The sequence below is a fragment of the Talpa occidentalis genome, unplaced genomic scaffold (genome assembly GCF_014898055.3).
Source record: "Talpa occidentalis isolate TD23 unplaced genomic scaffold, MPIMG_talOcc4v2.1 talOcc4.10, whole genome shotgun sequence".
Taxonomy (NCBI): Eukaryota; Metazoa; Chordata; class Mammalia; order Eulipotyphla; family Talpidae; genus Talpa; species Talpa occidentalis.
Window position 1 is genome coordinate 164,122 of NW_023600993.1, and position 140,442 is coordinate 304,563.

General features: G+C 58.8%; 1 protein-coding gene across 1 annotated transcript; it reads right to left on the reverse strand.

The window, feature by feature from the left end:
• Nucleotides 1–12,591: 12,591 nt before the first annotated feature.
• CNTN3 (contactin 3) lies at nucleotides 12,592–75,758 on the reverse strand. Its single transcript, XM_037521922.2, has 23 exons — nucleotides 75,744–75,758; nucleotides 69,565–69,694; nucleotides 67,230–67,356; nucleotides 64,098–64,273; nucleotides 51,339–51,434; nucleotides 40,609–40,812; nucleotides 39,962–40,064; nucleotides 39,354–39,538; nucleotides 38,541–38,677; nucleotides 37,931–38,060; nucleotides 36,976–37,126; nucleotides 35,046–35,173; nucleotides 33,958–34,130; nucleotides 25,210–25,327; nucleotides 24,607–24,765; nucleotides 24,393–24,542; nucleotides 23,951–24,021; nucleotides 23,313–23,547; nucleotides 22,397–22,512; nucleotides 21,307–21,490; nucleotides 14,845–14,957; nucleotides 14,292–14,460; nucleotides 12,592–13,207 (listed from the first exon to the last, which is right to left on the reverse strand). Exons 2-23 carry the CDS (start codon nucleotides 69,617–69,619, stop codon nucleotides 13,083–13,085), a joined length of 3,105 nt encoding a protein of 1,034 aa, XP_037377819.1. The 5' UTR covers nucleotides 69,620–69,694; nucleotides 75,744–75,758; the 3' UTR covers nucleotides 12,592–13,082.
• Between the last annotated feature and the right edge of the window lie 64,684 nt (nucleotides 75,759–140,442).

Genomic DNA, 140,442 nt, shown 5'->3' on the forward strand with positions numbered 1-140,442 from the left:
TCAGGTGCTATGGGCTGATGGGTAAATGGCCCAATCAGCCACAGGATTGAAAAATAGTCCAATCAGACCCGTGGGCGGGGCCCCTGAAAGAGGATATAAGCCGAGGTCGGCAGGCTCTGAGAAGACACGCGCTGGCGGAAAGAACAGCGCCCGCCAGGAAGAGACCCGCGGGGAGGACGGCGCCCGCCGGGGAGAGGAGACCCGCGGGGAGGACGGCGCCCGTCGGGGGAAGGAGACCCGCGGGGAGGACGGCGCCCGTCGGGAGGAGGAGACCCGCGGGGAGGACGGCGCCCGTGGGGGGAGGAGACCCGCGCGGACGAGGTCGGCCCCGGATCCGGGGCAGGCGGGTCCAGCCTCCGAGGAGAGAAGACAGGCGGCGCCCAGAGGCCGCAGGGCCCGGCCACAGGCGGGCCTCGGTCCTGCCCGACGTCTCCCGGAGGAAGCCTCACAGGCCGCGGCCCGGCCGCAGGGAGGGAGCCCTTTGCGCCCACACCCGTGGCGTGTAAGTCGGGGAAAACGGCTGCTTTGGGACTGGACAGCGCGCGCGGGGCGAAGGCGGCTCCGAGCCCGGGAGTGCCGCGGCGCGTGGGGCTGGTCCCGCGGCCCCCACCCCGCTCTGCCGCCTCCCCTCTCGGGGGTGCGGGCGCCGGCGGGGGTCACAGCAAGCCTGACCTTGTGCTTGGGGACCCCTGAGCCGTGCAAAGGCAGCTGGGGCGACTGTCCTGCACGAAGCGCCCGATTGTGCAGCAGGAGTGGGGCCTGGGGCTGCCCCCCGGGGGTGGGGTTCCCCGAGTGGGGCAGCTCCTCACTCGGGGGGCAGGGACACAGCTGCCGCGGGGACAGGCGCGCCCCCGCAGGCAGGGCCACGCGGGCCTATTCTCGACTGAGGCCGGGGGGCTCCAAGCCGAGCTCCAGGCACGCCCCGGGGGGAGGCCAGCGCCGACCTGCGTCCCCGAGCGCGCAGTCTGCTCCTGGCCGCTGCGCGGGTGCTTTTCCCCCGGCTTCATCCTCGTTTCCCTTGGGAGCGCTGGGGGTGGCCCCGCCCCCAAGCTTTGTGCCCCCAGGGCACGGCCAGTCGCCCCCACCTTCTCTGGGCGGACCAGCTGGCCGGACTCCACCCCCTGGCGCGGGGAGGCGCGACGGGCGCTCCTCAACGGCAGTTCGTCTGGGCAGCATGACTCCTGGGAGGGCCCTCAGAGAAGAGGACGCGGGCTCAGACCTGGGGTCTTCAGTGGGAAGCCCCTGTGGGGCCCTATTGTGAATGTTCAAACTCCACTTAAGAGCCAGAGGCCTACCAAGGACCTTGCTGCCGGGCTACCCTGAGATGCCCCCACGCCTGCCAGAAACCGCCTGGCATTTCAGCAAAAGGAAGCTGTTTGGGGAGAGAAGACTAATTTTTTTCCACTCAAGCTTTTTACACTGTGAAGCCACTTGTTACCCAGAGAAAACCGCATTTGTGGGGTTTTTTAAATAAAGATTATACAAGATCCGGGTTCCAGACCAGATGCGCGGGAGGCTGAGGATTCCGAGCAGGGAACAGGACAGGCAGACTGACGAAACGCACTGCTGAGGGAGCCGCGGGTGCGCCACGTGGGCCTCTCAGCGGCCGGCCAGGATTGAACTGGCGACGCGGAGGCTGCAGATAGCTCCACGGCGCTGCCCTCAACTGCCTGTGCCACTGGGAGGCCCAGGGAAGTGTTTTGGCTGAGGTTGTCCCACTCAAAGGAAATCACTGTTACAAAGACACATCATTTTCCTGTCTTAAGAGAATCTTCCTTGAGCTTCTTAGGGCTCCTGACTTAGCTGAAAACTAAACTGGCTAGAACAGATGAGCAGGAGAAAAGTGCCCCTTTTATTGTGCTTTTACTTGCACAGGGAGCCTCTGCAGGAGAATAAAGAGCCCCCAGAAGCGGCCAGAGAGCTTTTATGCCTTTTAGACAAAGAAGCAACAAACTTACCAAGAATCATCAGCAAGACGGGGCCTCCCTTTTGGTGCAGGGGTTAAGTCTCAGCACTATGAAGCTGTCCGCAGCTACTGCAGCACAAGTTCTATCCCCAGCCAGGGAGCTACCCACATGGCGCAGCAGACCTCTCCTGTCTCCTCGCTGCTCCCCACTGTCTGGTGAGTTCTCGCACCCCTGTATCTCTGGCCTGCACCCTAGTTCTTGTATGTATAAATCTTAAAAAAAAAAAAAATGGCAAGAAGGGGCTGGGTGGCTGCTTTGGCAAGGTTTTCTCAGCCTAGAATTCTGTCTCTGGCATGGGAGTGCCTTCCCCTGGCACAAGGAGGCTATCTCCTAGCAAACTGACCTCTTCTGCTGTTCCCCCAAACCTCTCAGATAAGGGTTCCTGGTGCCATGGCACCATTCCTGGGGCTCACACACTGAACCCCTTGGCCAATGTCAATATATGGATATGGTGGTGAGACAAGGGCTCTGGGTCACCCCCTCCACACGTTCACAGCCAAGTCACAGCCACACTCAAGTGTGCAGATGGCGTCACCCCTGCGTCCACTCACCCTGCCTTCAAGGCCAGGCTGGACTCAGGGCTGTGCGACGCGGGCAGCGGGGCCTCTGGATGGCTGGCCCCCAAGGAAGGCGTGGGGGACATGGTGACACCTGCCCATGCGTGGAGAGGGTCCTCACTTCCCACTGAAGCCCCGACCACATGCTGCCCCGGCCACTGCGGGAGGCCTGGGCCACAGTGTCGCTGTGGCCCCAGGGTCCAAACCCACATCCTACACCAACCTTGGACCTGACTGCAGGCCGAGCCCTGAGAGGGCAAGGCGGGCAGTGGGGAGGGGACCTGGGGGCCATTTAGAGGCAGATGGGCCGAGGTGGTGTGCTGAAGAAGGGGGCCTGTACCCCAAGGCCAAGACCTCACCATCCAAGCAGAGCCAGCACGTGGCAGCAGCTGTTCGCCTCACCTCCAGGCAAGGGGGAGCCATCCCAGGTGGGGGCCTGAGCAACCTCTGTTAGAACAGGACAACATTTAAACGGCTACTCCAGCTGGGTAGCGTGACCCTGCAAGTGCCCTCCACATTTGCTCCAGGACACCAGGAATGGCCCCTGGTCTGGCCCCGAAGACCAGCACCACCCGAGATGCTCCAGACAGAACCCACTGCACTAGGAACAGATTCTGACCACCTCCCTGGGACCTACAGGAGATTAACCACAGGGCCTTGTAGCACCCACCCGCCTCTACGCACCAGAGCCAGGGGCACCCACACCTGCATGTGCCCTGCGCCCACCTTGGGGGGGCCCAGGTGGTCCCACAGCAGGAGTGTTTCCCAGTCAGCACCTCAAAGGTGAGCCCACTTGCCTTCATGTTTTGCATCACAGACTACACCCAGGCTTCCCTGATCAACTAGGTATTAAAAATCAATAAATCCTAGTACATACAATGAAGGGGCACATTGCAGTCCTGGCCCTTGTTTTCCTTGGTGACATCCCTCTCTGCCCAGCGTCAGAGAAGCAGGGATGTCGAGGGCCCCTCCCCCAGCGATGCCAACAGTTCCTTGTGTTAAATCCTTTTTCTAGTTCAAGGTTGCCTTTTTGATAAATGGTTTCCTCTTCCTTACTTCTCCAATCATTACTCAACAAGGGAGATAAGGAGCCCTAACTGTGCAGTTTTCAGGCTTCATCATTGCAAATGCTTTTCAAGTAGCTCCAGCACTGAAAAGATTTCCACGCAGGTGACCCTTTTGTTGAGTCAACAAGTCGGATGGGTCTCATGGTTGGCACTTGGAGAGTCAGTCATTTTCTCTGCACAATGGATACTGCTGAAAGAAAATTTTCACAGCAAAGCTATTTTGTGATATTACAAATAAAGAAAATCAACTCTCCATGCAGCCAGAGTCAATCTTCCAAAGTCCATTAGGGAGAATTGTCAGATGAGAAACAAATTGGCTAAATTGGTTGAAACATCTCTTTAAAATTAAGTTACATGTTAAAGGGAAAATAAAAGGAACGAGTGCATCTATCCTAAGACACAAACACTGATTTTTAGCTAGTTCACCTTTCCATTTTCCCCTTTGTATATCACGGTGTTTTTGCTTCTGAGTGGCAGAAAATGAAAATCAAACTGACTTCACAAAGAAGGTGAATTGGCTGCTGCATGTAACATGCCTGGGGGTGGGGGCGATGGCTTCAGGCACTGCTGGATCCAGATGCACAGACGGTGGAGAGTTAAGTCTTCTCCACCTCCAGGCTGTGTTTTATCCTTTGTGCCACCTTCATTTTTACTTAAATTTTCATTACATCAGGGACATCATGTCCCATAAATCACCAGCACAGATTCACTGACTCATCTTGTCCCGGTTCCCCATCACCCAGCCAGGCCCCTTGACAAAGGAGTGCTTGAGACACTATGCTCCCCATGATGGGAGGGGGTCCAGCCCTGCTCAACTGACACACTGAGAAGAGGGGCTGGGGTTCCCCAAGGGATAGTCAGAGTTGGTGCCAGAAAGGGGATGTGGATGCCGGGAGCAGAACTAGCACCCAATGGATGTCCCTACACTACTTCCTGTAAAAAGGGTGCATGCGGCAGCAATCCCTTCAAGACGTCCCGAGACATAGGCCTGAGTAATAGTTACACACCGTTTGTGCCCTTTGTCACGGATTTCCACACACCCCTATCTGATGCTGCTAATGTTGTGTATGGGAAATGCTGACGTCCACCAAGAGGATGGAGGGGGGCCACCTGGCCCTAGACAGGCCGTGACCTCTCCTTGGTTTGCAGGTGTCAAGAGGGACAATCTGCCTCTTTGCAAGGTTAAGGGCTGACCCCACCCATAGTCCCCTCTTTCGCCCCCTGCAGAGATGAAGCTACCTCAGCTACTAGGCCTGAGCAAAGGCCTCTGCGGCCCCAGCCTTTCCTCTTGGATGCGTGCCCTGTGGGGGGAGCCGGCGCCAAGGCCCCTCCGGGTCTCAGCAGCCAGGGCTCCTGGAGTGGGGACGGATGCCCAGGTGGTCACTCAGCTGCTAAGCCCTGTCTGGGCCTCAGTCTGATGTCACGTTTTTTTGTTTGAAGATACTGAAAAATGGGACAGGGTCTCCATGATTCAGTGAAACATGTAGACAGAACTGGCAACTACATTCACGTGGAAACTACATCTTTCAGTGACACATGATGTGGAGAGTCACAGATTGACAACATGGACAGAGCTGGCCTTTGCCCCCACCCCAAGGGCTGAACATCAGCCCTTATTTGGATGTGTCCACTCCTGCCCTCCCCTGCGAGCTTGGCTGCACTGGGAGTGGCAACCAGGGCCGCCGCACTGGGTGGTGACCCTTGTGTAGAGGCTGCCCCTACCCCACTGTCAGGGCTCAGAGCACCCACTTCTGGACACGATGCCAGCAGTGACCACCGAGTATGCCTGACACACGCCAGGCATCCCCAGGAGCCAACCCATTTCCAGTCGAGAGCGAGATGTGACGTAAGCCGCCTGTCCTCTCCCTGCCCGCCACACCATCCCGTAGTCTCCCTATGGCTGCCCCATGCCAACCTGTGAGAACACAGTGAATCTGCCAGCAGGGCCTGCCGAAGCTTCACAGCTATAGAAGCAGCCTGGGCACCAGAGGGCAGATGGCCGACTCCCCCACCAGCCAGACTCCTGGAGGGTTCTGTGTGTGTACCACAGTGGAATACTAGTCGGCTGTGAAAAAGATGAAATCTTGCCATTTGCAACAATCCTAGTGATCTGATGACGATGGAGGCTCCCAGAGAGAGGGGCGGCGTGGGAAGCCAATGGGGGAGGTACCCCATGGACCGTGGGGGACAACAGGGGCCATGGAGGGGGTGAGCCCTAAATCACACACAGTGTTGTGACCAAGGGTGGTTTTCGTGAAGATGCTGCCGCAGGCCCAGCTGCCTACCTGTGGCTTTGACCCAGTCCTGCCCTCAGGGGCTGAGCCCTCAGCTACACTTCTTTAAGAATAGAAGCCTACATTTTTGTGTCCCCTGACAGTTTTCTGTTCCCAGTCCCTACCCCTGCTCCAGGCAGCTTGCTGGACCCCCCCCCCTTGTCCCTGCCAGCCTGGGGTCAGCTCCTCCTTGCCCCACCCCCAGGCCTGATCTCTCACCAGTGCCTCACTTGGCACGGTCAGGACCTGGCTGTCATCCAGTGTCTGCTGACCCGCCGGGGCTCATTTCCAGGCCCGGCAGGATGGCCTGCCCTTTGCTCTGCTGTCCTGCTGGGGACTTTACATCTTGACTTCCTCTCAGCACATGCATGTAATTTTATGGCTCAGTGATCTAGAAAGAAAGGTAATGGGGAAATACCAAACAGTCAATTGGTGTGGGAGTCGTTTCCACCCGGGTTAATGTTGGTGGCAGAAACCGCCAGCCCCTCCGCCTCCACCCATCCTCCCTCGGTGCTGGCCTCCCCCATGCCGCTGGGCACAGGCTGCTGCTGGACAATCTGCCGGCGGGTGGCCTCCACAGGACTGGCTGCAAGCTCAGACGCTGGCATGTGGGAGGCCTCCTGGGCAGGGTGTGCAGAGGTGGGGCCATGGACGGGGTCCCAGAGACCCCTTCCACCCAAGATCACAGCAAGATGATACTGACTGAGGGCCTGAGTCCTTCCCAGGCCTGACCCACCGGGCATCCAGCCCGCAGTGACCACGGCGACAGCCACTCTGAGGGACGGCGGCCACCCTGACCAGGTGTGGCCTGACCAGAGGCTCCATTGGCTCTAACAGGACTTCAGAAAGATTCCTGGTGAGGGCAGGAGGCTTTGCTAATCAGTGTTGAGGGGCCCTGCTGCAGCCCAGGGCGTGGGGGGTTGGGTTTCTGGCCTGCCCTGAGGCCCCCCCAGCTGGGGTGCCAGAGTCAGCCTGCGTCTCCTTGGATGTGCTTTTATCCTGCGGTGTAGCAGGAAAACAGTGGGAATGACATGGCAACGCCCAGTGACACCCCCGCCCGCTGCCTGTGTGGAAATCAAAAGCTTTTAAAGAAAATACCCACAATGAAGAGCGGCGCCTGGAGCCCTCACGTTGGGAGGTTTAAGCACCCCTGGCCGAGGCGGGGGCGGGCGAGGCCGGCTCTGCTGGGGCTCTGCAGGGACAGGCTGGCAGGGCTTTCCTGTCCGCACCCGAGCCCGCCGGTGGCGTCTTTGCCTGCCCAGGGCGCGCGGGGAGCAGGCGCAGGGGAGGCCTTCTGCTCTAGGCGGAGAAACGTGCCGTGCCCACGGGCCCCGCCTTGGGAGCCGAGCGGGAGGCTCCCTGCGCGGGCGGGGCTCCCACCAGCATCGCCGCGGCCTAGAGCCCGGGTCTGGCGCCCGCACTCCACGGGGGCTGCGAAGCGCCGCCGCTGCTCTCAGGAGAAGGACGAAGGACGGGACGGGCAGGAGTTTCGTGGACCCGCCGCCCGCCAGGCCCGCGCCCCCCGGAGCCGGCCCAGAAGCCGCGGGCGCTGGCGGGGCCCGGGAGGCCGGCAGAGGGCGCCCCCCCGCGCGGCGCGCCCCCCCCCCCGCGGACCCCCCTCGGACCCTCCTCGCGGTCAGGGCCGCTGACCACCGGCCCCCGGGCGCGCCCCACCCCCCCGCCCCCCGCCGCGGGTCTGGGCTCGGCACGCGCAGCGCCCAGCCGGCGCCTGTGGGCGCGAGGGCCCCGCGGGAGCGACCCCGGGGTCTGCACCCCACGTTCATCTTAGGAACGAGCCGCGCCGGCACCTCCGCGCTCGGTGAGGCCCGAGAGACGCCGGTGCCGTGAGGACGCCGCCGCCAGCCCGTGAGCCCGCGAGCCGGGACGGCCGCTCCGCAGGCGGGACGGGGGGCGCCGGCCGGGCCGCTCCCGGGCAGCGAGGACGGAAGTCACAGCCAGAGCACCCGGGAAAAGACAGCCACGTCACGCACACCCCCACACCGCACCCCGCACCCCCCGCACAGCTCATAAACAAATCCACCAGCGCGGCCAGATGAAGCGTCACCACACAGAGAGCCACGTTTCCACACAGCACCCAGCGCGGGAAGGAAACCACCCAACACTCACTGACAACGCCAGGAGGAGGCGGCCACCGCCGTCGCGCAGCCAGGGGTCCTCCCCGCCACCAGGCGCCTGGACACCCCAACACAGCGGCAGGAAGGGGCCCCTCCCAGACACACACACACACCCCCCGTTCAGGCCTCGCCTGTCTTAAGGTAAAGAGCCGCGGGGGACCCATCACCCTTTACAACTTAGCTTTTCAAGGCGATGAACTTCAAGGTTCACCAGGCAACATCTGAGCGGTGCTGGGAGCCCCCGGAAAGGATCCCGCTACCGGCGGAAGCAATACAACCCCTTCCGGAGATTTTCACTTCCATTTTCTCTGCCTGTGCGCTTCCCAAGACCCCGGGGGTCGGCCTGGCACGGGTCGGGCTGCAGGCGGGAGGGCGAGAACCGGGCCCAGGCACCCCCTGACCAGGCACCCAGAGTCTGCCCCTGAGGGCGTCCCAGGCAGACCCCGGGGGTGCAAATGCCCAGCCCAAGGCAGCTGCCCCCAGAGAACGACCCTCACTTTGGGGTCCGTCCAGCTCTTCCCTGGCAGGGTCGCAGCGTCTCTGACCCACCGTGAGACGCGCCGGAGACGCTGTGTGTTTTCACTGAAAAATCTAAGTGTGGGAGGAGACGTCAGGGCTCCGGGGAGGGTCCCCCACCCTGGCTCAGCTCGCATCCATGGGGGCCGCACAGACCCTGCCCCCAGACCCTGCAGAGCTCCCCCGGAAGCGAGCCCAGCTGTGCTGACCCCGTCCAGCGAGACGCAGTGACAATGGCTGGCTAAGCGGGGTGGAGATGGGGCAAGAAGGCCCCACAAAGGAGGCCACACCCTGGGCAGGGGTGGCCACGGCTCCCTCCTCGCCTCTCCCCTCCGCCTGTCCAGGCCCAGATTGGGCGGCACTCCGTGGGCGCATCCCCCAGGCAGTGCGAGCCCAGGGGCTCGGAGCACCAGCGTCCCCACACCTGCGTCGCCTTGGCCAAGGGCGTCGCTTCTGCACCACGGATGCTCTCCCCTCCTTGACCCCTGGCTGGCTGCAGCCACTGCCCGGCCTGGCAGCAGGGACTCATCTGGGGGCAGCACATGATGGCTGGACCAGGCCTGGACGCGGAGCAGGTAGGCGGCAGGTAAGCGGTCGGGCCCACGGCCGTGGGATCCAGGGCCTGAGAGTCTGACCGGCCACGGCGGGCTGGTGATGGGCGCTCCCGTCCCCACGACTGCGTGTGCTGAACAAGCAAGTAGAGACACCAAGGACCTCACGCTTCACCCTCTGCTGCTGGTTAACGCCCTGGATTCTTTTCAGCGCGTGCGGTGCAGGCTGAGGCTCGCAGAACCCCCAAGCGAGACAGGCAGCACATCAGCCGGGACGCCCGGCTTCCCACTAACCGTTTCAACACGTGCGACAGCTTCCACCGTCGAGTGCCAAAGGCTTCATTTGTCAACCAACATCATCAAGGAATTGGCGCTCTCTGCCCGGGAGTCACCTTTACCTGACGTTCTTTATTAGATTCTGGCCAGCACCGCCTTTCCAGAGCCACCGGCTGCACCGCGCGGCGGCCATTTCACCCAAATCACGGGCACAGTCCTGAGCTTGCCTCTGAGGGGCGCCTGGCGGGACGGCTCCTGCCGACGCCGCCGCCGACGGGGAGATGCTGGCCAGCTAAGCACCTCCACAGAGAAGGGGCGCGGCGATGTGTGGCAGACCAGGCCTCCCACCGCGTGCTTCCCGCTGGGGAGGGGGCTGTGGATTTCCGAGGGCGCCTCGCAACCAGCCTTCCACATGGGCTTGCAAGTCATCACGGCGACCAAGTGCTCTCACAGCCCCGGGGACTTGGCTGTGTCATCTCAACAGTTTCCTGCCAACAGGCCCAGCCGGGCCTTCAGGTGGGACTTAAATCCTTGCCTCGTGGCTTCCCACCCCCCAACACTTTCCTGACGGAGAGGATGCGGGGGGCTTCGGCCCCTCAGCCTGAGCGGCCAGATGCTCACAGCAGCGGCAGCCTGGTGCCGGGGTCTGGTGTCGGGGGCCCATGGTATTGGGGGTCCCAGTGTTGGGGTCCCCAGTGTTGGGGGAAGGCACGGTGCGCCCTGGCCTAGCTCATTAGCTGTCCCCGTGGCCGTTGGCTCGGGGCTTAATTTTGGAGAAGGGTGTAAACCAGGATGCTGGGGCAGAGGAGAACCAGAACACCTGGGGGGTGGAGCCGGCCCCCTTCCCGGGCCCCCTTCCGGAAACAAGCCGCGGAGTGCCCGCTAATGAGCGCACAGGCACGCGCGGGGCCGCGAACACTCGGACACACGCACGTGCTCTGGACCGGCTCATTCTGGGGGGGAGGGGAGTCCACGAGCAACACACCCACGGGCCTGCCCACGCAGAGACAGCCCGTCCTGGGGTCCTTGAGGGGGACGCAGACGTTTCAGCGAGAAAATAAACTGCAAGGTCAAAACCTGCAATTTGCTCAGGCCACGCTGGTGCCCCCCAGAGACCCCCAGACCAGCCCGTACATGGGGGAGGGGGCAGCGGGGTCTCCATGGCCGGCGTCTGTGCCTCTGTCCCTTCTCCCCAGGGAAGGCCTGGCCTTCACGAGCGGGAAAACTGCCCGTTTTCTGACGTGACGCTTTACTTGGCAAACGCCCCTTCGACGCAAGGGGACTGCGGGGCCGGCCTGCCCGGGCCACCGGGGAGTCTGCTCTGAGCCCGAGAAGCGAGAAGGGCCCTGTCCTCCGGGAGGTCACCTTGAAGGGGGAAAAGCCGGGGCTTCCCTCTGGAGCGGGCAGGGCAGAGGCCAGAGAGGCGGGAGCTGCCCCGGCCACGCCGGCCACAACCCGGCACAGGGCTGCGGGCCGCGACCGCCGCAGGGCCCGCCACGGGGCTGTGGGGCAGGCGAGGCCGGTCCAGGCGGCCACCCCGCGGGCCCCCCCGCCCCGCGCACCCAGGCAGACCCCGCCCGCCCCTCAAGGCCGCTGGATCGGGCCAGGGCCCGCGCCTTCCGGGGTCTTCTCGGCCCGGCCTTGGGGCGGCGGCCGGCTGGGCCTCCCGGCTCCGCCCGGACCCCGCGTCCCGCCCGCGCCGCGGGCCCAGCTCAGCCCGAGGGCCACGGCGGCCCGGCCGGCCCGCGCGAGGAGGGCCTGCCCGGGGGGCTTACCTGCCGCCGGCTCCAGGCGGGGGCTCGGGCGCCGCTGGTTCCGCGCCGGGTCAGCCCGGGCCTCGAGGAGACGCGGGCGGTGTCCGCGGCGGGGGTCCTCGCGCCCCGGGGCGGCGCCCCGCAGCCCGCGCGCCTCCTCAGCGGCCTGCCGCGGCCGCGCCTCCGGGTGTGGCCGCCGCCAGCCGTCTGGGGCCCGACTGACCCCCGCGAGGCCCGCGGCGCCCCAGGGCTGAAGCCGGGGCCAGCGACTGCACGCGCGCCCCCCACGTGACCGCCCACGCGCGCGGACAGCCCCGCGGGGCCATCGCCGCCCACGTGACAGGCGCGCGGGGGCGGAGCAGTCGGGCCCCGCCCCCGCCCCGGGCCCCGCCCACCACAGCGCTGCCACCCCCGCCACGGGCACGGCCCCGCCCGCCTCAACTCAGGGCCCGCCCGCCGCCCCACGCAGGCCCCGCCCACGCAGCGCAGGCCCCGCCCACCCAACGCAGAACCCCGCCCAGCAACGCGCGGCCCCGCCCACCGCACGCACGGCCCCGCCCACCCCACCCCACGCCTTCCCGGCCCCTCCCCGAACCCTGGCTCCACCCCGCGCCCCCACCCCGCGGCCCCTCCCGCTCCTCCCGCCGGAGTCGGGTCGCACCTGCTGGAGGACGCGGCGGGGCGGCCCCGGGAGCGCGTGGACTCGCCGCCGTGTCCCCGGGAGCCGCCCGCGCGCCGCCCCTGCCCGGCTCGGCAGGACAGGAACGGGGACCCCCCCGCCCGCCCCCCGCCCCCAGCCCCCGCCCCCAGAGGCGCGGCCCAGTCAGGCGCTGACGCACACACGAGGCCGTCACAGCTTTTACTGGCGGGAAACGCGCTACAGACACCGCGGGACGCGCGCGGGGCTCCAGCCGCGTCACACTTTTCAATATGAAACAGGGGGCATCTCGCGGAGACGGGCCGGCCGGGCCCCCCGCGCCCCCCGCGCCCCCCGCGCCCCCCGCCCGCGCCGGGGCGGAGCGCAGCCTGCGGGCCCGCCGGACCCGCCTGCCGGCCGCGAACCCGGCCCGGCCGCTCCGCGGAGGGAGCCCGGCCGCGGGTGTGCATCTGGCGGGAAGGAGGGAGAAGCCCGCAGGCCGCGTCCCGCGCGCACCGCCCGGCCTGGGAGGGGCCGGCGCCCTGGGGAGCGGGCGGGGTGGCCCTCGGGTCAGGGGCTGTCACCAACTGCCGGCTCCATCGCAGGCGTGAGCACAGTTCCTCCTCGTTAAAAGAAGTCTGAGCAAGATAAAACACGGTTTCCACTTTATGATGTGAGGAATCGATTGTAAACCAGAACCAGGGAGAACAGCGGTGAAGACGGCGGCCCCGGCCCGTGCGGTGCGCCCGCCTCCCGACCTGGCCGGCCCGCGGGCCGCCCGGCGCCGCTCGGGCGGGGGACGCCTGGGGTGGCCGGCAGCTGGGCCGGGAGCCCGTCAGGCCAGCCCCAGCGCCTTGGCCTCTGGGGGAGCTTCAGCCTCGAGGCCTCTGGCCCTCGGCGTTGTTCCCCAAGGCATTTCCAAGATGCCGCCACAGCGAGGCAGCATTTGGATGAATCACATTTCCCCAAATGAAAAAAAGGACAACAAACGTGTGTGCACGTGTGCGTGCCTGTGCACGTGAGTGCCTGAGTGTGCATGTGTGTGCTGCACACCTGCACACCTGCATGTGTGCACCTGGGAGTGCACACCTTTATCCGGAGGCAGTGCTTAAAATCATAGCTTAAGAACATCTCTATCAAAAGTCTAAAGTATGTAACGTGTAAATTCCTTTGGTTTATCAAGTAAATGTTAAGGCATTTCAGATTCCCCTTAAAGGGTTTACTGCTTTCTCAAATTATATTCCTTTTACCTATGTAGAAAGTTAAAAATACAGAGGTGAGGAAAAAAAAAAAACCATGCATCATCACTGCATTTCACAAAAGCACTTTTTCTGCAACCAGAGAAGTTTCTAGTAGATGATGAAGGGCTGGTCTCTCCACAGGGCGGCAGGGAGGAGCAGCAGCAGGACGTGTGAGCCCCTGGACACGGGGTGCACGCAGGTGAAGGCGGGGGCACAGCCGCGGGCAGGCGGACCTGCAGAGACAGGGCGGCTGGGTGGGGACACACGCGGGGTGCAGCCTGGACTGCCGGTTACTTTTCGCCCTTGTTTTACTAACAGGAGCGGCATCTACTGATTGGCAAGAGTAGCTATAAAAACTCATTCTCTAAAGTGATTCCAGGCTTTGTTCATCTCCTATGATTTAACTTTAATTGAAATTGGGAAAGCAACTTAATCATTTTGAAAACAACCGTACATACTACAGGCAATTTTGAGATAATCCCACAATTTAATTAAAGCTCCATTGGACGAGAGTTTGGCAAATCTGTGTTTGTTTCTGTTTTAAGCATCTGTAGGTAAAGGAGTTCTGATTAACACAGAAACACGACCCAGGCAAGCCGGCAGCCGGGTTTCCCTGGCGACTGTCTTGCAGGCTCCCCGCCGGAGGCGCCGCCAGAGGGCTCAGGGCCAGCTCAGGTCGGCGCTGAGGCTCCGGTGAGCAGGAGGCCGGGCCGCTTGGCCCCGCTGACGCCCACCTCCACTCCTGGAATATCCGCCCTCCAGGCCTGAGCAGAGGGCCCTGTGCGCTGGGCTGAATGGGCAGCCCCGGCGGCTCCAGCCTGTCCACCCTCCACCTCCACCTATGCCGGTCACTGTTCAGCACCGGGACAGGTGGGCGAGGCCATAGGCCTGCCCGGTCTATGCAGGCACCAGCCTTCCAGGGCGCGCGGACCGGGCTCTGCAGGAAGCTTCCGTTTGGGCTTTGAAAGGCAAAGCCAGGTGAGCAGGCCAGGGCAGCACGAGCTCGGGCTCACTGGCCCTGCCACCCCCAGGCCTACGGCCGCTCCGAATGGCTCAGATACTTAATTTTCGGTTTGGCCAATGCTGACCCGGACGATGTCCATCTTTCTGCTTTTTCAGGCATCTACAAGATTCACCTGTAACATCCAGGTGGCAACAAGTGGCCTTAAAGGCGGGCATGGCTGCCCCTCCCCAGTCGCATTCAGGGTATGTTCTCCAAGCCGGCACCTCCAGTGCGAACCCTGAGCCCGCCCAGCGTGCCCCTGCAGGGCCCCCGCCGGCCCACAGGCCCCCGCGGGGAGACGCAGGCCCACTCACCGCTGACTCTGGGGATCCGGACCTGACCGCTGCTGGCCCCGTCGCCCCCGGCCGTGCTGGCCTTCACCTCCACCACGCAGTCCTCCTGCCGCGGCAGCAGCAGCTCGGCGCGCGTCTCGTTGGTGCTCAGCACCTGCGCGCGGCTCTGGCTGCTCGTCCTGTAGAAGACCTAGGACACAAGGACACGCGGCTCTGGTGGGCCTGTCCCCGCTCCACGCGCCGGGTCCCACCCCGGCCAGCCCCAGCCGTCCAGCAGCTCCTCCGTCGAGGTCGCGGGGAGCCCACACCCTCCCCAGGGTGGGGCTGCGCGTCGTGGGGGGCGCTGGGCCGATGTGGGGACCCCCGGTGGCCGCGGCCGCTGTGGTGGGGTCTCTGGCTCGCCGGTACACGCAGCAGCCAACATCCAAAATTCCACACGAGGAACCAGGTCGCTTAAATCAACATTCGAGAAATCACCTCGCAGGAGCACCTGCGTGTAGGCGGCCTGTCATCCGCATGGGAGCTGGTTACAGGAATCAGGTCAGCAGCGTCCAGACCCGCCCACCCCACTCGCCTTGTAGCCGGTCACCTCCGACTCGTTCTCCGCGGCGGTCACGCGCTCCCAGCGCAGGAGGACCTTCCTGCCGGTGGCGTTCCAAGCCACGTTTCCTGGGGCCTGGCTGGGGGCTGGAGGGCAGAGAGAGATTTCAGCAGGGCCAGCTGACAGGGAAGGGACAGGAGGGCGCAGTGGGCGGGACAGGGGCCGCAGGGTGAGGCAGGAGGGCGCAGCGGGCAGGGTCTGGGGCCTCAGGGAGAGGCGGGGCACCGAGTGGGCAGGGGCCGAACCATCCCTGGGGAGCCCCCTTAGACAGAGTCCCCTTAGAGGCCCTGCGCACTCCTGTCCTGGAAAACGGAGGCTGGAGCGGCCAGGGGCTCCACCTCCTCGACGAGGGCTGATGTGGACGGCCGGGGAGGCCAGGCCGGGGCCCTCTGGGCACACAGAGGCGATAGGAAGGGACCCCGAGCAGGTAGAAGTGACGGCGTCCGCGGAGGAAGAGCAACAGACTCTGTTTCAGTCCTGGTTTACCAAGTTTAAGTCAATTTGGAGAAAAATAAGGCAACACACTGCACACTAGTGAGGACTTCGCGGTCACCACCAAGCTCCGAGAGGACCGGGGCTTGGGGCTCAGCTCCAGGGTCCCCAAGATGGGGCCCAGCCGCATCCTGCACAAGGGATGGCCACAGAGCCGGGCCTGGCGAGCAGGCCCGTGCTCCAAAGGGGACGAGCCCCGGGGAGGGGTGGACGCGCTCGGACCACAACCCTGCTCAGGGCCACCTGGGGTCTCCCAGGCCCAGGCTCATGCCTGCATCATCATTTTGCTCTCAGTGCGGCTCAGTCATGAAACTGCCGCCGTCCACTTCCACCCACCCGTGCTGATGTCCGCGGATGTGGGCTCAAGGAGCCGGACCTAAGGGCCGCGGACCAAGGACCGCGGCCTCTAAGGGAAGGAACCCTCCGCCGGGAGCCGCTCAAGCCGCCCAGGGCAGCGCTCAGCAGGCAGCAGCACCTGGCCTTGGGGAGGGACGCCCTTCAGGTCGCAACCTGCGTGGACAGCGCCCAGGCGTTGTGAGCACCACCGGCCAGACGGCTAGCGGGCAGAGAGTGGCCTGCGGAGCGTGGGTGGGGCCTGGAGCAAGTCGGGTACGTCATAGAGGGGGTGCTGCCTGCGCCCGGCGGGCAGGACTGGGTTGCGGCCATCTGGGGGTGCTCCTGGAGTGTGGCCTCCCCCCAAAGCACGTGCTCCTGTCCATCCTCCAGTCCAGGGACAGGCAGACATTACAGCAGGTTCCGTGTGCAGCTGCCTGATGTTTAACACTTTCTGTCAACTCAAGTTCTACTTTTGAGTATGCAGAAATAGGGAAAAGACGACAAAGGCTACTTTAACTGCCGCAGAGAGGCAGGACACGGCTGTATTTAGAGGGCTCACTGGCGGCCACTGCTCCCCAGGGGCCCCACGCACCAGGGGTGATACCTCCCCACGAGACCGGCTGGACACCATCACCACTGCCTGGAGCTGTGGACAGCCCGGCAGGGAGAGTCTCCTGTGGGCAGGGGCCAGGACACGCCCAGACTGAAGTACCCGTGAAGAGTGGCCTGCAAGCCGGTGTGACAGGCAGGTAGCCTCCCCTGCCACCTGCCAGGACACGGGGACAGCCTAGCCGCTCGGCCGGGAAGAGGCGCCAGCGGAGCGGGCACTGCCTAGCGCAGGACCACAGGCGGGCTTGGCTTTTTGGCTTTCCGTCTTCCCAAATGGCAGCGGCAGGCCTCTTTCCTCTCCACGGCGCAAGGGGGCTGTTAGAACAGGGGGCTGCCTGTCTGGACCCCGTGATCTCCTGGTGGAGACACAGCAGCGTCCACTCCCAACACAGGGCCTGAGAGCCCGGCCCCTGCCATGCCGACCAGCCACTCTCTGGACAGCGTCCTGACTGCCCAAGTAGGCCTGGGGAGCCCAGGGGAGGGGCTGCGGGGCTGAGACGCCCACCTGTGACCGACCGGACTGAGCGCGGGTGTTGGCACACGCCAACCTGGCACCCCAGCCACCTCCCCACATACGGGGCCCCGCTTCTCCCAGTATCTCTGCGAGCATCGCAAAGTCCTGCAAAGTCCTCGTGGCTAGAAACTGGGGCCTTAAGGATACAGCTCAACGCCTGCCTCACCGTCCATCCCGGGCCAGACACGACTGTCCTGGAACGCAGCCTAGAATGCCAAGGAAGACGATCTTTCTTTGTTCAAAATGGCAGGGAGTTCCTTGACCACAATCTCCACCGCTTTGGGTAATAAAAACTTGACACTTGAGAAGCATAAGCAGAGCGGTCACGACTGACGAGAGAATTCCGGGGCGGGGGCAGCGTCTTGCAGAGCCGCGAGGAAGCTAGGCGCCCCCCCGCAGCTGAGGGACCAGTAGGTCCCTCCCCAGCTCACAGCTGACTCCAGGGCACGTGGCTGTCCCTCCCCCAAGCCCGCAAAACCTGTGACCACAGGCGGGGGACCCGCGCCCGAGTCTGCGAGCAGCACTAACCCCGAGTCTCCAGTGGTGCGTGTAGGTGGGGTGCACAACTCAGCGCTCATGCCCCAGCCCCAGGCCCCACAGCCACCCCTGACCAGCCTGTCCAGGGGACAGAACAGCCCGGAGGTGCTCCTGGCAGCAAAGCCCATCTGAGGAGGCAACTGCGAGAAGGAAGCCACATGGACAGAGTCAGGGGCCAGTTGCCCTGGGCCTGGCCTGGACAGGCTGTGATGGCGGCAGGAGGGGGCTGGGGGAGGGAGGGGGGCCGAGGACAGAGGTCTGGAGGGTGGGCGGATGACAGAGCAGCGGATGGCAGGTGCGGGGCTGAGAGCAGGAGACCAGGAATGTGGGGGGGGCACACCAGGTCCTGCTCAGGCGGGCGCAGGGTGACCACAAACTTGGCTTTAGAAAGTCAGCGCGGGTCTGCTAGGCAGGACACCGCCCGAGATCGAAAGTCCCCACCCATTTCCCCTACCCCCAGCTGCAGCTGGAATCACCACTCGACTTTTCAGTTAAACAGCGGAATGTTTGCTCCACAAATTCCCTCTCCCAATCTCCAGACATAAAACTCTCCATGTTTCCTGTAAGAAGCCGTCTGCAGTTTCCATCAGCCCCTTTGAGCAGGAGAGTTCTTGGTGTCAGCGCTCTTTGGGTGAGGGAACAGAGACCTCTCTTAGGTAACTTGGAGAGCATAATTCATGCGTAAATGAGAAATACTTCTGAAAACCACAAGTATTTGGATATCAAAAATGAAGTGTTTAATGGAGCCACGACACTCAACGAGAGTCCTTGTGCTGAGCATCCATCACAGCTGTCGCCCAGCTCTGCACTGAGGTGGCGCCTCGCACCGAGACCCACGAGGAAGCCCTCGGCTGCCCTGCCATGGAACCTGCTCATTTACGCAGGACAGTGCAGGGCCCCCGGGAGCTCTGTGTTCTCAGGAGAGGCAGGCCTGATGGCCCCGGCGCTTGGGACTGGCCTGTTCTGAGTCCCATCCACCTCCAGCCAGATGGCCACTCCTCCTGCTGGGTCCCCGGGCTCCTGCCAGGCACGTGGGCAGGAGAGCCAGTCAGAGGGGCAATGTCTACAATCCAGAGGGGCAGACACAACAAGCAAGTCGCCAGGACGAGATTTCAGCTCTTCACGCTGAAGGCGTGATGACAATTCTTTTCATAGGTCATCGAACAACCTCACCAGGCTGTTAAATGGGATTTGAAGCCAAAGCCAGGTCAAGGGTCAGGATGAATCTTAAGAGCTGCCAGTAATGAGATCGGAAGTAGCATGAACAGACTGTTCACTGCAGCACCATTTACAACAGCCAGGAGCTGCAAACAGTCTAAGTGCTCAGGACAGAGCAGATGTGGTCGTGGACACAGTGGAATCCTACTCAGCTATGAAAAAGGCAAAGTCCTGCCACTGTGACTCCAGGATGGACCTGCAGGGAGTCTTGCTGAGCGAGGCCGGTCAGATGGAGAAAGACAACACCCCATGGTTTCCCAGCTACGTGGCGTATGGAGGAAATGGATGACACACTCCTGTTAATTTTTAGTCACATGTACCGGAAACATGTAATGTTATGATACGATCGATGTTCCTTCAATAAAAAATACATTTAATACAAAAGATGGTTTTGTTTTATCTTGGTGCCTTTGGAAAACTGGGGGCCCTTAAAAAATCAAGTGTTTAAAAATAACACATTCTTTATATGCAATCTTGGACTGACTGGGGAACGTAGGAGTTTCTGCCCCGTGCGGGGTTTCTCCCCAGCAACGCTCAGCAGTCACGCAGACCAGCTCGCCCGCATGGGCGGGGTGCCAGCTTCTGGAGCATCCCAGCAGCGTGGGAGTCTGGGCTCCTGGGACACCCCCCCCCAAGTCAGTAAGGAATAAAATCCCAACAAATACTGGTGTTCACTGAGCCACAGATACTTGACTCCCGAGGCGGAAGGAGAGGCCGGCACAAAGCCTGTCACATGTGAATACTGGCCTCCACTCACTCCATGACCTCAGGTCAGCTCAGGGACCAGCACCTGCCTCAGCATCCTCACCTCACCTCAAGTCAGGGAATGACTGAAGAATCAGCAAGGGACACAGGACACGCTCAGGGCGGGGCTGGGGACTGCTTCATGGTGGCTGTTCAAGTCACCATCCTGCAAATCCTGGAGACTGAGTGTTCACATGCTACCTCTAAATAGAAAGAGGCTGCTGCTTCTTAAATCTGCACCTCGCGCATTGCACATCATCCTGACAGCCTCACTGACTTATGCACAACCTCTCCCCTTGGTCGGTCACACCAGTTCAGTGAATTCTGATTCCAAGTCACACTTTTCTATAATCATCATCTCCTAGCAAGTAATCACATCCGCTATTAAGTCAGAGAACCAGCCAGACAAACTACTTTGCACATATTTTTGCAATCAGAATTTTTGATGGATGCTGTGCTTTGAATATATAAATAATGATGCACATTTAAATTTTACTAACTTGGAACTGTCATTGGGAATACCAAGCACAGTGAGTGAGGAGTTCTGAATACAGAGTATCTTCCGTTAAGTGTTCCCACACCCACAAGCTTCCTGGTCTGGTCCCCCCGTAAGTCATGAACAAGAGCTTGGGCCAGGCCTTCCCCAACAGTGAAGGAAAACATTCAACTGACAAGCTAGTTGGTTACTGGCGAATGTGCCTGGTAGAGGGATGTGTATGGTCTGTTGCTAAGCGTTTCTTCTGCACCGTCATTACACCAGGAAGTCGGCAGCCAAACTCTTTCACATAGAAAGTGCAAAGATACATATGCATGTTTCCATCAACCAACACTGGTTAATGAAAATGTGAAACAGTAGAATCATACTTTATATATACATATTTTAACTTATTCACAACACTGGTCATGTTAGCAAGTGTATTACTGATGTTCTTGATATGTTTAGAAAGTAAATATATGTTCTCATAAAAATTTGGGGATTACATGTGAAAATAAAAATGTATTAGTGAGGGCCTCCCCTGGTGGCGCAGCCGTTGAGCGCTGGGCTGCGAGGCTGCCCGCAGCCTCTGCAGCGCCGGTTTGTTCCCCGGCCACCGGCGAGGGTCCCACAAAAGAAATAAAATGTATTAGTGAAATTGATAGTCAAGCAAAGTAACTGCCCCACCCCATGCAAGGTCATCACGAGCAGACACTTTTACTGAGTTAGTAAATTTTGAATATAAATGAAGAAAACTGGCTTTTTGTAAGTAAGAGCATGTGATGGCTGAGTTGAAGCTACTTCCCCGCCTGTAGGATAGACACCGGCTCGTCACAGGCAGGCTAAAGAGGAGCCGAGGCCCCAGAGCACAGCAAACCCTCTCCGCCATCCACTGAGGCGACAGTGCCTATCCCAACGGCAGGGCCGTGGGAAAGCAGTGCAAGCAGGCAGTGACACCTGTGACGTGGGGCCAGGGCGCTGCGGTTTCCCTGAGCCCCACCACAGCTGAGCCAGGGGGAGCCCACCAGGGCAAGTGCACCTGCCTGTGAACACCCAGCTCTATAGGCGACGCCAAGTTCACTGGTCAGAGTTTCATCGAGTGCCAATATGTCCACGAGGACTGTCGTCTTCCAGTGGCCACCCTGGAATGTTCATTCACAACTTCTGAATGATAGAGCGAGCAAAGAGACCAAGATCACTCCGGCTTCCCTGCAGTGACAGGGGACTCATCCCTGCTTAGCAAAAATCTTGGGGCACAAAACAGACCTAAAGATGAGCCAACTAAACTGGTCACGTTAAGATGGACTTGGACAGACTTGCTGGACACCCACTAAGAGTTCTCAAGGGGGGGCATTCGTTTTCACCTGAGGTTTCTAGGGGTGCAGGGACCTTGTGCTGAGAGGTGTGTAGGGCTCCCTCTGGATGTGGGCTGCCCGAAATCAGCAACAGAGGAGGGACCACCCTGGGGGAAACCAGCTCCTCGTCATTCAAAACACAAGACCGTACGTACGGGTCTTCTCGGTGGTTGTGTTGACAGCGGCGCTGAAGGGGCCGGGGCCGGCGCTGTTGTAGGCGCGAACGGCTGTGTGGTAGGCCAGGTTGCTCCTCAGGCCACGCAGTCGGGCCGCTGTCTCATTTCCTGCCACCTTGACCTGGCTGGAGGAGCTCTCTTCCCCATCAGCCCAGTACCGCACCTGGCGGGCAGAGATGCAGGTGTGACCGTAACATGGGGCCCCTCGAGGAGGTGAGTGTCCACCCTGCACCCACCGCTGGTCCTGTGGGCCTTTCTCAGGACCTACTTGTACCAAGTGCCGCCCCAGGTCACAGCCACGGAAGCAAGGGGCCTGGACGGGCAGCAGACAGCGGCCAGAGTGAGCCGCCAGAGCTAGCGCTGAGCTCTGGCCTTACGGGATGTGGCTCAGCTGCTCCCGCCCCGGCCCTGACACCCAGGCCCACGGCCAGCCTCCCAGAAGCCCAGCCCTGCGCAGCTCCGCCACTGGCTGCTTCATCTCTTCTGCTCTCCAGCCACACATGGGTCTTTCTCTACGCTTATCTTTAATGGTGCCGGGGGCTTCTGACTTGCTCAGGGTCTCACAGCAGGAAGACAGAAGAGCCAGAGCAGCCTCTCCTCCCGATGCGGTGACTCCACTCCTGCGGCCGCCCTCATCTGGTCACCCCCGCGAGACACCCAGGGGCTCTAGGGAGGCATCTCCCATCCTCACCCCCCTCCAGGCATGGCCCCACCAAGCCTGGGGTCGCTGCTCTGCCACCTCCCTAGTCTTGCCAGCCAGAGTGCAGCCCTCACACCAACGGTGTGCATATGCGTCTCCTCCTGTCTGAGGACTGGTTCCTTCTGCTCTTTACACAAATGTGACTTCCTGCTGAACTCCGATTGTGCTGAGCTAACGGGACACCCGCTCCGTCACCCTGGGGCTCCCCACACCAGGCCCCACTGGTCAGGTCACCACCACCCAGACCCTCAGGGTCCTCGTAGGTGACCATCTGCTCTGCCTCGGCCAGCCTGAGCCACCAGGGATGGAACCCGGACAGCCACCACCTCGCTGATGGCCAAGCGCCACGGCTGATGCATGGGGGGTTACCTCGTAGCCCAGCAGACGCCCGTTGCTTGGCTCCCATGGGGCTGCGGCCCAGGAGACCTGGATCTCCGAGGAAGATAGGCTGTTCGCTGAGACCTGCTCGGGTGCGGCTGTAGGCTCTGGGGACAGAAAGGGGAGCGTGACCGTCACTGTCACTTGCTGCTTGATTTCAAGTCTCTGGCTGTATGTCCGTCCCCTACTAGGAGATACCGTGAACAGCTCCGGAACCCCTGAGAACACCATCCCTGCCAGGACGACCTCCGCATCCTCAGCATCTGCCACGCTGGCCTCTCAGCTCCTATTTCTCTCCTTCTGCTTCCTCCTCCCACACCCTCCTCTCCCCTTTACCCCACGGTGGCTGCTTGGGGGTCCCTGTGCCTGTGGGCTTTTTGTTTCATTTTTTTGTCTTGTTGAAGCCTGTCCTGCCACGTCCAGGGCAGTCAGGCCCTGCCACAGGGGCCACCTGCAGGGGCAGTCCAGGGAGCCTCGCTCCGTCCATCCAGGGCTGCCCTCTAAGGGCCCCATGAGAACCTGGGTCTGCGTGGACAGGGACAGAGGCCCGCAGCTCTCATGGCACTGAACGTCCCTCAGGTCCACACCATGGGCCTGCGCGTCTGACAGCCAGCCAAGCCCTGACTGAAGCCTTGGCCCACTCGTGGGCCTCCAGAAGTGGGGCGCGCCCAGGCCAGAAGGGCTGACGGGTCAGCAGGGGCAGTGAGGCAGGACAGGCCCAGCAGCGGCTTGCGGGATGCAGATGCTGCCCACACGTGCAGGAGCGTGGCACAGGCCCCAGAGGGGCTTGCGTCTGGCTGCAGGGGAAACTGGGCTGCCGCGGCACGATCAGTGCGGGACACGGCCTGCTCGTCCTCACCGCGACGCCCGCGCCGGCACCCCTGAGGTTGGCGCGCCGCCTGCTCACCCTCCTCGGCCGAGAAGATGGTGCTCACGGGGCTGAAGGGGCCCTCGCCTCTGCGGTTGTAGACGCCCACCCGCACCTCGTACGGGGACATGGGCAGGATGCTCGCGTTGCGGAAGACGAAGCGCGGCGCGTCCGGGGCCGTGACCACCGTCTGCATCCAGGTGGGGACGCCCAGGGGCCGGAAGGCCACCAGGTAGCCGAAGCCCTGGCCGCTCTGCAGCTCCTCGGGGACGGGCTGCAGGGAGGACACGGTAAGGCCGCCCCCACCAGGGCCGTTGCATCTGTTGCGGAGGACACGTCCGGCGGTGTTTCCCTCCGGGCCCACCCGGGAGGGGCCGCCAGCGCGAGCCGGTGTCTTGGGTCACTGGCCGGCAGGCACAGCTGCTCGGCATCCGCCACGTCTCCGGTGAAGAGACGGCTTGGGTGCCACTGGCTTCGAGGGAGCCCACGCCCGGCCCGCAAGCCCGGCCAGGGAGGGACTGCGCAGGGCAGGCGGCCAGGGCGCTGGGGCGTGGCCGGGACATGCTCCGAGGGCGACCGGTGGGGGGGGGGGGCGGCCAGGGGCAGCGGTGGGGGCCCATGGGGGGCACGGCCGGGGCGCAGCTGCTGGACCGCCGGGGGGCGCTCAGGACACTCACGTCCCAGGTGATGACCAGCTCGGACCCGCCGCCGCCGCCCCCGCCGACGTCCGCAGGAGGCACCGCCGGAGCTGGGGGCAGAGACAGAGCCCGGTCCCGCGGCCGCGGCGTCTGGGGCCGGCGCGGGGCCGCCGCTGCCTGGCGCGGGGCAGCAGGGCCCGGCTCGGGCGTCGGGGTTGGTCTCCGCGCGGGGCGCGTCCTCCGGCTCCGGAGGCCTCTGCAGAAGGGGCCCGGCCCGCCCGCCGCGCCCCGCAGCCTGGGCCCGCGCCGGCTCCGCGGCTCTCCGGGCCGCGCTCCGGGCCCGCGCCGGGCCTCCCGCCAGGCCCCACGCACGTCGGCAGCGCCGCCCTCAGCCCCGCGCCGCGCCCAGGCCGGGCTCCGCGCGCCCGACGGGCCGCCAGCCCGCGCCGCCCAGCCCCCGGCCGCCGGACGGAGCACTGACCTGCCTCCGCGGTCCTTACTTTCTCCGAGGGCGCGCTGGGCTCCCCGCCGCCGACGCGGTTGCGGGCCACCACGCGGAACTCGTACTCCACCCACGGGCTGAGCCCGACCACCGTGGCTGTGCGCGCGCGCCCGTCCACGGCCGCGGGCTCTGCGGGGGGCGGCAGTGAGCGCGCGCGCGGGCCGGCGCCCGGGCTCCCCGGGGCGCGCCCCACCTGTGGCCGCCGCCTGCCAGCCCACGGAGAAGGGCGAGCGGGCCTGCACGGCGTGCGCCAGCACCGGGCTGCGGTTGTCCGCGCCCGCGCCCCAGGACAGCCGCGCCGTCGTGGCCGTGACCTCGTCCACGCGCACGTCCCCCGGCGGCCCGGGCGCACCTGCGGGCAGCGGCGCGGTCAGCTCCACCCGGAGGGTCCCCCGGAGCCGCGCGACCCCCGCCCCCGCCCCGGGCGCCGAGGGCCTCGGAGGCCGAGTCCCGCTCGCGGCGCGGCTCCCCGGGCCTCGGTTCCGCGGAACTCGGCGCCGTTTCCGCCCCGGCCCGGCCGTGCGCGCGGGGCGCCCTCCCCGGGCTCGCGGACCCCTGAGGTCGGCTGGTGGGGGCCGCCCGCTCCCGCGGGAGCTCCGGCGTCTGCGCCCCGCGGCCACCCAGCACCGCGGCGGCCAGGCCCTGGGGCCCCGGCCCGCCCCGTCCTTGACCCGCCCGCCCGGCCCGGCCCGGCCCGGCCCTCTCCCCGCCCCGCACGCGGACATGCCGGGGCTCCGGGGGCCGCGGCCGCGCCTCCCCGCCCGCCGGCCCGCACGCCCGGCCACGCGCGGCTCACCTCGCACGACGAGGTCCGCGGCGGAGGACACGCTGTCCGCGCCCGTGCGCGCCTCGCACGCGTAGCGGCCGGCGTGGCGCAGCTGCACGTCCCGGATCAGGAGGTCGCCCGACGCGCCCTGCGGGGACAGCGGGGACAGGGGGCGTCGCGGGCACCCCGGGCGGCCGCCGCCTTCGGGGGAGGCCGAGCGGCAGCAGGCCTGGGGCGGGCGGCCACTCGGGCAGCCCCGGCCCCTCGGCAGCGGCGGGCGCCGGCCGGGCGGGGCTGGCTTCGAGGTGGACACGGCAGGCGCAGCCTGGAGACGCGCCTTCCCACCCGGCGCGGGGCCTCCGCCTCCCGCCTCCGCCATCGTCTGCCCGGGAAGAACCGGGGCGCCGGCATTTGCTGGGGGGACGCGGGATTAGCCCGGAGGAGACGCGCTCTGGGGCGTGAAGAGCCCAAAGCGGCTCAATCCCCTCGCTACGAGCTGGGGGCAGGGACGCCAGCCGCCAAGGCAGAGCAGAAGAGATGAAAACATCCCAGTCCTGAAACAGCAGCTGCCCATGCGGAGCCTGCCGGCACCTCTCAGCGCCAATTAACAGAGCAAACCTCCTTCTTTCTCGAAGTCCAACCTCAAGCGATTCTCCTTTTGGAAGCGTAAGAACAGGCAACACGACCAACTGTGTAGCGAAAACGCAGACTGCAATGAAATTACTTGGAAAATGAAACCCTTTGAAAACGGCGACTTATCCAAAACTCTCTTGGCTGGTGCAGGAGCAGCAGGTGTCAGTGTCCACGGTGAGGACGGCTGCTCTGGGGCTGAGTCCCAGGGGCCACGGCCCCACACTTAGGTCACTTCCCATGGCCATCTCCAGTCCTACGGAGACAGGCCGCTGGGCTCTGATGCTGCCCGGGGGTGGGACGGCAGCCCACGTGACCGCTGAGCAACGAACATGCCCAGCGTGGGAGACCCCACAGAGGCCATGCTGGTCAGTCTGGCTGGGGGCTGCTCCCACCACAGGCTCAACTTGGAGACCAGCTCCCACGTTGAGGGTCTTGCCCACATGTTCAAGGTTGGGCGTGCCGGCCGGTCCATCCTGCGGAAAGGATGCTCCTGGACAAAGAGCCCCAAGGGACGCAAGGTGGCCTGGGCCCAGCAGAGGTGCCTGGAGCCAATGCACATGGGGCAAGGAGCCGTGCCAAGTCACACAGCCACGTCAGCAAACAGCCATCATCACAGCATGATCTGAAAAGGCCAGAGAGGCCACAGCTTCATGGGAACCCGGCCCATGTTCCATCATCTGTCTCCCTCAGCTCCTGTTGCTATGGTTACGCCATCAGCTGCCCAGACCCACGGCTGGAAACACTTAGGCCACTTGTGCTGCCAGGCCAGCAGAGACCAGAGGTCGGCGCTGCCAGCCCTGGGTCCCGGCTGGGGTGCCTCAGCTGGCCCATCGCGCTGGCGGGAGCCTGCAAGGGGGCTTTTAGGCTGGCCGTGGGAGCCCCTCCCTGCGGGGCGAGTGGGGGGCCATGGCCTGGCTGCCGGCAGGAGCCATGGTCAGCCACACAGGTGGGCCAGAGGCCGGCAGGGGCGGGCTTGGCAGAAGGGGATACACGGGGACGGTGCTGGGCATTGTGGGGGGATGAGCCCATCTGAGGGCACCAGTGGCGACTCTCTGCGCTCCACCTGCCCCCGCCCTTCTGCACCCGACACACTGCCTCGTTTGCAGCCAGCTGACCCCATGACTAGTGGGGGTTTCTCTGGTCAGGGCTTGAGGGAGGAAGAAAGTGAGTTTGGGGCGCGTGTTCACAAGGTCATTCGCTAGGGCTGCTTGAGTGCCTGGAACCCAGAACAGCTCTGTCCATCCGTCCTTCACTCTGGAAGCCACCAAGATCACCCCAAGGTCAGGGCACCCCACTGCTCCAGAACCAGCAACCCGGGATCCCAGCAGCCTCCCCGATGCTTCAGGAACGAGCTTTACCTCAAAATCTCACTGACAGAAAAATAGGTCTGATGTCAAATACATCATTAGGCTGTTTTTCCTGATAAAAAGGATCTAACATCCTAACGTCAGTGAAAGACAAACGGCTTCTAAAATCAGAGTGCTGACTACGATAAAACCTTAAATCTCCTGACTGCTGAATCTAAAATTTTAAATTGCCCCAAATGAGCCATTTATTCTGCATGCTCTTTTTCATGTCCACATCAGCTAAGTGGTATAATTATTACATCTTACAAATTAGACCAATTTTCTTCCTGAAGCTGGAGCATAAAGTCTACGCAGGAAGCATCAGTCACAGCCCCAAGACAGAAGGCAAAGACCCCACGGACGTCCAGGCCGGTCTCCGCCCGCTCGGCTGGGGCGCGGCCTGGCTCTCCTCCCACAGGGGAAATCTGGGCAAACCCGACCATCAATGCTCTCGCCGGTCTCGCAGGAAAGTGGGTCCCGGAGGACGCCACGTCCCACCTGGCCAGGCGGACGGACGGGCAGACACAGGAACTCACCCCCAGGCGGGAACCCAGGGGATCCTCTGGGACACGCTCTGGGTGAGGGGCGCGGTGTGGACCGGCGGTCAAGCTGGGGGCCCAGTCGCAGGAGGCCGGGGAGTCCTCGCCAGAGCACGGGCCGGGCTGCGCCGGGAGGGGGAGGCGGGTGCCACCGGAGCGCAGCGCCCCCTTCTCAGCGAGGCCCTGGGGCGGCCGCCCGCCCTGCCCTCCGGGAGGAAGGAGACCCCGTCTCTGCCCCGCAGGGCGGGTGGAGCAGGGCCCGGGAGCTGAGGCCCCCAGGGGACCCCCACGCCGGGTCCTGGGGCCCGGGTGCCCCTCCCCACACCCCGCCTCAGCCCCAGGCCTGTCACTGCGCGCCTTCCCCAGCGCCTCAGCGCCCCAGCCGCAAGGCTCAAAAAAGAGGCAGGAAACGGAGAGGAGAGACGGCCTCGCACCGACCTGCGGGCGGGCGCGGCAGCCGGAGACGGCGGGCGGGCGGGCGGGCGGGCGGGCGGCGCGGGCCCGGGTGAGGGCGGGGCGCGGGCACTCTGGGGCCGCCGCGTCAGGCTGGGCGAGGCCGAGCAGCTCCCAGAGCAGCCGGGGGCCAGGCGGACGGGCTCGGCGCCGCCCAGGGGAGAGCCGCGGCAGGCGGGCCGGGCCGGGGGCCGGGCAGGGGCAGGCGGCCCCGAGGTCCGTGACGGGAGGCCGCGGGAGGGGCGCGCTGAGGCCAGGGGCCGCCGCGTGGTCGGAGCGCCGGGCGCCGGGGCCGCGGGAGCCGCGCTCCAGGGACACGCGGGCGGCGCGGCTCGTGACCAGTGTCGGCGACTGGATGCGTGTGCGCACGCACGTGACGGCTGAGCGCACGCACACACGCACGCACGTGACGGCTGAGTGAGCACGTATGTGCACGCACGCGACGGCTGAGGGAGCGCACGCACGGACACGCATGCACGCGAGGCGGCCGTGGGACAGAGGCGTCCGGGACCACGAGGGCCCAGCGCCGGCGACGCGGGCGGGGCCGCTGGGAGGGGCCGGTCGCGCTGCCCGTGTCGTCACAAACGCGCCGCCAAGGCGGCGGAAGCCGGTGGCCCTGTGTGGGGCGAGGAAGGGAATCCCAGGCCGCCGTGGAGACAGGAAAGCCAGGAAGTGGGGCGGCAGGACGGGAGCAAAGAAAGAGAAATAAGCCGAATTAGCGCGAACATCCGGCCGCGGAACCACCTCAGACACAACGGTGTAAGCACCCGGGTGCCGGGGCGCAGACCGGTGGGGGTGGGGGTGGGGGGTCTTAAGCGTCAGTCGTGAGCGGCAGAGGCTGCAGCGTGCGCGGAGAACCAGGACACCCGGCGCGCCTGGCGCGCAGGAAGCCTCTCCACGTGGAGGCCGCGGCCTGAAGCAAGCGCCTGCAGAAAGATGCTTCCCGCGCGCACCGACCGACAGAAAGCCGTGCCTGCGTCAGCGCCTGGTCAGGACCGCCCGGCGAGGACGGCGAGGCCACGACCACGGCCAGCGCTCGGCGTCACCGCCCTCCCTCTGGGCCCCTTGGGCCAGCCGCCGCCGGTCCACCCCAGACCAGCCCGGGCAGGCGGACGGCACCACAGGAGCAGCCCTCCCGCCCGTCCTTGCTCGCCGCGCAGCCTGACCTCCCAGCGCAGGGAATCGGCCCGAAACCAGTGACGCAGGGAGCGGGACACCGAGGTTACAAAGCACACGGCGCAGGAACACACGGGCAGAGAAGGAAGTCGGGAAAGGTACAACACGTATTTTGGGCTAAAAGACATTTTGAGCTAAATGACAAGGCAACTTACTGTAACGTGCGGGATGCAGAGGACCCGTCTCAGTGGCGAGAGGGATGTGTCCAGCATCCAAGGACACAGTAGAAAAAAGAGAAATGTAATCTAAGTTTCCACCTTAGGAAATTAGAAGAAGAGCAAGTTAAATCTAAAGTAAGCAGATGAAAAGAATTAATAAAAATTAGACCAGGAATCAATGAAATTGGAAACTGAATCAACAGGGAAAAAAATCGATAAAAGATAGAAAGTGGTTCTTTGAACAGATCAATAGAATTGACCAGCCTTGTGTCAGGCTAATTAGGAAAAATAGGGAGGAAACACGAATCACCAGTACCAGCCAGGACATCAGCCCAGACCCCATGGCACTGACAGGACGATGAATAACACCAACAATTTCACACCCACGGAATTGTAACTTGGGTCAAGTGACATGTCCCGGAAGGCGCCATCCACCAAAGCACCTGCAGGCTCTGATGGTCAGCCTTCCAGGGAGGTGAGTCAGTAGGCCTCAGCTCACCAGGTAGAGACAGAGAGCCCAGGGGTCACTGGGGAGCCCCACCAAGCATTTAGGGATAATTAACAGCTCCCAATAGCCTCTTTCAGAGACTGAGCTGTGACCCAGCTCACTTTACAAGGCCTGCACTGCCCTAAACTGAAACCACAAAAACATTCTAAGAAGAGAAAACTATAGACCAGCATCTGTTAGGCATAGAGATGCAAAAATTCACACATATGCACAAACCAAGTCCAGTGATGAATAAAAACGGCGTGAAACCCACATGAGGTCTCCCCAGAAGGCAAGGCTGGCTCAAGATCTGAAAGTGAGTTAGTGTCATCTGTCCAATAAATAGGATAAGAAAGAAAAGCCACATAATGTATCGATACAGACAAAGCATTTGAAGAAAAGCCGATACCAACTCATGATAAAAACTCTCGGCAAACTAGGAATAGATCAGCATTTCCTCAAATTGACTGAGAACATCTATAAACAAACCAAAACCACCTCCGTAGCTAGTAGCTAGTATCATACTGAATGGTCAGAAACAGGAGACTTCCTGGGTCAGAGCAGGAGCAAGGCCAGGGCCCCCTTCTCACAACTGCTTCTCAACACTGAACTAGAAACCTACCAATTCAGTAGGACGAGAAAGGATATACCATCACAAAAAGAGAAAAAGGATCTCGAGCGGGGGAACAGGACATGCGCACGCCACTGTCAAGCGCCCCAAGATAAAATGCTGAGGCATACGTCAAAGACCGCCGAGAGCTAAATGGGGGAAGCTACGAGCTGACAGATAATATCAAAAAAGAATGAAATAGCAAAACACGGCGATTCTGGCCAGGAAGATGCAATGTCATCCAGATGCCGGTTCTCCCAGCCTGACCTAGAGTCCCAGAAACCAGTCAAACCCCAGTGGGTCACTCAGTGGGTCCTGAAAGGTGAATCTAAAATGGTGACGTGAGGACCCAGAAACTCCAGTCCAGCAGAGCAGGAGGATTGACCTGCTCAAGGTTTGGGGGAAGGGGCGGTGATGGAGACTGAAAGAGACAGACAGTGAGGAGACAAGGACCAGAGGGATGGCCAGGGAGGGTGGGAAGGGGAGGCAGGGCCTCCTCTCAACAGTGAGGCTGGGACTGGAGCACCGCACAGAAGAGAGCCTAGACTCAGACCTCAGAGCCTTCAAAATGGAGCCCAAACGGGTTACAGACTTTCTAAGTTTGAAAGGCAAAACTCTAAAGCTCCTAGAAGGCAACTCAGGAGAAAGCTGAACGCTGCGGGGGAGGTGGGGGCTCCAGAAGCCTGCAAGGGGCCCCTGGAGAACCACCACTCTCGAAGCTCAGCCCCAAGGAAACCAGCCACTGCACCGGCGGGCACAGGCCCCACAGACAGTGCAGGAAGAGACCTGGGGGCAGCAGGCGGCTGATGCGGGCCAGGAAGCTGCCCATTAAAGCAACATGTTTTATTTTAATTCTTGAAAATTTACTGATGATTAGACATGTTGAAAAGTAAGTACTTTCTCTCAATTGACAATGTTTTCCTGATGTTTTAAAGTTTTTTGACCAACACGGTTTTGATGGCCAAGAGTGACTGACACCCACATGGCCCCCGAGCACCCGCAGGTGCAGCGGGCAAGGCTGGCGAGTCCAGCAGGCCTGGCAGCGGGACTGCGCATGGGATGCTGCGGCGGCCGGCACTCATGTCAGACATTTGTCAAACGTGGAATGTTCCAAAGCTGGAGGGCGTCCAGTCTGCCATGGAAGCTGGGCCACACGGGTGCGCAGGTAGTTGCATCCTCACGTGCAGGCTGGGCCCGGCAGGCTTGGCAGACAGGTGGAAAACAGCGGCACTTGGCTTTCAAGTTTGCCCTGAACCTAAAACTGCTCTAAATAATAAAGTTTATTGACTGAGATAAAGGGCCGGTTGCTAAACACCCCCTATTTTATGGACAAACATTTCACAGCTAAGTGGAGACCAGCAGAACAGCTTGCTGGGGTGGATGTAGGGGCTGGGGAGCTGGGATTGAGGTGGGAGGTGAGGAGGTAGGAAGGTGGGGAGCTAGGATTGGAGCTAAGGATGAAATCTTTGTGAAGTGACTAAAATATTCAGAAATTGTGTTGATGGGCGCACACTCTGAATATACTCAAAGCCTCTCAATTGTACACTTTAAATGGGCAAATTGCTCGATATGTGAATTAGTTCTCCATAAAAGTGCTATAAAATAATCTACGGCCGCACGAGTAACACAGTGTTATGGCTGCAGCCACCGTTTTCCTCTTCATTTGCTGTGATTTATTTGTTCATTTGTTGGAGTTATTAGCTCTACCCCGTTTGTGACAAGCCCCCTCTTTCAGGGTATTATTTATGAACATCTCAGGCCTGCCCCCACACTGGCAAATAAAACAAAATCGCAATTAGGAGCAGCTTGTTCTCTCCACCCACTGCACCAGCCTCGCCCCCGGCAATGAGATGTCTTGAATCTGCAAATCACAGATGCAGGCGAATCTCTTCTCTAAGGGCAGGGTCTGGGAGAGCCGTGAGCAGCACTGGGGAAGCAGGGCCAGCCCAGGACTCTCGGGGTGTCCCCATCTCCAGTGTTAGCACCTCCACACTCTGCAGACTCGGACACTTTCGGTCCACACACACTGATGTCCCCTCTGGGAGTCGCTTGCATGCTTTTTGTTTTTAAACATCCTTCTTTATTTTTTCACAACATAGGATTTCTCCCCTCATGTGCGGTCACCATACTCTTTTTTTTTTTTTTATAAGATTTTATTTTTTTAACGTAGAAGAGCTGGGACACAGGCCAGAAGTGCAAGGGTTGAGAGAACTCACCAGAGACAGAGTGGGGAGCAGAACAGGTGGATCCACTGAAATCCACTGCTGAGGGGAGCAGCGGGGAGGCAGGAGAGGTCTGCTGCGCCCTGTGGGTAGCTCCCTGGCCAGGAATCGAACTTGTGCCGCAGTGGCTGGCAATTCTGAGACTTAACCCCTGCACCACCAGGGAGGCCCAGGTCACCATAGTCTTCCCACCAGGAAGCAGGGGTTTTGTGAATTTCCCTAGCTAGAAATACAAAGGTAATTTTTCTTCCTCTTTTCCAAGGTGTCATTATCAAGCCCCCAATTTTCTTCATTTGGAGGAGTCAAAGTCTCCTTAGTCTAATTCTAAGTTGTTAGTAGCCAAGTTATTAATAAGCAATCTCATTATTAATCTGAGGAAGGAGATGCTGGTGATAATGACACATTATTCCTCAATTGTCTTTTCATCAAAAAAAAAAAAATAATAATAATCCAGGAAAACCCGAGCGTGGAAAGGGCTTGGGGAACAGGTAAATGCTGGTGCTGTGCTGATGGCACACACCTCACAGGGGCTGTTCTGAAACAATCTGGAAACAGCCTTCCCTGCAGAGCTGCCAGCAGGGAGGCAACCACAGCCAGGCCCCAAGCCTTCCTTCCCCACACTCTGCATGGAGCGCGCAGAAAGTACTGGGGTCACCTAGCTTTACAGATGGGGACACTGAGGCAAAGAGCAACTAAAGTCTCTGCTCTGAACCCGGCCACAGGTCCCGCTTAGCTCCCTGACCCGGGCCCGCCTCTCCCTGCTCCTGTGCCACCTTCCAGCCTGGGCTTGCTGGCCAGGGCTGCTTCCCGGATTGGTCCACCAGACTCCAGGGCAGCCTTACGTCATCATCCAGCTGCATTTGCCAGAGCACAGCATATGTAGCAAGGGAATATTACTCAGCCATGAAAAAGAATGAACTCTTGCCATTTGCCGTGACACAGATGGACTTTGAGGGGACACCACTCCATAATGCGGTGCGTTGACAAGAAATGTCATCTATGTGGCCCCACCCCCACCCCAGCATGCTTGTGACACCATCACCCTGCACGGGATGCTCACATAGCACAGGCGCCAGCCTCATGACCTCACCCCATATCCCAGCCTCAGGCCAGTGCCCCGGCCCCCAAGCCACGAGGAAACGGCAGTGACTTACCCCGCCAACCTTCTCGAAGTGAGTGCCATCCTTGAAGTCCACGAGGGCCCCATCGACGTACCAGGCAAAGTCGACGTCCAGTAGGGGGTCGTGGCGCACCTGGCAGGGCAGAACCACGCTCTCGCCCACGGACACGTCCACGCTGGATGGGGCCAGAGCCATCCTGGTGGGCTCTGGGGAGAGGCAGGGCCATCAGGGCTGTGACTGCGGGGACTGGTCCACACAGCCGTGTCGGCAGCACCTGGGGAACCATGCAGGGGCCACAGCACCCAAGCCACGGGCCCAAGGCAGCGGCAGGAGGACAGACGGGAACCATGCCCCAAGGCCTGTCTGTGTCGGGAGGATGGGCCTGCGCTCTCGACATGGAGGCTTAAGACTTGCGGCCCCTGGGGAACGAGGGCTACTAACCACGACGAGATTAGCCTCGACAGAGTTTTATTCCCTCGTGAGATAAAGAAGCAGAGCAGGAACCTGTGTTTTCATTAGTCCCAAGTGACTGGACATCTATACAGACCCATCTAAACACATGCCCCCCTCCCCAGCTAGGCCCTGCGGGCACCCCCGTCCCTGCTCTTTCTCCTGGGGTTGAGTCCACTTGGTCAGCAACTGCCATTGACCGTGCACATGACCTCCATGGGGGCAGGGGCCTCGTGACCCCGGCACTTCTGCCGTGAAGCCACAGCCCGTCTCAGGGACAGCAGCCCCAGGGGCGCATCCCTCCACCTCCGAGCCAGCCCCGGGGGTGAGCGCCCAGCCCAGGCCGCAGCCAGACACGCATGGCTCTCTCCACGAGGCATCTGCAGCTTTCCTTCTATGTAACCCCTCTGCTGACTGTCGCCAGCGCTGGTGGATGTGCCCCCTGGAGGGCAGCATCTCGCATGGACATGCTCCGGGCACCCGGCCTCTGGCAGCCCCCGGTGCTCCTACCAGCAGAGGAACCAAACACGCCACGTCCCCCGTGGCCACACCACCCTTGCTGCCAGCAGGGCCAGGTGGGACCAGAACAGCCCAGATGACCTCAACCTCACCCCGGCCACCGGCTGCCCTGCCTGTGCCCCCCCCCCACCCGCGGCCCTCTGGGAGCCCACCTGTGACCACCAGGTGCGTGGTGCCGCTGGCCCTGCCGAACTGGTTCTCAGCCACGCAGGTGTAGGCTGCGGCGTCAGCCTTGGTCACGTTGGTGATTCTGAGCCCTCCGTCCTTTAAAAAGGTCACCCTGCGGGGAATAGATCAGACACCAGATCAGAGTGGTGGCCATCCCCAAGCCAGGAGCAGTTGTCAGGGGGTGGGGGCTGTCGCCCTCAGCCAGCGCTTTCAAGGTGGGACAAGCATCCCGCCCTTGGGCAGAGAAGCCGGACACCCACACCAGCCCTCACGGCTTCTGCCCTCACCCCCAGCCCCGGGTCTGAGCCACACGCGGTCACCCTGACCCAGTACCTGAGCCACAGGTGGAAACATTTTCCAAAGACACGTGGTGCGGTGGGTCACCCACGGCTTTGTCAGTTTGGAGAAACAAGAGTCGACGGACTGTCCCCACCACCCCCATGGAAGCGGCGCGGGGCCCAGAACCCGGCTCTTGTCACTGTGACGTGGCATCACTTTCTGTGCCACTTAACACGAATTCTGCGAAAGAGCCTCTGGGGGGTCACCGAGGGCGCCTATGGCGCATGCTCTGCGCTTGCCCTGGGAGCCTTCGGACGGCCGCCCGGCTGCCGCCTGTGCCTGGCCCTGCGGGCAGAGCTGCCAGCCAGCACCCAGGGATGAGGACGCAGCACGACTCAGCCCAGCCGCCGAGAGCAGGGGCCCTGCGGGCAGCGGCGAGTCCGTGTCCGCGGCCCTGAGCGCACGAGGGCGGCCTGGCCCCGACCGCGGGCACAAAAGCCAAACAGGCAAACGGGGCGACGTCAAGTTAAGCTCCTGCACGGGGGGCTCCAGGAGGAAACCAGCGCGGCTGGAACGAGGCTGTTGCAGGACACACCCGGCGAGAGGGAAACGTGCCAAACACACGCACGGCTGCTCACAACAGCCGCGGGACAGCAGGGTAGCCTGAAGGGACAAGATCGAAGTGGACGCGCCCCCAGTGTGGACCCGGAGCAGCTCCCAGGGACGCTGACCCCACACGCCCAAAGCCACCCCGGGAGCTCGGCCACTGCCCCAGGGCAAGGCCACAGGAGGGGCCGGACGCCGCGCTGGGCACGGGTCGGCACAGACACTGGGAAAACAGAACGGAGCATCCTTCAGACACTGAAGACGGAGGTTCCGTGGGCGCTGGGTGCTCACCCGAGGGCCACAGCGCTGGCGCGGAGCCCCGGCACACGCGGGGAGGGCGGAGGGGCCACCGCGGACACGGCTCACTCTGAGGGCGAAGGCACCAGGGGACGGCCTGGGGGAGGGCCCCCCAGACCCCCCTCCCGTGTGGAAGTGCAACCAGCCGATGGACTGAGCGTCCTCGGACTATAAGGCCGGGGAGGGCCATGGGGGGAGGGCTCAGGTGCGGGGGGCACCCACTGCTGGAGCAGGACTGGCTCACTGTGGGGGACCCACGCCAGTAACACCGGCTCAGACCTCACACAGCAGCACCCCGAGGCAGTGAAGCCTGGACGTGAACCCGCCCCCCACGGGGCCTGGAGCCTCATCTCGCCGTGACCTCTTTGCCCTCTCAAGTTAAGGCCCCGCCGCCTCCTGAGCGCTGCTGGGCAGGCGCTGCCGCCCACTCAAGGCGCCGCCACAGGAGCCCGGCCAGCACAGCGCTGCCTAGCCGACACCAGGCCCCACAGCGACGGGCTGGGCCGGGCTGCGCTGACGCTGGGCCGCTGGAAGGGGCCTCCCGTCTGCAGGGACACCAGGAGGGGGAGGGAAATCTACTCCGTGACATCTGGCTAATCCAGTCTAAACTCTAACATTTGGTGGGTGAGTCCTCTGGCCCAGGAGCAGGAGCACAGCCACCCCCACCCCCACCCCCCCCCAGGAGCAGGGAGCACAGCACCCCCCAATCCCCCCGCCCACGGCCCAGAGTACCTTCGGCTCTCCTGCAGGCTCAGGTCTCCTCTCTTCCAGGAAAGGCGGGCCCGGGGGGAGGCCTGGGGCCTGCAGTCCAAGCTGACCACGCTGCCCGCCAGCGCCTGCACCGCCTCCTTTATCGGGGTCCTGGAGAAGTCGGGAGCAGCGGCTGGCGGGGAAGGAAGAGGCACGAGAAAGGGCGTCTGGGCCCTGGTGCTCTAAGCCCCGCCCTCGGCAGAGCCATGTCTCCACCCGGCTCCGCTTGTGCCAGGACAGCAACCCTCACGAGCAGGGTCTCGGGCGCGGCCAGCAAGTGCTGGACCACGCGGCAACATGTCACTCAGGAATTTCAAATGTTTACTGTGCAGTGCTAAAGGCGCTCAACTGTGAATTCACAGAGTGCAAGGACGATGCTGACCAGAGGCTGTCCTGGCCAGCGAGCGCGCGGGCACGGCAGAGAGGCCGTCAGCCTGGGCTCTCGGCTGCACAGTGCCGGGGTGGGGTGGGGCCCCTGCAGCTGGGCAGGAAGGGTGAGGGCGAGCGTGCTGCTGCTGCTGCTGTGTGGTTGAGCCCAGAGGCCGGCGACATTCCCGCCACCCCCACCTGACAGGTGTGGGGGGCAGGTGTGGGGGTGTCTGCACACCAGAGGAGGCTGACAAGGCTGGGCCCTGGATCCGGCTGTGCTTGGAATTTCAAACTTTCCTCAATCACAGGGAGGATGCGTTTCCTCCCTCCTCCCCGCCCCCCTTCAGTGGCGGTTGCCCACCCACACCCTGACCCTGTCTTCTCCTGGTGGTGCCAGGCGGGCAGTGCCTCTAGGCCGGGCTTCTGCATGGGAAGTTTGCTGCTGTGGCCCAGGAACAGGACAGCAGCCTCGGACCCTGCCGGAGGCGCAGTGCTGGGGCCCTGGACATCTGGCGGGCAGCATGCACCCCCACCCACCCGCGGGGTCAGGAGGCACTGGCGGGCTCACCCAGGACTCGGAGCTCAGCGCTTGCATATGTGCGCCCGTGCTTGTTCTCCGCCACGCACTGGAACATGCCGGCGTCCGCCAGGCGCAGGCCGGAGATGGTCAGGGCACCGTCCTCGATCTGCACCCTCTCCTGGGGACACAGGCATGCTGAGCGGACATGCTGGGGGACCAGCCCGCTGCGCTCCCCTCAGGTCTCCTCCAGCCAGCCGGGGCCTGCGGGGCTGTGCCCAGCCACGCGTCCAGCCACTGCACCCACGCTCCACGCTGCAGCCCGCGGGCTTGTTTAGAGCTGCACAAGGCCAGGGTGCCCGCGGGCTGGGACCCGCAGCTCCTGCCCAGCTCGACCTCCTGCACTGCCCGGGGCGGCCTGTCTGCGCGGCCTGCAAACCGCGTGTTAGGCCAATTGAGTCCTTCAAGTCCCTCACGTCGCTGGGACGCTCCCCAAACGCCCTCAGTAACATGTTTCCCAAAACCTTCTTCGCGCACCGAACCTCCATCTGTTCCTCTCGTGATTTAAACAAAACTCCTCCCGCCCCCAGGCTGGGAGCAGGTCACCACAGACACCGCCCGGGCAGCCCCTCTCCGGCCTGCGGGGCCCCTCGCGCCTCACCTCTGGTGCCAGCGCCGCCCCGTTCTTCAGCCAGCGGTACCAGGGCTTGGGCTTCCCGCCTGCCCGACACTCCCAGTGCAGGCTCTCGCCAACGGCCAGCTCCGCGTCCCGGATGAGGCGCACCCAGTGGGGCTTCGCTGCAGGGACGGAGAGACTCAGCACCGGGGCAGACACCCCCACGTGGGGGTCTCCCGCAAACTCCGCGTCACTCCCGGGGGAGCTCAGTCCAGAACCACGAGTCCCTCACACCTGTGGTCTCGGCCCTGAGTGGCGCTGCCCCAGGTCACTGTCCACTCCAGGGGGAGGTTCTCGCCCAGGACACCAGGGTAGCCGGCCGGCCCACGGTCACACCCTCTGGCCACTTCTTGTGAGCTGCACGCACCGCTGGGGGGGCGCTGGCCAAACGGCCTCACCCTCAGCCAGGACCGCGGGGGCTGCACCGGCCTTGCCCCAGCCGGACTCCTGGTCCTCTCAGCTCCACGCCCTGGTCACCTTGACCAGGTGCAGCCGCCCCTCTCGCTCCTCCTGGACCAGCCTGAGCATCCCCGGGAGTCCTCTCTGCCATCACCCACACACTGTCTCCAGGGAGACTGCACGTAGCCCCGTCCCAGGAGGAGCCCTGGGTGACACCCCGGGCCTTGAGAAGGGACTGCAGACCTGGCGGGCAGAAGAGCCGCAGCCCCGCGGGGTGGAACACGCAGGCCGTCCCGAGCAAAATCTCATCTTTTTAACAACTCTGCGGCAACGCTCAGCCGCACTTGACAGAACAGCCGCTGGCCAGCAGATGCCGCGGGAGCCGCAGCCGACACCCACCGTAGTACGTGAGCCGGCCGCGGGCGACGTTCCGGCCTCGGGAGTTCTCGGCCACGCACTCGTAGGCGCCCGCGTCCTCCTGCTGGAAGTCGGGGATCTCCAGCACGCCGCCCCACTTCCTCCGCCGGGCCTTGCTGGGAAAGGCCAGCCCGTCGCTCCGCCGCCAGCTGATCTGAGGGACGGGGCTAAGGAGAGCGGCGACGCCGGGTCACCTGACCCTTTGAACCGACTCCGAACCACATGGCCTCGTGCGGAGAAGGCCCTGGGCCGGCCCGGCAGAGCTCTAGGCCTCGGCGGAACCCCGCGTCGGCCCCAAAGGGGCCCAGTAAAATTAATCCTGTCTCAGTAAAATTAATCCTGCGCCTTGTTAATTCATGACTCACAGACAGAAACTCAGCCGCCTGCTTCTGCCTCACAAGACGCAGGTGGAGAGGCCGAGGAGGCTCAGCTGCAGACCCACCCAGGCGGCCCCTCTCCCGCCAACGCCTCTGAGGTTTCAGATTAAGTGACCCGCGGGTTGGTTTTCCTTCGCTCGTGAAGGAAGGGAAGTTTTAGGAAGCCAGACTACCTCGACCTCTTGCGGCCCACGGGGCAGTGCCCAAACTTACTTCCCGAGGGCAAAGCACTCCAGCTTCACCGTCGAGCCCTTAGCCGCTGGAAGGACTTCTGGAAACTGCACTTCTATCTTCGGCTCATATTCCCCCATCGCGCCTGCGGACGGAGGACGTGGCCGTTACCCTCCGTGGGGCACGCCATTCCTCGCACGGGGCCGCCCTGCTGTGTGGGCCTGGTGCCTCCTAGCAGCAGGGGACTCGCCCTCCACCGGGCCCCTGAGGAGCCGGGCAGCCGGACAGCAGGTGCCGTGAGCAGCCAAGCTGAGCTGCGCCCCCACCCGCCCTCAGGGCCTGATGTCGCTTGGACACAGCCAGACGGACGGATGGAGGGTGTATTATGGCTTCTGAAGCACCCCTGCGAGCCCTGGGGGGCGCTCCCCGCTGGCGCCGGCCTGAACTGGGGTGGGGACTCACTCTGAGCCCAGAGCTCCTTTAATGCAGGGGGCTCAGGGGCAGGTCTCACCTGTGGTTTATAAATCAGAAATACCGTTTTGTTCTGAGAAACAATAGGTAATTCTTCAAGGGTACTAGTCACCGTTTCCCATTAATTTCTGCTTGAGCACCTAACCTGGGGGCACCGCACCTGGGGGGGGCACCACACCTGGGGAACCACACGGGGGGCACCCACGGGGGCTTCCTACCATCGGCGCGCAGCACCAGGGGCGTCGGCGAGCCCAGCACGCGGGTGTTCGTCACCAGGCTGGTCACCACACAGCTGTAGTTCCCCACGTCGGGCGGCTCCACCTTGGCCACGTAGAGGTGGCCCGTCTCCTGGGAGACGAACCTGCGGCCATCCTCCTCCACGAAGGACGGGTACGCATTGAAGATCCAGGCGTACGCCAGCTCTGGGCACGGAGAGAGGCCATCAGCAGGTGTGTGCTGGGGGTGGGGAGGAGCAGCCTGCCCTCGCCCGGCCTGCCCCCAGCTCTTCTGGGGCATGGCCTCGGGGGTCTGGAGCTGGCCGGGGTGGGGTGGGGTTGGTGTGCAGCTCCTGCCCCGCAGGCCTCCCGGGAGGGATAGTGATGTCACCTCTATACCGTGGAGACCTGCGTGCTCCAGGCAGCCTGCCTGACCCCTGACAAGGCGCACGCCCAGGCCCTGCGACTCCCCGCGGCCAAGCAGCCCAGCCCCCTCCACGCCCCCAGCTCGCTCCCTGCTGCGCCAGCACTATGACCAGCCACGAGCCCCGAGGGCACCACCCTCTGGGTGCCGGGCGCCTTGTCCCCTTGCCAGAGCCTGCCTCCCGGACCAGCGGCCACAGAAAGGCCTGGCCCGCTGCCCGGCAAAGGTGGGATGGAGGCCTCGCGGCGGGCAGCTCCTGGGGGCACTGAGGGTGCAGCGGGCCCATGGGCTGAGGGCTCCCCACCCAGGACAGGCCCACCCTGCATGTCCGGCTTCCAGCTCCACCACCAGGGAGACGGAACCCTCAGCAGACATGTTTTATAGAAGAAATTGTCAAGCAAATAGTCGGGCACGACAGCGAGAGTAACGTGGGGGCTCTGTGGTGCCACTTCCGGGCCTGGGCTCTGGGCCAGCTGGCAGAGGGGCGGGGCTTGGCCGCGGGGTGGACACCCTGTCCTAACGTCTGCAGGGTGGGGAGGGCCGGAAATGGCCCCGAAGCCAGTGATGGTCAGTCCTGGGGAGCAGGGATGGGGGGCAGAGTGCCAGCTGTGGGCGGCCTGGCTGAGCGAGAGAGTCCACCCCTCACAGCCCCACAGCAGCACCAGGCCCGAGAACCCAAGGCCGCCAGAGAGGGAGGCAGACTTGAAGCGGTTCCGGTCAGGGGCCAGCAAAGCGGGACGGGGCCAGGACATGGACCTTCCGGGACAGTGGGACCAACACAACTGTTGATACCCACCGCCCCCCAGACGCCCCCACAGTGACCCCAAAACATAGGCAGTGGAGACACAGGGGTATTTGTGGAGTGAAGGACCCCAAGCTCGTGATCGCACCTCCTGCGGGCACCTTCTCGGTTCTCCTCTTGCTTCCAGATCCTCAAGCCCAGAGGCACATCCCACTGTAAGCTGATGTGTAAATAGCTGTTTCCAACACAATCTTGTGATCTGTGCCTCGTGAATACTGTAGCTGATAATGAAGCCGCCACTTGAAAAGCCTTTTATTCAGAAAAGGTTGAACAGGAAGGGTAAAGACCTGTTTTAAAAGATGTTTTTAAAATGTTAACTATATTTTGATGAACTGTTTGATGTGCTGTTAATGGTGAGAATATTTTGAGTGTCTGTGTGTGTGTGTGAGAGAGAGAGAGGAGAGAGAGAGAGAGGAGAGAGAGAGACTCTTTGTTCCCGGTAAGAAAACCCTTGTGATTAGGCAGAGTAAAAGCCTCTTCTGCTAATAACCTCATTTCTACTTACCAGTGGAAATGGGCATTTTATTCTGGTTTAAAAGTCACTCTCTTGGCAGGAAGCGGCAGCAGGTCCCCGCGGCATTCCTTAGGAAAGAGCTGTCATGTCCTCAGAGGAGCTGATGCTAACGGGGACTGCCCGGCATGCTGTGGGCCGCCCGGCCCCAGCCCCCACCCTTCTAGGCTCTGGCTGGCACCTTTCCGGTCTTGAGGGTACTTTGTATCATTGGCAGCCCCACGATGCCCTCTCTGAAATCAGCTGCTGAGGGTTGATGTGGGAGTTAGAACCCAAAAGCATCATCTTCTGATCCATTACTGCCTGTCGTCAGCTTGTGCTAAAGAAATTTCCATTTTGCAAGGGCAGTGGAATCTTGCACATCATTTGAACAGGCAGCAGGTCAGTCAAATCATAATTGGCTGCAGTTAGCCCTCCTGTGAGCTGAAAGGCTCTTCCGCCTCTCGTGGACGGCACCGAAGCTGTCATTTACTGCCACGGGAGGCACAGAGCGCTCAGCCTCAGTGTGTGTGAGAGGCTCGGGGCCGGAGGGGCTGGTGGGCGGTCAGGCGGCGCCAGCACACTGGGTGGTGAGGGTGCACCGGGCACTGGCGCCAGCGCTTTCCCCTGCACAGCAGGTCTTGCCACAAAGCTTCAAGTCCTCGGCAGCCCAGGTTCTGAGCTAATCTCAGCATTGCCCTCAAACATTATCAGGTTCTTGGAACTCCTTGAAAAAGGCACGTCTCATGATAAAGTGAGAAAACCCACTTGCTGGGAGGAAAGAGTCCCTCTCTCTCTCTCACACACACACACTCACTCACTCACTCAAAATATTCTCACCAGTAACAGCACATCAAACTGTTCATCAAAATATACTTAACACTTTAAAAACATCTTTTAAAACGGGTCTTTACCCTTCCTGCTTTAACTTTTCTGAATAAAAGGCCTTTCAAGTGGCGGCTTCATTATAAACTACACTATTAACTAGGCACAGACCACAAGATTGTGTTTTAAGCAGCTATTTACACATTTGCTTACGGCGGGATGTGCCTCTGGGCTTGAGGATCTGGAAGCAAGAGGAGAACCGAGAAGGTGCCCACAGGAGGCGCGATCACGAGTGACTGCTTGGGGCCCTTAACTCCACAAATACCCGCTTCTTTAGGGACTCAGGCCACGTGCTGGAAGGGTCACAGCCGACCCCAGTTCAAGCCACCAGCATGGGCGCCTGCCTCCTCCCCGTCTCTCTGCAGGCGCCTCTTGGCTGTGCAGACGTGTCTAAGGGAACATACTCCCTCCCTGCAGCTCAGTGCAGAAAGGCCCTTCAAAGCCTGAAAAATGCTATGGCCCTTTCTGTGATTTTAACAATTTAGCTAAAAACATCCTGCTGATGTTAGAGAGAAAGAGACACAGAGACATACAAGGTTACTGCCCAAATGCAGGTTTCGGTTAAAATTCTCAGGGGTTAGTGGCTGGCATGTTTAGGCATCACCCCACTTTTATCTTTAATTGGGAACTCTTATTATGGGAGCCCACTGGCTTATTTATTAAGTCCCCCAATTTACTGTAATTTGACACTTGATCCCATTCATGGTTCTCTGCTCACAGTACCTTCCCCAGTCACTGCAGAGAATATGTCTGGCTAACAAGGGGTTCGGCTGTGGGACCCACAAGTCCCTAATGAGAGCCTGTGGGACACGAGGGAGGGAGCGGTCAGCAAGAAGCAGTGGCTATAAGCCCCCCAGAAGGGCGGCTGTTACCCAAGGGGTCTTAGTTCTAGAATAGCAAGTTGGCTGTAAGCACTGCATGTTTGTCCATGTCTGAGATGAGGCCTCAGTCACATTGGCTGAGGATGCTGGGACACAGCCAGGACCAACGCTCCAGCTGCAGTCTCAGCCCCAGTGCCCAGGCCCGCTGACCCTGCAGGGCTAGTGGCTGATCTCAGCGTGGGCTGTTGTGTGGAAGAGGTGGGCTGTAGTTTCCATAAAACATGCTTATTTTGTATCAAAAGTATCCCCCTACTGTCTTGCACCATCTGCAGGCATGTGGGGCCCTGACGCTGAGCTGGCGCAGTCAGGAATGTAACCTGACCCTGTGATCCTTCGAAGAATGGTGACTGTTCACATCACGTGCGATTCTCTACATTTTACAGGGAATTTGGTGTCCAACATGAGTGCCCAGGGGTGCTACCCTTGCCTCCCAAGTGGCCTTTCTTGCCCTCATCTTACCACTTCCTGAGCCTGAGAAACGCCCCATGCTCCGCCCTAGCCGCCTGGGCTCTTCCTCTGGGCCTGGAGACCAACCCTCCTTAAAGCCGTTCGCCAGGACCCTCCCCCTCACATGAAGGTGCCCTCCTGCCCGCCCCCCACCCACCATCCCCAAGCCGCCCACAGGACTGAGGCCCCAGCACACTGGCCTGGGAGCTGCCATTTTCTGTCTAACCCTCCACACACACATCACAATTATTTCAGCTCTATTTTTGGATTGATCGGTACTTTGAAAACAAACACAAAATCAATTGTATAAAATAAACAATTGTCTCTCAGCTAAATCTGTCTTTATAAAAAGTCCACTCTGTTTTAGCAAAGAATACCAGGGCAGGGATTTTTGGCCTGGATTCAGCAAGGGTGAAGTGAGCTTGCAGCGTCTGTTCCTTTAACCACTGACCATTACCTCTCAGCCAGGAGCTCAGGGGCTGCATGCACTGGTGAGAGGGCTGGGGGTCTGCCCTCCCCACCCCGGCCCCCAGGCGCCGGAGGGCACAGCAGGCAGCTGGGTGGCTCCCTGGACAGGACAGGCCATCTCCCCACCTGCCTCTCTGGCCTCTCTGGCCACCTACTCCTCCAAGTGAAATTGAGGTTTGGTTCCTTTAAAGAAAAGCTTTAGCGATAACTTTCCATGTAGAAGTCAAAGTGCTCTTCCACTATCTCAGGAGCTGAATGACACAGAGGAAAGAGTCTCAGGCCAGCAAGGAGCCACACATCCTGTGGTTCGCTCAAATCAATCTACTTACAGAGTCTCAGTTTCCTCGTCTGCGAAATAAAGAAATGAAACCCAGTTCCTCTGCTGTGCGCCGCACGCCCAGCACACCACGGAGAAAGGGATCATCAAACAATGTGGTTTTGCTTTACAGTTATTGATTTTTCCTTGTTTTTGGTCCATAGGGACACTTTCAGAGTTGGTGAAGGAAGTGAAAAAATAAATATTAGAAGAGAGGCTCCCCTTTCTACTACAGAAATCAAATCATCAGTCCTCACCACTCGGGCTCTTGGAGGAGGGTTCACACGGGACATGCGTGCCATCGCCCAGGCCACAGGCTGACTACACCTGGGGCCATCGTGGCTGGGAGCGGAGCCCACACCCAACCACGAGGAGACCCCATGGACGGAGCCAGCCGGGAGCAGCCCTGGTGGTGCAGGGGCCAAGGGTCACCCCAGGGGACCTCAACACAGCCTCAGGCCTGGGAGCATAAGGCTCCCCATCCACCAACCTGAGCACAGGTCCAGAAAGTCAGCAATAGACACGGAGACCAAGGTGGTCCCCACACGCTAGCCACAGTGCCTCAGGAAATAATACAGAAACTGGGGACTCCCTCGTGGCTCAAGGGGTTCAGATGCAGCGCCATGAAGTTATCCACAGCCGCAGCACAAGTTCAATCCCAGGCCAGGAAGCTGACCCACATGGCACAGCAGACCTCTCCTGACTCTCCGCTGCTCCCCTCAGCAGTGTGTTTCAGTCTGCCTGTTCTGTACCCTACTCTGTCTCTGGTGAGTCCCCTTACCCCCCACACCTCTCGCCTGCACCCCAGTTCTTGTATGAATAAGTAAATCTTAAAAAAAATTAAAAGAAACAGCTGCCTCAACATGACGCGTAAATGGACAGGCGTGTCACTTATGCATAGAAATAGAAATTTACAGAAAACAGCTATTTAGTGCTACACTTGTGAACGTGAAATCTTAATATTGTAAAGATATCAATTTCCCCCAGATTATTATACAGATGATGTCATTCCAAACAAAATTTTAAAAAATTTGAAACATTTCTTTAAAAAATTAAGGGGATCATCCTAAAGGGCACCCAGATGAATAGTGTATTGGGAAAGATAGGGTGTCCCCTTTCTTGGCAAAATAAGTTGTAATGGGGGAACTTGTCCCCCAAATGATGCCTGCATCATGGAATGAAATAAGCCCGTGTGGATTAAGGTGTGACGATGCTGCAAGGAAACAGTCGACCTGGGCACAGCATCTCAGAGAAGTGCGTGTAGGTGTGATGTATCCAGGGACTGCCTCACCCTAGCAGGTGTCAGATGAGGGGTTACAAAGCAGCCCGGAGTGGTGGGCCATGCAGGAAGGGTGTGGGGTAACCCAGCACCCCCTGAAAGATGATGGCAGATCCCCGCCCCCTGATCACACCAAATACCTTCTAGGTGGAGCAAATTCAAAGGTGAAAAATCGCGTAAAGTAAGTGGGTGGGGGGCCTCTCCTTGGTGGAGCAGGTGGTTGGGCGCAGTGCTGTGAAGCTGTCCACAGCCTCTGCAGTGCCAGTTCGATCCCAGCCGGCTGGTGAGGGTCCCACATGGCGCGCAGACCTCTCCTGCTGCGCCCGCTGCTCCCCTCAGCAGTGTATTTCATCAGTCTGCCTGTTCTGTTCCCCACTCTGTCTCTGGTGAATCCTCTCACCCTCCCGCTCCTCGGCCTGTACCCTGGATCTTGTATAAATAAATCTTTAAAAAAAAAAAAGTGGGTGGGCGTGTCTGGGTGGCTAAAGCAGGGCTCCCACACCCACACCAGAGGCAGAAAACCCTTTACAAATCAAAGCAGTTTGATGACCCGAACATTTAACAAGGCAAAATAAGCAAATGAAAGTCAAGCCCACGAATTTTGATGACAAAGGTGACACATCGGAAAACAAAACCCCGTGGTCTCAATGACGAGGATGGCCATAAAGGCCTCCTGTCCACAACCCAGGCTGCTTCCAGTCCAAGAAAACGCTGATCCTGGAGTCTTCCGGTTAATACCGGCAGATGCAGGACAGCCCCAGCGCCTAACTTGGACACTAAGCTGCCGGGACAGCAGCTCTGGGGACATGGCATGAGCTGAGGCAAGGCTGTTCCACGGCCACATAGGGGGTCTGCTGTGAGGCTAAGCCCCGAGACGGCACACTGTCCTCACTCTCTGAACACAGAACACCACGCCCACCACCATCTCCAGGACAAAGGCTGGTGCCCAGGGCCCCACGGACAGGCTCCGGGGCCGAGCTGACCCCCACCCTCAGAGACCCTCCCTGCAGGCCCCTCCTCCCCCAGGCTGTGGCTCCTCAGTGTGGGCGCCCAGGGAAGGGGCTTCGCCACATCTGGAAACCCACAGGGGAGTGGGATGGGGAGTGAGCATGGGGCACTGAAGGCTGTCTTCAGCCCAGGACCAGCTTGGCATCGCCCCGGCTGGGGCACATCTGCACAAGGCCATGGGGTTGCAACACTCGCGTGCCAGGAATCCCCAATAGAACCATGTGGGCTGGAAACGCGAGGACAGCAGGCGATGTGGACCGCCAAGGGGGGCTGTGGGGCAGGCACTGCAGACAGCCAAGTGGGGGTCCAGGGGCAGCGGTGTAGCTGGCCAAGTGGGGCTCTGGAGCAAAAAGTATGGACGGCGGGGCCTCCTCGGTGGCGCAGCTGCCCGCAGCCTCTGCAGCGCCGGTTCCATCCCCAGCTGCTCCCCGGCCACCAGAGGGTCCCCCATGGCGCGCAGACCCCTCCCGCCGCCCGCTGCTCCCCTCAGCAGTGTCCTTCGGTCCTTCTGCCTGCTCTGCTCCCCGCTCTGGCTCTGGGGAATCCTCTCACCCTCCCGCGCTTCTGACTGTACCCAGCGCTTGTGTAAACAAAACAAATAAAAACATACCTCTATAAAAAAAGAAAAGTATGGACGGCTAAGTGGGGTTCTGGGGCTGGGGCCCACCAAAGGCAGCCTGGCCTCCCCTCAGGGCACCACCCTCCACCATCTCTGGATGCCCTCAGGGCACCTGCTCCCCCTGCGGGAGGCCTGGCAGAGGTGGGGCATCACCTACAGGCTCCCCAGGGAGGCTGGGGCCTGAGCAACATGGCACCGCTAAGCCTTCCTTTGCCCCAGCACCTGCCAACCTAGGCCCAAGGGCACCCCCACTTTAGGCAGGGGGCCTTGGCTGGTGGGGGCCCTGGAGACACCCCCCCCTCCCTCCCTCCCCCCCATGAAATGCCAGCAAAGTGCTCCACGGTGGGGGGCAGCCAGTTCCAAGAGGACGTGCTTCGGGGGAAGCTGGCTTCCCACTGGCCTCGCGACGCTGTTCCGCGAACCCCCGGGTTGAGGGCTGGGGGGCCCCTGACGTGCCCCCGAGCCCGGCGCTGCAGCTCAGGGAAGGAGGCCGAGGCCCGGGGCACAGCGCGCCGCCTCGTGAGCGAACCTCCTCCCCGGCCGCTCTCCGGCAGCCGCCGCCGCGGGGGCTGAGAGGAGTCCGGGCATGAAGGCGGGCGGGGCCTGCTCAGGAGCGCCCGACGCCGCCGCGGCCCGCGGGTGGGCGCAGCTCTGCCTCGGGGAGGGGCCTGGGCTGCCCGAGGGTCTCGGGCGGCTGGAAAGCGCCGCGTCCAGGTGGCTGAGGAGCAGCAGCAGGTCCCGAGGAGCAGCGGCCTGCGCGACCCGGGGCTGCGGCGGCTCGCCTCAGGAAGGGCCAGGCGAGCCCCGGCCGGGAGGCGCCTGGCGCCCACAACACCCCAGTCCCCTCGGGGGGCGCTCGCCGGAGGCCAGCAGCCAGCCCCAGCTGCACCCGGCCGTTCACCCCCGAAGGCCGCGCTGCGGGGGCCGGGCTGGCGGCAGCAGAGACACGCAGGGGGGCGGGCGGGGCAGCCGCTGTCTGCGTGGCCAGAGGCGGCCGGGAGAGAGCGCGGCACGGCCGCCCCCCGCGAGAGCCGCCCCGAGGCCAGCACCAGAGCCCGCCCGGCAGGACCAGGACGGCGCCCCGCGGCGGGGCCCGCACGGAGCGCGCCCCGGGACGGCCCCACGGGACCCGTCCGCGGCCTCGCGCCCCAGCCGCAGAGGCCTCCAGGCGGCGTCGAGACAGGCCCGGGCCCTCCAGACGCTCCTTCTCCGAAGCGCCGTCTGCGCCGTCGAGACAGGCCCGGGCCCTCCAGACGCTCCTGCCGTCTGCGCCGTCTGCCTCGCCTCCGCCTCTTCTTCTCAGCAGGGGCCGGCGTCGTCTCTCCTCGGTGCCCGCCGACCCCGGCTTATATCCTGTTTCAGGGGGCCCCGCCCACAAGTCTGATTGGACCATTTTTCAATCCTGTGGCTGATTGGACCATTTACCCATCAGCCCATAGCACCTGATTGGTCCATTCCACGACCCAGGAAGTGCACTTTACATAAAAGGGCTCTGAGGCGCCGCTGCCACCACTGACGCGGGGCGAGAGGCTGGGTCCTGGTAACAAAAGTCTGATTGGACCATTTAGCGCCAATCAGCTCATGGCTCGCACCTGATTGGTTCATGCCACGATCCAGGAAGTACGCTGGTACATAAAAGGTCTCTGAGGGGCACCTGCCGCCCCGGCTTGCGGGGGAGCCGCGGGGCGCCCCGGCCTCTGCCTCCGCGCAGCGCAGCCTTCCCCGGCCACGGCCGGTCCCCGCGAGCCCGCCACGCCGCGGTTCCCGAGGCCCCAGCCCCTCACGCCCGCAGCCCCGGCGCCCCGCGGCAGCCCCGCGAGCCCGCGCGCCCCCCGCCCGCGCGGCGCAGCCCCCCCAGGACGCGGCCTCGAGGGCCCCGCGGGGCGCACGCCGGGAGGGCCGGGCCGGGGAGGCGGGGCCGGTGCCCAGAGGAGCCCGGGGCGCCCCGAGACGCGGGAGACGCGGGCGCCCCCGCGAGCCCGACCTGGCCCCGGCCCCGCGCCCGCGCGGCCCGGCGAGGCCAGCGGAGGGTGTCCGGGCGCCGCCGCCACGGTGGGCGCGGAGGCTGCTTCCCGCGCGCCCCGGCGCGCTCCGGGGACCCCAGTTTTTACCCCAAATAAACACGGGAGTTTGGGTCCCTTCGCCATGACAAGACGGTTCGACCCTCCACCCATGGACAGCCCGCGCGGTCCCCGCAGGCCCGATGCCCGCAGGGGGGCCGGGGCGAGCCCCAAACCCGGGCCCACCCACGCTCCCAGGGGTGCTTGCCGGGGGAGCCTCTGCGGGGGTGGGGCAGGCGCGGGCCGCCCGGGCCCTGGCACCGGCAAAGGCGAAGGGGCCGACCCGCCACCCCCGGCCTGTGACGCAGCGATGCACGGAGACCCCCACAGCCTTCCCGAGGCCACCCCAGAGCCCGAGCCCGGCCCTCTGGACTCCAGGCGCCGCCAGCCCAGGTCGGGGCCGCGCTGGCCCCCGTCGCGAGCCCAGTGCCGTCGGGGGCCAGAGCCAGGGACGGCGTTTCCAGGCATGGACAGTGTGAACCTCCTGGAGATGGGGGGCCAGTGGGCCGGGCGGAGCGTCCTGGGAGAGACCCCAGGCCGCAGTGGGGAGGGCAGCCCCACGGGAGGGGCTCTGGTCGGGGGCAGGGCCCACCACTGGGCTCAAGTGGACACAGGCCAGGAAGGGCTGGGCCGAGCACCAGGACACCAGCACGGGGGACCAGGGCCAACGCAGGGGCTGCTTCCCGCACAACCTCCCATGGGGAAGGCGCGTCCTTGGATTCCACAACACACCCCTTCTTACCAACGTCGCAGGAAACCACGATTCCAACACCCCAAACTGGCGTGAGATGGGCGCCGATGACCCACGCACAGGCCCACCCCAAGGACGCCGTAACCACAGCCAGCTCAGGGCCCCCCTCAGGCTCAGGCAAGGACAGCAGGTGGCGAGGACGGCTGTGGCACCCTCAGGACACAGGAGGTCGGGGCGGCCTAGGGGTGGCTGGTCCCCGCTGCTGCCCGCCGCCCCCTGCCCATGGCCCACCGCCCACCTGGGCCATGGAGTCTCCCCTAATCGCCCGAGCTGGGCCGGCCCCACAGGCTGGACGGGACTCACCTCCAGAGTGCGGCGGGGGCCCACACAGCAGCACCACGCCCTGGCCCTCCCACGCCGACACAGTGCCCCGCAGGCCAGGCTTGAAGCTGTCCAGGTCTGAGAGGAAGAGAACAGAGCGGGGTTCAGGAGCTGGGGCGCACACGGCCTTGCTCGCACAGGGCGGAGCCTGATGTTCCTGCTCAGGCCTGTGGGGTGTCCCTGAAGGGACACCCCACAGGACCCCGGCTGCAGGAGGGGCCCACAGACCCGTGGGGGAGTCTTGCGCAGACTCAAACACATGCGGAGACGCGTTTATGGAACACTCGGAGGCCTGGGCGCTCCCTCCCCATCCTCTGCGCTGCCTGTGACTAGACACTGCCCAGACCTGCTGGTCAGCGGTGCTTGCTCAGCCCAGGTCAGCGTCCCCACCCCCTTCAAAGAGCAGAGCAGAGTTGGGCGGTCAAATCGCTCTTGCTCTGGCGCTTCCTGGAGACTGCACAGGCCTGAGCCATGCATGGACATCCCCCCTAGGGTCATCTTCTCCTGCTGCTCAGGCACCCACTTTAGGTGACCACCGCACCCGGGGGGAGACAGGGCCACAGAGGAGAGGCGGCCTGGCCGCCCTGACAGCCTCGGCTCAGGGCCTGCCCACCCGCCCCGCCCCACCCCCACCGCCTGTTCTCAGGCCGCCTCCCCGTGGATGGCCAGGCAGAGCCCAGCAGGCCTGCAGGGTAGGCAGGGTCCCTTCATGTCCACCACTGTCCCGTCTCCATCTCTCTGGGAAGCTCTCATCCCATGGGAGAGTCTGAGACCGCAGGTGTCCTGCGTGAAGTGGACATTTCTGTGCTCGCAGCAGAGCTGACTACACCATTCTGTGCAGCGCAGGGGTGGGGGGCCAAGGCCAAGGCTGGACTCGGGCATGACCCGTGTGTGACCCGTGTCAGGGATCCAGAGAGGACGCAAGGGGAGGCCGCAGAGAGGAGCTGCTTCCCACCTCATTGGATTGGGGGAGCAGGAATGGGACAACGGGGCTGGGCTGGAACGGGCCGAGCAAAGGATCCCAAGGCCTGAAAATGTGGAGTTTGGCCTCGAAACACCTTGTGATCAGTTGCCATCAGAGCAGTCGCTGCATGTCATGGGGCCTGGGGCTTGCCCGCCGGGGGCTGTGGGGCAGTTGTGTCCCTTCAGTTAAGACTGTTGCCCAGAGTGACAGTTACAGCGACTGTGGGAGGCAGAGGCAGGGAACAGCCCCGAGCTCGTTGCTATAGACGCCTGCGGTTTGTCGAGTTAAATCCAGGAACATGAACAAAAGAATTTCCCCACCTGACTTCTCCTGAACACTAACACCTAAAGCTTAATAGCTAATGTGAACTGAAGAAGAAAATAAATCTTTAATTTCCAAAAAAGCTTTTTCTTCATAGACTTCCACCTCCTATATATTTTCATACACAAACTGCCTCAAAACTACACATTTTTTCATCCAGGTGGCAATACTCTGAATTATTTTCCTCTTCTTTAAAACAAAGATCTCTAGGTAGACCAGAAGTTTGAGATAGATCAGAAAATCTGTGTGAAAACCAATATTTGAAAGTCAACTTCATTTGAATAGGGTGGTTGAGAGAGATAATGTTCTTATTTTAAAAAAATCAAGGGCCTTGTCTGGCGACCCGGGGAGGCCTGGGCGGCAGGGCGGGGCGGAGGCCTGAGGGGGGAGGGGCCTGGCCCTACAGCCAGCAGGGCCCGTGCCCCCGGGAAGCAGAGGGTCACCGGGGACAGCACTGTGAAGCGGGGATACCACTGCACGGCTCAGCCGTTCTCGACAGTGTGACCAGGTCAGCTAAGGGATCGACCACCAGGGGGCAGCAAGGACAGCTCAGGTGGCGGCCGGCAGGAGCCCAGGCTTCCACAGCCTGAGAGTCCCAAGAACTTTCTGTGCCATCACCCAGTCCACCCGCTGGTGAGCCAGGCCCTGCCACCGGCCTGGAGGCACCCCCAGGACAACACCCTGGGTGCTGACCGGAGAAGAGAGGCCCCACACAAGCCCCAGCCTCAGATGCTCTGCCTTCTAGCCGGGAGGGGGCATGCGTCCGCCTCAGGGCCAAGGCTGGGGTCCCCACATCCAAGACAGGCTGCAGGCGGCCTGGGGGTCCCTTCCACGAGTTATAAAACGTGCCCTACAGACAGGCTGTAACCTGCTCATGGAAGAATTTATGTCCATATTATGAAAATACCACATTTTATAAAATTCTATTATAAAATCATAGTCTAGCGGCTTGTGACCAATGTTATTTTAACATTGTTAAATCAAGTATTTCACAGGATCTTATAATCAAGAAGACTGTATAATTGCCTCTTGTGGGAGAAAAATGTAAGAGAAATTAAAAATTATTTTCACTGTTTGCAAGAGTTTGCTGCACTCCAGAAGGACAACAATTTTCAGAAACTTATTGAAGCCGGAAGTTCACGGTCTTAACCCAGCAACCTCAGCCAGCGGCTGGTCCCTGTCCCTGGTCCTCACCTGGGCCCCGAGGGCTCCCCTGGGCCCTGCACTCAGACTCCACAACGGGGACAGAGCAGCCCGGTCACCTGCTATGAGACAGGCCCTGGCACCCGCCGAAACCCCCATCCTGTTGAAAACACTGTGTTTGTGGCCCTGCTGGCAGCTGTCGAGGGAAGGGCCTCCTTCCTCACACACTGACCGCCTGTGACCCAAAGATTAAATGACAAATGGACTCAGGACCAGGGGCCACTGAGCACCAGGGGGCGGCGCATGAGTGACATGACCTGGCCGCGCCAGGTCTCACTGCTCGGCATGGAGAGACCACAGACACCCCCATCCCATGACCCCAGGACACTGGACACCACCAGACAGGGTCCCAGTGGGGCCCCAGGGGCATGGCCCCTGTTGCTACAGCCTCAGGTCCCCTCGGACGGCCAAGGACAGGGCCACGCAGCCAGAGGACAGGATGCAGCAAGGCCCGAGGGAAAGGACGGCACCGTCCCGCCCCTGGAGCTCGTCTGGCACAGCCACGGCCCACAGGGTGAGCCAACCCTGGGCTAGGCCAGGGCACTGCGCAGGCACTGGCCCGGGTGGCTCAGGGCGCCAGTGACGGCGCATCTCACACGCATGCCCAGAGCTGTTAGCTCCCCACAGGAAACATGCGAACCGGGACCCCACACCTGAGGGGCAGCGGGACAGTGGACAGTCCCGCCCAACTCCGCATGACCAATGGCCCACAGGGGCATCCTGACACGCCACTTACTCTGGCCACAGTGGGAGGTCACCCTGCCTCTGGCAGACACAGCCAGATGTGCTGGCCACGGCCACCTACTGAGAGGTGACCACCCGGTGCGAAGGTTTCCATGGGGGCTTGTCAACCGACTCCCTGGAAGCAGAGGTCCTGGGATGACTATCCTGCAATCTTCACAGCTACTTACAAGTTACATTTTCATGATGAAATATTCCATCTCCACAGAAACAGATAAAATGCACAGACTGATGATTTACTGAAACTTGTTGACTTGCATAGAATTTCAGTTTCGGGATCACAGTGTGATGTGTTGAGTAGTGTCGTGTTTGACTAAAAGTTTTTTTTTTTAAGATTTATTTATTTATGCATATAAGAACTGGGGTACAGGCCAGAAGCTCAGGATTGAGAGAATTCACCAGAGACAGAGCAGGGAACAGAACAGGCAGATGGACCAAAATACACTGCTGAGGGGAGCAGTGAGCGAGACAGGAGAGGTCTGCCGCGCCATGTGGGACTCTTGCCGGCCGGCCGGGATCAAACTGGCGCTGTAGAGGCTGCGGACAGCTTCACAGTGCTGCACTCAACCGCCTGCACCACCAGGGGAGGCTCTGACTAAAAAGTTTTGTTCAGTTTTATTATTCACACAACGTGAATGGTCTGAGGGTGAAGTGACAGCCTTTTGTTTAAATTGGACTTGTTTCAGATCAGAGAAAAGGGCTTTGAACTTCATCAAAGTTATTATGCCCAACGATGGAACTGGTGTTTCAGCCGCGTTGCTTAGTTACCGGAGGCGGCATGTCCCGTAGCTCAGGCCAGCCAGGCTCCCGCTAATCAGAGCTTCACGACTCCGGCAAATTGGTCTTCGGTGTTTCTTCCCCCTCACCTGGGCGCGGCGTCCAGGCTCCCTGGGTGTGTTTGATCTTTCTCCAGACTCACTGCCCGGGTCTCAGGAAGCGTGTGAAGATTCTAATCTCGGAAGAGGGAGTGATGTGCCGGCCCCACGCCCGCCACAGGGAGGCCCTCTGGACGCGACAGTTTCATCCTTACCCCAAGGACCCCAAGGACAGCAGGGGCGGGAGGACAGTGGAGGAGACGTGGCCCAGACGTGTGTATGTATTTGAGGGAACGAGGCAGCAGGACCCACAGCCCTTGCTTCCTCCCAGCGCATCTCCCTCAACACCCGGCGAGAGGTCACTGCTGGGGACCCCCGGCCCCATCCAGGCCACACTCAGACTTGTCAGATGCAGGAAAGCCTGGCCCAGGGGCAGCTGCCACAGGGACAGTCTCTGTCAGTGACGAAATGAAACATTTCGTGGAAGGATGGACTCTGGGTTATGGTGGAAGTGACTCGCTCTGGTGACGCTTGTGTTTCTCACTCATTATTTCCTGTGTGGGGCGGACCCTGAAGCAGCGTCTGCTGGGTTCCTGGCCCTCGGCTCAAGGCACTGGTTGCTCGCCGGGGGTGGGTTGGGGAACAGAATAAACCAGCACCAAGTCAGGGGAGTCTCAGGCTATGCAGGAAGTAGAGCGTGTTGGTCTCACGTGTGGATTCGGGAGAGACGTGGAGGCAGCATCTGGGCGAGGCGGGTGACTAGGAGCCATCAGATGTCTCAGCACCTTGGGGTGGGGTTGCAGCAGGTGGCAGGTGAGAAGGTTGGCTGGGGCTGGAGGGGACCCCAAGGAAGGGCCGAGAGGGCCAAAGTCCATGAATGAGGTTCTTCCTTGGAGGTTTTGAGCAGGGGAACTTGATTGGATGAGCAGGAAACTGAAGGCTGAAGCTGTTTGTTGGTGAGAACAGAAAATGGTGGGCAGTCGGGGGCTGGGAGCAGAAAGAGCTCAGAAGCGGAAGTCAGCAGCTGGAAGGCTGCTCTTGGTAGGTGGGGAGAGATGACCCCACTTGCACTTGTGTGCATGGTGAGGAGTGTCGGTTCTGGGGTGCTCTCAGGGAGGAGCCCCTCAGACTGATGAATGCCTGTGGAGCGGGAGTGGAGAGAGCACAATGGTGAGGTGGTGCTGGGGACTGAGCAAGCAATCAACGTGCCTTTGATTAGGCTAAGAACACGGGGACGGGTGGGGGATGGTGAAAATCAAGATTAGGGACGCAAAGTAGAAGCATGAGGTGTCTGCTGATGTCCAGAGCAGAGCCAGCAGGTGGCTATTTGAGCCTGAAACTCAGGGAGAAATCAGTGCTGGGAGCACACATCTGAGCGTAGTGGCCAAAACTGGGCCCCTAAGCGGCACACATGCCTTTAGAAAAGGGGGCACCATCACTGCTGGCTCACTGAGCCCTGCATCCTCCCTCCTGCTCACAGACACGCGGCTCCACTCACTAAGTGGCCTGACGGGATAGACACAGAAAGGAACATGGGAAATAATATGAGACACCAAGTTCCACAAGCTGCTGCATGATCTTGGGTGAAACACAAGAGAAACCAAGTGGAAGGCAGAGCTGAGCAGACATTACTTACAGCAAAGTGACTGTGTCAGGGCTCGGGCTGTGTTGCTGCTGTTGGGTAGGGGGTTCAGAATAATGGGGTGTGGACAATGAGGCATGCTGGGATACAGTATGATGGGGTGAGGTGGGGAGTAATGTGATGTAGTGGGGTGGGTGTAGGGGCTGGGGCAGTGTGGAAAGTGGCAGATCTATCCTGCACCTCATGGAGATTGGGTTGATGCTGGGGTTCTGTAAATGGCCCCTTAAACAGCCCTTTTGCACACAGGCTTGGCTACAGAGCATCACTCAGGGCTGACCAGTTCCTGGCCCGTGCAGGGAGTTAGTTTGCCATCTCATTGTCCTTGCAGTGACAAAGGTGGTGAGGGTGATAGTCAGGAGGGAGCAGATAGTCCAAAGGAGTGGCCAAGCCCTCAGAACGCTTAGGGTTCGTGTATACTCAACACACTCAACCCTCCTAGTCACTGATCCCCTATTGGCAAGTTCATCTGCTCCCCAAAGCATACGTCAGCCCTCACATCCAAGGCAGGGGGTTCTGTCCGCTCCACACACAGGTTCCTCCTGGTCTGACTGAGGCCATGCTCTGCCTTCCCACCTCAGCTCACGCTGGGCACCTTGTGCTGCGGGGCCTGGGTGGGCGCCATCACATGTGCCCTCTGTGAAAGTGCCTTGCTCAGAACAGACCAAGCCCCTGGCATGGCACTGTCTTTGGCCTTGAATCCACTGGAGGCTGGAGTGCCGTCCACAGTCTGGAACTCACCAAGGGTGTCGGGAGCTGTGCCTGGTGCTGATCACACGAGAAATGGCCACAGCCCAGAACCCACAGACTATGGCACGGAAACCGGAGGAGCTGTCCACGGTCCTGACCCTGCGCGGAGCTGTCCGCGGTCCTGATTCACGTGGCGCTGTCCGTGGGCCTGAAAAAATCAAAGCGCTGTCCTTCGTCCTGACATCTGCGGCGCTGCCCGGCCCTGATCCGCGAGGAGCTGTCCGTGGTCCTGCATCCCCGGGGACGCTGCTCACCATGGAGCTGTCCTTGGTCCTGAATCCCCAGGGACGCTGCCCACCATGGAGCTGTCTGTGGTCCTGTTCGGCTCGGAGCTGTACTTGGTCCTGAATGCCAAGGGAGCTGTCCGTGGTCCTGACCCACAGAAGGACCATGCCACTGGGATGCTTTTAAAATGAATAATGCGTGAGCTGAGTTTCATTCAGGTGTACGTTTTTGAGCTGCTGACCTTGAGTTTAATGCTGATAGGTCAACCATGTGTTATCTACAGTGCCTTTACACAGAAAAACACATAAAACAAGGTTTGGTATTGGATAGTTGAGGAAATACTATGTCCAGCGGCTTGCAGGGAATGACCCTGTATCTCTCCTTGGAGTGATGGCTCAGTATTCCCTAATCCAGAGTTAACATTGACTTGATAGCACAACTATGTGATCAGTAAGAGTTGTCTGTACATGGCAGGCTACACTGAGTCAATATATACAGAGAACAGTTGCCAGCCTGGTTATATCCCTGAAGGTTCTCATGAAAGCAATAAAAGCTACCGGCTATGAACATCCCTGGAACCAAGAGTAGCAAAGATTTCATGTAGGCATAGGTGAAAAACTTTCTAAAGACCAAGTTCATATTATGTTTAACAATGGAGACGTTCACTACAAGTGAGCGTCACCAGTCCAGAAGTTCACAGGTGAGCACCCACGCTTCCTGAGCCAAGAAAACTGATCTAGATACCGAAGACTCAAACAATGGAGCAAAGAAAGGGAAATGGAATGGGGTACTTAACCATGAGAAAAAAGATGCTGCTCTAAAAAGAGAGCAGGGACATAAAGATCAACCAGATAGATTGTCTACATATGAAAAATGCAATCACTATGATTAAAAACTCCCAGGACAGTCTAGCAGTGGGGTTAGGCAGGAGTGAGAGGAGACCAAGTGTAGCCTGAAATAAGCCAAGTGCAGAGACGCAAACCAGGGAAGGGAGAGAGGGTGAGAATTTTCCCAATGTATCCTAAAGGAAAAGAAGATCCCAACAGGCAAGAACCCGAAACTGCAAAAATAGCTGCTGAAGAATTTTCAGTTTCCATAACATATGCAGCCAAGACTTGGGAATCCTGCCCTGGAATTTTATGAAAATCGTGACAGCACAGCTCTGTGTAGAGTGTGCCAGGAACGCCTGTTAGCTCATAAACCCTCAGTCCATTGTCACCCTGGCTTTGCAGGAAGCACAGAGAGAGTCAGAAATTGTCAAAGCCACAGGGCTGGGAAATGTGGACATGGATTCAGACCTAGCCCAGCCTCTGTGTTCAACACTGCACTACAGACACTACAAAGCTTTTTCTTTTGGGGGGGGGGGGCAAAAAGGGAAAAATAAATACACTTTCAGATTGAAGGTGAAAAGGAAAAAAGTGTTCACCATCAGAAACCTACTAAGTGGATTTCTATAAGATGCACATCTAAATGGGGCCTCCCTGGTGTCACAGGGGTTAAACACAGCACTATCAAACTATCGCCAGCCACTGCAGCATGAGTTGGATCCCCAGCCAGGGAGCTACCCACATAGTGCAACAGACCTCTCCTGTCTCCCCGCTGCTCCCCTCAGCAGTGCATTTCAATAGATCCACCTGTTTTGTTCCCCACTCTGTCTCTGATGGATCCTCTTACCCCCCCACCCCCTCCCACATATACACCTCTGGCCTTGTATGCATAAATAAATACATCTTTTTTAAAAAAGATGCATATCTTAATGCAGGAAAGTGGGCCCAGATGCAAGGAAGAGGCATCCAGAGGAGGCAGAAAATGCTGGAAACTAAAGACACTGCTCCATGACTAACAACAAGGCCTCCGAGAAAATGCCTCCTAACTGCTCTCTGCCTCCTGAGAAATTCTGAAACCGGACATGAAGTTAAAGACATATTTTATGAGGGAGAAACCCACAGACAGGGAAGCATGAGAGCAAAGTGCACACAATCCTGGAAGCTAGAAAACAGAAGGTGTGTGGTGACTGGTTTGGTTTAATGAAGAAGAGGACTTATAAGTTCAGAGTGAAAAAATATAGAAAGTAGATTTACAGGCAGAATCCTCTAAATGCTTAGGATCATCAGTAGCAGGCACACCTGGAAAAGGAAACTGACTGGAGGAGATGGAACAGGAAGACTTCTAGGCAGCAGTGAGAGACCCGAACTTAGTCTTTCCCACACGACCAGGGAGGCCACGCTGCTCTTGGGAACAAGGCGGCTTCCTCTCTGAGAAGGCACAACCCAGATGCTCGGCTCCAGGCTAAGCCAGTTCTGCAGAGAGTCCAGGAGGAATCAAGAGAACTGAATAAATACATGTCTATGGGTGCTGCTGTGCCTGGGTCCACCCCAGCTCTCCTGAGCCCCTCCCCCAGCTCCTCTAGGCCCTTCCCCCAGCTATCTTGGCTCTCCCAGCACTTCTGAGCCCCCCCCCAGCTTCCCTGGGTCCTTCCACAGCTCCCCAGGGGCCACAATAGTTCATAGGCAGATAATGATCTATGGGAAATAGAAAATAGAGAAGACTAAGGTGAGGAAATCAGATACACCAAAACTGAAACACTTATTTTTGAATTATAAGGACCACAGACTAACTGGAATGTTAAAGTTCAACCCACATCAGATCTAATCATTGTGAGATTTCAGAACACCAGGGACAAAGGGGAAACCCTACGTGCTTCCTGCAGAGAAAAACACGTCCCTCTGTGAAGGGAATCAAGGGCACCCAGGCTCTTGGCAGCCCTGTGAGGCAGAGACAGGCCAAGCAGGCACAGCTGGTGAAGGCGAGGACCCCGCCAGCCTGCTCCTATGGGTGCCTGCGCTCATGTTTCCGGTGTTTGAGGGCACACGGCCTGAAGCCGCCTTCCCACCACCAGTCGCTCTCAGACCACAAGGCCATGAGGCCCTTGAAAGACAACTGGAGGGGCCCGGAGGCAGCTGGGGTGGGGGGTGCCCTGAGACTTGGGGCAGTTTCCCGAAGAGACGAAAGTAAAAGGTCACCTGGTGACTCTCAGCATCTGTGAGGACACGCACCATGCTGGCCACCACTGGGATGAAGCCACAGGAAATGAAGAAACTAGAAGATGAGATTAGTAATTTGGGTGAAAATCAAAATTATGCATAAAAGGAAAAATAACCATAATGACAGTCTGCTGCCAACTCAGTTCTGAATAACATTTTCAAAGTCATTTAAATATCGACCTAATTCAAATGATGCCCAATGAGACCCTACAACCCCCTGCCCTGAGGTCCTCTGCTCAACCACCGAGCATCGGCCACATGGTGTCCCAGCCCGCACAGGGGGCAGGGAGAGCCTCCCCCCTCGAGGTCCTGTGGGGCTGGGCTGGGCCTGACCATCCTACACCCTTGGACTCTGCTTGGAAGGCAGCACAGGGTTCTCGTGGCTGCTTTCCCGGAGCTTCGACTTCAAGAGGGGGCATCCATGCACCTGGTAGAGGAACCCCCACCCTGCAGGGGGCAGCAGTGCCCCCCGCTGGTGTCCAGCCACATGGGCTCACAACACCCCTTGAGGCAGAAGCACATGGCGCCACAGAGAGAAGGTCAGTCCCAACAACCGAGGAGAGCATCAAAAGGAGCAATTGAAAGCTGAAAGCAGTTTCCTCGAGAAGAAAGAAATAAAAGCAGAAAGGAGCAAAACCTTGGTGCGGGGCCTCCCTGGTGGCACGAGGGGTTAAGATGCAACCTATGAAGCTGTTCGCAGCCTCTGCAGCATGAGTTCGATCCCCGGCCAGGGAGCTACCCACAGGGCGCAGCAGACCTCTCCTGACTCACCCGCCGCTCCCCTCAGCAGTGGATTTCAGTGGATCCGCATGTTCTGCTCCCCGCTCTGTCTCTGGTGAGTGCTCTCACCCCCCACACCTCTGACCTACACCCCAGCTCTTGTATGCATAAATAAATAAATCTTTGGGGAAGAAAAAAAAAGCCTGGTGTTTCCTCAAGCTGCGGAAGCTGCATGTGCATCAGTTTTCCTGCAGTGAAAGAAAAACCGGACCAAGGAGAAGTTATGATAACGTCTAATGTGTGAGTTTGAACAATTCAACACAAATGCTGGCCAGTGGCAGCACAGGGTTCTGGAGAAGGCAACACAGTTTAAGCGATGCAAAGTCCTCTCGTTGGGGACACTGATTAGCTTTGATCTGTCAGACACGCATACTGAAATCTTCGGGGCGATTACTATAAAAAAATGTAGGCAGCATAAATTCTGACGTTAATAAGGGGACAGAATCCTCAACTCAGAGAAGAAAGGAGAAAAAACACAAAATAAAGAATGTGTGAAAGGAATGAAATTAATATGCTAATATCTAAAACATAAAGCAAAATGTGTTAATAAAGAGTAAAGACTACTTCCTGATGACCCCAAATATGTCCACTTTAAGTTTTTAATACGATAATTCTTGAGATCTGTACAGTGAAATGGGGAGCACTATCAGGATAAATTGAGACACCCGCCGTCACTGTGAGTGAAATTGATAAAATAATGCAATTAGGCACCAGGAGGACAGAGACGACTGACCCAAAGCAATTCAGTCGGCGCCGTGGGCGCCTGGAGCACAAGGCAGCCCCGTGCGGGACACGCCTCACCTCCAAGCCCGCACGTCTCGTTTATAAGAGTTCATCATATTTTGGACCATGGGAAAAAAACACCCGTTTCCCAGAGCTAATGTTCCAGAGACCTTTCTCGGGCCAGGGTGGGGGGCGGGTGCAGAGGGTGTGGGCTCTAGGGCAGAAATCAGGAATAAAAAACGACTAGGAAAAGTCGTGTATTGGGAAGCTGAAACACATGTCTGAAAACTCCAGATCATGGAGCAGGAAGAAATGAAATTATAACATTTTTATACTCAAACCAAAGTAAATACCCTGTATCTTAAAACCTTGGCACACAGTTAAAATTTGTCATCATAGAAATGCAAATTAAAACCATAATTAAATCTAATCTTACAGTCACCAGATTCGCACAAATCAAAAATAGAACAATAACAAGTGTGGGCAAAGACACGGCCAATAGACACACGTCTGCACGGCGAAGGGGCCGCAGAGACGTTGGGAAACTTAACAAGTGACAACTGACACGTCCTGTGAAGTCTGGATTGTCGGAGCCGTGGCTCGCCCCTCCACACATGTCCCCGCAGGTGGACACCTAGGGTGTCAGGAAAGCGGCCTGACGGTGGCCCTGGAACCGCCAGCACCAGGGGCACACGGGGAGGCTGAGCTGCTGCTGACATGCGCCCTGAGGCAGCACTGGCACAGGGTGGCCGGCTGCGGAGAGCAGGGCCAGTGCAACCTCGAGGAGCGGACACGAAGGTGCCCAGGGAGGGGGCTCTAAGGGTGCAAGAGGGACAGCGAGCAGGCTGGGGGCTGCGTGAGCAGGCCAGGCACCACCCATGCCGGCCGTGAGGACCTGGCGACACACGTCCCCAACTCCGGTGGCCACCATGGGAGGGAGCGTGGAGGAGCCAAGGTCCTGCCCACGTCTGCCCCAGCCTGGGCTAGTGGCAGGAGCCCCAGAGGGAGCGCGGCCTGAAGACAGATTGAGCCTGGTCTGTCCTGAACCTGCCCTGGGGCGAGGCCTGGTCCTCGGCCTGAGCCCGCGGTCGCCCTGGCCCAGCCGCGTGGGCCGCAGGGGCTCCTAGGGACAGGGAGGCCGCTGAGCTGGGCGCCCTCAGCGGGGGCAGCAGGGAGAGGGCTGTGGGGGCACCTTCCTCCCTTTCTCACTGCCTATTCCTCAATGTCCTCAGACTGGCCAGCAGTCAGTCGCTCAACGAAACGTCCCCGCAGAGGCTGGTCCAGCCGCAGCCTCTCCTGTTCCCTCCAGGTCTTCTCAGCACCTGGCCCAGACCCCGCTGGGCCCAGACCCTCACTGGGCATGTCCTCCCGAGACAGAATCCGGACACCATGCTAGACCCACCCTGCTCTTGCACTCACACACACACCGGCACGCTCTGAGGTCTGGTCGGCGCAGCAGAGAAATCAGAAAAGCCCCAGAAACCCAGCCCCGACCTCGGAATGCTGCCCCCTCCCCGCGTCACAGCGTGGACTCACAGGCGAACTGGACTCTGGCCTCCCTGCTGGCCACGGTCCCCAAGGAGTTGCTGGCAAAGCACTGGTAGTTGCCGGCATCCCGATGCCGGTCGGGGCTCAGCAACACCAGGTCCCCGCCCCGCAGCCGGTAGCTGGGCTCCCCGCTCACGTCCAGGTGGGTCCCGTTCCGCTGCCACCTGCAAGACAGGCAGGGTCAGGCCGCGAGGCCAGACGCGCGTCCACGCTCAGGCTATGCGTAGTGGCGGGACAGCCCCGGGCCGCAGACAGACGGGGCAGGGCCAGAGGTGCTGCTGGCGAAAGGCCTTGCAAGATTCTCCCCGAGGCCAGACCCTGACTCTGGTCATGGAAATAGCGTCCTGTCTTGCCCGGGGAGGTGGAGGTCGGCTCGGCTGGTGAAGAGTAAGGGTCGGGCCGCGCGGGGACTGCGAAGATGAATGGAAACTCAGGGAAGCACATCCTGCCTGCTGCAACGTGGGAAGTCTGAGGGACCACACGCTTTGGGGGAAACGCCTGGTTCTGGTGAGCAGATCTGAGCTGCTCAGCCCCAGCTTGTGACGAACCCAACAAGGGGGAGACGTGCGGCGTCCGCGCTCACCGCCTCGCTCGGCCCCCAGATGCCGCCCACGGCCTCCCACGGACGGCGCTGCTGCCCGGGAGCGACAGAGTCTCAGAGCAAAGTCTTTCAGAGACAGGGAAACTGCAGAAAGCTTCAGAGAAGCAGCCTCTGCACATCCAACTCCCCAGGGGGCCAGCCAGGGCCCAGCACAGCAGTGAGCGGCACTGTCACTGGTCAGGGCGCACTGCGTGGACCTGGCTCTCAGCCGGGTGGCAGTGTCCAGCACACGCCCCGCAGATGGGTTTGCTCCTGGGACCCAGGAGTGAGGAGAGCTTTCATCGCCGCTCACAGATGTGCTCTCCTTGGGCAACCCGACTGTCCCCTCCAGCATGTGGAGGTGGCCATGTGGAGCCCCAGACTGGCCCGTCTGCTTGACCGTGAGCGAAGGTAGGCGTGTTCTTTGGAACTGAAACCAACAAAACTGCAAGTAGACACAGTGGCTGCAGGGAGGGTCACTGAGCCAGGACGGTCCCACAGGTGGGAGGCAGGAACAGGAGCGCCGCAGAGGGCCAAGGTCACTGCTGCAGAGGGTCGAGATCACCTCAGAGAGCCAAGGTCGCCATCTCAGAGGGCCAAGGTCACCGCAGAGGGCCAAGGTCGCCATCTCAGAGGGCCAAGGTCACCGCAGAGAGTCAAGGCCATGGCTGTAGAGGGCCAAGGTCGCCACAGAGGGCCAACACCACCCTTAGACCAACATACACAAGGGAGGGAGATGCCTGCCGAGCCTTGGGCCGGTCCGGAGTCGCCCACACTGAACACCCCGGAGACCACAGGCCACAGGTGTCTGGGGGTTGACAGGAAAATTAGGAATTTAATCACAGGAGCAATTTGTGATTTCAGATGCGGCTTCCAAGTTCATAAGCAAAGGCGTTTGTGTTGAGACGCGATGTTTGTTAATATGTTTACTGAAGTGATGAGAATAATCGCAGCCCTGGAAGGGACGGATGTCTGAACACGCAGCTTCAATGCTTTATCCAAAAATACCCAGCCGTGCGTCAGCAGTAACTGCCGAAGTTACAAATGAGCTGCAGTGTGATGCTGCTTAAAAATTGAGTCTTAAAATGCATTTTATGACACAGATTCCCATTTCTTGCTCATTGATAAATTCGAAACGTAATATTAAAAACACCCTGGAGACGAGGCTGCACTGGCTTGAAGACGGCTGTTCTGTTCTCCTGGCAAGGCCTTGAGTCGGCTTCAGGGGCCTCACCCGGGGGACCCTCCTGCCCCACCCCTGCCCCGAGGAGGGCCCACAGGACCATCTGCCCGCGGCTGCCAGAACACCCGGGGCCCGGGCCCTCAGGTTGGAGCCTGTGACCCGCCCGCATGTGACCAGGGTGCTGCAGAACTGCAAGAAACGGGAGAGATGTGGTTCCTTTGCTCCCGGTGGCCCTTCCCACCCAGGAACTCCACCCTGGCCCGGCCGGCGGGCACCACCAGCTTGAGAGAGGGAGCCCCCTGCAGGCGGTGCCCAGAGCACGCCACAGGTGTGGGTCACTGGTGCAGAAATGGGGCCAGAGGCAGGGACACCCGAGCCTGAGGGGAAAGGTTGGGGGGGGCGTCCTGCTGGGGCGGCCAGACCAAGGGCCTGGCATCCACCTCCCTGCTCTCGCCACACAGGCGACCAGGGGTGGTCACTCGTGCAGGCAGCTTGGCCCCAGCCTCCAGGCAGCCATGTGCTGACACGCCCTGTCCCCAGCCACTTCCTGCTGTAAAATCCAGGTTCCGGGGCTGAGAGTATTATTTGAAAGCACAGTGAGCTGACAGGCGTGTCAGGCCTCCAGCCGCCACGCAGAGGAGAAGTGGGCAGCTGGCAGCTGCGGCCCCAGTCCAGGGGGGAGCACGGCATCCCACTAGCCCGGCCGGCCGCCTCCCTCAGCTCTGGCAGCAGCACCAGGATGAGGGGGTCTCGCCGCCATGAGGCATCCTGGAGTGCGCCGGGCTGCTCTGCGGGCTGGGTCGGAGGAAGACACCCGGCGTAAGCGCAGCTCCTCACCATCAGGCTGGCGTCCAGGCGGCCACATGGCAGGATAGTGGCTGCTGCTCACGGGTGACTCACCCCTCACAGCCGGCCCCAGACCCCAAGAGTCGGAGCTGTGTATCCCCAGCAGGAAGGCGCCCATCAGCCCTGCCCTGTCCGGCCCCGCTCGGCTGCGTCCGGCCTGGGACCAGCACGTCGCCCACCACACAGGACGCCGAGGGCACGCAGGGCCTCACACAGACGCTGTCCCTCCCGGAAATACCCCAAAGTGAACTTCACTTTGCCTCCAAGAACGACCACAGCTGTTCAGCGAGGCCGTGTGGTCACAGCCACAGCCCGGAGCACACAGCGGGGGTGGCAAGGCCAGTGGGCACGGCGAGGCCAGGAGGCAACAGAGCCACCTGCAGGGACACGTCGCCCCAACCGCATGAGACAAGGGGTTTTCCTGAGCTGGCTGTGAGAAGGGGACGCCAAGCTCAGGGCCCACATGGGGCCAGCAGCACTGGGCGTCGGGGCTGGCACAGACCCCACATACCTGTACTGCGGTGCGGGGTGGCCTCTGGCCTCGCAGTTCAAGGTGAGTCTCCTCCCGCCCGGCCCAGCCGGGGAGACGCTGTCACTGGGCTCACGGGTGAACACGGGGCCGCGTAGGAGCAGCTCACCTGCAGGGCGGGAGACACAGATGGTCGGTGTTCCCGGCCCGGATGCCCCAGAGCAGCAAGGCCAGGCAGCAGTTCCACGGGAATGAGGCCTGTCAAGGGGACAGGAGGCCACGGTGACCACTGTGGAGATGGATCCACGAGTCCCCCACGGCCTCAGTGCCACACTGACCGCGCGGGCATCCTTCCTGCGGAGGCCCTGCTGAAAGCCCACAGCAGAGCCCAGGCCTCACCCCAGAGCTGCGGGCCTGCTGCCCGGGGTGGGGGACGCCAGCCCAGGGCAGCCCCGCGGAGGCCGCACCGGGGACAGCCCCTCACACAGCTCTGTGGAGGAACGGATGCTGCCCCCCAACTCAGCCCCAGAGCCCAGTCCTCAGAGCACCCCAGGAGAACCCACAGACAGAGACAGCCCCTCCTCTGCCACCTTGGGCATCATCCGAGAACCTGGCTGACGCCAAGTCGAGCGCAAGTCTGAGACATGAAGGAGCCAGGAATGGCTGGAGAAATAAACGAGCCGCAGCACCCAAGCCCCACACGCGGTGGAGCTTTGTCTGGCTTCTGCGAGCAGCAGCGACTTGCGCAGACACACTGGCCGTGAGCACAGGGCACAGAGGAGCAGCCGCGCACACAGGCCAGCCCTGCCCAGTGTCACTGTTGATCCCACAGAAGATTCTGGCCGAGAGCCCCCAAAGTGAGCCTCCCCGTCATTCCACAGTGGACTTTGCTGGAAAACTGGCCACTGTCCTGGGAGACCCCGCCTCGCGCCCCCCCACCATCTCCACAGCCGGGGCCTGAGGACCCCAGAGCACAACCCCCACCCCAGCCCACCCCAGCCCAGTTCCCGGAGTTGTCCCCCAAGTGAGTCCAGAGCCATTTGCTCAGCACCTCAGAGCCCTGCCTGGAGCCCTGCCCCTCGCAGGCAGCCTGAAGCCCTGGGCAACGCTGACCTCCCAGTCTCCATGGGGCCGCGTCCTGGGGGCACATCCTGGGGGCGCATCCTGGGAGGGCTTCCTGGGGGGGCATCCAGGGGACACGCTGCCCCTACCTGGAAAGGGCAGCTGCGCCCAGCCCGCCCCCTCACACAGGCCCCCACCTGCCTCGGCCAGCACCTCTGTCCACCCGACACATGGCAGCCCCGGGCCTGAGGCCTGTGCTCTTCAGGTGGTTTAGCAAGGGAATAAACAAACAAAAGGAAACATTTCAGCTTATCTGCATCCACCACACAGCGGCTAAGTCTAAACGGGGCAGACAAGGGTATTCAGTCTTTCGACTTTATATGCTGGAGAATTTTTATAAGAAGAAAAATTTGTAAAATAAAATAACTACTTGCGTGGATTTCATTTATTTTAAAATACTCTTCTCTCACTCACCCGCTCCTCTGGAGACAAAGCAAAGAGGAAATACATCAACGATTAAGACTAGTTGTTTTTATGGTTGAGAAATAAGAATCAGCCCTTTCGCTTTCTACGTTGTTCTAAGTTTCAAATTTTAAAAAATCAATTAGAAAAATAAAGAAATAGACTATCTTTGCTTTTGATGCCTAATAAAATTATTTAGTATAAGGAAAATAGCATTAGTTAAGATTAGAAAAGAAAGTACCAACAGCCTTTAAAAATTTACATTGTCGGGGCCTCCCTGGTGGCCCAAGGGGTTAAGACGCAACCTACGAAGCTGTCGGCAGCCTCTGCAGCACGAGGTCCATCCCCTGGCCAGGGAGCACCCACACGGCGCAGCAGACCTCTCCTGTCTCCCCGCTGCTCCCCTCAGCAGTGTGTCTCAGTGGATCCGCCTGTTCTGTTTCCCACTCGGTCGCTGGTGAGTCTCTCACCCCCTGCACCTCTGGCCTGCACCCCAGTTCTTATACGCATAAATAAATCTTTTAAAAAATTTACATTCTCCCTTGTGTATTATAGATGATAACCTTCAATTCCTTTTGGAGAAATTAATTAACTTGCTAAAATTCCAATAAGTATTCTGCTTGTAATACTGTTTTCGCTGCTGAAAAAAGCAGTTTATAAAAACTGGGGGGTGAAATGAGAATCTGATCACCAGAAGACAGAATTAGAATGTTTTTTTCTGGGAAATAAAGACTTGTTTTTCTTCGCTACTGGTGACAGGTCACCTGGGCATCCAAAAGTGAGTCGAGGCAGGAGTATGGGCCGCCCCGAGGCAGCAAGCCCCCCTCCCCAGCACCCGCCCAGCCCTTGGTACCTCCCAGGCAGCCGAGGAAGGGCAGCAGGAGCCACTGTCGCCATGGCAACACCATCTTCCCGCTGCAAGCCGAGTCCCTTCGGTCCAGGCTCCCGGAACACAGGCTCTGCCTTCAGGTGGAGCCTTTAATCTGTAAATATAGGTACAGAGAAGTTACACTTGCAAAAAACAACTGCTTTTAAAAATAGACTTTTCTTTCTATAGTAGCCACTCAAAATCCTCAAAGAAAGGACTCTTTCGGATACAAAAGATGAACTGTAGCTGCTCTAACAAAGTGTAGATGCTTTAAAGAGCCATGCAGTGTGGGATCCCCGCCCTCCTGGTTCTGGGGATGTCCTCCCGGCACCCAGTTTCTGCTTGTCAGTGAGGTGCAGGGTCCTGCTGGGCCCCCCACTGAGGGGGAGACTCCTGCTATGAGGGATACCCCAGGAAGCAGTGTGGGCTGCAAACAGCAGGCAGGAACAATGGGGCCCCCCAGGCATAGCCCGGTCACCCCACCCTAGTTTACATCGCCATAACTGAGTCCCCCACCCATGTACACTCCCCTCATGCTTGCCCCACCTTTGCAGGACAGTAAACAGGGTGCACATCACTGCCGGGTGCAGCCCCTCTGGGCTGCTCCCGGCTCACCCCGAGCTCCCAACCTGGCCCCACGGGGCCAAGGGAACTGACAGGAGAAGGGAAGGACTTGGCAGAATCGGAAATGCTCAGCAGTTCGAGGACATCTCAGACTAGGAAACATCAAAACTTTGGGTAGGAAGTAATTAAAACAGCTTTTGCCCTGAAATTTTAAACGTTCAATATTCTCCAAAGACAACATTTTTGGGAAACAAAGAGCCCAGCAGGTGTGTGCCCTGCAGCGCCCCCGGCAGCTGACGACCATCACCCCAGTTTCCAACCTGAGGCCCCACCACAGATGCGTGGCCAACAGAGAGGCCAGGGCTGGAGGCGTCCCGGGGGCGTGTCCTGGGGGCCTGAGGCCCACGCGAGCGACCGTCCTCTCCGGTCTCACTGACCGCAGGTGCCGGTGAGCGAGGTGACGATGTGACGTGTCCTTTCAGTGGGCACAGCCCCGCGGGCACAGCCACCATTCCAGGCGCCTGGCCCAGCATCTGCACTTTGTTTTCCGACTTCCAAAGGAATTCCGCCACGGGCCCGTGAGCACATCAGGGCCGGGCCCAGGACACGCCAGGAGCCCCATTCTGGGGTGGGGCCATACTGCAGGGGCCTGCTGCTGCCCCCCAGGAGAGCTGGGTCGCCCCACAGCTGCTGCGGCCTGGCCCAGGACGCCAGGAGCGCAAGTTCTCCCTGCAGCGAGTCCCTGCAGAAGCACAGGTCATTTCTAAAGAGCCACCGAAGAGACTCGACAGAGGCCTGGGCAGGCACTTTCAGAGACGGGGTCAGAAACTGGGAGAGCAAGGAGGCGCCTCCACGCAGGAGCTCGGCCTTGACACGCCTGGCACGTGGGTGCAGGGAAGAGGAACGGTCGCCAGCAACCCCAGGCGGACGCCTGGACAGGGCCCCGTCACAGGCCGGGATGGCCGCAGCCTGGAGGGAGGCACCCGAGCCGCCACCCAGCTGCGCCCACCCCACTCAGCCCCCTGCAGGCCGTGGGGATGGGCTGGGGACGGCATGGGCAGGGAGGCCGTGGGGACAGGCTGGCGATGGCAGGTGGGGGACAGCAGGACGGGGCTGGGGACAGCAGGACATGGCGACCCTGGGGTAGGGCTGGGGCCCGTGGGCGGGGGACAGCAGGGACGGGGGCGCAGTGGGGACAGTGGGACGCGCTGGGGTGTCTGCCTGCAGGGGGGCTGGCCGGGAGGCTGGCCCAAGGGTCCGGGAAGCGGGCGTCTCCCCGCACCGTCTCCCTCAGGCTTTGTCTGCACACGCGGGGCGAGGCCGGGTGACAGGATTTTGTGCAGATGAATCAGCAGCTGTTTGTGAGGCTCTGGGGTGCCGGGCAGAGCGGCTCCCAGGGCCCCGCAATCCACTGGCTGCAGCCCGAGGGGGTGCGGGCGCAGAGGCCGCGGGTCTCCTGAGCGCCCCGGGACGGATCCGATCCCCTGCCGGCTCGTGCTGGCCGGGGCTGCCGGGGTGGGGCGTGGGGGGGCGCAGGGGGTGCGCGCTCACCCGCGGGGTGCGCTCCCAGGCAGAAGCGGGGGCGGAGCCGCCCCTCCGGCTGGAGGAATTGCGGGGGGGGGGGGGGGGGAAGGCCGGGAAGGCAGGAGGGGCCGGCGCGGACTGGGGGCCGGGCGGGCGGGGCTCCCGGAGGGGCGGGGCGGGGCGGGGCGGGGGGGCGGGCGGGGGCAGGGCTGGAAGCGGGTCGCCAGGTCCGGGGGCTCCGCGCACAGCGCCCCCTGAACAGTGGGCCCGAGGCCGGGGTGTCCGGCTCCGGGGCGCGGGCATGCGGGGGGGGGGGGGGGCGGCGGGGGGGCGGGGCTGAAGCGCAGCCCTGTGGGGTGAGGGGGCGCCGAGCCGCCCCAGAGCCCGGAGCCCGGAGCAGCCCCGCCGCAGGGGCCGAGGAGCGGCGGCAGCGACGGGGCGCCCCGAGCGAGAAAGAGGCGGGGGTGGGGGGTGGGGGGGTTAGGGGGGCGGCTGGGAGGGAGGCCAGAGGCCTGCGGGCCACCGCGGGTCTGCGGGTGCAGACGCCCCAGGGCTGGAAGAGGGGGGGGCAGAGGGAAGGGGGCGCTGCCGCAGGGAGGCCCCGGTGAGGCCACGGCCGGCCCAGCCCACGCTCAGCCCGAACCCAGGACGCGCGGCCCGGCCCACCCGCAGGAGCCGGGCGGTGAGCGGCCCGGGGGTGCCGCGGGCAGCGGGGGGCAGACGAGAAAACGGCGCAGTTGGGAAGCGGGTCCCGGCAGAGAGAGGGCAGAATCGGGGAGCCCCCCCGGAAATACTTAAAGTGCCTTCTCCTGGGTGGGCAGCAGTGACATCTGTGTGCACCTGTGTGCGTGTGTACACGTGTGTGCATGCATGTGTGCATTTGTGCACGCGTGTGGGTGTGTACACATGTGCATGTGTGTGTATTTGTGCACGCATGTGGGGTGTGTACACGTGTGTGTGCGTGTGCCAGGTCGAGGGCTGGGGGGACGGGTGGCCTCTCGGCCCTCCTGCGCCCTGGGAGGTGCCACCTGCCGCAGGCCCTGGAGCCCGGGGAGGGAGCGCTGATGTCACCCACGTTCAGAAGACACGCGGCTGGTGCTGCACAGGGCAAGGGGGTGTCCCAGGCACCCCCGAGAGAAGCCAGTGGCCGGCCAGGGCCTGAGGGAAGGTGGGGGAAGGGTGTACCTCAGAAGGTTTCAGATGCGAATGGAGAGGACACACAGTCTTTGCTGCATGGCCCCCAAATCCGGGCACCTGAACCACCGCAGCAGCCCCGGGAAGCCTCCTGCTGTGGGGCCGGCCCTGCCAGCAGCACAGCCTCAAGTCCTGGAGCCCAGCTCAGCCCGGGGAGCCCTGCGCCCTTGGGGAGCGGGTGGGACAAACTTGTTTTAGAACACAGGAAATTTAGGGTCTGCACCATCGGGGCTCCTTGGAGAGCTGTGAGAAGCCGCGACTGGATGCTCGGCTCCCAGAAGGGCAGCGTGTCCGCGACGCGGAACCTTCCGAATCACCCTGGCCCGCTTAATAAAAAGAGTCATTTTTCCTCACTTTGTGCAATGCAGCTTCTGCGCAGTAAAGATTCCACAAATATTTACACCCCATGTAGCGAGGTGGCTGGGATGCTGTGGAGTCCTGCCAGCACTTCTATTATAAACCCCTATTTCTTGTTTATAACGTGTCCATAACAGGAGGGAAATAAAAATGCATGATAGGTAAAACCTGGCATGCAAAGTTTGACCAGGGAGTACATTTCTTCTCCAGTAAATTTTCAAAAGAAACAGTTCCACTGTGTTCCGGGGCTAGTGGAGGAGGGAGGGCCGGGCCACCCCGGAGCCATTCCGCAGGCTGGTCCCCACCTGAAAGTCTCACACCGACTAGGTCTGGGCCTGACATGTGTTTCCCTCGATGTTGAACAAAGGCTCTGCTTTAAGCCACCCGGAGCCCCGCACTCATGCCAAGCGCCTTTGCAGAGAGGACATTATTGCATGGGCACTTATCAGCCCGGAGACAGGAACGGGTCCCCAGTGTTAGTGACTGCTAGGGATGCACCAAACAGCTCAGAGAGCGCGGGGGCCGGGGTGCGGGGCGCGGAGGCCTGCTGGTGAGGACCAGGTCAGGCGCGAGCAGGGAGCACAGCCTGCAAGTCCTGCCGCCCCACTTCTCCTAGCACAACCAAAGGACTTCACAGCGGGCGCTGGTGGAGGGCACCTGCCGCCGTCCCGGGCCGCTCCGCCAGGGGGTGCTGCTGCGCGGCGGCACACAGGGGCCATCTGAAGGGGCCGTTCTGGGGACAGGCTGTCTGCCCAAAACACAGGAAGCTTCCTGGGAGCCTGGCGTGGGGCACTCAGATCCCCACAGTGAAAACCAAGCTGGAGGCTGGCACTGAGCTGAGAAGTGCAGGAATCTAAAGAGACTCCTTTGCTGCAGGCCAGGGCTGGCCACCGGGCACTGGGACCGGGGCCTGGGGTGTGAGGACGAGGCCATGCAGTCTAGGTCCGCAACTGCGTGTCCACACCACCCCACCGCTCTGCACCCATTAGAGGTTGTGCTGCCATTTCAAGAGCAGCTGGGCTCTCCGCTGTGTGGTGAAGGAGCGTGGCAAGTTCAGGGTTCTGGAGACATGCGGGACCCGGACCACTGCCCGCCCTGCCTGAGTCTGTCGCCCCCCAGAGCACCCCACCCCTGTCTCTGTGGCCTGTTTTGGGGCAGGAGGCCCACACAAAGCACTGGCCTGGCCCTTCATCTAAAGCACGCAGCAGTCTGTGGGGCCCGCGGGGCCGAGCCTGGCTGTGCCTGCGAGCCAGGAGCATCTGACTCAGGCCCACGCAGAATCGCGGCCATGGCGTCCATGCTTTACTCCACAACAGCGAGGCTGGACCCACCCACGGGCTCCAGGCTCCCGGAGCAACAGCGATGACCACACAGCCGGGGCGGGTGGGCTGCTCCGGGCAGGGGCCGAGCCTGCAGGACTCCCCACAGGCCCCGGTGGGGCACCAGTCCCGGCAGGCGGTCAGTGCAGAGATGGGAGCAGCCGGACTGGGCACTGGGACGCGGTCACGCTTTCAGACACGCCCGCTCCCTTCCCTGGGGCCGGGCTCTGAGTCCCTCTCTGGCTATCGCCTGCTTCGAGTCTATTTACACATCAGGAAGCTTTGTGGTGGGTGCGATATCGTCTCCGGGGAGACGGAGCTGCTGCAGCACAGCCTCCTGCTTGCTCCCACCCTCGCTGGGCTCCGCGGGCTCTGCCCCCACCCTGCTCCAGGCCGGGGCTCCCCAGCTGCCCTCTCCGTCTGGTCCCCTCCCGCTGGCTCCCACGCAGACTGGCTCTGCTCTCTCGGGCACCGTTTGCTGTTAAATAAATCATCCCTGGCACATCTCCTTGCTGTGCATCAATAAGCAAATGCAATCCAGCAAGGACGGGACTGGGGCGGCGCAGGGCTTCCCTCCAGCGGAGTCCAGGCAGCGCCCAAACTGCTGATGGTGCAGGGACGGGTGCCCGCGCCCCTCCCGGCTGCCGGGGATTCTGCCTCTGGCGGGCGTCTGTCCTCCCAGGGCCGAGGCGCAGCCTGGCAGCCCTGGCCCCAGACCCGGCTCTCCACGGGGCAGCCGGGACGGGCACACGGCCGGGGGCGGCGCGGCTGGGGCTGGAAGGGGCGAGAAAACGCAGCCGGGAGACTCGGTCGCTCGCCCCCGACTCCGCGCGGGGCGGGCCAGGGACGGAGCTTCCGGCTGGGAGCGGCGCGCCGCGCCCCGGGACCCAGGCTGCGCCGCCCCCCCCGGCCTCCAGGCCCATAACTTTTTTATTAACTTTGCAGCAGCCAAACCGCCACGCTGAGGGCGCCCCGCAGACCCTCCCGCTGCGCTCGCGGGGTCCCGCCGGGGCGCCGGGGTCCCCCCAGACAGCCCCGCCCGAGACGGGGCGCCCGCGCGCCCGGGCGAAGCGGCCCCGCGCTCGCTTCTCAGCCGGCGCGGGCAGGTCCCCGCAAACTAACTTTGGGGCCGGGGAGCCGCGAGGCCGGGCGCGAAGCCGCCCCAGCAGGGCTCGCCGGGGCGCCCGGGGCAGCGGCCCCACCTACCTCGGCCGGTCGTCCCGGCGCGGTCGCCGCCTGCGCCTCGCCTCTCCCGGCCCGGCCCGGCCCAGCCGAGCCCAGGCGCCGGGCCGGCGCGGCCGCCGGGGCTGGAGGGGCCCTCGGGGCGGCGCGAGAGCCCGGGGTGCTGAGGCCGCCTGCAGCCGCCGGCGACGCCCGCCCGCCGGGGCGGGGCCGGGGCCGGGGCCGGGGGGGGGCCGGGGCCGGGGCCGGGGCGGGTGCCGGGGCCCGTGCGGGTGCTCGGCTCGGGCTGGCGGGCGCCGGCGGCGCGGAGGAGGAGTCGGCGGCGCGCGGAGGGAGGGGCGGGAGCCCGCGCAGCCAACGGGCCCGCGCTGCGTGCGCCCACGTGCGTCTGGCGGGGCGCGGGCGCGGGGCGCGAGCGCGGGGCGGGGGTGCGGGGCGCGGGGCGGGGGCGCGGGCGGGCGGGGCGCGGGCCGCGGGCGGGGCGCGCGCGGGGCGCGAGCGCGGGGCGGGGGTGCGGGGCGCGGGGCGGGGGCGCGGGGCGCGGGCCGAGGGGCGGGGGGCGGGGCGGGGCGCGAGCGCGGGGCGGGGCGCGGGGCGGGGCGCGGGGCGGGGGGCGCGGGGCGCGGGGCGGGGGGCGCGGGTGGGGCGCGGGGCGCGGGGCGGGGGCGCGGGGCGGGGGCGCTGGGCGCGCTGTGGGAATCGCGCTTCTCGGGGTGCTCCTGCCCGAGCGGGGGGAGCGCGCCCAGCGGCCGCTCTGACGTGAGCGGGAAGGTTCCGAGGTTGGCTGACCCGGGCCGGGCGCGCTTGGATCGGTCCCGCGGGCGCTCCCGGGCAGCGGGTCCATTGGCCCCATTTACCGGGAGAGGAAATTCACTTGCCGAGCCTCGAGCGCGGCATCTACGGAAACCATCGCAGCCGCGTTTTCTCGGGAGCCCCCGGCTGCGCCCCTGTTTGCCTGCACGCCGCACCCCGGGGTGGAGGCCCCACCCGAGCGGCCCACGCGGCTGGGGACGGAGCGCGACCTGCCAGGCCAGGCGGCCGCCGGGAGAACCGGGACGGCCCCGGGCGCAGCCCTGCAGGCTGGGGAGGCGCCGGGCAGCAGCTGCGGAGGGAGCCCCTCCCAGCACCCGGGGGGACCCTGCGGGCGGCAGGAGGCAGCTGGCGGAGAAGGTGCGGCCTGTGCTCTGCGGGCCCGCCCAGCGGGGCCTCCCCGGGGACAGCGCCCCAGCAGGCCCGCGAGGCCGTGCGACCCCGACGCTGTTTCAGTGTGTCTAAGTTGCGTTCTAGTCGAGTCCATCAGCCCCAAGGGAGGCGCCAGTCCTGGGAAGCCCATTCCCCGGCCCCAGAGGTGGAGGGGGCCCCGGGGGGAAGGAGATGCTCCTCTCTTTCTCTCCCTGGCCCCCCAAGTGGTGCTCCCTGGGGCACCTGCCACCCACGCTCAGCTCCCAGCCCAGGCCAGTGGCCAGTTAGCGTGGACAGGGGTGGAGGGGCGCCCCGTCTCTGGCTGTGGGTGGCGCCGCTGTGGGTGGGGTGGGGAGGCAGAGGGCGCCGGGCACCTGGCATCCCAGTCAGACAGGTCAGGGTGTGCGAGGCTGACAGGTGCTGTGGCTGTTTCCTGCCTTGGGCTCAAAACGTGAGGCCTGATAGGAGTCAGCTGAAAACCTGCTAGTTACCGAAAGTTGATGCACAAGAGCAGGTTAAAAAAAAATTCCATCCAATTTCTGGGCTAGACCCCAGGAAATTTAAAAAAATTAAAGGTTCATGTGGGTCTTCTCAGAGAGGGGGGCTTCTGCTGGGCTTGGACTCCTGAGGGTTGCACCGCCAGCAGCCTAGCTGAGGCCAGCAGCCACCACACCGGACACTAGCGGGTCCTTGCTGAGGGCAGCACCACTGGGGGTGCCTGCCTGGGAGGGGGCACCTGTGGGGAGGGGGTGCCTGCCCAGGAGGGTGCCCCCTAAGTCATTAGGGAGCCGGCTGTGGGCACAGAAGCCGCTGCAGCCTGGACGCCTAGGCTCAGCTCTCTCTTCTCCCGTTTATTGTGGCACAAAAGGAAATGGAGAAAATGATCTGCTGACCCCACAGCCCACTGCAGAGCAGGAGCTGGTGCAGGGTGTCAGCCAGGGGGCAGCGTGCTCCCGTCTCCACGGGTGCAGGCAGGCCTGGACCTCCCCAAATCTGTCCAGTGCCGTGCCGGCGTCTGCAGGTGCGGAGGTGACGCCAAGTGCCCAGAACCGTCACCTGTGCTGCCTGCCGGGTGGGATCCCGGAGCTTCTTGGGGCCAGACTTCGGAGAAGCCGTGTTTACAGCACCCCAGTGGGACAGGGAAGGAGGCAGTTAGGACTGGGCGGGGGTGGTCCATGACTGTCCAGAAATGTTCTTTCCCGAGCAAGCATCTCACGTTCCTGGTGAAGAGATCAAATGGGGAGGTTCCAGAGGGGGCGTGTGAAATGCTGATGAGGCTGGACGGAGCCTGGGAGCTGGGAGCTGGTCAGAGACCCATTGGGGGGCCCACTGCTGCCAGCTTCCTGCCTGCACTGCACAGCACATGCCTGGCCCATAGCACACCCCAGGGCCCCAGGGCGGCTGGCATGTGGGCAGTGCTGTCCCACGGTTAGTCCATGATTCCTCCCAGGAGACACCCTGGACATTGGCTTCCCGAGGAGGCAGCAGGTGGGCAGGCATGTCCAGTGGGGTGCTGGGTGGGCATTGGGCAGGCTCTGCCCAGAGGACTGGCTCTGCCCATGTCCCTCATCCCAGGGCAGACTGGGTGGTGGGCTCACCTGGAGAAGGGCCCTGCGCCCATCTGTGCCCGGCAAGGCCCCAGAGAAGGGGCACTGGGAGACCCCAGTGGGGAGCTGAAGCAGCTCATGGGTCCAGCGCACCAGCCTCTCAGGGCAGCTTCTCACCAGGCACCTACGCAACTGACTCTCTACCCTGTTTAAATATGATCCTGCTTTTATTATTTTTATTTTCTTTTTGAATAATACCCTTTTTCGGTTTTGTTTTTCAGTTATTTTATTTTATTTTATATATTTTTACATCATTTTTCATTTTTGCACAAGGTATGCATTTTCATCTTGGTTATAGACCCCATGCAACCCCCCCTTATTTTGACCCTAATCCCTCCTTCCCTCCCGCCCCGCAGTGTGTCTCTGGTTTACAGTTGCTTGTTGTAGCGAGTATGTAAACTGTAAATATCATTTGCATCCTTATCAGATACCAGCCTTTCGCAGATGCAGACTGCAGAGAGCAGACGCTGGTAGATAATGATTAATGAAACACCTTTATCGGACACCAGCTGTCCAAGGATGCTGACGTAATAGGGAGAGTGAAAGTAAATATTTTTGTTTTGATAAAGAATTTGCAGTGAAGTAAATATTTTGGTGAAAGTAAGATGTAAATATTTATGTGCATGTGTTATTGAATATTGGATGTAAATATGTTATTGAAAATATGTTGAGAAAAATAACTGATGCAACCTAGCTTAGGGAAAGTATATAAACTGAGAGACCCAAAGCACTTTGGCTCTGAGGCAAACTCAAGACCGGCAGGACTCTGTGCGACCAGAGGTGTCTCACCCCCTTCGGGATCCACCAAAGAAGACCTGGAACATTGTTTGTGGGCTGCGGCTGCCAGGCATCCCTGCGGAGCCGAGACCAAATTCGAGCCGCCGAGTTCAAGAGATTGAATCCGAGCTGCCGGACCACGGACGACTCTTCCCTGGGGACTAAGAGTGACGTTGCGGTCAGTGATTGCTCAAGGGACACAGCGATAGGGTACTGCTGGACATGATGTTTGGTTGTGTGCGGCTTGTGTGAATAAAGCATATGGAAAGGCACCGTTTATGGTCAGAGCTCTATTGGCCACACCTGCCCTGAGAAAGACCACCAAGGTGGTCTGCTTCCCTGCTCGACACACTTGTTGATTTTGATTTTTACTTTATTATAATTAGTCTTTTTCCTGGTCCCTTATTTAGGTTTTCTAAATTCCTGCTATGACTGAGACCATCTGGAATTTTTCTTTTTCTTTCTGGCTTATTTCGCTGAGCATGATCCCTTCCAGCGCCATCCATGTTGCTGCAAATGGCATGTGTTTATCTTTTTTGAATGCTGAGTAATATTCCATGGTCTATATGTACCACGTCTTCTTGATCCAGTCATCTATTTTTGGGCATTTGGGCTGTTTCCAAAGCTTAGCTATTGTCAACAGTGCTGCTATAAACAGGGGGTGCAGGTGTTCTTTGGAATTGATGTTTCTGGGTCCTTTGGGTAAATACCTAGGAGTGGAATTGCTGGATCCTATGGAAGCTCTGTGTTTAGTAGGTCCAGAAATCTCCACACAGCTCTCCACAGTGGCTGGACCAGTTTGCACTCCCACCAGCAGTGCAGGAGAGTTCCTTTTTCTCCACATCCTCGCCAGCATTTGTTGTTGCTAGTTTTTTTATTATGTGCCATTCTCACTGGTGTAAGATGGCATCTTGGTGTAGTTTTGATTTGCATTTCCCTGATTACAAGTGATGCTGAACATTTTCCACGTACCTGGTGGCCACCTGTATTCCCTCTTTGGAGAAGTTCCTTTTTGGCTCTTCTGCCCATTTTTTGACTATATTATTTACTTAGTTTCTGTTGAGTCTCATCAGCTCTTTGTAGATTTTTGTGATCAGTTCTTTATCATTACTGTGATCCTGGTTTTAAAAGGAGATTCCAATGGACACCTGTCACGCTGGAAACGGCCCTGGAGCCGGGCAACAGGCCTTTGATTAGCTTGACCATCAATTTTTTACTGTAGGTTTCAGCATCTGTTTTATTAGCCTGACTGGTTCTCCCCAGTGCTTCTTGGAATAAAGATGAAGATTTTATTCATTCTGCTAAAATGTGGAAACATCACTGAGCTCTGGTTGTATCTGAGCTCTGCTCCTAGTCATTACAACGTTAGCTCTCGACAGCAGTGAGTGTGGACACAACACCACAGCTGGGCCTGCTTTAGCTGATGCTGACACAAAGGGTGTTTTCTAAACACAAGGCAGATGAGAGCCCAGGGGGCTCGTCCCTGTGGGAATGGAAAGCTGACGGGAAGCTCAAGAGGGCTGGGGTGCGGTGTGGAGAGGACCACCCTCTCACTTTCTGGGCCAGGAAGTGGGGGGCTGAGCAGGGCACTCTGTCACCCTCCCCCAGGCTGGGTCAGGGTCCAGGGGGCTGGGCCTGGGTCAGGGCCGGTGGCTGGGGCACCAAGGCCTAGCTCACCTCCCTCAGGCTCTTCCCGACTGCACAGAGGAGCACCGTGCCCTGTCCCCTCCTCCTCACGCTAGCCCACGGCTCTGAGCTCAGCTAACGCTCAGGGCACAGATGCTCAAGGAGCGCTGCTTGGGCCCCTGGGGTTTCAGGTTGGGCTTTGCTCCCAGGGGTCTCCTGTCCACACACTCAGGCCCACAGAGGACAGTGCGGGCTGGGCAGGCTGGTGCTCAGACCCCCAGGCCACCCGGTGGGCACAAGTGTGTGTTCAGGGCCCGGAGGGACGAGACTCACGTGATGGCTCAAAGGCAGATGGAGGATTAGAACCCGCGGCTCAGGAGGCTGGGGGAAGGGTGCCCACACAGCCAGTGTGCTTATAGCCACCGCCACCTGCAGCCCACCTGGCCTTGTGTCCAGCTGAGGCCCGCAACCTCCTCCCTCCCTGTACCCTGGAGGGGCCCCTGCACTTACAGTTCAGGGCATAACCTTGAGCAAGAAAGGGGAGCATCTCAGGCTGCACTGCCAGGCAGACAGGCCTGTGGCCAGCAAGCTGAGCGTGGCCCTCCCTGCCGAGGCTGCCTCGTCAGAGCCAATCAGAAGGGACGGCTCTCCGGGGGCTGGGCGAGTGATGGGGGTTCTGGGAGCAGCCCATGGCCACCTGGGCCCCTCCGTGCAGCTGAGCCTGCGGAGCCCGCAGGGGGCTGAGTGTGTTGGAGCAGGCGGCACGCCGCCTCAGTGCAGGCCTCGTAGCCCTGGTGTCACCTGCCCCTCGCACGCTGGATGTGGGTGATTGAGTCTATGCATCTGTTTTAGAGACCCAGGTTCGGCAGATTTGCCCCTGCTAGGGCTGGCTGGCGTCCCGGCCAGAAGGCCCGTCTGTCTGCTCTGGGGCCGGGGACGGCGCTGGGCGTGAAAGCGCTTCCTGGCTGGGCAGGAGCATGTCTCCCCGGGGCGGGCGCCACGGCTCCACAGCAGAATAAAATACACTGACCAGACAGAAGCTCAGTGGCTCTGCTCCCCATGGGGACCGTCCAGTCGGGTGCTGCTGCCTGGCCGTGGCCCCCAGACACCACACTCACAGGCCAGGCTCCACCGCCCGGCTGGCTCCCTGCCCGCTAGCAACCCGCACAGCCCGCACACGCCCTCAGCCTCCAGACTACGGAGTGAGGCTGGGCGTCCCAGGAAAGCTCCAGAATGTGTCCCTGCCCTCACTGGCCTCCTGGGCCCCTTGCTCATCCTGGAGCTGGTCTCAGCCCAGGCTATGAGCTATGATGGACAGACTGAGGGACACTCCACCTCAGAGCTGTGCCCAGGGCAGCTGCCCAGCCCCCTGGAGGGGAAGGAACAGCCTCTCCTCCCCGGCCTGGCTTCCTCCTCCCTGGACTCGCTAGCTGCAGCCTGGGGCAGAGCAAGGGCAGCCCCGGGGGCCTGAGTTCAGCCCTGGCCGGGGGCTCTCATCCTCACCAGGGACCATGGTCAGCCGGTCAGCCACAGGGGTCGGGAGCCCTTTCTACCAGCTCTGAGCTAAAACCTCCTCTTGAAATCAGGTCACAGCCCCAGAGTTGTCTCCGGGGAGATGAGACCAAAGCTAAGGCTTAAATTAGCCCCTGAGTCTCAGTGGCCGAGCCTCCACGGCTGTCTGACCTCCACGGCTAGACGTGGGAAGTCAGAAGCGATGGACGTTTGCTCCCGGGTCCTCCCCAGACCCTCACTGCACATGGAGGATGGGAGGCAGCGACGCCTGAGAGAGGAGGGGTGCCCAGCGTGCCCTCAGGGGTCCCGGGCGTTGGGGGCTCCGGATGCCGGGTGCTGCTGGTCTCACAGCCACAGCCATGGGCAGGACAGGTCTCTGGTACCTCGGAGCCCCAGGAGTGGCGGCACCACCTGGGTTTGCCGTCAGACCGTGCCAGCGTGGCATCGGTCCCCAGGGAGCGCCCACCCTCTCTGCCTTCCCTGTGCCGACACGTGAGAAGACAGTGATTAGAAGGGGGCACCGGGGATCAGGCTCTACTTGAGGTGAAACTGGGGAGCCTGAGGGAGTCTGCCCCGCCGAGTGCAGATGCCACATTGTGCCTGCAACAGCGTGCCCTCGGCAGAGGCTCTCAAGCACACCTGACACCATCCAACTAGAACCGCAGGCTCCAGCTCCTCCCCCAGGCCAAGGACGCGGCTGGCTCCTGGCGTGTCCTGGGCTGCGCAGTGCTGCTGTTTGCAACCATGCAGCGGCTGAGCCTCAGTCCTTCCTCCAGCGTCGCCAGAGGACCCCAAGCCGCACTCGGAGGGGCAGCAGAGACCAGCTACACTTCCTGCTTACCATGAAGCGTCCTCAGGAAGTGGCTGTGGACACGACGGTGTTCGGAGGAGCCCACCAGGCTGGCCTGGCCACAAGGACACAGCTGGAGATCCTTCCCGCAGGAAACAAACCCAGCAGCACGTGCAAAGGCCCAGTGGCAGGGGCGAAATGGAAGCAGCAGCCAGGAATCATGGCCGAAGACCGGAGAGCCAGCGTGAGGGCAGAGCAGGGCCATCCCCGCCCAGGTAGCTCCTTCCTGGCCCTGGCGGTGGGTCCTCATCAGTAGCCTGGGGTAGTGGCTGCACCGGGCGTGACAGAGAGCAGGCTGGCATGTGATTGTGCTAAAGACGTGCCCGCCCCAAGCGGGGGATCTGGGCTGAGATCCGCGCCTGGTGGGCAGGGCCCGCGGTCGCTGGCTGTTCAGGTGGGGGGTCTGCTGGGTCCCCTGCCCCATCCAGGACTGACAGCGCAGTCAGCGGCCAGCTCGGGCCACCACATGGATGCCGTGTGAACGCCCAGGCCTGGCTGTGTGTGTCCCCTCCCTCTGCCACACTTGGGAGACACAACAGAAAGGGGTGGTTCTGCCTTCACAGAGTGGAGGCTGCAGGCGGCAGGGGCCAGCCCGGCCCTAGCCGGGGCTATGCCAGAGGACAGGCCGCCGCTTGCGATCCTCTGTGAGAAGCTAAGAATGTTGTTCGATCACCCTCCCACGGGTAATAACATGCTATTTTTATAAAAAAAGTTTTCCTGTGAGTGGCTTGTCATTGCGAATTTATGATGCTGAGATTCAAGAACACACGCACTGCTGTTATCTGCGATGCCGCTGGGGATCTGTCTCTGTTGTGCCTGAGCAATCGGCACCATAAATGCACACTTTCTCAAATACTCTGATTTCTGTGGTTTTATTTATTTCTCACATTAACGATACCTGGAAACACGGCGCTGGGCCCACCGGTCCTCCTGGAGAGCTCAGGGATTATTGTTATTACACATGATGCATTTCTTCAGAAAGTCGTCAAAGAAAAATGGTTGAAGAACCTTCGGTTTATGGCGACCTGTGGGTCTCGGTGCGCCCGCCAGAACCCACTGTCTGGTCACGGCTGAGTGCCGGGCATCACCCCACCCCCATCCCCATGCCTGAGAGCCACTCCCACCCCTGTCCTTCGGTCCTCACCATCTGTGAGCTTTTGTTGTTGGTTTGTTTAATTAGCTCTGGCCTCTCTCTGCATTCCACCGGTGAGCTCCCTGGGGCTTGTCTTTGTCCTTTTGACTCATTTCCCTGAGAATCCCCTCCCCCACCCTTTGTCACAAGTGGCTGGACCCAGCTGCTCCTGCCTGGCTCCCCACCCTGGATATAGGGCCGTCTGCCCCAGCCGGCCCGTGTCCATCGATGTCTGAATCTTGTCACAGGAGGGCTTCTGTGTTCTTTGCATAAAGGGCTTTAAAAATATATTATTTATTTATGCATACAAGAACTGGGGTGCAGGCCAGAGGTATGGAGGTGAGAGTGTTAGGGGGAAAAGGCTGTCCTAAAGCTGATTCCATACGGGCTTTGTGGACTCCACCCCCACCCCAGGCCAAAGCCAAAGACACTGGGAACTCCACATCCCATCCCCACCCAAGGGAAGGGGGCTGGGACCTGAGGGTGGGGTTCAGCAGCCAGGCTGGTAGAAAGCCAGACACGTGGGCTTTGGGGGGGGTCCCCCATTTTGGCTCCCCGCCTGCTCGCAGTGTCTGGCCAACTCTGAGAGTGACTTTGGGGTTGTTTTGAGGTCGTCGGATCGGGTAGGACGCATTAAAGACTTTATTTCCCTATTTTCTCCCTGAGTTGTCCATTTTCCTTATTTCCTTTTCCCTTGTCAATAAACCTTTTATGAACCTTTTGTGTGCGCCTGCCGTGGAGTATTCATAAGTCCCTTTTAAGCGCGCGGGTGAGAACCCGCAGCCAGGAACCCGTTTTATATCAGGGTTGCTCCGTAACAGACCCACAGACGGGCTGAGCTGACTCCTCAGAGGCCACCAGGTCCCAGGAGAGGCCACTGCGCCTTCACCGTCCACTGAGCTCCTTGCCTGCCCCTCCCATGCCCTGCTCGAGCCCACCGCAGGAGCTGGACCCTCTCGAGGGGCAGTTCAGGCAGGGGAGAGGGAAAGGAGAGCATCTTTTCTGCTTGTTTTCGGGAGCAGGCGACATCCCCAGCAGGGGCAGGAGCAGCAGCTCACTCACACGGAGCCGTGAAGTCAACAACCGGGCCGCAGCGAGCCTGGCAGACACAGCAGCCATGACCACGCCCGTTCCTTTTCATTCCTTTCCATCCATTCCCCACCTCCTGGCCCCGTCCCCAGCAGCAGCCGAGCTGCATCACGGAGGGATGAGAGCAAGGCGTGGCGGAGGTGAGGACAGCACCGTCTGAGCAGGGGACAGCGGCTCCGGGCCCTCGCTGCTGCCGTGCGCTCCCGTGGGGACTCCCAGGAGGGCTCCAGGATCACCCGCCACCTCCTCACAGGGTCAGGCAAAGGAGAAAGGAAGCCGCGTGTTAATAGAGTTTATAAAAATGAAACTCTATTTTTAGAGTCTATTCTATCCCAATTAATGAGGAGTGGCTAAATTTAGAGCCGGAGTGCTGTCTGGGGTGCCGGCTGGCACAGGAGCCCATCCCGGCGGCATCACAGAAAGCCCAGGTTGCAGGGAGCCTGGTTGCTGCAGCCTGAGGCCCTGGTTGCCTGGATACCCGCGGCAGCAGCCCAGAGCCCCCTCTAACTCACACCCACAGCGTGACAGATGAGCATGGTTCTGGGGTCCCCCACACCAGCCCGTGGGTGCCACCGAGATGGAGGGGGTGGCAGTCAGCGCCAGCGTGCTGCAGAGGCTGGCCTGGGCGCTCAGGCTGAAGGCACAACGGGGGCCGCTGGGATGCAGGCAGCAAGGAAGAGGGCCCCTTTGCCGGCTTCTCAGCCCAGCCTGCTCTCGTTTGCGCGTGGTCTGGCGCTCCGCCAGCCTTGGTCTGGTCTGAAGCCCACCGCCCCGTGTGCACGGCCCCCCCTGACGCGCCCCGCGGCCCGGCGCTCTTACTCCAGCACAGCGATGAGGACTCGCCAACCTCCCTGTTGCCGGGCCCTGGGCCTCCCAGGCAGGCACTGCGCTCCCGCCCTCCTCGGCGACACGCACCCTTCATCCACCCGGCCTGCCCACCCCCACGGCCAGCGCGCTCCCGCCACAGAGCGGCCCCGCCATGAGGCTGGAGAAAGGAGCCGCCTGGGAAAGAGGACGACCTTGGACGACCTTGAGCGACCTTCTGCTGTGGCCTGGCCTTGCTGTGCTCCGCGGCTCCCTCCAGTGGCGCCTCACAGTGGTTTGGGAGGTGCCAAGTCTCATCATTTCTACTCTTCTGGTTCCCCCACCACGTCTGGGGCCGGGTTTCTAGTTCACCTGTTAATTCGGGGGTCCCAGCACGTGTGTGGTGTGCAGGGCAGCGGTAGCCACGGGCAGTGTCAGGTGAGGGGGGTGTCGCTTGTTCCAGGGCAGGCCGGCCGTGGTGTGTCTCGGCATCAGGCCCAGCGCCCTCCCCACCGCAGCCTTGCGGTCATCGCTGTGGCCACGCTGCTGGCCAGGTGGTGGGGACGGCGGCCACCTTGGGGTAGAAAATGCCCCTTGCCGGGCTGTGGCCAGCAGCCACGCTGCGCTCTAAGTGGTGTGTCTACGGCAAGAGGCGAGCCGTCCAAACCCCAAACCAAGCACAGCAGGAGAAGCGAGCATTCGCCCAGAGGAAGCCATTAGCAAAACAGCACGCGTGGCCACGGGGAGTCTCCGGGGGCCCCCGGCCGCCTCTGCTGGCTGAAGTCCTGCGGCGTGGCTGCCGGAACGCGCTGGGCCTGGACCCTCCGGGAATGCACCACATGCCAGCCAAGGCGCACACACACTAGGGAGCACCCAGACCCTCCCTGCAGAGCACCCCCTGCCCCTCCAGGCCGGCCTCAGCACCAGGCACCATCACCGCGGCTCCCTGGAGGTTCCCGCAGGGGCTGGACAAGTAGCCTGCACCCGACCACCCGGGATGGCCAAGGTGCGCCCACGTTGCTGGCTGGCGGGACCCCCAGGTTCAGCACACGCATCCCCACGCACCTCGGCGGGGTCATCACTTGTGCTCAGCCCCTGATGGCGAAGCCCAGCGAGGGCCGAGGCGTGAATGCGGGTTGCGCTGGGGAGATGGGCACATGTGGGCCCAGCGCCTTCACCGCCCAGTTCCAGGGCCCCGCGGAGGCCTGTGGAGTTGACCTTCGGCCACACATAGGAGGACCAAGCGGAGGGGACTGTGTCAGCGCCGCCCCTCAGGCTCACAGCTTCCTGGACGCCCTGGGCCTTGGGCAGGAAGGCGAGGGGGCCGCAGAGAGCACTGGGGAGCGAAGATATGGGTCAGTCCGCCCGTGGCGCCCACATGGACCTTGCAGAGCAGGATGGCAGATCTTCGGGGCCCTGCTCCACGGAGTCAGAGGCCTCACCCTGCCATTCCCTGCCATTGGCCCAGCGTTTCCTGTCCTCCTCATGGCGCCTCCACCAGATATACTGCCGCTGGCATTTCACACACCCACTCAGGATTTTTTCCATAGAACAACATCTGCGTTGAGAAGATGGAGAGCAGAGAGCCACCAGTTTCTGAGCTGAATATCGCCAGAGATCTCCCTTCTGCAGGTGTTTCCAGCCCACAGACCCCCTTGTTTTCCACCGTCCCCACTAAACCGTGTGACTCACAGTGAGGTGTGCGGGCCCGGTCCATGCCTGGGTTTCTGGATAAAATAGGGAAGTGATGGTTGCTGTTTTGGCAAAAATTTCATTTCTATTCTGGAGAGATAATACTGTTGGCTGCCTGGAATGCCCTTGCTTGTTAGGAGATTGAAGCTACAAATATTGAATTTCTGGAAAAACCTGCAGATTTCATGTGGTTGAGACTGAAGGAGGGTCTGAGGGTGTGAAGCCCCCAGAGGACTTCAGGTTAGCCCAGACGGCCAGCTGGACATTGGCCAGTCCTAGGAGGACCCCTCTGCACCTCGGCTATTCTTGGTTAGACGCGGCCTGCAGGCCTCAGGCCTTGCTGTGAGAAGCGCAGGTGGGTGGGGTGTGGAGCTCGAGAACCAGCGAGAAGGGCCTGCTAGACAGCTGCACTAATTTATGCACACTCCTCCCGTCCCCATGGCGGCAGTGACCTGCCCAGCCCCGCCATTACCCATGTCCTTGGAGAAGGGTATCTATGGCAATGTAAAAAAAAAAAATGTAATGATTCGTGATCGGTTGTGGAGCCTTTTAACCTTGTCATGTTTCTGAGTTACCTGCCTGAGGACTGAACTTCAGGTAGGAGGAAGTTCAAGCTTAGTTACTGTGTAAACATTTCCGTCTTTGAGTCATATTAGGTATAATGAAAACTCCCTGTTCCTAGGAGGTGGGCTGTCACGGATAATCAAACAGGTTTTCTCTCTTATTACACGCAACAGAGATGATTGATTTTAATTTGATGTATACGTCTAAATTAGTAGTGAAGGGATTTAGTAGAAGGATTTCGATTATCCGACTTTAAACTTCCGATTATTCAGAGCTGCAATTATATCCAAGTCTGTTGATGCTGTGGAAGTAACAGGACCCTGACCATCTGGCTGGGTCCACTGGGGGGCGGGGGTGGCTGGGTCCACAGAGGGCGGTTGAGGGGGCCACAGAACATAAATTTCAACTTGGAAATAAATTAATTAATTGCATAGACTGTCTTGTGAGGCAGCAGTTTTTCTGTGAACGTACAATTCACAAGCACCCGACAAATCAGCTTGAGCAGGCCGCGTGTTTGCTGGTCAAGGAAAGAACATTGAAGCTACCGGTGAGAAGGGACAGTCCTCACAGTCTCAGGCCAGGTCTGACTGCGTGACAGGCCCTTCCTCTATTTTCCTGTCCTGTGAGGAGAGGGGCCCCAGAGAGGAAGACAAAGCTTGCAAATGTCCTCCAGAAACCCTCCACATACCCGCTTGGGTCCCCAGGCCGCAGACTGGAGGCCTTGAGGAGCCCAGGGTGCTGGCCACCTCCACGGCCGTCCCACAGACCTTTAAATCTCTGCTCTCCAGGGCTGAAAAATGAAGACTTACTTTGTGGGGATGCTGGTAATTCCCAGACCTTTCCTTATTCAAACAAATTTGGGTCTAGCAGACCCAAGTCCTCCCAGCAGCACCGACCTTGCGAGCCCGAGGAATCCCCGCCTGGGCGGGCGTCTTGGCGGGGCGGTCACACACGCAGACCCGCGACTGCCAGCTGCCAGCGGCCCCGGGTGGCCAGCACAGGAGGGCGGGAGCCCAGCTCCCCGGCAGGGGCAGGGACGGCAGGTCTCATGTGGTCATGCACGAATTTCTCTATCACCGACCTGCATGGTCAGTCTGGTGACCGCATCTCAGAACCATTGGTGCCGCGTCCCAGGGACGCCATGTGCTCTAGGTCTTGCCCGGGGATACATTTTCCGAGAAGCGCTTTGGTGAGACAGAGAGGAACAGCCAAGACCAACCCGGGCTGCTCTGAGGCGACACCCCCGTATTTGGAGCGAGCACTTCCCTGCTCTGCCTGCGCCCAGGCACCCAGGAGATGTGGGGGTGCTGGGGTGGGGGCCGTGCACCCCAGCCTGGCCCCTCGTGTTGGGCATGTGCCCCAAGGCTTCCCTGGGGGTGACCAGCAGAGGCCGGCAGCTCAGGGCACCACATGCCCCGTGCTTGGCAGAGACGGGTGCTCTCTGGCCCCGTGAGAGCCCAGGGCCTTGGAGCTGGAGGGCGCCCAGCCCAGACTCCAGGTCCCCAGGAGTGGATGGGCAGCTGCCCGGCTCTGCAGCGTCCACCCCACTGGCCAAGTCCAGGGACCCCCATGAGGAGAGCCTGTCCCCGTGTGAGCCCTGCAGGGCCAAGCAGTGACCACTGGAAACAGGCCACACCCGCGACACCCTGTTCTCTGGTCCTTCCTCCACGGACACCCTGAGCCCTGGTGACCAGCGAGCGGATGAGACGGGAGAGCCACAGGCCCACACTCCAGTCCCCCTCACGACACAGGTGGGGGCACCCCCGGGAGGCCCTGGGCGCGTTCTGGTTGTCGGGCACCGCGTGTGGAGGCCAAGCTGGGGCTGCACTTTGTGGCTGCTGAGGCCCTGTCTTCACCCGCCGGCCAGAGGGCACATCCTTGGTCACGCACGCGTCGCCCGCCCAGCAGGCTGAGGGCACCCAGGCCGCAGCTGAGGAAGGAGGGCAGTGCCCGCTCGTTTACACCCAGTCAGGAGGAGCCGCCCGCCCCTCATGCCCTCCCTGAGGCCCACGACATCCAGGGACCGCGGGCGGCCACCGTTCCCCAACTCGGAGGTGGCGACCAGCGGGGTTTGTGGCTCCAGCACAGAAGGTAACGTCGCGGGCATTTTGGAAGCCAGAGGTACAAGAATGTCTGTTCTTATTTTTAGACGCAAAAATGGAAAGCACGATCTGTGTGGAAGCTTCACTTTCCACAAATGTCTGTTTTAAATTATTAATAATTCAATTATCAAATCTAGAATATATTAGTCCTTCTCCACACGCCTCAACCTTCTCCTCTCTCCTTCGAAAGTGAATTGTTTGGAGTTTGCGGGGCATGGTATTTAATAATTAATAATTCATTTTTTAGTAATGTATTATTCTATTACAATAGTATAATGACCCATTTAATCAAAGAGACACCCAAACACGTGTACTTTGATCCGTGCTTCATCCAAGAGTGCTGAGGGACTTTAGAGATGACAGGGATGCTGCAAAGGGCATTCGGTGAGTCCCTGGGCCTTCAGCCCAAGGATGACAGAGGAGCGCCCATCTCGGGGACCCCACCCCCCCCACAGTGACGGCGAGGGTGGGGCAGGTGGGGTTGAGGCCTCCCAGGTGAGGTCGTGCTGGAACCTGAGGTTGTGGGGTCACACACGCCCTCCATTGGCCCAGACGCCAGCCGTGTGCAGCAGGCACGGCCTGTGTTCCACGTCTCATTGCAGTGACTGAGCTGACTGCCAGATCCTGACGGAGCGTCAGGCGGGAGGGTCTCCGTGTTCTGGGGGGTATTTAAGAATAAAGGCAAAAGCCTTGCCAAAAATCAGCCCCAGAGGAACTGTGCCTGTTGCTGGCTACCTGAATTTCTGCTGGAACCGGAGAGATCACTTTCTTCCGGGACTGGCTCCGAGACAAAGCCTGGTGGCCATGGCTGCTGCCCAGTCTCCCGAGTCCTTGGCAGGATGGGGCTGGAATGCTGAGCTGGGGCCCAGGCAAACCACACCAGGTGGGCCACAAGCGGGGACAATCGTGCTGCTCCCATCACGTAGCAAGAGGCCTGCCAGGGAGCCAGCCCACCCAGGACTCGCTAAGGGTCCTCAAAGGCATGCTGGGCCCCCCCACCACCCAGCGCCCCCAGACCAGTGACCACAAGACCTCAGGGATCGGGGTCACCATGGCAAGGGGCCCCTCACCCCTGATGGAAAGTCAGAAGACCGAGCAGCAGAGTCCAGACGTGGAAATGGCATGGCTGGGGTCTTGAGGTGCAGGCTTGCGCGGGGCTGCTTGTGGGACCGAGTTTCCTCACCTCTCCCAGGGCTTTAACGAGTCACAGTCCCGACCAGGAAGCCCTGGACCAAAATAGGCTTCACATACACCAAGCACCAGGAAGCTCTCCGGGCAGGGCCCAGAGCCGCTGAGCCCCTGGCAGACAAGCCGCTGGACAACAGGACAGACATTGGGGCTGACCACGTCCCAGCCTTTCTACTAGCAAATGGCCAATGAAATGCTGGATTTGGAAAGTCATATGCATTGATGCCCCATCATCCTCATTTCAGGATTAAGATGAAGAGACAGAAGTGCAAATCTCCTCTTGCACAACGGCCAGCTCAACCCTGGACAGTGACCGGAGCCCGGTTCTCAAGAGCCCCCATCACTGGCTCTGGGTGCGCCTCTGTCTGCATCGCAACCTTCTGGGCCTGGTAACTCTGCCCCGAGGCCCTCCACCACTGGCTTCTGCCAGGACTGTTCCTTTGGTGACCACAGAGGGGCCAGCACCAGCTCTCCCGGCAGCAGGGGACTGAGAAGCCTCGTCCTGTGTCCAGCAGGAAATGCTCATGGAGCACCCGCCACCCCAGCACGCACAGACGTGGTCCCCGCAGACGCCGTCTCACCGCACGCACCCACTCCCAGCAGCTGTACCGTGACGTCTTTTGCACCTTACTTATCGCTCCCTCACAGTTTTCCATATCAGCTGAACTACAATTTATCCAATAATTACCTAAACAGTATCAGACATTGTACATTAGTGTGATCCTCTAGCTATCTTTGCATAGTAGGCGCGATAGTAAATAAATATTAAAACAAAGTGTTCGTGTTCAGCTGTAAATAATGTTTACAGCACATGTCGAGAAAAGCTGCATTAAATACTTTCCCGTGCGGTTCTGCCTCACAGCCTTTCCACTTTCCCTGATGACTTGGAAGCTGCTGCCCCTCCTCCTTGCTGCCTCCTTCCTAGCTTTCTCCTCTGTGATAACACAAGTGAAATTTCATTCAACAGGAGACTAAGAAGTCCAGTGAGTTTGTCTTTCCACTTAGATTACAGACAGGTTATTTCTTCTCTTGTTCTTGTAAAATTAAGTTCTGTATTTGTTGAGGTATGAGCCATTTGGATTTGAAGTGATCATTGTTTTTCATTAAAGATTAAGACAAATATGGGCCTCCCTGGTGGCTCAAGGGGTTAAGCACCGCACTGTGGGGTAGTCTGCAGCCTCTGCAGCATGAGTTCGACCCCTGGCCGGCCAGGGAGCAACCCACGTGGCGCAGCAGACCTCTCCTGTCTCCCCGCTGCTCCCCTCAGCAGTGGATTTCAGGGGATCCGCCTGTTCTGCTCCCCACTCTGTCTCTGGTGGGTCCTCTCACCCCCTCGCATCTCTGGCCTGTACCCCAGCTCTAGTATGCATAAATAAACAAATCTTAAAAAAATTAAGATAAATAAGATAAATTCTTTTTATCCATGTTATTTAAATTAACATAGGGATATCTAAATTGGAAGGACAGTTGTTTTAATAATGCAAATTAGTCTTGCCTACAATTAACATAATAATACAGACTTGGCTGCAGTCATTTTCCTGAAAAGTGGTTTGGTTTATATCAATCCCATTAAACACATCCTAATGTAACATTTTTCTAATAAATATCACTGAGCATTTTTACATTTTCATATAAATGAGAAAATGATTCTCTGATGCAAAGTCACACACAGGAAGGCAGAGAACGCCAGCGCGAATTTATGGAGATTGACAAACTGGAATAAAGAAAGACAACTTCTAAGACATCGTTGTGTATGAACACTACAGTGTTCTCTTAAAACGAAGAGAAAGAACCTGACATAAAACGTTAATTGAGTTGGATGCAAATATTTCTTCTGGAAGGACACGTTTTCTTAGAAACATTGTTTTTATCCTAATTTATTCTCATTTCACGAGTGAACATAATTGGATGTAAAATAGAGAATAATGTTCAGCTTCTGTAGTTAAGATGCAAGGATCAGCCTCACACTCTGCTCCTTTCATCGAGGTCTGTATGGGAAAGAAATGAAAGACAAGTCACAGACGCTGGAGAAACGCGGGTTTCAGCCAAGGTGCCTTCGCTGGCTCCGTCCCTCCAGGCCTAACCGGGTGCTCACATCTCCACGAGACAAGTGGCCAGCGTGGACGGCGCTGACAGGAGTGACTGTGGGATCTTTAGGGGCCGGCGACACGGTGGGGGGCGGACTCTCCCAGTCACACGGAGATCTCACGACTGGTGTCCAGACAGACGGTGGCTTGCGCTGCTTCCCCGTGGGTCAATCCCACCTTCATGCTGCTGCATTCTTTTAACAACACAAGAGATGATCTGGTTGAATTTTGTTGCCTTTTTTTCTTGTTGAGTCTTGTTTTTGTGGGTCTAAATCCCCCACTTAATCAATTTCACGCTTGGGTCTGTGTGCTGGCGAGAAATATTTTTTTCCTCCTGTTATCATTTTTCTCCCCAGTTTAAGTGAGGGATTTGTGGGTCTTATTAAAAAAGACTTTATCCGTTTGCCTCTGCTTTACCCAATTACAAGCCTGTGCTGCTGGGGGACATGGAGTTCCTTAGCTGCCTTGTGCTGTGGGGAAGGCCTCAGAGTTAACATCAGATACAGCCATGTCAAAGCAGGCAGTGAAATCTCCTTTATGAAACGGAAATAGATGTCGTTCCTATCAGTATAAATTCCCTGCCAAGAAAGAGCAGTAACTCTGAGCTCTGAGCGGGTGGCCCCATGGCTCTGGGGTGTGTCCTGCAGGCCCCTCAAATCCAGGCTCCCACCCGCGACTTGCTGCTTTTCAACAGCAAAGTCCTACGAGCACTGATCTCTCATCTCCTGCTCCATCGCCCCCAAGACAAGGGTGACACTGGGAATCACAGTTAAGGGTGTAAACAGCCCCAAGGAGAAGTTGGAGCACTGACGCTTGGCTTCTCACCACGCAAAGCCCAGTCATCACCCATGGGCTCACGCTCCCTGGCCCTCAGCCGTGCTGTGCGGCTGCTCTGGGCTGGCCTGCGCTGGCTCTGGGGTCCCAAGGGCTGGGCTGCCTCCCAGATGTGGGGTCCTGGGGCCTCTGTGTGGATGACGCCCAAGCTGTTGGCTCGAGGGTGCAGGCTGGGCAGGCTCCATCAGGCCCCGGGCCCCGGTGGGCGGCCCTGCCCCAGCCACACTGGCAGGTGAGCACAGAGGCTGACTGGGCGGGGAGCCGCGTCCCCCAGGCTGGCACGTCCCTGCGGAGAGCACTGTAAGCCACACATTCTGCCCGAGCTCGGGAGTCGGAGGGATTATCCAAGTGTGGTCGTGGAGGCCTCCCAGACACCTTTCCGGACCGCTGGGAGGGGCACGGGAGCTGTGTGGACACGGGAGTTGGATTTGGGTTCTCATCCTGGCACAGGCGCGCTATTCCAGACCCAACCAAGGCCAACTGGGGAAAAGTCGTTTGAAGAAAGGGTGTTTCTTGAGGGCTCGTGTGAAACATGGAAACACTTCTGGTTTTTCAGATGAACATTTATGCCTCAAGGTAGCGAGAAAAATGCACCTTCTCCGTGTTTTCCAGAGAAGTGGCACAAAACACTTCCAGTAATTCATTTTTAAGATAAACCGTTTCTATTTTCTTTCCCATTTTTCTCCTCTTCAGTGTGGCGTGACAACCCACAGCAGACACCGTGCGTGAAACTGGAGTTATTTCCAATGCTGTGTTAGGTTTCACTTTGCAACTATTTCTTGGAAATATGTATTTTTTGAACGTTGGGGAAAACGAGCCATCGCTTTGGAGCGGCTTCCTCCGGACAGAAACACTCCCACCAGGAGCCACACGTCTTCCCAGTGCGGGCGACTGGGTGCCGCTCCAGCCCTGTGGCCTGGCCAAGGTCCCTGGAAACCAGAAAGCAGCGCGTCCTGCCCGCATGAGGGCACAGAGTGACTCGCTCACCCCAGCGGGCTCTAAACTCGGGCGAGGGGCCGGCTCCATGTGGGGCCCGCGGATCAAGGGGGCTGAGGCCAGTGACCTCGGGACCCCGGGGCCGGGAGCAGAACTTGCTTCCCGGTTACAGTCATTTGAGCGCGGAAATTCCTCTACATTTTGATGAACTTACTAGTGATTTAAACTAGTAATTTAACTAAAAATCATTTCACTTGTGATTGAATTGGGTTAGAACATCTGGAGCTCCTCATTTTTGGTTCATTTACTTTATTGAAGAAATGATGACAATTCAAACTTCGCCGTGAGAGACGTGAACTTGAATGCTCACGCCCTTACCCTGAGATGGCGTCTCAGCCCAAGCAGGCTGATGTCTTACAAAATCGCTTTCTCCTCACCCGGCCTCGCCGGGCCAGCGGCAGAGGAGGCAGGCTGGCCGGCTGGTTGCAGGAGGCCAGCCTCCCCTTCCCTCCCACGGGCAGGGCCAGCGCTCAGGAACCCAGCTCTGCGGGCTCAGGCTGTGGCAAGGACGGGCCAGCCCCGCCCCGGCCAGGGAGACCGTCCTCCCGGAGCAAGGGAGGTCTCCAGAACTGATGCCCAGCGGGGCAGAGCCGGCACCTCCGTGGAGCCTGACCATCGCCCACGGCTAGAGAAACACGGTGCACGTCACGGGGTGGGGGGGCCGTGTCCCGAGGCTTCCCTGAGCAACACGAGGGCCCTCGAGATCGGGCACGACCCAATGCCCGGCCTGGCCCTCACGCCCTCCTCCTTCCAGGAGGCCCTTGGCTGACCACGCTGCTCCAGGAGGCCCAGGGACGTGGAAGAGTGGAGCAGGCACTGCGTCCCAGCAGAGAAGGTGGCCGCCGCCCGGTGCCTTCCTGTGGCACCAGGGGCCGTGAGGAGAAGCTCTTTGAGGGACGCTGTGCCCAGAGTCTCCCCGCTGTGCCCCTGGGACCTGGCAGGGCGCCTGGAGGGGCAGGAGGCCCAGGGACGTGCGTTCTCCGCATGGCCGGCCAGTCCTGGTGAGTCCGAGATGGGTGCTCCTGGGCATGGGGCACCCCACGCACCCCACACGCACCTCCGCTCGAGGCCCGGGAGCGCCTGCCCGTTACACACAAGCACACGGAATGAGAGTAGCAGCTTCTGCTGATTTCATGCTCCTGTGACTTAATGGCCTCGGTGCTGCTGGTGGATCCGGCATCCGAGTCCTTGTGCAGGAAAGTGCTGCTGGAAGACACGTCAAATCTTGAATAAACCTGTGTCCAAATTCACTCCAAACTGAAAATGAAGAGAAACTGGAATGGTGACTTTCAGAGGATTTGCTGCGCTGCTCCGGGGAACTGGCCAGCTCGGTGCCCATAACCAGCAGTGGGGTGCTGGGGTCACGCCACATCTCCCCACCAACCCAATGCTCCTTCAAGAGCAGTGGGACCTGCCGGCAACAGCCAGGCCTGATGAGAGTCACATTTGGTGAATTATGTCTTCTGTGGCTTCCTACGAGTTGAAGACTCGAAAGCAGCATGATCTCCATGCCAAGGAGGGCTGGATTGTTACGGCAAAGGGGCGGCAAGTCAGCCCACCTCTGGCTTATTACAAAATCTCCTTTTAAAGCCACTGCAGTATGAGTTCGATCCCCGGCCAGGGAGTGATCCACAGGGCGCAGCAGACCTCTCCTGTCTCCCCGCTGCTCCCCTCAGCAGTGGATTTCAGTGGATCTGCCTTTTCTGCTCCCCACTCTGTCTCTGGTGAGTCCTCTCACCCCCTGCACCTTGGCCTACACCCCAGTTCTTATATGCATAAATAAATAAATATTTTTTAAAAAAACACAGTGACATGTGCTCCCGGGAACACGCACACCCAGCTGGTGCAGAAGCCGTCCCCGGCTGGGGCATGTGCCCGCAAGGGTCCAAGAGCTCGCGCACAGCAGAGGAGGGCAGGAGACGGAGGTGACAGGCGGGTGGTTTGGGGTGTCTTGTATTTTGAGGAATACATTTCTGCAAATCCTTTTAAAATACTAATTTTGTTCTATGGAAAATGCTATACCTTACCTGTTTATATATAAACCAAAGTGAAGTGACTGTGTATTCAGTATCACCCAGGAATTATAGCCAAATTACATCCAATCAGGCCCTCACTAATTAAACAGAATAAATAAAAAGATTTAAAAATCAACGGCGGTTTCGGTGATTACTTCTTAGGAGTACATTTTGTGACATTTTCTGGTCATTAGAATACAAAGGCTTGATATCAAGAAGTTAATTTCTGAGACTTTGCTATAGAAGAGGAAGAAACCAGCCCTCTCGGTGGAGTGGACAAGCCGAGCTCTGGGCCCTGAACGTGTGGCCCCTCCGCACGGGTCTGTCCTGGGTCAGCTGCCATCCCAGGCTGTTCTCCATCCACACCTCCAGCGAGGGGATGGCTGGCGCAGTGCTAGGCGAGGGTGGTAGGCAGCCCCCTTGTGGATGGCCACGCCTGACCTCACTGCATTCCCGCTGGAAACGCAGGGTGACCATTAAACAAAAACTCCGGCCTGGCTGAGCCAGCACAGCCGCCAGCTCTGGACTGGGCTCTGGGCCTCCACGGTCTGCCTGGAGTGTCGCCCCAGATCTGCCGTGTGGAGACCACGGCCTCGGCCTGTGTGTGGTAGGGTCTGAGGGATCATCAAAAATTTGTGTTTTTCAAGGAAAATGCAAAGGTCATGCTTTTTACGAGTACACGTACACATCACAGCAGGCACGGCCACGGGTCTCACACGCCAGTCACATGCTGAGGCGTCTGGGGGATGGTGTCTCCCTGGTTGCAGGTATCAGGTGAGGGCATCTCCCAGGTGTCCAGGTGAGGGCATCTCCCTGGCCCTGGGCGTCCAGGTGAGGGCATCTAGCTGGTCCTGCTAACACTTTTCTTTGGCCATACTCATTTTTAAAAACGTCTGCCTTTGCTTTTTTGTAGTAAAGCAGTTTCTGCAACTACGTCGGGTAAATAAATAAGTGTCTTCCAAAGCTCTGTGTTGTCTTAAGCAATCGAAGTCATTATTGATTTTTTTCCTGTAATAAGGAAGTTAATAGTTCGGATGGCATGTAGTTGCCATGGTAACACGGGCACGGCTGCGTCTCCAGGAGGGGAGCCTATGATTAATCTATTTTTTAACCTGTGTGAGTCTGACTGTGTCCCTGAAATGTAGAAACAGAGATTTGCAGTCCCAATAATTTTTTTTTTTTAACTGTAACCCTCTAAATAAGTTTTTAGGATTAAAAAGATGTTAATTAGTGGTATTATTTAGAACTTGGTGAAAAATGAGTGTATTTCTTCTGTTTAAAAAAAACTACTAAAATATTCAGTCCTTCGAATTATTTTACATTTTATGGAGTTCATTAATGTTCAACCCAAACAAATTTTAAATTTATGAGTCTTTTATTACCTCACATAATGCTTTCATTTAAAGTAAAAATAGCACTCAATTTAAGGTGGCAAGTGTACCACTGCTTCAGAATATATTAACATATCTTATTTTTATATCACATATTACTAGCTTAAGTTTGCATGAGTATGTGTTCCCATTTCTGTGTAAACATACAGCTTTCTCTTGCAAAAATCCCTCCCTGGAGTCTATAAACTAATGCTTTTGATAATCTGAGATTAACCACCAACTCTGAACAAAGCTGCACACTTAAATGTCTGCAGGTGCCAACTTATTGAGGAACACAAGGGAGGCATTAAGGGGAAGTGAGGCCTGTGGATCAGATGCCCTGTGGAGAGACAGCAGCCCTTCTCAAGCCCAGTGGTGTTTCTGTAGGGAAAGTGTGTGGCCCCAGGCAGGAGGGCATTTGCAGCTACTAACTCTGCTTCCATCACATAGGAGTTTCTTCAACCAATTCCCCTGGGTCCAAAGTGACCCTGTGTCACTGGGGGCTGGAATTTCTCTCCAACATAAAAACTCAGTTATTCAAGGATGATTTCAAGATCAGTTATTCTGGGATTCAGTTATTTCAAGATCATTTCAAGGGCAGCTTCCTCTTTCATGTGCACTAAAAATAATTCTGGGCCTCCCCAGTGGCGCAGCGGTTGAGCACTGGGTTGCGAAGCTGCCCGCAGCCTCTGCAGTGCTGGTTCAATCCCCAGCTGCTGGGTGAGGGTACCACAAGGCGCGCAGACCTCTCCTAGCGCCCGCTGCTCCCCTCAGCAGTGTACTTCGTCAGCCTGTCTGTTCTGCTCTCTGTTCTGGCTCTGGTGAATCCTCTCACCCTCCTGTGCTTCTGACTGTACCCAGTGCTTGTATAAATAAATAAATAAATCTTTAAAAAAATAAAATAAAATAAAAATAATTCCACTCATGTCAATGATTATGATTATTTTAGTAATAACCAACCAAGCCTTAGAAAAGACACTAAAAATTTTAAAAATGTGGGTGAATAGGTGTTTTTGTTAACATGTTATAGTGTGTGCAGCAGGAGGTAATAATCCCTTCTCAAACACAAGTGTGTCTGATGGAAGCTTCTTAACCGCTTGTTTTGCTCAAATGCCTCCTCTATTTGCATTCTTTTTCCTTTATGAAAATAAAGAATAAAATCTCAGGGAAAACCTATTTCCTAGGACATTATCTTGGAGATTGGTTCCCTTCTCTACAGGAGTAAAGCCTCATTGTCATCTTTCACAGGGTGATTTCTGGACCATAAACAGAGATGCTAAATTTGTTGTCTCGTGCTTGGTTTGTATTTAGATGAGAAAATGCTTTGTTGATGTGAACTGAAGGTGACTGGAAGGGGCTGCACCGGCAAGTCTGGTTGTCGGTGCGTATGTGTCTGGGGTCAGACCATGGCTTCTGATGGATTCAGAGAGAAGGGGTTTCTGACAGACGAAGGAGTATTTGAGGGCATAGGAGGATTTAAAAATTTACCTTGGGATTTGGGGATAAAAACATTCTCATAGAATACTTTCACAAACTGAGAAAAGAATTGAGATACACACACACACACACACACACACACTTTTGAGCCTTGAGTTTCTTTTACAAAAAACCCTCTAAGACCAACAGAATGGAAAATAAAGTGGTGAAAAGACAAAAACACACAAAATCCTGGGCAGAATAATTAGACAGGACAATGTGCTGGGCGGAGACCCAGTCGCGTGACATCTGGAATAGGCCACGCCGGCCGGGAGCCCGGTCCCGTGCCCTCAGTCAGTGGACCTGTCAAGGGCAGAGACTGTCTACATAGTCACGAGTGCAACTGGCCGAGCAACACGAGGTGAGAACAGTGGAAGGAAGGGCAGGGGAAGAGACTGATCTGGGCGTCTGTGATTTCAAAGCCAGGCTTGTCTTGGGGGTGAGGCCTGCTGGGAGGGACACTTATCCCCCTCGCACATCCAGCCTGCACCTACTTCATCATTTTCAACAATGGCCATGGGTGCAGGAGTTAGCCCGCCAGGGAACAAGGACAAGCAGAGGCTCAAGGAGCAGCGGACACAGGCCAACCTGGCCTGGGCAGCCGCAGAGCGAGCGTCAGCCCCACCTCTCTGCTGGGAGGACGCGCTGGACACATGGCCACTCCGTCCCCTGGAGCGGTCAGACATGGTCACATGGGGAACAAGGGTGTCCACTCAGGTGCCAACGACCCCCACTCCCCCTCAGAGCCTGCCCGGCTGTCTGTGTGGCATTTGCTGTGGCATCTTAGCTGATGCATCTTAAACCTGGGTAGGATGTTTAAAAAAATCCCAGCTCTTTGCAGCCAACCTCTTAAGTGTTGCTTTCCCCAAACAGAAAGGAGCAGCTGAGGGAGCTAGGGGGAGCAAGCCGAGCAGGCTGCTTTGTCATGGGCTGCGGGTCTGGAAGCAGGAGGCGCAGCCCCAAGAAGGCAGCATGTGGGCAGAGGTGGGGATCCCGCTCTCAGCCTCCTCCGGTCCAGCCGGGCTGAGGGACGAGTCCAGCTCCGGCAGGGGAAGCTGCTGCTATCTGCAGGGGTCGGCACTTGGGTTCAGGGGAGTGGCAGGAAGGGGGCAATGGAGAAAAAAATAGCTAAAAGTGTCATCCAGAATCCCCAAATTTGTCCAAGAAGAGCATCCTTCTCGAGGGCGTAATTCACCAGCCACAGGGACCAAAACTGAGAAGCCAGAACGGCATCTGGCAGCCTTGGAACCGCTTGGCTCAGAACAGACTTCCAGAGAGGAGTGTGGGGGTGAGGGTGTTCATGAGTGCTGTGTGGGCAGTTCTCACTGAGTCCACATCTCCTTCAATGTGCAGCTCATAGCTACGGGGCCAGGGACGCTCAAGCCAAGGTATTAGGACACCACACTGAGCAAGTGGATGAAGCAGGGCTGCAAGAGGGGCCTGGGACCTCCACAGTCTTCTGGAGGGGACCCCACAAGCAGAGTTGCAAGTGGGGCCATGAACCCCCATGCTCTCCTGGTGGGCACCACTGCACCTGCCATCAGCCCACAGCAACATGAGAAGCCGGGAAAGACAGGTGGGCGGGAGGGAGAACAAAGGACTGAATGGGATTGACAGCACAATCACACCCACATAAAGGAAAATACCTGCAGACCAAAGCTGCAAGTGTATCAGGACATGCAGGAGGACAGCCTAGGGGTCAGGAGGGCTGCAGGTGAGGAGGGAGGGTCTCTCAGGGATCTAAGTGCTTCCTTTCCAGCCTTATCAAAGTTCATGTGGACACCAGCAGAAAGTCAGTGCCCCTAATAGTCTCTGCCCTGCCTTGTTGCTTAGACATGCCATATTTTTTGCATAAATTAAAAAGTCACAAAATATCTCTCTGCCTCAAGAAGCCCTCCTAGCAAATCGCAAGAACCCTGACCTTTCAAGGAAAGAGGCACTTTCACAGAAATCATCTTATAGAAATACACGTTCACGGGAGAAGGCAGATCTCACCGCGTCAAAAATACAAACCCATTGATTCTTCCGTTTAGCACCTGAATTTAATCCATTTACGTTTGTTGTCATAAAGGACACATCTGCTTCCCGCCTTGGCAAAGATGACTCTGTGTCCTGTTTCCTTAGTCGTGACTTGCCCTCGCCACGCCCTCAGTACCAGTGTCCTGTCACCAGCATCCCCTGTCCTGGAGCTGCTACCCCTGCCCTGGACCCCCACGGCCATTCTGTGATTCAGGGCGCGATGCTGCTACCTTCTCAGTATTTGCCTCTTTGGACTCACAGCCTCACCTGCAAATCCTCTGTAACGCACCTCTGTCCGGGCCCTCGCTCCCTCAGTGCTTTCTGTCCCCGTCCCTGACATCATCCTCAGGGTTTAGAACAGATCCAGGAAGCTGCTAAGTGCTCAGTAAATATTTGCTGCATAAATGAATAAATGATTATTATCTTTTATAAAATATTTGCTTTGCTTATTTACCTGTTTTCCACTAAACTGATCAAGACTTCTAAACTTCCTTTTCCCTGTCTAGCTTGGAGGTTTCAAACTTTATTATATTTTAGGGATTACTTCTGCATTTTCTGCTGTTATTTTAACACAGAGCCCCATGACTCATCATGGCATCTGGCTCAGTAACACAGCGGGCCCAATGGCATCGGCGTGACAAGCACTAGGTGAGTGCTGAGCATCTAGGTTTCTCCATCCATGGGTCCCTCCTGCCTCTCCCCAGGCCCCCAGCACCACCTTCCTCTGCCAACACAGCTCCGTGTGGGGCTCATCCTGGCAGCACAGAGCCCCCAGCTGTGCCCTGCAATGAGCTGGGGGCGGATTCTGCATGTGTCATAGACGTGGTCGTTCTGGCTGAGAAACCTCCTAAGAGCATCTACTTTCTTGTTCAATTTCCTAAAGCAAAAATCAAATCAAGATAAGACTCTGGACTTTGCATCTGCATTCGCCCCATGAAGTCCTGCTGGGCAGCACAGGCAGGCGACCCAGCCCAGCGCTCTCTACCGCGGATTCTGCAAAGTCCTGTGACCAGGAAATGGAGCAAACGCCCCCAGAACCCACTCCTGTGCCCTGCCCTGCGCGCCTGCTCTGAAGCCACTTTCCTGCCCTGTTGGGAAAAGGCACAAAGGATCAAGGGCAGCTGTTTGTGGGCTATCTTTAAAAAATGAAAAGGACAGGATTCAATGGCACTGAGTGGGCACTGTATTTTGCCCAAACATTAAGCTTAGAGAGAGAAAAAAAAATGGCACGCTTGAAAGAATGCTGGAAAGTATATTTCAGAGCATAGTGTTGAATCAGATGTTTAAACTGGTTTCATTCTCAGGACTCCGGATAATGACCTTGCTTTGCGTAGGTCTGGTATGCGACTCTATTGCAAAGTGAATGGCTCTGTGGGGCTCTCGGTGCCCAGAACTCGGCCAGCCGGCCCAGCCCCTGCACTGCTGGGGGATTTTGGGGGCACAGCAACCAGACTTCCTCAACAATAAAAAATCAATTCTGTTTTTTCCTGTTTAGTGATTTCTCCTTCCTTTATTTCTTAGGTAACACTGAAAACGCAGACTGGGGTTTCAAGCCTTCTCCGGAAAGTGCAATCACCTGCACACTGGCCCTTCCTTGTGCGCCTCCAGCGCCTCCCTCTCAGTGGCTACTTCCCAGCCACGCACGTCACATCTCCAAAGCCAGCTCCAGAGGGTGAGGAGGCGGGAGAAGTCCACTTGGAAAGGAAGCGCAGACATGGAGAAAGAGTCTTTGCTGCAAGAAAGCAGCCCGGGGCAGGGAGAACTTAGAGGGGCTGGACAGTGAGGACCCCTTTAGAGACTGTCCCTACCCCACCACCGCAGTGGAAGGGGCCGACCTGCCCGCTGGTTCCCAGTGCGCCGGCCTGAGAGATGGCGTGCGGGGGCAGAGTCCACCGTCCCCAGGCGCTCTATCCCACAGCTGTGGGTACCCGAGAGGAAGGCGTGCTGTGGACGGAAGCTCCCGCCCCACCAACGTGGAGGGCAGGAGGTGAGGCCACTCCTCCCGGAGCAAGACCGCACCCCCTGCTTTTTGATTCAGGAAAAGGCCGCCCTCTCCCTGGACAGACTGCAGGACCTATTCTGCCTCACCCCTGGGGGGCTGCCTTCACGCTGCGCGGAGAACAGTTGGGGCGTGCCAGGCAGGGACCAGCAGACACGATGCCCCCATGGGAAGGCCTGTGGGCCTGTCCACCCTGACGGGAGCCCAGGCAGGAACACGGCCCAGCAGAATCTCCTAGCAGGAGGGCCCGGGGGGACCTGCTCGGGCAAGTTAGTGGCCAGAATTAGGGCACAGACTGTTTCTCCAACTCTATGGGATTCTGAAATAAAATCTGCTTTCGAAGTTTCTCGAAGTCAGAGCAGCGGGAGCGTAGGCCACACGAGGGCAGGGGGTGGGGGCGCAGAGTCCCGCCAGGAGGGCCCCTCCTCGGAGCCGGCAGGTGGCCACAGAGACCCAGCCTCACGCAGGGCGCAGCGGGCCTCTCCCAGAGGATGTGGCCTGGGGGAGGGGTGGGCAGAGGCACCCCTGGGACACCGCAGCCAACCCCGCATTTAGCCGTGGCCAGGCCGCTTCCTCTGCAGACTGAGCCCGTGTGGCCTCGGGGCCGCCCCAAGGGCGACAGTGCCCCTCTTGGGGAGCGTATCGGCGGGAAGGGCACGGAGCAGGATCTCTATGATCTGAGCAGAAGGGGTAAGGAGAAGTTCTGGAGCCCTGGGTGGCTTTTCAGGATTTTGTTGGGATTTTACTGGGTACACACCAGGTAGGGGTGCTGGGGGGTGGGAGGCTGGTGGGCCTCCCAGCCCCCAGCAAGTCTTCATTCTTTCTGGGCTCTCCGGCCTTCTCTGGTGGTCTCTGCCCCTATTTCGCTCTCATTCTCTCTGCTTCTCTGCTCTCTTCATGGTTCTGCTGGCGTCCCCATGAAGCCGCCCTTATAAGCCCAGTCTCAGCCCGGTGACTCCCATCTACATACGCCCACAGCCTATTCCAGGTGCCGCCGTCAGGCATCACTCAGGACTGCAAGGATCCATCGGCAATCCTAATGGTGGGAGGGCAGAAAAGCCTGATGCTTTTTCACTTACCCTACAGGGAGGCCAGAACAGCGAACCCCTGGGCGCAGCGAACCCCAGGGCCCGTGAGCCGAGCAGGGCACGTCTGGCAAGCTGGGCCCAGCTGGTGCGGGAGCCTCCGGTCTCTTCCTCGGCGCCGTGCTCGCTGCCGGCCTGGGCAGGGGTCACCTCCCGGGTCAGGGGTCAGGGCTCAGCCCTCCACGGCACCTGGATGCGGTGGACGGGGCCGTGCAGGCCGTGCAGGCCCCGCAGGCGCTCACACGAGTGCTTCCAGGCTGGTTCTGGCCGCGCGGTCCGTCCCAGGCGGGCTCACGTCACTGTGTGTGGGCTGAAGTCACGACGGGCCCTCCCACCCGGCCGTGCAGGGCACAGGTGCCGCAGGGGCTGCTCGGTGCCCAGTGACCGCTCACCCGCACACTGGCCCCTGAGACCCAGCCCGGGGGGGCCCTGCTCAGAGGCCGAGCTGATGCTGGCGAGGCTCTGGCTTACGCAGGCCTGCGAGACGCCATTTTTCATTTTCTAGCAGCAACTTGGAGGTCGGGCGCCTGACAGAGCCAGGCGCGGCACTGGCTGGGCTGGTCTGTGCGCCCAGAGCCAAGCCACAGAAGCCACCCACATCGGGCCTCCGGCGCCACTCAGCTCCCCGCACTGCAGGCAGGAAGGGACCATGAACCCCGCCAGGCTGCCGCGTTCCGCTCTTGGTGCTCCCGGAGTGCTCAGGCTTGTGTCCACCTCGCAGGCGGCCCCTCTGTTAGTTTGAAAACCAGGCTCAGAGCTGTGGGCTTTGGGGCTCGTGCGCTGGGCTTTGGTTTCTGAGTGGTGACTTGCTTTGGAAATATGAAGAGCCAGGCTCGAAGCCGCCCTTGCAAAGTCACCCCACTTGGCCTGTTCCCGGAGCCTCAAGAGGGGCCTGCGAGCTGCCACGTCCTTTGTCTCCCCGCAAAGTGGTTGCCAATTTAAATATTCATAGCTGAGCAAGTGGGATTTGTCTGATGCCTGCCTGGTACGGGCTGACAACCGCTACTCCTTTCATCTCATGTCTGTTCCTTTTGGCTTGTTAAATTAACTCGCACCCTCTGGGAAACCTACCGTTTTTGAAACCTGCATGAGGCGTGATGTGTCCTCTCCAGCTCAGGCCCGTGTCCCCTGCGCCCAGCAGCCCGTTTGCTCGTCCACTGCCCCCGCGCTCCCAGAGGGCAGCAGCCCTGGGGCTCCCCTGGCAGCTATGCCCGGCCCTGCCTTCCTCCCCTGCTCTGGGGCTCATCAGCCAGAGCCCCCCGGCCCCTTCTCCCCACCCGCGCTCCCGCCACAGTGGGAAGCTGTCGGAAGCCAATTTTGTTTTATATTACGCTCTACCCAGAGCGCCTCAGCTGCACCTGCATTTCCCATGATATCGGTACTTTTTCCTTGGAAATGTGGATTCGCAAGTGAGTGAAATTTTACCTTAGCTTCTGCCGAGACGCTGCAGAAAGAGTTCCTACCGCCTTGACTGGCTTCCTGTTTATTGAAATGGTGTATAAATAATTCAGTAAGTCTGTGCGGCTGGTGAGGACTGACTGGGGGGGCATGGGCTGCGGCGGGTGGGGTTCTGCCTGGGGGGGCGCCCGTCCTGCAGTGTGTGTGTGAGATCCCTGCAGCCCAGGCAGGCTTCGGCCCTCACCGGCCCTGCCATGGGCTGGTGCTGGGTCCACGTGATTCAAAAGGGGGGCCGAGAACACAAACAAACCTGTAACTCGACCTGGTCCGCAGGGAAGGCGTGACAGCGTGAGGTCACAGGTGTGCCACACCGGTCTCAGCCTGTGGGAAACTTGGCCGTGGCCGGAGCCGGCATGGGCTGCCGGGGACGTGGATGTGAGGGCTCTTCTGCCAAGATTCACTCGCCTGCCTTGTATTTTGGGTTTCCAAAATACATTAGTATTTTTCCTTGAAAAGTAAGATTTTTGTAGGGAAGGTACCCGTTGAGCGAAGAATGGGAACCTGGCGGGGGGGAGGGACACTGAAGTGATGTTTTCAATGTGTCTCAGCCATTAATTTTTAAATAAAGAAAGAAAAATATTATTGATAGGCATTTGGAAGAGCCGATGGAAAATTACTAACTGTGGGAGTTGCTAAATTCAATACAAAGGAAGAAAGTTTATTAAACGACTGTATGCACCTCCTCAGGAACTATTTAATAATCACAATCATGTGAATTTGTATTAAAGTTTAATGGGGAATAATTGGTGTCAGTAAGTAATATTGGAAATGGATGCCAGGAATTCACAGCACCATTAGCACAGCTAGTAGACTGACATTCCATCGGGTGGACATACGTTGTAGAAGGGCCGATGAAAAATGTAACCCTCCTTTTCACATGAACTATCCATGTATGAACTACTCATGTGTGTATTTGGTTAAAACAGAATCCAGTTTCAGCAGTGCATCCGGGAACACCGGGACATCCGGGTGTGGGGAGCCAGACGCAGCCCACGCCCCGCCTAGAGCCAGCCCCTGGGCCATCACAGTCCCAGCATCTGAGCGTGTGGTTCCGCGCTCATTATCTAATTTGCTTTGATTATTTCCAAAAGATCCTCTTCCAAACACAGCCGCACTGCGGCCAGGGCTTCTCTGTTTGAGTGTGAGGACAGTCGGTCCACCTGGGCGGAAACGGACAGCGCACGTTTCCCTCTTGTAACCCAAACCATCCACCGGAGCCCCAAACTGGAAGATTTGTGGAAACTAAATTTTTAAGAAGCTTTTAAAAAACTAATTTTTTAAAAAAAATCTTTTTTTAAAGAAGCTTTTAAAAAATGTTTTGATTTGTTAGTAGTGTGAATAAAATAAGTCTGGACGTGGTAGAAACTGCCGAGGATGGTCAGGATCAAGCTAATTAATTAACTAGGGTTAAGTCAAACAGGAGAAATTAAGACAGACGTTGCAGCAAGGAGAGAAACACGGGTGGGAAGCCACGATTTGAGCCCCAGAATCCAGCAATGTGTGAAACACGATTATGGAGAAATTGCCAACAATAGAAACCAAGAACTTGCTCTTGTGCCTAAGCCAAATTAGTTTGGATTTCTGTCACTCACAGTCAAGATTCCAGACCAGTGCCTCAGGGTAATTACCTATCAGGAGAATAACCCAATGTCTTTGTCTTAGCAAGAAGCCTGTTCTGGGAAAAATGAATGGATGATCCTTTCCAAGTGGAAACACAATGCAGTTCTAAGCAGAGAGGAAATATGTAAATGGAAGGTGGCTTTTGACTGAGAACATGAATCTCAACATACATTAATTGATTTATATAGCCATATTTAGCATCATCAATCTTCAGATTTCAGAATCTATTTAGGTAAGTAAAAATGAAAAAAGAAGATCATTTCATGGCTCCCGTGCTGTTTTCATCTTAAAAAAATATTAGCATGGTGATTGGATTTCTATCCAACTACTTAAAATATGAAAATGTCCAAAACCCATTACAAGCTGATGTTGACCTCGTGCATCCCTTTGAAATGGTAAATTCATACAGGGCCAGGCTTTAATTTCATGGCTTAACTACCATCTGGGTAGGTAATCCTGGGAGGATGCCAGCCCTCCCGCTGGGCGTGAAGGGTCGGCGCAGCAAAGCGGGGTGGACGCTCAGGGTCAGCAGCAAGTCAAGTTGGCCAGCAAAGAAGTGGCTTACGGGTAGGCCTCGGACACAAGTGGGGATCCAGATCTAAGGTGACACAAGTTCAAAACAAAGTTTTTCAGCAGCAAAGAGGGAAAATATCCATGCGAATCGTGTATGTAGTGGATGAGGACGCAGATTTTAGTCTTAAATAAACTTAAATTTAACCCCCAGCTTTCTCATTGATTACTTGCAAACGCCTGACTTCGGCAAGCTACTTACTATCTCTAAGCCTCAACTTCTCATTTTTAAGTGGGTATAAGGGATGCTGCTTCCTAACTCAGCCACGGGTGTCTGTCCAAGGCACACAGAAACCAATCACTATGACTTTGCAGGGAAGAGAAAGTTACCTTATTGAAAAATCAACCAGTGAGGAGACAGGAGACAAAGGCTGACATCTCTCTCCCAGGTAAGGGGGGTAGGACTGGCTCTTTTTTAGAAGTGGAGGCAAGAAGAAGGGCTGAAGGAGTTCTGGGTTTGGTGAAGCCTGACTAGGTAGTCATGAATTGGTTTACTATGAAAAGATTTTACGGATCCTGGGAATTTTCCTGGTGGACCCTCATTTCTGAATGTGGTCAGGGCAGTGGCTGGTGGGCTCCCTCACCAGCCTCTGCTCAGGAGCAAGGCCAGTGCCGCTTCTCCTGTCCCAGAGTCAGCGGGCTGCTTCAGCATCTCCAGGAGCCGTGTAGCACTGGCCTGGCCCAGGTCGCACAGGCCTCCGGCTCCACTCCCAGTGACCCCTGCTTGCAGACACAGGCCAGACGTCCCAGGACCACAGAGGGAGGGCGAGCAGCGCGTCCTGCCAAGCTCAGGGCTCTTCTGCAAAACAAGGCTGGGGATTAGGTAAGTGTTTTATAGGCTAGGGGTCAAGGGCCATTTGACCTTAGTTTCAGTTTGTGAGAATTAATTGAGTTCCTGCCAACTTCTTATTCTGATGTGTGCTTTAGACCATGGGGTAATGCACACAGTGCTTAGGGAAGCCCTTGATCCAGAATTAACACCCAGCGAGTAGAAACTGCTCTTTTAATGATAATTTTCATTATAATCACGGTTATAAACTCAATCAATTAGATCCTGCTTTGTGAAATAGCTCATTCATTCATGACCTGCCCAATTCTTGCTCCGGAAGGCCATTATCCTCAGAATGTCCAGAAGTCACATCATTGTTTTTATTCATGTATTTGCACCCCAGACACATATCGGGTGAACCAAACAGCAAATTGCTCTGCAATTATAATGATGCTTGTATGCAGATGTGAATAGACTGCCTTTCACCTGCACGTGACGTGAATTCCACCTAAAGTCGCTTTAAATGACAGTGATTCTGTAACAGGGGGGTCCCCAGAAAAGAGGGAGGTGCCAGGTTTCCTGCCCCACTCAAGGGAGGGTGGAGCAGAGCAGAGCAGGGAGAGAAGAGGCTGCAGAGGAGACTGAGGCGGGAAGGAAGCAGGATGGAGCCAGAAGGAGACCTGGAGGAGGCGCGTGGAGCCGAGAGACACGTGAAGAGACTGCGCTTGCCTTGTGGTCGTGGACGGGGTGACACAGATGTGGGTGAGACCCGTGGGGGAGGGGACCGTGGCGGGTTTTGTCTTGATGTTGATTTTGCTCTTTTCCTTCCGGGCTTGTCTGGTTGTTCCTGACCCTTTTCTGTGGGTCCCCACTGGAAGGTGCTTTAGACTCATGGCAGGCTTTGGGGTCTTGCTCTGGGCCAATCCCATTTGGATGGAGTTTTACTCGCGAGGGGACGGGTCACTTTGGGTGCTTGATTTAGAAACTAGATTCTTTGCCTTTTCTGTGTTGTTTCCTAATTGTATTAAAGTTCCTTCCCATTAAGTGTCATATGTTTTGTGTTGATGCGGCAGATGGCAGAACCTGTTTAGAGCAGGCAGGTTTGTGGGGCCTGGGGTGCCCCTCTCCCTGCCCTGTCAATTCCTGTCAACAAGTTTCTTGTGATATTTTCATTCTCCCTCTTTAAGTGTGGATATGGCAAAGCATGAAAGGATTCAGCCCAAGATGGGCTTTAGAAAGAGAAAAAAAATATTTTAGACATTCACTTCTACAAGTGATTCTGAGAATGATTTAATTTGGAATTCTTTTCAGGGAAAACAATTCATTCCTGACAGCCACAAGAATATTTAAAAATAATAGATTTGATTTCAACACAGAGGAAACCAAGATAACGTTGAAATGATTAACAATATCATTATTACTCTTATTACAACTCACCAATTTCCAACCCAAAAATTAAGTAGTGAAAATTTCAGCAGAAGCAATGATATTTCCATTTACAGCAATGCCCAAGATTTTTATCTATATTTTTAAATGAATTTGAAAGGAACAATGGCTATTTTTAAATAAATAAATGTCATTATTGTCTTCAGTTGGGTTAAGTGGTACTCTGTCATTCCTGGAATGCGGTGGATGCTTGGGGCGTTTATAGTCTTGTGTTAACTTAAGCTGGACTGGTGTTTGGATCTTGACACAGACTTTTGGGAAAACAATACCCATACATAGTTCATTTGGAAATATGTTATGATTGCCTCTGCTCTTTAAAATTCCAGATGTTTCTTATCCTCGATTCTTGATTTTTAGACACATGTTCTAGTACATTACAATCAGTTTGGTGACTATTAATAAGTTACATCTAATTTTGAAGAATGCAGTACTTTTAGGGAGCATTATTATAGTTATTTAACGTAGGACAGATTTGAATAGATATCCCCAGAGAGATTTCATATAATTACATCCAAAACATTCTCAGAGTGAGATCTCATACTGAAACAGACAGGTCTTATGTCACAGGATGCAGTGTTTTCAAAAGAAAATCTCCTCCCATGCATTAGAGAAATTGTAGTATTTGGTATGTTCTACACAAATTTAAGGCAAGAAAATGACCAAAAATAGATCTAGTGGCACTTTGAATAGTAGTTGAGACATCACACTATGGAACAGAGTCTCCTGGAAGCACTGAAACGCACTGACAGATATAGGGTGTGCAGGGAGTGTCTCCTGTCCACACCCCATCTGTCGTCAGCACTCGTTGCGCCCACAGCAGTTGTCAGCACTTGTTCTGTTTTGTGTTATCTCCTCCTTCTGGTTAGGATGTGAGCCCTGTGGGCAGGTACAGTGTTTGTTTGATTCCCTGTGGTAGCCTCAGTGTCTGGAACAATTAACAGTTGTTGAGAAGCACATCAGGAATCAGGCTTGGCTGGAAGCCTTTCTTCTGCGGCAGTGGTGGAGCAGGGCAGCTCGCAGCCCTCTGGGGAGCACAATTAGTGCCAGGGCTGCCTGGAGTTTTCTAGCTGTGAATGGTAAAAATACAGATAAATGGGAATTTGGAAATTTTCATAATAAAAAAAAAATTCGTAAGTACTGAAAGTCTTCCAGAACACCCTTTCCTAAAGAGTTTAATACTTACTTGTGCCCATAATACTTTAAACATTCCAGAGGTGGACTAAATAGTTGACTTTGGGCAAGAGAAACTTATTAACAATCAAATTTGCATGGAGAAAAAGAGAGAATGAAACTCATGTAATTTGAGAATGCAGGTGTTTTTGCATGGTGTCTGTTTGTGGAGAATCTTCTAGCATTCTACACCAGGGAAGATGCTGAAATTGGTACATAGACCCTGAACTTTTAGATGCCAGTAAAGATTTAGAAAACAAGCCAGTATATAGCCATCAAAATTTAAAACACATGTCCACAAATGGGCATGTGAATGCTTATTATATTTGCAACAGCCAAGGGTAAACACAGTACCCATTTCCACCAATTGATCGTTGGCAAACACAGTGTGGTATGTCCACAGAGAGGAATATTAGTCTCCAGTAAAAAGGAATGAGGTGCCAATTCAATGTAACTAAATACTGAAAGAGGAGCAGGAAAAAAGGCAGTTACAAAACCATGTCGTGCTTTTTATTTCATGTGTGACATCTAAAATTGGCAAATCTGTTAAGACAGGAAGTAAAATATGTGGTTTTACAAAGCTGAGGGAGAAATGGGTGATGGGTACAAAATTCTCTGGAGTTTAAAGCATTTCTTTAAAATGTTTAAAATTAGATTAAAATTAGGGGGTGCACAGCCCTATGGCTCTGCTAAAAACAGGGAATTGTATGCTTTAAATGAGAAAATGTGTGGTATGCAACTTCTATCTCTCTAATGTTGCTATATTTTTAAAGCAAGTTCAAAATGTAATTTTTAGAAAAATTTTCAACCATCTCTAAGAATTAGAATTCAAGTAATTATCACTTGATCGCTTGGCAAACATCTCTGTTCCCCCCGGGGGAGTGCTGGTGGCCTTACCCCACGCTCAATCACATTAGAAAGTGACAGCCATTAGGAAAGGTCCTTTTGTTTTAGAAATTGTGGGATAGCACATTTGTATGTAAAGAATGAAGTACGATTGTATTTGAAAAACCAACAATGCATATCATGAGCCCTTTTCATTATTTTGAAAAATACATTTGGATCGTGTATTCATGCTCAAATTCACAAGTAGAAAAAAACCACACTTCTCGTTCCTGGTCTGGATTAATGAGGTTCAAAATATGTAAGTGGGACATTGAATTCCAAAATCAGTTAAACCGATTTCATCTATAGAAAGTCTTATTTAAATATTCAGTCCTTCTGGATCGAGTTTTCTACCAGTGCGCTTAGAAGTTGGGATTCCTGTGATAAGGAAAATGCAGAGAGTGCTTAGAGAATACAAAACATCGTTTATTCAAATATTTTCGGGGCTTCCAGACAATCTGCATTATAATAAGGAGACAAACTCAAAAGAGAAGGGCTGGGCTGTGTGGTCTGGGAGGAGCCCCAGAGGCCGAGGCCCGCATGGGGACGCGCCACACACACTTGCAGGTGGACACACTCTAACAGACGCCCTGGGACCCCGCGTCTGGACGTGAGTCAGGGCAGGCAGAAGGGGAGAGGCCGGGGTGATCTCTGGGTGCAGAAGCACAGTCGGGGGTCAGGAAGGGTGGGGTTTGTAGAGAAATACAAGCACCTGTGCACAGGGGGGCTCTGACTCCGCGGGGGCCCTGGCTTGGCAGATGGAGGCACAGTGACCACCGTGCAGAGCCTGAGTTGGGGGACTCTTCTCCCACTGGGCTGGCCGCCTGAAGTGCTGGTTGAGGACAGGCTGGACAGCAGCACCAGGAGGGGTCACTGGAGGACAGGGCGGGGGTCCTGATGGAGGGGGCCTGGTGGGGCACAGGTATGTCCAGGCCCGTCTCCGTCCACATTGAGCATGGCCGTCTCGGTGAAGCCTCGACAGAGCCCAGCATGTTGTCCAGCCCCAGTGTGGGAACACCACAGCCCCCCACCGCCTGGGGAGGGAGGGTGTCCCATCTCGGTCCCTCGTAGGGTGTCAGGGTGCTTGAGGCCCTCTGCATCTGACGCAGGCCTGCCCGGCACCTGAGGTTGGCGTTATAGGGTCGCCTGGGGAATCTGGACCCAACCTGGTGAGGAGATGGGGCTGTGGGGTGCTCGGATGTCCCAGAGCCTGTGTGTGGCCCAGGGCACAGCCTGGCTCTGCTCCGTCCTCACCCACACTGCTGCCCAACACCCACTCAGGGCGGGAGGATTTCTGACCAAGGGCTTGCAAGTGGGTGTGGGGTGCATGTTGAAGGGGGTCCTCTCAAGCTTCATGATGATGAGAGGCGGCAGGATGGGGGCAGGCGTCACGGAGACCAGGCGCCCCCACAGGGTCGTGCAGCCCGGGAGCAGCCGCGTGGACTGCTGTGTCTGCATTAGGCTACGCGGGACCCGGCTCACCCCAGCCCCAATGTCTCCTGCTCCCTGGGTTTGAGAGTTTGTCTCCTCAGTTGCTTAGATTCTCTGCAGTCCACCCAGGAGTGAAGTCAGAAAGATACTTGGCTACTTATTTTGCAGGTGGGACGCTGTGGGTCATAGCAGCTTAGTGCCTTTCTAAAGCTCTTGCAAAGAGAGTGAGACTGGACTGCAGCATGTCTGCAGCCTGGACATATTCACACCCAGGGGCAAGCGGCTTGGTGCCCCGGGGCCAGGTGCTTGGCTTCCACCCAGCCGGGTAACTAAGCACTGGATCACAGCGGAGGTGCCTTGCTTCTGGTCTCCATTGACATTTTAAACTGATTAGGCCATTAGTTTCTGGCACCTGGAAACAAACATGAAGTATCTGAATGCAAGTCTGTTGTCTTGGACAGGCTGGCTCTTCAGTGATCCTCACAGTAACTGCAGGAACTGGGCCAGCTCTGACCCCGGCTCTCAGCCAGCGCCGGGCGGTGATGCCGAGGCTGAACATCTGGAATGTGAGGGGCCTTCCAGGGGCTGCTGTGCCCAGGCGTGGAATGCACAGGAAGGCAAGAACCCCTCCTTCTGTTTTATATCCTCCTGATTCAAGCCTTCCTTTTGTTATCGGATTTCACATGTTTTATTATTTTCTCCAGGGGCTTTATGGAATTTTGATTATTCAGTTAAGCAAAAATATAGTAAAGCTGGGATTGGCCTTGATTACTAACGAGGTTTGAGGTTTTGCACCCCATTCTTATTGTTCCTCTTGGGATTTTATGTTACATTATTTGTAGAAACTATAAACCAATAAAGTTTTCAGCTGTACGAAAACTGGTTGTGTTTCTTTCAATCTTTATAATCATTGGAAATTATATAGATTCAGTTTTGTGAGAGGTAGTCAATGACTTATTTTACTACAGGATAGACAATAAATTTACCTTTTTTTAAAAAAGATTTATTTATTTATTTATTTATACAAGCACTGGGTACAGTCAGAAGCGCGGGAGGGTGAGAGGATTCACCAGAGCCAGAGCGGGGAGCAGAGCAGGCAGAAGGACCGAAGTACACTGCTGAGGGGAGCAGCAGGCAGCAGGGGAGGTCTGTGCGCCATGTGGGACCCTCGCCGGTAGCCAGGGATCGAACCGGTGCTGCAGAGGTTGAGGGCAGCTTTGCAACCAGCATTCAACCGCTGCGCCACCAGGGAGGTCCTAAATTTACTTTTAATATAAAGTAAAACGTGCCTGTTTTAGAGAATGAGGATAAAGGAATCACTTTCTGTCCTGAGATGAAGAGAATTGGAAGACACATTGTTCTCACTCTTAGAGTCTGATAAACTTTCAGTTTATGGTATTTTGGGGCCACTGGCCAGAGCTCCCAATTAACCAGAAGGCCAGGGAGGATCAAACAGCTGCTCCCGGTGGCCCCTTCCTTACCTGGGAGAGTCCAGGCCCAGCCATGGAACCATCGAAGGCCACCGAGGCCAGGTCCACCTTCCCTGCTTGCAAGATATTTCTCCAAGGCCCCAAAGACGGAGAAGACTCAAGTGCTATGGGCTTAGGAGACGGAACAGAACACACCGAAATCTCAAGTGTGTGTGAAAAACTCACCAGAGGCCATAATCTGGACCATAAAGCAGAACACAGCACATTTCAAGGACAGAGAGTATGCCACGTATGTTCTCAGACCGTAACAGAATTAAATCAGAAATAGATACCAGAAGATGTCTGGGAAACGCACGCCTCTGAAGTTAACACACCTCAAAGAGAAATTTTTAAATATTTGGAGATGCAAGAAAATTCCAGAACAACATGCCAGCGCTGTGCTCAGGGGCACTTTCTGTCTCTGAGAGCTTACCTTAGAAAACAAGAAAAAAAGCCAGCTATCTGTACTTCACTGCAAGGAACTAGAAAGGGACGAGAATGCTGAGCTCAAAGCAATGGGAAGGAAGGAGACAGCGCTCCGGACGCAGGCAGAACCGAGCCCCAAGGGTGACAGAGGAACTCAGGGACGCCCAGGCCGGCGGGCTTCTCTGCGAACGGGGACGCAGGTTCCCTGACCAAGGATGGTCTCAAGAATCACCAGGAAGAAACACGGAGAACACAGGTCACGGCTGGCGTGAGGCACAGGGACCCGGGACAGGACTCCAGGCCCGAGAGGGCGCCCACTCCTGGAAACGTGGGGGAAGCGCGAACACGCTTGAGAGACGCTGTCAAGACCCACCAGAGAAGAATGGATTGTGTGGGTCTCGCCTGTGGGGTTCTCAATCACAAACCCCAGAGAGAAGCTGCAGGCTCACGCGTGGGGGTGGAGCCTGCCAGGCCACGCAGGGAACGCAGTGGCATCTGCACGATTTCCTTCCAGAAAGAGGGGGAAGAAAAACTTCCCGACTCCTTTCCATGAGACGAGCATTTCTGCAGCGGAGGCCAGGCAAAGATGGCTGAAAAAGGAGTCGCCAGCAGCCGCCGCCGGCCCAGAGCTGAGAAGGCTGACTCAGGCCCGGGCTTCGTCCTGGCCCGGAGACTTGCTCACACCAGAAGGTGTATCCACGCAATTCAACGCAGTAAACACATGAATTCATTGTCATAAAAACTCTCAGCAAACCAAGAATAGAGGAAAGGCCCGTGATTCACTTTCAACTCATCAGGACTCCAGGAACCCTAAGCTGACTCACTTCCGGTGGAAAGAGAGTCTTTTCTCTTTGCGATCCAACAAGACACGGGTGTGTCGGTCCATCATTTCATCTCAGCTTCGTGTTGTCTAAAATTCTAACCATTGCAAAATAAAAGGCAAAAATACAATTTGGAAGAGAAGAAATCCAGCCCTCTTGCCTTAGCAGAGGACGTGACTGGCTGGGCCCCACCGCCCAAATCCACAGACTCTGACAACTAATTATTGCGTTTTGCGAGTTTGCAAAATGTGAATATGATTGTGTTTCTGTATACCAGCAACATGTTGCAAAAAGACAAAATTTACAAAAATTCATATTTTTTTTTTTATGTATTTATACAAGCACTGGGCACAGTCAGAAGCGCGGGAGGGTGAGAGGATTCACCAGAGCCAGAGCGGGGAGCAGAGCAGGCAGAAGGACCGAAGTACAGTGCTGAGGGGAGCAGCGGGCGGCAGGAGAGGTCTGCGCGCCATGCGGGACCCTCCTCCGGTGGCCGGGGAGCAGCCGGGGATGGAACCGGCGCTGCAGAGGCTGCGGGCAGCTTCGCAACCCAGTGCTCAACCGCCGCGCCACTGGGGAGGCCCAAAAATTCATATTTTTTAAAGCAGCCGAAAAGGAGACAGTGGGATGAGTATCCTACAGGACAGGCACAGGATCCGTCACTGAACAACCGAACACAGTGACAGAGACGGTTAGAGACCGAGGTCCAACGCAGTTGTGGTCACTGCAGTGTTACACATAGCTGAATGCCCCCAAGCCCTGGAGGGAAAGCAGGTTTGTGCAAACTGAGCAAGCAGCCAGACTCAACATTATGTGAAAGGACACCCGGTCGATGGACAGAGGACAGGCCCCAGAAGCAGACTCATGCCAATACACTGTGGGCTGCTGACAAAGTTATAGTGAATTAAACCATAAAACGAGGGTAACTTAGGAAAACCTTAAACTAAGAGTGCCTTACAACAGGCTGCACTTATCTCAGGTTCTGACAGGTTACTTTTAGAATCCTTGACCAGGCTCAAGGATACGGTGTTAAAGTTTTTATCTTGGTTCATTTGCAGTAGAAAGATAAAGAATTCATGAAATTTAAATCTCCTTAGAAAAAATTCATATTTGTGAGTAATAAAATTGGTCACCTTTCCAGAGCTCCAGAGACTTCCGGAGGCCTGAGTGTGCATGGAGTGGGGGGCGGGGGTTGGGCAGTGTGGATGTGGGGGCTCACGCCATCTGAGCAGCTGGAGTTTATGGCACATGCAGGTTCCCTCTAAGCTCAGCACCTCCTGCAGAGTGAGACTGAGGAAACAGACGCAGAGACACAGAGAGACGGGGCGGGCAGGGAAGGAGCCAAGGAGACCCTCACACAGAAATTGATCACAAAATCACACGTCCCTGCAGTTACGTCCCTGCAAAACGAACATGACCTGACTTTGGAAAAGCAGCCGGATACCAGAAAATAGAAAAAATTACCTAGTTTGATTTTCAAAAAGGTCTCAAAAGCGGCGGAGGCCTGCGGTGAGGAGACCCTTCTGTGGGCAGCTGAGCTCATCCAGACCCACATCAGCAACTGCTGTCCATGTTTCCTGGGGCGCCCAGTCCGCGCGACAGGGCAGTGGGCACTGGGCAGAGTGAGAGGGAGGGTGGAGGGTCTGCCCTGGGCCCACGCCCCGACAGCCGTTTCCAGTTAATTTTGTGCTTTGTGGCATTTTTGGCCAATTTCACATCCGCTCTTCTGCTTTCTGTCCACCCTGTGTTTTTAGAGTCAGCAGGGAACGGCTCTTCCTCCACGAAACGTGGCATCTCTTCTCTGGCTGCAGACACGTGCCACGTTTAACCTGGCGCACACCTGCCCTCCCGGGCATCCATCTGCTCCTGGAGCCCTCTGCTGCGTGCAGCATCTGCTATGTAGCACTTGAGTGTATTCTCAGGGTAACATCTGAGCATCCGGGTAAAGCAATGGTTTATAACCGTCTTCCCCAATTGCAGTATTTTACCTGGAGCCAAACACAGTTCTCACTTCCTTAAGTCACCCCAGGCCCCGAGCTCTTCTGCACGGGGTTCCTGGAGGGCCGGGAGCTGAGCTCAGCCGCTGGGAGCACAACAGAGCCAGCGGACGGTGAGGCTATTCTGAGCAGGGATTTGGGTTTTCCCATCAACTTTGTCATTTGAACAACCAAAAATAAATTAATTAGCATCTGTGTTGAGTACAAGGGAGCTCAAGTTGTTCCTGTTATCGAATCCCATTATCTATAATCGTTTGGGGGGGTGGCTGGGGCAAGCGGGGAGAGGAAAGGCTGACAGGGCGGTGGGTACTGTCACCCTGTAGTCACTTCAGTGCAGAATGTCAATTTCACAGCAAATCTGCTCAGGTAGTTTTAATTAGAGCGCTTAAATCGATCAAATCTCCCTATTTTTCTAAAACAAAGATATCAAATTCATGATGTAAAGCAGGCTTCCATTTTTGTATTAACATGCTAAATGGGTATTGTTTTAAGAGAAAAAACACTTCTGTGGCTTCACGGACTTTTTGTATTCTGAACAGTATTTTTGCTATTCTGATTGAATTAGAAGATGAACATTTAATTCATTTGCTCACAACACTGCAGTAGGTATTAAAAATAATTTGAGAAATAATTTGTGGGTATTCATTTTTGATTATATTCATGAATATTCTTATTTAATATGTGCATAATTTAGCCAAAATGGCAAAGAAGTTATAAATTCCTTTCAACATTTCAGTTTAATCTAAGACAAGGTTGTTAAACGCCTGCCATGTCTAAGCATTGTTTTAGGAAATAAAACATTCAAAATCCTCACTTACATCTTGCTACCATTATAATCTTCATTATCCCGAATGAACATTATTTTTTAAAAAGGGACTAAATTTATGTTCATATATTTTTACATGGATCTTGGTTTTTCGAGACAGTTCATTTGCAGCTACTAGTTACATGAAAAATAAAAACAAATAATAAGTTCACAGTCCGTCACAGGGCTTTACTTTGGTTAAGACAGTGCTCTCCACCTACCTAATTTTATTTTTTTATTCTTCTTCTGAAAATTTAGCCGTCTGGTTAGGAGCCCTGTCCCCCTGAAACCACCCCCCCCAGGAAAGGTGGCCTGTTCCCTCCCCTCAACTAGGAGCTGACCAGATGTCTCCCCTCTGGAGAGACACAGCCGCGCAGGTTCTGGTGGGAAGTGGTCACCAGCGGTCACTCCTGTTCCTCAGAGGCCCGCAGGCTGCCCCAGGGCTATGGACGCCCCTCACCCCTCACCACTGCCGCAGCTTGATCAGGACCCAGGCCCGATCCCTCCCCAGGACCCCGGCGCCCCTCCCCAGGACACGGCCCCTGTGTCGCAGGTCCACCCCTTGGCGGCGTGGGCGCCAGTCTCGGGCGTGTCCTCCCACTTGTGCTCTCAAAGCACCAGGCACTGAAACCAAGCGGCAGCTCGGTTTGATCATCTTATTGAATAATTGATCGTATTACTAAACAGAACACCTGCATGAGGACAATTCACTGACTGACCCTGCAAAACAACATGGAAATGGCAGGGGCCAGAGTCTGGTGTCTGTCCCGAGAAACGTCACAGGCACGAGAGCCTCTGGATGGACACTCGCCTGCACAGGCCAGCGGTCACTGCACTGTTGCCAGGCTCTGCACCTGCCTCCCTTGCAGTCGGACTGGGAGGGTGGGGAGGGGGCTCCCCCTCCAGGCTCAGCCGATCAGCATCAGCACCACCAAAAATACACAAGTTAATCAAATAAACAAGGACAGAATATCACCCGTTGACAGGCCTCTTAGTCCAGGATCTTTTCAAAAATTCTTTCACCTCTGGGAAAAGCAAAGCAGTGCTTTTATTCAGAGAAAATTTGACAAAGTTGCTGAGTTGAAGGTTGAATGAGTGGACCCTTCAGACAGTGGACACAGGAGGCCGGCAAGGGCAGTGCAGGGAGTCCGTGGCTGCTCCCGCGACGGTGTCTTTCTAAAACTGCGGCATCTGTGTTACTCCCCCACCAACCCCTGCCACCATGGAAGCCCTGGCCTGGGCCCCGGTAGTGCATCCTGTGGCCTCATGCCTGGGGAGAGCCGGTGGCCACTGAGGGTGTGTCCTGGAGCGGCCTCCAGACTGCGCCTCGCTGGGGTCCCCTGAGAGGAGCCGGTGCTCATCAGGTCGGTTGACAGGCGCCTCGCCAGAGGGCCCTGGCTGAGGACACCGCCCCGGCCGGCCACTAAGGGTCAGGACATCCGGTGCCGCGCAGGGCCGGGGGTGGTCACCACACAGGTCAGGCAGCAGCGCTGCTTCCTGGAAGCTGCAGCCGCTCACGCGGCCCAGGAGGGGGCGACCCAGCCCCAGACCTGGCGCCCTCTCAAGATGGCCTATGTACAGGAAGCCACAGGGCAGAGCCGCTCCTTTCTCTGTGTTTTTGTCAAAACTCTGCCAGTCTGAAGCCCATGCCCATCCTGGGCTGCAGCCCCCTGGACGTGGAGGTTGCTCCTTTAGCCCAAAGTGGGGGTCAGGAGCACCTGCCACTGGCATGTACCGGTGGAGAATATGCCGGGATACTCCGGAGTCACAGCAGGTTTAGATGCCACCTAGGGAAGTCCCCTGTGCTGAGCTGCTGGGTCAGAGTCCTCTGTGCAACCTTGGCTGAGAGGGATGCCCGCGCCACTGCGCAGACATTGAGGACACCACGTTCTGAGAGTCTGCGGTCGAGCAGCGGGCACATCCCCCCGGAGCTGCTTGCTGGGCTGGGGAGCAGCGCAGGAGGCTCCGAGCCCGTCCTCACTGAGCTCCAGGCTCAGCACGGATCAGCCGGGCCTGGAGCTGAGGCCAGCACTCCGGAGAGGCCATGGCTGTCCACAGGAGAAGGCTTCCCAAGGAGCCATGTCCACCTGGAATCTGAGGGCCCAGGGAAACTGCCTTTGCGGGAGGGGAGGGTGGCAGCGGGGCTTGGGAGGGCCCTGGGTGCAGGGAGCAGGGAGACAGGAGGGGGTGCAGGTCCAGGCCTGCAGCTTGGGCAGGTAGGAGTTGGAGTCCATGAGCCTCCTGAGGTCTGGCTTTATCCTAGGAGCGAGGCTATGCGGGGCCACCCCGCAGAATCTGTCTCCAGGATCTTTGGGAGGAAACACAGCAGGCCTGACGCCCACCCCATGGTCACTGGTCTGTGCGCTCCGGGGCCCGACCACTGAGTCCGCAGCATGGCCCACGCCCATCTCTGCAGCAAGATGGAGGACGCGTGTGGATGGTGCCCGCGGGCCAGTTGTCTGCAGACTCGAGACACGAGCCCACAGCCGCCACACGGGCACCTCTGCAGGAGACACGTGTCACCACACAACCTCTGACCCAGCCAGGAGCGGCCGTGACCAACAGCGGCGGGAGCACGAGCTCTTGGAGACTCGGCGCGGGTGGGAACATCACTTCATTCCCGACCGCGTGCCGCGTGCTTGCCAGCCTGAGTGACAGCCACGGGAGGAGAAGGCAGGGAAAGATTGACTTATGAAATTCAAATAAGTGGCATTTCAAACCACTTTAGTTCTTCATCACTGAAACAGCTTGTTTTTGCATATGTAAGAGATGAAAGGAAATGCATACATATTAATTTGAAATTAGACTTTCTGGCGGGGGTCGGGCTTTTCAGGCGGTTTCCAGCGGAGGGTGAGGCAGGCTCAGGCGCACGTGAACGTTGCAGTGTTTCAGGACAGAAGCCCGAGTTGAGGCCCAGCCACCGCCCTGACGTTGGGGGAAAGGCGTGACGGACACTCTCCCGCTCAGGTGCGGCCTGGAAAGCGGCTGGAGGACACGCGAACCCACCCGAGAGGGATCTGGAGATTCCTGGCTTTGTTTGCAACCTGGAGGGAAAGAACGGCAGCCCTTTGACGACGCAGAAGGTGGTTTCCACCCGCAGGCGGCACCTCGGGTCCCAGCCGGCTGAGCCCACTACCTGCTTCCCGATGTCGGCGTCCAAGACGCGCCTCCGACTGTCCCCGGCTGCACGGTCGTCTGCGGGGGAACAAACCATCAGGCCAAGCTCACGCCCAATTTCAGCCAGTCTTGCTTTCCTGCCTGCGGGATGGGGGGGGCCCAGGTGTACCCCCAGGACCCGCACGAGGGGTCACGCTAAGGAGCCACTACCTTCTCGTCACCAGTAGCCGCGACAGCCTTGCTATGGGGCTGGGTTTGCTTGGCTTAGTCCCAGTGGCTGTCGCTTCCGCCATCTGCTGGTTTCGCCCTGTTAAATCTGAGGGTGTCGTGTGCGGTTAATAGATTTCTTCTTTCTCTCTGTTCTTTAAGTAACACATTCATTTCCCCAAGTTGGAAATCTAATAGATCTCAGGCAATTTTTTTTTTAAATGGAAAATTTTCACAACTCCTGAAAGGAGAAAAGATAAAAATTGTTTTTCATTAAACCATGGTACAGATGCACCCCATTATATATTTAGTAAGCTTCCTTCAGTCTGTTTTTCCAGAATATATTTTTATAAAATTTGAACAAAGCTACAAATGCTGTTTTATATCTTTTTAAGAAGCAGTATCACAACTAGGGCCATTAATGCTCCATCACACACATTGCCCTTGGTGATAAAGTTTCTTTAAAATGCCCACTGGAAATTTCTGAACCTTTTATTCATATGAAAATATGAGCAGACCTGCAGCTCACAGGGCCAGCAGCTGCAGCGAGTCTGTGAAAGGCTACGGGGAGCTCGGGGGAGGCGGGGCGGGGGGGATGTTTTTTTCCGGCCAGAAATTAACTTGTCAGCCCGCCCCCCACCCACACCCCACAAGGCCCACAGGTCAGGTGCACACACCTGCCCCTGGACCCCTAGAGCTGGGGTACACAGCCTGAAAGGAGCCCCCCACCCCCCGAAGTTTCCACCAGGTGGGCTGTCGGGGCTGCTAGAATTTAATTTCCATTTTAAGGCATTTATTGTAAGTTAATGAATCAATTAATACTCCAGGGAACATTTAATTAGATTGATTGCCTTATAAAAGGTACATGGCTCTCAGCTAAATAACCGAGATTATAATTATCAGCAGTCGTGTAATTACATTTGTGGTAATTCTGGAGATGACCGAAGATCAGGAAATCTATAACTCCATGCAGCTGCGGATGGCTGCCCTGCCACTGACAGCACATTCATGACTTCAGGTGCCTGTGTTTATTTATTTATTTTTAAAAGATTTATTTTTATTTATTTATACATACCAGAACCGAGGTGCAGGCCAGAGGTGGGGTGTGAGAGGACTCACAAGAGACAGAGTGGGGAATAGAGCAGGGCTGTGTGTTGGTGGGGGAGCTAGAGGCCCACCCGGGGCCCACCCGAGCCCACCCTGGCATGCAGAGGGCGGAGAACAGGGCCTGACATCACCCCGGCTCGAAGCAGTGCCAGAGACGTCCCAGAGCCGTGACTCCAGGATTCGACCTGAAATGGCGGATTTACTGGTCTTTCAGCATTAGCAGGCGTCGCCCAGCCAGAGGCTCAGGGGTGCCGCCGTGGAGAGCACCAGGTCTCCACAGTCACATCCGCGGCACATGAGCTGCCAGGATGCTCAGGGCCTGCTGGGGCCACGCCCCTGCCCACGGCCGTCCTGCGGGCGTGTTGGGCATCTGAGACCCACGGAAGCCGCGCAGCGAGCATGATCTCCTTCTCTGTGGCTAAACGCAAACGCACTCCCCGTCAACGTCACACAGAAGCAGAGGAATGTGCAGTGTCCCCACAGCCCTGAGCCGCTCTGTAAGGGCGCTGGTGTCCTTTACACATGCAGTGCGCGGCGCGGGCCGGCAGTGCGCATGGTGGGTGCTCAGCGTGGGTCTCTACGCATGGCGTGGGCCATTGTCTGTGCGGGTGTGTGCGGCATGTGCCGTCACCAGCTTCTGAGAGCAAAACCCCCCCTTGTGTACTTTGAAGCTGGTTCCCATTTGCTTCGTGGTGACATGGCCAATTCCCACGAGGAGACTGTCATTTATTTCTCCACGAGGAGTCTTTCATTTCTAAATTGAATTTGACTGCTTTACTCCCGGTTATAAAATGGTGTAATTTCAGTCACGTCTCACCCCGCTGCTGCCCCAGGTGTCCCCCAGGCCACCCTCTTCTCCCCCCTCCCGCCCTGTCACCGCCCAGGCTCAGGCTGAGGGCTGCTTAGTTGGGCTTGTCGTGGTGGGCTTCGCCCAGGTACACTGACCACTTACCACCTGGCCAGCAACTGGCGTGTTCAGTCACATCTGAGGATTCCTTGGCTCTGCAGCACCCCACTTTCTGACCATGCAACCTTAGTGGCCTCAGCCTTGTGTGTCCCCTCCGGTGCAGGGCCACAGAGGGGACAAACCCACGGGGCTGGAATGCAGATCTTACAGATTTCGAAGCTTTTTACTGATGCTGTCAAATTGCACTCCAGGAAATTTGCACCAATTTTAACTTGAGGTCTCCACCAGAATGCTCTTCTGCCATCATGTCTCCAGGAACCGGTTCTTCTGTGCATTAAAATTTGTCATTTTGCCCTGAAGTCTAAGGCAAGGTCAGCAACCTCGCCGTTACCCGTCTCAATTTTATCATCTATGAAAGAGACAGTTGCCGGCTGCCTCCCGCATTAGCTCAGCCCGCACTGAATTGTACATAAGTCACAAGGATGACCCGCTTAATCCAGAGCAGCGCAAATTCCTACGGGCAGAGCATGGTGCCTCACAATTTGCATCCTTTGTTTTGGCCAGTCAGCGAGGCTTTCACATGCTTGGCTGCTCTGTGTATTTCTCGAGTCCTAAATCACCGGTCAAGGTCACCACCTTGTCTCCTGAAGCGTTTCCACCTGCATCCAGCAGCTCGTTATGTGGGGAGATGATGATTCTGTTCTGTCACGTTGTGAATTATTTCCTCAGCCTCTCCCTGGTGACTCCCCACACTGAGTGTCAGGAGCTTCCTCCTCGGGATAGAAGGAACCAGTTGCTGCTGTCACTCAGCAGGAATTGTGGGGGGTGAAAGTCCCGGGGTCCCTCCAAAGGAGCTGCGCACAGGGCCTTTGGGAGCTGGCTCATGCCTTTCAGTTTTTCCTTCCCCAATGGCCTCTATCCATCAAAATTAGGACCAAAATAATTCTAGGAATGTTATTTAAATCCATGGAGCTGATAATTGGGTAAAACTTTGTTAATTCTCAATGTCTTAAGTTGCAGCCTGTGCACTCTGGGGACGCACTAAGGCTTTCTTTGTGTCTGAAATGTGTTCAGCGCTCCGAAATAGTCCCTGGACTAATAACACAGTGTGTATATTTTTTTCAAATATGTGTCTTTGGTTATTTATTATCTTGGTAGGTGTTTGTGAAATCAGTCACACAGAATGCGTCACCCCAATTCTCAGGGGTGACAGGCTGAGCCCCGTGTCCTTCTCTAGTCAAAGATGGGTCAGCATCTTCAGAGGAGGAGCCCCGGAGGAAAGTCACACAAGCATCTTTGGGGAGACCTTCAGAGAAGCGTGACCCCCATCCCCGCCTTTTGTCAGAGCTGCTGACCTGTGGGACCTGACCCCAAGCGCCCTCCCTGTCCACAGGCCTCACTCACCCTCAGGCGTCTGGCCGGCTCCCCCGGTTCTGGGTGGCAGCAGGACCCTCAGTGTTTGGCCATGGGCTTGGCCCCCCGCACCTCCCTCCCTTCCCTGCTGCTGGCTTTTCCTGAGATTCCCAGGCCTGCCGTTGCTGACCTGATTCCCCACACGGACCCTGTCATTCAGGTCATGGGGCAACCTCTGGGGGCCCCCCTATGCTGAGATGGTGGGGGCTGAGCCCCTATCCTTTCCTGCTCAGTGGGCTCCCGCATGGCGTGCACAGAGAGCCGCAACCGCCCTGACACACTCCAGGTATAGTCGGTGCAGGTGGATTATTGTGGTTTTCCACAATAGACATAATATATATATATATATTTTTTAAGATTTTTATTTTTTTATTTATACAAGCACTGGGTACAGTCGGAAGCGCGGGAGGGTGAGAGAATTCACCAGAGCCAGAGCGGGGAGCAGAGCAGGCAGAAGGACCGAAGGACACTGCTGAGGGGAGCAGCGGGCGGCAGGAGAGGTCTGCGCGCCATGCGGGACCCTCCTCCCGTGGCCAGGGAGCAGCCGGGGATCGAACCAGCGCTGCAGAGGCCGCAGGCAGCTTCGCAGCCCAGCGCTCAACCGCTGCGTCGCCAGGGGAGGCCCAACATAATATATATTAACATAGATATACTTGTAATCTATATGACATACACAGTAATAGGAAGGAAAATGGAGGTTGGTGAGTCTGGGCTATGAAAGGTAGGTGAGGGGGCTGGCCCCAGGCCAGGCTTCGTCTGCAAATAGGTCTTTCAGGGTGTCCGGTGCACAGATGCCCAGCAGGGGCACTGCCCAGGCCACCTCTGACCCACACCAGGGGCCCATGGGACCTGCCTTAATGAGGACAGGTTGCCTGGACGGAGCCTCTCTTATGTGTGCTGCGCACTTGGCCAAGGGAATTTCATCATTATAAATGGCAACAATAATGAGGTTTTGAATATTCATAGGCAATTAAAATGCCTCTGCATTGGCAGTGCCAGGTGGAAGTGTTACTCGTTTTCAGAAATAACTGGGCTATGATAGTTTAATTCCCGAAGATTCTCTTAAACGTCAAGAAGGGAAGCTGGCGTAGTGACACCCTCGCTCTCGGACTGGGCTCCACTGATCAGTCACTGTGCTCACGATGACTTGGCAGGTGGGGGCATAGGCCGGACAGACGCTAGTGCTGCTTGCCACCCCACCCCCCACCTAACAAGGGCGCAGGCCAGCCTGGGGGAAAGCAGACCCCCGCTGCGTCGGCATTTCGCAGACTCCCTCACTTGGGCGCCTGGGTTGGGTTCATCCTGCCTGAGCAGCGGCAGACACCCAGCCCACAGCCAAGGGAGTGGCCTGTGGAGCTACCCTGCTGAGGGGGTGTCCAGCCTGGTCAGGGCCTGTCCTGGCCCTGGCCCTGGAGGTGGAGGAGCCGGTCCAGCGGGTCGCAGGGCAAGTGCGCACCACAGAGCAAGTGCTGAGACAGGCCAGCCTGGGTCCACGGCAGGGGGGGCCAGTGCAGGTGGTGCCCCCAGGGCCCCGAGTGCCCGGGGCCCACTGAGCCCACGTCGGAATCGCCTGCTCAGCTGCAGAGATAGCAACGGTGGTGGAAAGAGTTCGTAGGCAGCAGGGAGCCACGGGGGCCTCGCGCTCCAACCTGCAGCGTCTGTGAACGAGGTGGCAAGGACAAGCGGGGCAGCCTCACACCCACGAGCGGGGCTCTGGGCTCTGGGGGGCTCTCCCCAGCATCTGCAAGGGTGTTTTCTTACCTTTCCAGAAGAAAATTCACAAAGCACTTTCTGCTTGATGACAAGAGGCCACTGCACATTGGGAGGACACGTGGGTCCCGATTCCCCGGCCAGGGAGGAAGGGCTCCGTCTTGGTGACCCCAGCCCCTGCCCACCCCGGGGGTTCGCGCCCCACCCCCCATCAGACTGCTGCACTGTCCCACGGGACTCGCGTTTCCTAGGGTTCCCCCATCCTGAGTGTCTGAGAGGGGCATGGAGAAGGGAGAAGAGTCCCCGAGGCCCTGAAGGCAGCCTGGCCCCCGAGCCGCCCGCAGGCGCCGGCTGGACTGACCCGCTCTGGCTGCCCCGACAGGTGCTGCTCGAGGGGGCAGCTGCTGGGACACCCCCTGGTGAGGAGGGGCTCAGCTGACACGTCTCCCCCGAAGCCTATTTTTACCCAATATTTAAACTTGTGAGTGCTGAGGAGGAGAACCCACAGGTAGGGCACACGCCGCAGCACTCGGCAGCTCCCGGCCCGAACTCGTCTTGCGTGTGGTGACACAGTTCACGCGGCCGGAGCGGCCCAGCGCGCGAGCCCCACGTCCCTGCTGCTGTTCTGAGGGGCGACGGCTGATGGGGCGCGCCTCGTGCCTTCGTCTTTCTGTTGTTTCTACTTCATTCTCCTCACAAATAATCCACAGGTCGACGTTCCCGTCCCGGGACAGCGCGGCCGTCTCCTCGCGCCTCGACGGCGCCCATCGCAGGCGCGACCCTAGACACGCCGGGCCTGGGGCCGGGTTTCGCCTGTGCTGGTGGACTTCGGCGGCGTTTATTTCCACTCAAATATTTATAGTGATAAACTCCACCCCGGCGAGCGCAGTCCCGCCTGTCTCCTCTGCCTGCGCAAAGCCACGGCCCAGGGGCGCCCGGCCCAGGGGCGCCCGGCCCAGGGGAGCCCGGCCCAGGAGAGCCCGGCCCAGGGGAGCCCGGCCCAGGGGAGCCCGGGCCGGGGGAGCCCGCGGCCCAGGGGAGCCCGGCCCAGGGGAGCCCGGCCCAGGAGAGCCCGACCCAGGGGCGCCCGGCCCAGGGGCTCCCGGCCCAGGGGAGCCTGGCCCAGGAGAGCCCGCGGCCCAGGGGAGCCCGGCCCAGGGGAGCCCGGCCCAGGGGAGCCCGCGGCCCAGGAGAGCCCGCGGCCCAGGGGAGCCCGGCCCAGGGGAGCCCGGCCCAGGGGCGCCTGGCCCAGGGGAGCCCGCGGCCCAGGGGAGCCCGGCCCAGGGGAGCCCGGCCCAGGGGCGCCCGGCCCAGGGGAGCCCGGCCCAGGGGAGCCCGGCCCAGGGGAGCCCGGCCCAGGGGAGCCCGCGGCCCAGGGGAGCCCGGCCCAGGGGAGCCCGCGGCCCAGGGGAGCCCGGCCCAGGGGAGCCCGGCCCAGGGGAGCCCGCGGCCCAGGGGAGCCCGGCCCAGGGGAGCCCGGCCCAGGGGAGCCCGCGGCCCAGGGGCGCCCGGCCCAGGAGAGCCCGCGGCCCAGGGGAGCCCGGCCCAGGGGAGCCCGCGGCCCAGGGGAGCCCGGCCCAGGGGAGCCCGGCCCAGGGGAGCCCGGCCCAGGGGAGCCCGGCCCAGGGGAGCCCGCGGCCCAGGGGAGCCCGGCCCAGGGGAGCCCGCGGCCCAGGGGAGCCCGGCCCAGGGGAGCCCGGCCCAGGGGAGCCCACGGCCCAGGGGAGCCCGGCCCAGGGGAGCCCGGCCCAGGGGAGCCCGCGGCCCAGGGGCGCCCGGCCCAGGAGAGCCCGCGGCCCAGGGGAGCCCGCGGCCCAGGGGAGCCCGGCCCAGGGGAGCCCGGCCCGGGGGAGCCCGCGGCGCGGACGGCTCGGGCCTGGGGCGAGGCCGGGGCGTCCCCAGCCCCGCGGGCCCCGGCGCCGGCCCCACCCCGGGAGGCCGGGCTCGGCCGTGCGGAGGGACCCGCCTCGCCGGGGGAGGCTCCGGCCGCCGCTGCGCCCGCCCGCCCGCCCCGCAGCCCCGCAGCCCCGCAGCCCCGCAGCCCCGCAGCCCCGTAGCCCCGCAGCCCGACTGGGCCCCCCGCGGCCGCCGGACCCGCCTCACGACAGCTGCGCGGCGGCGGCGGCGCTTTGCGGCAGGGGCGGGGGCGCGCGGCGGCCGGGAGGGGGCGCGCGGGGGCGGGGTGCGCGCGCGGGGGCGGGGTGCGCGCGCGGGGGCGGGGGGGCGGCGGGGGCGCGCGCGGGGGGTGGGGGGCGCGCGGGGGGCGCGGGGGTCGCGCAGGCCCCGCCGGGAGGGGGCTCGGCCCCGGAGGCGCGGTCAGGGGCCGGGATCTTGGGGCGCCCGAGCCCGCCAGGTGCCGGGGACCCCTGAGGGACCCAGGACCCCGAGGCGCCCGGGACCCCGTGCCCTGCAAGGGGCGCGCGGGGTCCCGGGCCTGCCCCCCGCCCCGTGCCGGGTCTCTGCCGGTCTTGAGCCTGGGGCGGGTCGTTACTTGTGTTCTGTATGGATTCATGTATCATCTTTGCATGGAAGAGCTGGGGTGCAGGCCAGAGGCGCGGGGGTGAGGGGGCTCCCCAGAGACAGAGTGGGGAGCAGAACAGGCGGGTCCACTGAAACCCCCGCTGAGGCAGCAGGGCCAGGAGAGGTCTGCTGGCCGAGGGTGGCTCCCTGGTCGGGGCGCTCAGGCTGTCGGGGGGGACAGCAGAGACCCGGGTCCCTGGCCACCAGGGAGGCGCGTCCTGAAATGCAGTATTGGGTGAGCAGAGGCGCCATCCCACACGGCGCTTTTGGGGACCCACGGGCTCACACAGGCCAGGAGGCGCAGTCAGAGGAAGAGCTGGAAAGCGAAGGACACGCCATCTCACGCCGATGGCAGGAGGACGCTGGGGGCCAAAGGGAAGGCGGGTTGGGGAGACCCGGCAGGCGCGAGGACCCGGTGTGGGATGAAGCTCTTTCTTCTCCGGGAAAGGGGTCCTAGGTCTTCCCACCTCAGTGGGGCGCCCTTCAGGGCCAAGGTCAGTGTCAGTGTCATTTTCAAAAGCAGAGACCCGCCTCCTCCCAATAAGACACATTTTGGGGGTGTACCCTCTTGCTCCCCTGCAATCTCCAGCAAATAAGCTTTCCAGGCTGGGCACGGTGAGGCTCACCCCTCGGGGAGCAGGACCTTCCTGAGGTCTGGCTTCCTTTCTTCTCCAGCTGGGGTCCTCGCACTCCAGTTCACTGATTTCTCACCCTGAATTAAATGGGCTCCTCGCCATGGGGACGGCGTTTCCCGGGCCGGGCACTTCTCGGCCTTCACCACGTGTCTTTGTTCCTGGGGGTCCCGGGGTAATCGATTGGATATTTATTTCCCATCTAATGTCTCCTGCTCTTGACCCTTTGAAAAAGGGATCAAATCTTATGATAAGAATCAGAGCGTCTGTGAGACTAAGAACGTTGAAGCATCTGGGTGGTTTCATCCACGGTGGAGCTGCCGTGGCTTTAGTGAAAATCAGCATTTGCACGTGGGCTGAGGCTCCCCTGCTGACTGCTGGAAAGGCAGACAGACAGACAGACAGACACACGCTCCCCTAGAGGCGGGGCGGGTGAGGGGAGCACTGTGGAGAGGGTGTGGAGAGGCGCTGGCCTGCAGGAGGGGAGCCCCCCACCCCCGTCTGGGTCCACAGACTCCCGAGCCTCAGCAGGGAGCTGGGCAGAAGCGGAAGCGGGGGGGATGCTGGGAACTGAGGTGCTCTCCCCGGGAGCGAGAAGGGCTTGTCTGGGTCCTGCGCAGGCACGAGCAGTGTCTCCGGGGGCGGGTGCAGGCAGGACTCAGGCCGCCTCCCCGAGTCGCCGCAGGTTGGGGGCTGGTGCCCTCCACCCTCCTCTCGGCCGTCCATGCCTGGCGCTTTCCGCGTCTGCCGCCGCCTTTGTTCCAGGAGGAGGATGTGGTGGGGGGGGGGGGGGGATGGTGTCTCCCTTGTGAATAGGCGGCCATTGACCTCGCATGTCTGCGCAGTGTCCATAGCGGTTTGGGAAGTGGGTGACTGTGGCCCCAGCGGACAATGGGGGCGCTTTTCAGAGCCAGAGGCCTGAGTTTTCGATCCAGGAGGGACGAGCGGAGATGCAAATGCCTGGCCCTATGTGGGAAATCAGCCCTCTGGAGAAGGCAGAACCGTGGAGGCCAGGGGTGCCGGGGCCAGCGAGGCCAGAGCCAGGGAGCGAGGCTAGGGTTGAAGCTACTCTGTGTGACCCAGCAGCAGGGAAGACAGTTGTCCAGACCCATAGAATGTCCACACCAAGAGTGGCCCTGTGGGACCTGTGGACTCTGGGCGACGGTGACTTGCTTCACTCATGTATGGGGTGCCTGTGTGGGGCTGTGCCACTCTGGGGGGACCTGTGTGGGGCTGTTCCGCTGTGGGGTGTCTTCGGGGTGCCTGTGTGGGCAGGAGGCATATGGGAACCCACCGTACTTCCTACTCAATTTTTTTGAGGACAGTAGTTGTGGGGCCACTGGCCTGTCGGGCTCGGGGTCCCCCTGTCTCGTGGTCTCCTGCTGTGCTGATGCATCTTCCGGTGGAGGACGCGCTTCCCTCCTTCCCGGGCACCCAGGGCCTCTCTGCAGGGCCCACCCTCCAGTGCTCTGGTCTCCTGGGGGAAAAGCTTTCAAGTGTTTACTGCCTTGAGACGCTCTAGGTGCCGGAGGGTGGGTGATTGTCCCTCTGGGCAGGCGTGGCCCATGCAGATCTCAGGGCGCTGGAGAGAGCATCCCCCTGCAGCAGGTGGGCATGGTGAGGGCCCAGCTCCCTCTGCTTAGCTGCGTGGTGTGGAGGGGCTAGAGATCATCTCAGACATGGTTCCTCTGAGAAACGTCTGTGAGTGGCAAGAGTGTCACCTCCAGAGCACCCGGGGACTGGACGAGCGCCCTGTGTTGTGTGCCTCATGTTCTTCTGCCTTAAATTTCTCAGTGTGTCCCCAGAAGGTGCCCCCGGGCCAGGCCCTTGCCATGACCCCTGGGCCCAGGCCCTGTGCCACCCCCTTTCCCGCCCAGACCTGGAAGCCGCTTTGTAGGTGTGCAGGTGGCAGGTGTGCTTGTGACTCACCTGACCCTTCTCGATAGCACGCGGTGGCTTGGGGTGCACAGCCCAAGGCTGCCAGACTCCACGACAAGCCTCTTCATGATGCTCCCCCACGATGTGGGGCTTGGAAAGAAGGTTTTTAATTGCTTAAGAAGAACTAATTTTTCAGCCTGAAAATTAACTCTCCACTCCATCTAAGATCCAGTTCCTTTAATCCCTACCAGCTCCTTTTTAATCTCGCTGCTATCCGTGGTGCCACTGACTTCCTGTTCATCACACTTGAGCCCCAGGTGAGAGTTTCAAAATAATGTCACCGCGTGGATGATTACTTGGTGTGCTATTTTCATGACTGTTTCGGAGAGAAATCCTTGGAGGCTGTGCTCCACCTGCTGCTTTTATGTATCTTGCTCTGGCTTTGTAAGTCCTGGAAAGAATTAGACGAGAACGCGCTGCTGAAAATCACAGATCATACAAATAAAAGTCTGGGGGCGTTCCATGGAACTGAACCCTTGAGTCAGAGGAAGTAACGTGGCCCCTCACTCAGTGGTCAGAAAGTGGGCTGTCACCTCCACCCCCCAATCCTACTCATTTGCTGGCGTCTCCGCCTCCCCTCCCAGGCATCTCCCAGCTTCTCCACCACAGGTGTGGCTGTGTCTCACTGTCAGCCTGGCCCACCTGGTTCACCTGGGCCTGTTGCTTGTGTGTCCCTCCTTCGTCCAGGTCTCTGCTGCACTGGCGCCATGTCCAGCCCCGTCTGGCCTCCAGAAGACAGAGGCCTGGGGAGCAGCCTTCGCAGTGGCACCAACCGGGCCGCGAGCCAGCCATCTGTTCTAGAGCCACCCTACCTGCCCCAAGGCCGCCCCACCTGCTTCCCTTACCTGCAGACCTCACAATTCACACCTCACATGGCCAAAGATTCACACTAATTAACTTGCATTTTGTTGAAAGGACAATTTGTCTTTTTAAGATTCATTCTCTTTCTACCACAAAACTCAGATGCAAATGCATTGTGTAAGGATGGAAAATTAAGTCCGCCTGGATGTCAGCTCGGCCTTCGTGGTGTAATTGTTCTAAGACAAATTGTAGAAGCCGATGCTTCCGCCATCCAGCCAGCTTGTTCAGCTCATGACAGCCACGTGTGTGGACTCGCTTCTGCAACACCTGCCACCTGGAGGGGGGGCACCACCAGCTCCCCGTGCTCCCTGAAGACTTGGAGTCAGCCAGGGCTGGTGGACTGTGCGGTGCTTTAGGTCCAGAGGTCCATTGTGACTTCTGGACACACGTCCCACTCTGTTCTTATGCAAAGAGGAGAGGGTGCAGAGATGAGGACACAGATTGTAGAAGAGGTAGAAAGACAGAGATGCACAGAGACAGAACTGATGGCCAAAGGGGACAGAGGGGCAGAGGGTAGGGACAGCGGTGGGGCCAGGCGAGGACCTCACTCGCCCCGCCCTGGGAGGAAGTGTCCCGCGGCACCTGAGTGTTTGCTTCTTTCTCGTGCGACAGCCCGGGTGGCGGTTCCCGTCCCACCACACGGGGCTCTAGGGAAACCAAGCAGCAGTCCCTCGAGAATCTCTCATCAGAGGTGCTACCACTGCAGGCGGCGGCAGCCTCTGGAAGGAGCAGGCTGTGTTGGGTGGGGCAGGCACGGGGAGGGCATGTTGCTCAGCCAGACAGCGCTTCTACCTCCACACCTGGCCTCACACTGGCCTCCTCACCCTCTCCCATCACCGGTGTCTCCCAGTGTGCCAGGCTGGGGGTCTCGGCCCTTCCCAGGAGATACCATCAGCAATGGGATGCACATGGTGTGGTGGGTGCCGGCCACCGTGTCCATGTCCTCTGGGGCACCAGGGGCGACTGCTCCCTGGCTCCAGGCCTGGGCTGCAGGCAGGGACAGAGGCCTGCTCTCCCACGAAGGGGCAGTGCCTGGAAACCAGACTCTTCCCTGTCACTGTTGGGTGGGGAGGTGCTTGTCCCTGAGGGAAGAGGGGTGATGTCCCCTGATACAAGGTAGCAGGGGCCCTAAATCTGGCCAAGAACATGCCCCAATAGCTTACTGGTCACCCGTGTGCACAATTGCAGGACCACTCATGTTCAGGGAACAACAATAATGAGATTTATTTAACAAACCAGGGCAACTAGTCACTGAGGCCACAAACGGCCATTTATCTCACCCGAAGCTGTGTCCAGTGTTTTAACCCTAAACAAAGGCTCCCAAGATGGCGTCTCCCTGCCGCTGAGGCCTGGACATGGCAGGCCAGACTCTAGGCCGGGTCCACCTCTGGAGACAGCAGGAAATACAACAGGAGATGCCCTGTAGCCGCTGAGGCTCCCCCATGCAGCACCAGACAAAGGCACTGAAGACAGCAGCTGCAGTGGCCGAGTGACCTGACAGCCTCCCCTCCGGCCTATCCCTCCGGCCGTGACAGCAGCAGAGCTGGGGACAGTTTTGGCTGCTCGGCCAACTGCAAGACCTTCAAACTCTCCATCTTTGAGGGTGGCTGCTGGAGGCCTCTCCATGTCCTTCAGAGGCCCTGCAATGGCCTTCTGGAAGGTCAGTGCGGTGGGGCACAAACGGCCAACCTGAATCACTGAAGGTCTGAAAATGGGGAATCCTGACACTGAGTCTGGGGTGCTTGTGCTGTCCCTTATATTTCCCGTCAGAGCCTCCCCGCCCGCCACTGGTGCTTTGTCTGCTTTCTCCTGGGGCCCCATCCTCACCAGGACCCCGCCCCCACCCCAGGAGCGCCACCTGGAACAGTCTTTGGCTGACCTGCGTGGACACTGAGCCTGGGGGCGTTGTGACACCTGGACCCTCCGCTGTGCTGACGGCACAGAGGTCACAGGCCTCCTGGGAGGTCGCCATCTGCGCCCGCTGGTGACTGCAGGAGGGCCTGGCGAGGCAGCAGACCCATGGAAGTATCCCCGGGAGGCAGGATGTGAAGTTTCTTTTAAAAAAATAATTGTCTTCGTAATTGATATGCATGCACCATTTTAATATCATCCTGCAATAAATCAGGGCTTAAAACTTTGTTTACCTGTTCACTGTACCAAGAAAATACAGTTAATTAGAGCTTAATATTATTTGCTTCATCTTTAACTCTATAAGCTTAACATTCGCTCTTCCATTTTCTAGCTACAAAATAATTCAGAATCACCTGGGGGAGCCGAGGGCCGTGACTGATGCATGTTTAGTTCGTCTCCTGGTGTTTGTTTGGGGTCACTTCCCAGTCTCTCCCGCTCACCATGCGGAAGAGCTTTTTGGGTTGAGGCCACGGGGGCCGCGGCCAGACTTTCCTCGCCTCGTTGGCTGCCTGCCATTTCTCTCTCCTCCTACCTCTCACTTCTCACTTAAAATCAAAATAAGTTGAGGACGTTATAAAAATCAAAAGTGTCCTCACACCTCCTCTCCGCCCCACCCAGAAGTCCGTCTATCTCACAAAATTCAGAAGCGGTTCTGGGCCAGGAGCTCTGATTCACGATGAATCCCAGGAGAATCGCAAGGTAATGTGCGGTTCTTTGTGTAAACAGTGATGTCCAATATGCATTTAAACGAATAAATCCACATCTGTGATATTAATATTCCATATTGAGTTTCTGACATTAAAAAATACTCCAGCAACGAGAAGGCGCCAGCTGGAGCGCAGCACGGCCAGGTTCAGTTGAACATAAGTCTGGTGGGAAATCATGCGTGTCAGGAAATTTTCCTGTAGGTAATGGAAATAAAACTTGTCATCGCTTTGAAATACATCAAACATTAGCCTCGCGGAGCGCCAGGAAGGGCTGGCATCCCAAGGCGGCCGCACGCGGACCCGTCCGCCCTGCTCCGAGCGTCAGGGCTCTTTATGACTGAAACGTTTCTGGCAATTTCAAGGGTCAGGTCGAGCCCAGTTGGAACCGGACTATTTCTGACATTCCGTAAGTAGCCGCCCCTGGTAACTGTAAGTGTATTCTAAAGTACACAACCGCAGCCGTCAAGGCACAGACTTTTATTTTTTTTTTCCCCTGGGCACCTAAGTCTGTAGTAACTAACGGCTCACTACGAATTCCACAAAATTAGTTTTTATAGACTCGATGGGGGGAAGTTGAAGTGATCAAGCGTCCCCGAGGCTCGCTCTCACGTCTGCATTTCCCCGCTCGCTCAGAAGCTTGACGGGCACGTGGCAGCCACGGGGGCCTGGGGGCGGGACACGGGTGCGGGGCCTCCTCCCTCCCCTCTGCAGAGGCTCGCTGCTCGCTGCTTCGGCTGCTTCTTTCCTCGAGGGCACTTTTGGCGTGACCGTTGTTTCAGATCTCCGCCGGTCACTTCAGCGAGAGCCGCAACCACAACCTGGTTCTCGCTCTGACCAGCACGAGCCCCGAGCTCACACGGGAGCGGCTGGGCGACCTGAGTCCCCAGGGACTCTGCCTCATGGGGCTGGGGCTGGAGTCACGCGGCAGCGCTGGCTGAGCATCCACGGAACGCCGTCCCTGCACATATGTCCTGTCGGCGCGAGACAGGGGGAGAGGCCGCCCCTCTACCGGACTGGCCCTCGGGCAACGCCTTAGCGCAGGCGGCAGAATCCCTCTGGTTTTCTCGAGTCCAGCCCTGAGCCAGACGGGGGTGACCACCGCCGTGGTGCCGGGCGGTGGAGACCCGCGACCGCTGCGTTACTGCTTCTCTTCTGACTCGCCCTGGTGGCGGCCAGACCGGCTTTCCCTGCCAAGTTGAGAACAGCTTTGTTTTTTCATTTGAGTTCACTGGGCATGAAATGTCATCTCCCCCCAGTGTGCGTGGCGTCTTCGGCTGGGCTTTTCAGGAGCGAAGCAGTTTACCGACCTCTGCTGTCCAGGGCAAGGGCCATGGTCACAGAGGGCGCTTCAGGCTGGACATTAAAGCTGAACGCAACATGCACCACACTTCCTCAGCTGCCGGCCAGGCCCTCGCTCACAGGGCAGCCCAGGGAGCGGCTTGAGTGGCCTCTGTGGTCGCGATGACCGCCCCCTGTTAGGACAGCACGTCGGGTTGCGTGGGCCCCGGCTGACTGTCCACCCGGCACATCCCCACTCAGAGCTCAGCTGGCCCGTCTGGCCTGTGGAGGGCCTGAAGGTCAAGCAGGACGTTCCTGGGGGTGGGGGAGGAGGAGCAGGAGGCTCGGGCGGGGAGAGGGCTGGCCAGGCAGCTGCTCCAGTCTCTGGCGGGACCAGACGCTGGTGCCTGGGAGTCTGCGCTGCGACCCTGCTGACGACCTTGTAAGACTGAGAGCTAAATTGGTGTCCCCCTCAATTCAGTGGGAAGTTTCTGACTCTTAAGTCACAACTACAATGCAGACTCTGGGACTTTGTATTTCCTTCCACCACAGCGTGTGGGGGTCCCCCAGCGACTGAGCAGGGACCATGCTGTTGTGGACCATTATTCCGACAAGTAGGCGCTTCTTAGCAGTTGCACATTAATCACTCTCCCTGCCGAGGCTGTTTCTCATTGTGCCCCCCTCATAACCGTCTTGGCCACATCAGTCTTCTGCGCAAGACAACCCGTTGCAAGTCCTGTTAAATTACTGCCATCATCAGTGAGGGGTCAGGCCAGGCGGAGCAGACCCTGGAGTAGAAAAGCACATTTGTACTAATAACACAGACGCTGTGCCGTGAAATTGGGGTGCGCACTGGAGTGAGGTGCGGCCTCCCTGCTGGAGTGCGGAGCCATGAGCCCCGGCCTAGACCCACCGACCAGCGTTCCCAGGCCCTTGGCGCATAAAACACGAGTCCGGGAGGGAGAAGGTGACTTTGAGACTTGCTCGGAGCAGAAGCCAAGTTGGGTCACTCACAAAACAGCATTTTAAAGAGCAAAGTGTTTTCTGGGTGCTCGGCCATGGACTAAATTGCAGGGTGCTGTGGGGTCCCCTTCAGGGTGGCCGAGCACCTGCGGGGCAGGAAGGCACAGCAGGCCTGGGAGGCGGTGAGCCTTGTTCCTGAGGCGGCCTGGCGCTCTGCTGCGAGCAGCTGCCCGCCCCAGGGGGCTTAGGGGGGACCACAGGGGTCTCGGGCACCAAAGGCGGTGCCTCCTTCCGCATCCTCCCCGGCTTCCCCAGCAGGGTCACCGGCAGCTGTGTGTGGACACTCACCCACCATCAGTGGCGTCTCCGTCGGACAGCTGGGAAAGGAACAGAAAAATCACACACACGCGCATGCGCACACGCGCACATACACACACACGCACACGCACACACACAGTCTGCGACTTATGCCGCAGGGAATGAGCAAGATGTAGCCTGTGCTGTGACTACACACAACCCTGTTCTACACAGGTGCAGGGTTCTACGGCATCTCACTTCCCCGTGCCCCCGCCCTCTCTC

What these genes read in the sequence shown, in the direction of transcription:
- CNTN3 (XM_037521922.2), bottom strand. Translation starts at nt 69,619, where the DNA reads ATGGTGTTGCCATGGCGACAGTGGCTCCTGCTGCCCTTCCTCGGCTGC. An exon ending in CCTGGTGCTGCGCGCCGATG is followed by an intron (nt 40,065 to 40,608) that starts GTAGGAAGCCCC and finishes CTCCGTCCGCAG; the next exon opens with GCGCGATGGGGGAATATGAG. An exon ending in CATCTTCTCGGCCGAGGAGG is followed by an intron (nt 22,513 to 23,312) that starts GTGAGCAGGCGG and finishes TTCTGTCCCCAG; the next exon opens with AGCCTACAGCCGCACCCGAG.